Source organism: Pelobates fuscus, chromosome 12 (genome assembly GCF_036172605.1).
Source record: "Pelobates fuscus isolate aPelFus1 chromosome 12, aPelFus1.pri, whole genome shotgun sequence".
Lineage (NCBI taxonomy): Eukaryota > Metazoa > Chordata > Amphibia > Anura > Pelobatidae > Pelobates > Pelobates fuscus.
This window is the reverse complement of record NC_086328.1, coordinates 14,048,946-14,169,709: the sequence shown is the minus strand read 5'-3', so window position 1 is coordinate 14,169,709 and position 120,764 is coordinate 14,048,946. Positions and strand designations below refer to the sequence as shown.

At 43.0% G+C, this 120,764-nt stretch overlaps 3 protein-coding genes across 3 annotated transcripts; 2 read left to right on the top strand and 1 right to left on the bottom strand.

The window, feature by feature from the left end:
* Positions 1 to 648: 648 nt before the first annotated feature.
* On the top strand, positions 649 to 27,551 carry LOC134578921 (carboxylesterase 5A-like). Its single transcript, XM_063438014.1, has 13 exons — positions 649 to 737; positions 6,732 to 6,936; positions 10,548 to 10,686; positions 11,357 to 11,490; positions 19,113 to 19,266; positions 19,372 to 19,485; positions 20,434 to 20,529; positions 21,375 to 21,515; positions 22,009 to 22,086; positions 24,301 to 24,448; positions 24,980 to 25,129; positions 25,220 to 25,292; positions 26,698 to 27,551. Exons 1-13 carry the CDS (start codon positions 677 to 679, stop codon positions 26,885 to 26,887), a joined length of 1,683 nt encoding a protein of 560 aa, XP_063294084.1. The 5' UTR covers positions 649 to 676; the 3' UTR covers positions 26,888 to 27,551.
* A 16,281-nt stretch (positions 27,552 to 43,832) lies between these two features.
* LOC134578926 (carboxylesterase 5A-like) lies at positions 43,833 to 79,139 on the top strand. Its single transcript, XM_063438020.1, has 14 exons — positions 43,833 to 43,865; positions 45,859 to 46,063; positions 47,905 to 48,043; positions 49,423 to 49,556; positions 50,796 to 50,949; positions 51,058 to 51,171; positions 51,982 to 52,071; positions 53,313 to 53,453; positions 54,811 to 54,888; positions 55,560 to 55,707; positions 55,930 to 56,079; positions 56,165 to 56,237; positions 59,574 to 59,820; positions 79,083 to 79,139. Exons 1-13 carry the CDS (start codon positions 43,844 to 43,846, stop codon positions 59,761 to 59,763), a joined length of 1,638 nt encoding a protein of 545 aa, XP_063294090.1. The 5' UTR covers positions 43,833 to 43,843; the 3' UTR covers positions 59,764 to 59,820; positions 79,083 to 79,139.
* On the bottom strand, positions 74,041 to 98,734 carry LOC134578923 (fatty acyl-CoA hydrolase precursor, medium chain-like). The gene is made up of 13 exons (XM_063438018.1): positions 98,482 to 98,734; positions 89,240 to 89,444; positions 86,598 to 86,736; positions 85,038 to 85,171; positions 83,483 to 83,636; positions 83,003 to 83,113; positions 80,825 to 80,920; positions 79,108 to 79,248; positions 78,503 to 78,580; positions 77,975 to 78,122; positions 76,576 to 76,725; positions 75,062 to 75,134; positions 74,041 to 74,265 (listed from the first exon to the last, which is right to left on the bottom strand). The coding sequence occupies exons 1-13, from the start codon at positions 98,540 to 98,542 to the stop codon at positions 74,085 to 74,087; spliced, it is 1,671 nt and encodes a 556-aa protein (XP_063294088.1). The 5' UTR covers positions 98,543 to 98,734; the 3' UTR covers positions 74,041 to 74,084.
* Positions 98,735 to 120,764: the final 22,030 nt, after the last annotated feature.

The window sequence follows — 120,764 nt, the reverse complement described above, 5'->3', positions numbered from 1 at the left end:
AAGGTATGGAATTAATATGTGAATGTTCATTTCCAGATATTTTAATAAAAAGGTTAGTCAAATAGACTAGTGTAGCCTAAGATGTCGCTGTCACCCACACTACCTGAGCCCTAAAAATGCTATCTACCTGACTGGCAACTTTCCACCAACCCAAACTTGCCAGCCTAATGTTAATACTATGTATAGATAAGCTAATATTGCAAAAATAAATGTGTTAACCCACAGTGGGTTCCAGTACTAGCGGCGATGTTTCACATCAACATTTTTTTGACATACTCGACGCAAAAAGTTGGCGCTGTATAAATATTTGTAATTGTATATTTACTCCCAAGAACATTGAATTTCACAACAGATTACTGGATGCCAGGTTAGGTGAGGGCAATGAAGATCTACAGGCTTGATTGTTACAATAAATGCTAGTTTGCACATTTTCTAGGATAGGGTAATTACGTAATTTTTCCCTAGGACTCTGCCAGCTTTCAACCCAACTCTATCTCCAAAGGCCAGTTATAAACTCTGTTCCAGAAACCGACTGATACAATGACTGGCAGAGTGAACCCCCCCTTCCTCATAGGCGTTCCCTGTGTATCCTTAACTAGAGGTCACAGAACGAGCTCTGGGAACATTCTATCTCCCGTACTACTTGATGTTTCATGTTTTCTTCACAGCAACTGAAATGGGGATCTTCATCCAAACTGTTGCTTTGTGCTGTCTGACACTGAATGTCTTTGTAACAGGTAACAAACAATATACAGAATATCTATTGGATGTCACAAGAAAGGATTGTCAGATAAAATCATATTTTATAGCATTACCATGAGACATTGTTACAATGATTTTTCTTACTTGATGTGTGGATTGCAGGCACTAAACGCTGAATTGTAGAGAATTGAAAAATTAAAAAAAGCAGGTTATCATATATACAACGGGATCTTGTACTTACTAAGTAAACAATAACGCACTGGAGAAACTATCTAGAAATATCAATATCTTCCCTTTTTTATCTGGTTACGGATTCATGTAAAAAGTAATGTTATTTAGAAATCGGAAGTATACAAGAATCAACCATATTTTATTACCCGTATAACATGCTAATGATACAATGTAAAGCCAGAAATATAATGTATAGTCAAGAATATAATGTAAGTTAGGAATATAATGTGCAGTCAACAATGTATAAATATTGGATACATGGATTCCAAAGCTCAGAGATCTTGCCGAGACTCTTGTCTTTGATCAAGCATGTGTATTGTGTCAATAAACAAGTCCTTATAACAGATCCAGGTTTATGTAAGAATTACAGAACCACACACTGTACAGCAACTGCACTTACTATACCCAGGGCCAACCCAGAAAATTGACCAGAGCATTTTTAAATCTCAGCGGCCCAGTGGGAAAGGGGCTGGGCCAGACAAGGTGGGGTTATTGTGTTATCACCAATGAAAAGCACCCCCACCGCCCCAAAGTGAGTTTGTCAGTTCAATGCTCTACCAGGGCAGCCCATGGAGAGTGAGAGAGAGAGAGAGAGAGAGAGAAACACTCAATAAGGCTTGGGCAGTATCACTGTGACAAAGCGGCTTCTGATATATGTAAAACGAAAGATATATACTAGTGAGAGCACCAGAATAATAAAAATAAAGTTTAATCACAAATCCAAAAGGAGCAGAAATCTTACAAAATCTCTAAACCTGAGAATTATTCTCAAATATCTAGAGCAGTGGTTCCCAAACTGTGTGCCGTGGCGTCCTGGGGCACCGCAACGGGCACACAGGGAGCTGCAAGTTATTTTCCCGGTGCTGTGATGATAGCACCAGGAACTGTGCTCTCCCCTGAGGGAGGAGAGAGGACTCAGGGGAAAGCTCTAACCTGCAGCTCTGCCGGGTTCTCCTCTCGAGAGCTCAGAGCGTTGCCGCGGTTACCACAGCAACACTCCGAATCTAGCGAGAGTGAACTTTAGCAGCTCCTGAGGGATTGCAGGAAAAGGTAAGCAGGGAGAAGGGACATCAGTTTAATTTTTAATAAAAAAATTATATGTATATTTATTAATTTGTTCTTCTACCCCCACAGATCCCACACCACACATTAGCTCCCCAATACACACACACTGCCCCCCCTACATACACACTGCCCCCCATACACACACAATTATCCCCATACACACACTACCCACCAATACACACACACTGCCCACCAAAACACACACACTGCACCCACACACACACACACTGTACCACTCACACAACCTGCCCCCCCCCACACACTGTACCCCTCATGCACAAACTGCCCCACATACACACACACTGCACCCCTCACACACAAACTACATCCTTCACAAACACAGTGTACCCCTGTAAACACACACTCCATCCCTCACACATGCACACTGCACCCCTGTACACACACACGCACACTACAGCCCCTATCCAGGCAGACCCCAGGTAAGTTGTCAAACTGTTTTTAAACAGGTTGACTACTTACCCTGGGAGGGCACTACGTCACTACTGGTACTGGTACCATAACCACTGCAACATAATGTCACACATGCTCAGTTACAGAAGACAGTCTCACACACACAGGTACAGACAGACAGTCACAAACACACACAGTTAAAAACAGTCACACACACAGTTAGAGGCAGATGGTTGCACACACACACACACACACACACAAACACTCAGTTACAGGCATACAGTCATTCAGACACACACCATTACAGGCAGACAGTCACACAGACACATGCAGTGACAGGCAGACAGTCACACACACAGTTACAGTCACAGTCACACAGGCAGACAGTGCCACACCCAGTACAGTTACATACAGGCAGACAGTGACACACACAAACAAACAGTGACACACAGGCAGACAGTGGCACATATGCAGACAATCTGTGATACACACACAGGCAGACAGTCACACACACATACACACACACAGGCAGACAGTGACACACGGGCAGACAGTCACACACACACACACACACACAGTTAGTCACATACACACACGCAGACAGTCTCACACACACACACAAACACACAGGCAAACAGGCAGACACACACACACAGGCAGACACACACACACGCAGACAGGCAGAGAGTCACAAACACACACTTACCTCTTTCCATTATTGGGTTAAAGGGGGAGTGGCAGTGCAGCTCCTAGAGATTAGTTATGTGCAGCAGTTAACACCAGCCATCAAATAATGGACGCTTTTAGCTCCACCCCCGCTGCAATTGTAGCCCCACCTCTGTATCCCAACAAGCTCTGCCTCCGATGCTCAGTAAGCTTTGCCCCCGCTGCTAAGTAAGCTCCGCCCCCGCTGCCTTGCTATTTTCTTTCATAGACCCAGGAGGAGAATAGTGAAATCCTGCATGCGGGTACCTGCTTTAGCTCCCCCTGCTCACCTGTCACCCGGCCATGTGCGAGCTGTGTCAGGGTCGGCCACATAGCGCCCCCTGCTCCATGGTGCCCTATGCAGCCACACAGCTCGTACACCCCTAGGGCCGGCCATGACTGAAATATAATCTGTAAAGTGCTGAGTACACCTATTAGTGCTATATAAATAAAATATACATACACTGTATACATACTGCACTTACTGTACCTCCCTCTGCTGTAATGTAACCTGTGGAAAACAAAGTGCTGTAACTTGTAAAGTCCACATGTTACAGTTTTATGCATGAAATGTACAATCATTTGCTAGTGTTAACAGTGTTTAAGCAAATGAAATGCGATCAGGTAATGATTAAACTTGTACCTAATTAGTTTATGAGATCAGGTACAGATTAAACTTGTACCTAATTAGTTTTTTGGAATACTTAGTGAAATAAATAAGAAGACTGCAGGTCTTGGAAAAAGTATACTGAGTTTAATATTTGATAATTAGTTTAAAAAAAAAAAAAACAATGTGTATTCCTGATCCTATATCGTGTTAAAAAATACAAGAAAACTCACATTATTGAGCATGTTAACCAGCGCTAGCTCACCCTCGATTTGCCTCCTCGGCTCATCAGAATTGATGATCTCGGTCAATCACAATGCTTTCCCATGGGAGAGCATTGGATTGGCTTAGATTCTCAATGCTGATGATTTCAGCCAAGGGGGCGGGGCGGGGGCGGGGGTGCAGCCAAACTCATAGAGCTAGGTTCAGTGTCTCCATGCTCTAGTGGCCTTCTGAGGAGTGACCACTAGAGGTGTTCCTAGGCTGCAAGCTTGCAGGGACATGGTATAGACACCAGAACAACTACATTAAGCTGTAGTTGTTCTGGTAACTAACTACAGTGTCCCTTTAACACAATTTGATGCTACATATCAAACAATGTGGGGTAATTTGTTGAGATAGCTGCGCTTATTTTCAAAAATATATGTAGGAACGAACAAGATTTGAAGAAGGGCTTTATATATGTTTGAGAGCATGATACAATGGCACAGATAGAAACTGAATAGCATACAGTTCATCCTGAAGATTGTATAAGGATTGATGCAATCAGATGGGTGATGGCCACATTCTGGGTGTGAGTAAAGCAGTTGTACTGGCAAATAACAGACTGGAATAGATTAAAGAAAGGCATATACAAGGACTGATTTTCACTGAAGGTGTTTCTAGACCCAAGACTTGTTATATATCTATGAGACAAATTAGTCAAAACACCTTAAAGGAACAAGATTGTGTTAGGAATACAAACATGTATTACTGACACTATAGTTCTGAAATACATATTTAGGTGACCCCCACCCTCTGTGGTATAAAAAGGCGGTTTACTTTACTTTTCTCCACTGCAGCACCGCTTGCCCCTCCTCCTAAGATAACCTTGACCATCTCAGCCAATCCAGTGCTTTCCCATTGGAAAGCATTGGGGGATTATTGCGCATCAATGCATTTCTATGAGGAATGTTTAGCGCCTCCATGCAGAGCATGGAGACTCTGAACTTATGTGCTGCACATGTGCAGCACTGGACTAGGGAGCACCTCTGCCACTCGCAGCAATTTAAACACTGCCTTTTCTCTATAATGGCCGTGTTTACATTGAGAAAACTGCAGGGACAGGCAATAGACACCAGAACCACTACATAAAGCTGTAGTGGTTCTGGTGACTATAGTGTGCCGTCAAACAACTAGAAGAAACAAACAACATATATTTATGTGCAGGACTGATGTAGCCTTAGCGTTGGGAGGGAGGGGGAGATTTTATAAGGTGAGATGGCTGTAGGTGTGACCTGTGGGCCATGTTCCAGCTAAAATGGCTTGCAGCTGATTTAATTTAATCTGGCAATTAAACTGTTGGTTGGACAGATGTAATTTGAGATAGGAGTGACTAACACACATGTCTTTTTATGGTCTGATATAAACTTGATCTAGCACAGACATGGTAAACTGCTGGTTGAAACTACTGTTGGACAACTCCCATAACTCTCTGCCAGCCAGAGGGCAGAACTGCTTGAGGGTGACACAATTTGAAAGATCTGATCGAAGAACAAAGACATCTGATCTGATCAAAGACATCAAGCCCAGAACCCATAACAGGATTCCATATTTAATTCAGAACCCTTAAATGGATCTGCACCAGTTACGTTATGGCATTTACCCTACACCCTTTTATAAATCAGAAACATAGCTACAAACGTGACTAGCTAAGTACATATTATTATTATTTGCATACCTTAGAATATGAATTCAAGGCTTATTTCCTTCTTAAGCACAGCCCTAATCTCTTCATGTGAGCTACTTTGTATCAGCATGTGTAGCCAGCTGTTATTAGTCCATTTCCCACTCAGTCAGTTAGACTTCTACAAAAAGAGGGGAGGGATTGTAAAAGCTGCCGATAGCAGTTCTGCAACATTTGCAAGCTGTTTTTTCATAACGTCCAAAAAAAGCATGCAGAAAAAAATACAATACAAGCAAAAATAGATTGCGCCAATAAAACAGTCCAATATATTTAGAGAATGCTTTTGTGCTTCCTAATTAACGGCTCTCCAGACTTCGACTTGTAATCCAATATATGAAATAAAACAAAGAGATGACCGATAATAGTGCAATATGTTTAATACTAGGTGTGGACTCACAACACAGATATGAAAACTAGCACTCACATTTGATGGAGCTATAGACCAGCATTAAGTAAAACGGTATACAGCGGTATAATCCCCACTGGCGGATATGTAGCTTTATAGATCAATATCTCAGTTTGCAGATAAATATACCGAAAAAAAATATAAAAACAAACAATAGTGCTCACTGTGGTAAAATATAATGACAGATACAAATAATAGTAATTTACTCACATTTAGTTGAGCATTGATATTGCTCAATTAATAGCGCCCTGGGTGGTATAATCCTCACCAGGGATATATTGTCAGGTAATTCTCCAGAGAGTTATCCTCACCAGAGTACAGATGCAGGGTGGATACTCCAAGGAATAGGTGTGTCAGCAACAGAATAAAATTTATAAAAAATAATAAAAGCATAAAAAGCAAAACCAAACACACAAATGAGTGGATGCCAAATATACTTTAATGCTAAAAAACAGAATAGTAAAACAACACAATGCGTTTCGCCAGCATAGGGGCTTCTTCAAGTGTAAAAAATACAAGTTTGGGAGTATATTTATATATTAAAAAAAGTTAAAATAAAATCAATGGAGTGTTTCTTTAATTAAGATGCTGGGTGTGATGAATGATATAAAATGAATTAACAATATGTCTTCACTTAATAAAAACTATATTATCTGCAGGAAAAAAGCATGATCAACCATTGGTGAACACAAAATATGGGAAACTACTTGGGGATAGAGTGACGGTAAAGGGGACAGACAGAACAGTAGACACTTTTTATGGAGTCCCTTTCGCAAAACCACCAGTTAGGGAATTGAGATTTGCTCGTCCAGAGCCCCCAGTACCTTGGGACTCCTACAGGGATGCAACTAAAGACCCACCCATGTAAGTATGTAATCCAACTCTCTACCAACTATGTTGGGTTAACTAATGCTAAGTATGTTTTTATTTTCAATATTTTATTGTAGCCTGGATTTGAACATTTTCCAAAACAGCCCCTAATATGTGACCAGTCGACCAACTAGTCTTGAGAACATATTCATATTTGTGCCCTAATGTTTATGTCCTGATGAATTTTCATATCTGGCTATGCCTGTTGTTATTGGAACTGCATTTCTGAGTTATATGGAAATGTGTATGGCACATCTGTCCGATACATCGGCTTATCAATTACTTAAAGAAGACCCTACCAAGATCTTCTTCAAGGAATTACAACAACTTGCTCAGACAGCCTTAACAGATAAAATAATCACACAGAATGAATTCAGATACATTGTTTCACAATCTAATATAACTATAGCTACCTTTTATTGTCTCCCCAAGGTGCACAAAGACATGTGCAAACCTCCGGGGAGACCTATTGTCTCTGGAAATCATAGTCTTACTGAGCGAGAAGGCATTTTCCTTGACAAAATACTGAAACCAATGGTACAGGAACTCAGGTCCTATATACGAGATACCAAACAGACCCTACTCGCCTTGGAAAACCTAACAGTGCCCCTGTACACGTCTGTAGCGAGTCTAGACGTAGTGGCGTTATATAACAATATCCCCCACGAGAAGGGCCTGGCTGGAGTAGCTTACTTTCTGGAAAAATCTGGGACATTTAAAGAACAGGAACAAACCTTTATTCTGACCCTACTTAGATTTGTGTTAACGCACAATTATTTCACCTATAATGGGAAATATTATTTACAGACTAGGGGCACAGCCATGGGATCATCTTGTGCACCCAGCTACGCAAATCTATTTTTGGGTTGGTGGGAGGAGACTATGGTGTTCAATATGTCCAACCTGCATTTTGTCTCATCTATACACAAATGGTATCGTTACATAGATGATGTCCTGATTTTCTGGTCAGGTTCTTTTTCAAAATTCGAAGAGATGGTAGAACAACTCAATCAGAATGAAATTAATCTTCAACTGACTCATGTTATAGACGAGAAGCATTTGGTCTTCTTGGATCTCAATATCAATATACATGAGAATGGAGATGTTAGCACCTCATTATTCAGGAAACCAACAGCAACAAATAGCCTCCTACATTGGCAGAGTTACCATCCGTACCATCTTAAAGCCAACATACCATATGGCCAATACCTGAGAGCTAAGAGAAACTGTTCCAACCAGGAAGATTTTGAGAAGGAAGCCAGGGGACTTAGAATGAGATTTAAGTCACTGGGCTATCCCAATAGAATTTTGAAAAAAGCTTACCAAAGAACCCAAAGGGTGGACAGATTGGAGAGCTTACATAGACCACCCAGAGAACCCTCCACAATCCCTAGTGTGACCAGATTCATTGGCACATATGATAAACACTGGAACACAGCACAACAAGTATTCAACAGGAATTGGCCGGTACTGCAATATGATACCAGTTTGCACAATACTCTTACCAAACAACCTTCAATGACTTACAGACGAGCGAGTAATCTGGGGGACATTCTAACACATAGCCATTTTAAACCTATCCTCAAGACACCTCCTACTCGTACGTGGCTTCAGACAACCAATGGTCTTTACAGATGTGGCCATTGTAAGGCCTGTAATTTCATATTACCTACAAAATCTGTCTTGAACAAAAGGACCCTAAAAGAGATAACTTTTAATGCCTTTGTTAACTGTAGTTCCACCAATGTGATTTACATTATAACCTGTGAATGTGGACTACAGTACATAGGCAAAACTTACCAACAGCTGCGTAGAAGAATACTACAGCACGTTAACTCTATCACTAATGTACATATTGAAACTCCAATTTCAAAACATGTAAGAACCAACCATGCTTCCAAACCTGAGGTCTTAAAATTTCAGGTGATACAGAAACTTTCTTTAAATCACTGCAAAGGCGACATTAACATTGCTTTACTAAAAGCAGAATCCCGTTGGATCTACCTTTTTCAGACATTATATCCAAAAGGACTTAATGAAGAATTCAACTTCACCCCATTTATACATTCGTAACGCATCAGAAATTTATTTCTTTTATAATTGATCAATTTTTGATTATTTGCATTTATTCATTTTTCTGTATATACACTTTTTTTTTATTTTTCTCTTAGGACTGGTAATTTTAATCTCACGACCCATATACCTTCATATGGGGATTAGGAATGTAGTTCCCTTATGACATGCACCAGGCTCATGAATAAATAAAAATGTACACACTCCAGTGTATAAATATACTTTAGGTAATTCATTTTTCTTGGTTCAGTAATCCTCTCAGTGGACTTGATCCTATGGGGTACAATCACTGTCATTATTTATTTAACAGTGTCAAACCACCTCCTTAGCATAATGTTACATAATGTTGCAGTCTATCTTCACTGTAGACATTGATCACTATACAAATTGTTATTTTTTGCAACTCCTTACAGGAAGATGCAGCATTGGACTTTCGACTGAAACAGAGACTGCACAATGACTCTTAAACAAAGTCACTTGTCTCATATGTCTTTTTTATTTGCCAGATGTTTTCATTACATATCAGTTTACTATTTCGTTAAAATATGATATGGGCCGATTTTCAACCCGGCCAGAAAGGGTTAATTTTTCTTAGTCCGTAGTCCCTCCTATCTCCACAGTGGCTAATGATATTTTCCAGCCAATAGGAAGGGAGGGCGGGATATTTAAAACCTGTGATAATTTTTAACCGGTTCCCCTGGACGAGCCGAGCAATCGGCGAAACGCGCGTCGGGACGAGCACCTACTAGCTAGTTATGGAGTTAAATCTAAGGGACAGACAGAATTTCTATCTATTGCTCCAGCTTTATCACTAGTTCTAGTTCAGACATACTTAGCTTGTTTTGCTATTTAGTTAGCGTTGCAATCGCCAGAACGTTCAGCTATTAGGAGTTATGTGTATTCACAGGGCAGTTAGGGTCTAGACATCGGTGCATATTGATCGTTTTGCACAGATCTCTCTACCTAGCTTTTAGCCGCATTATCAGCTCCAGGAGACAGATAGCAGACGTTCTTTTTCTTACAAGAGACAGGGAGTCTTCGTACCAGCACTGGGGGAAGTTGTACTCTGGGGTGGTTTGACATTTGATACTCATGCTAGTAGTTGAAAGGTTAAGACATTTTGTCTCTCTACACTAATTTAATTTAACTAAACGTTTAACCACCACTCCACTCCTAGTTTAATCTACCCCCAAGTGGCTTTTGATTCTAGGCTATATTGCCACTCTTGTTAGCGGATTCGATGGGCAGTTGATTACAGCTTCATCGGACTCTTTAATTTATTGATATATTTTCATTTACCTTTTGGACATGTTTTAAGCTTTTTGTTATTAAAAGTTACGTTTTAATTTAGTAATTCACTAGACTTCAGTGTTCATGGGTTGCTTCTATTGTATTGGCTCCAAGCAGGAAGTTGAGAATGAGGCACTTGCTTTGACGCCTCTTCCCCTCCCCTTGACTTGCTAAATACTCATTCTTTCTTGTTTTTGTATGCATTTCTGAGTTATGTTCAATGTGTATCCCATGCGGTCCAGGTGTTTACAAAACATTTCGATACTGGAACATTTTATGGAGCTTTCCAAGATAAAAATTGAGTTTCCCCCTGTTTCCGAAGACTGTCTATATCTGAACATTTTCACTCCAGCAGACAGAGAAAATAATACTCCATTACCAGTAAGTACTGATACGTGAAACCAAACTGCAAATAATTCACGTTAATTACATTGTGGGGTTACTTATTAAAGCAGGAGGGACAAAAAAAATCTGTATTCCTAACACTATAGTGCCCTCTGGTCCCCCTTCCGGCATATAACGAGTTATATAAACTCTTCGGTCACTTACACAGTACCAATGCCGATGTCCATGGGTGCTGGTTCGGCACTCCGCCTCCTCCGACATCATCCATTAGGGACACCTAATGAACATGCACTGTGAGCACCACAAGGCATTAGGCCTACCCAAAGGAAAGTATTACCTCAATGCTCTCCTGTGGGGTTTTACTGACGCAGGATGTCCTCATGCAGAGCGTAAGGATATCCAGCATGGTTTAAGGGGCTCAGAGTTCATTAGAATCAGGGAAGTGCCTCTGCTGGCTGTATGATAGATAGTCTTAGTCCTGCAAGGTAATTATTACAGTTTCTGAAAAATTGCATTGGTTTACATTGCAGGACTAAGTGAGAAAGGGACATTGCACCAAGATCACTTCAATGAGATGAAGTGGTCTGGATGCCTATAGTCAACTGAGCTGCCATTTTTCTTTAATATATTTTTAAGGTGATTTGTGGTTTAAAAATTAACAACTTCACTCTGTTTTTAAATACATTATTCTATATTTTCTATCCAGGTTATGGTGTTTATACATGGCGGAGCTTTGGCACTAGGTGGAGCAAATCTATTTAATGGAGCTGCACTGAGTGCTTACGAAGATGTAGTGGTTGTAGTTATACAGTACAGACTGGGAATTACAGGATTCTTTTGGTAAGTCGTAATACATGAAACCAATATGTATGGATGTTTTCCAATGTGCAGATTAAATATTATTTTATAATCTGCTGTTTCTCTCTTTTTTTTACATTAGATTCAAGGCCTCTTCTTTTTAATTAACCCCCGCTACCTCTCCTGAGCTCAGATTTGCGGTGTATGGCTTACTTCATTGGTTTCATTTGTGAGCTGCTCACTGTCAGCCAATAAGCTAAGACCGGCACTGCAGAGCTGAGCTCAGGAGAGCTAGTGAAAGTTACTCCTAGGTTTTAGTAATGATGGAAAGCGATGCATTGGAAAAAAGTCACAGTGTTCAAAATAGACTGCGTAAAATTGGAGAGGTTTTAGAGTACTACTGGCACCATAACCACTATAGAAAGCTGTAGACGTTATGGTGTTTGAAGTGTTCCTTTTAATTCGGGAAGTCTTGTGAACACAGTCTTCCTCAAGCATCCTTTTTATCATGGAAATACTTAATACTTAATGATATTTTTTCACTTGTGTCGTATTTGTATATTATTTTCACTTTTAGATCTAAAGTGGTTATATTTCTGATTATTCCCATGAATCTCAACCAGCAAACAGTTGGAGATTTTGAATAGTACCTGTGGCGGCAGCAGCCTTATTTAACCTGTATTTTTATTAAAGCCTGTATGTATCCCTTTAAGAACCAAGGGTACGCAGTAGTATTGTACTGTGTGTTTAACGTGTTCGCATGGTGGCGGTGTAAAACCCATCGGCATGCAGGTAATCGTTCCACGAACAGGGATTTCCATCCCTGTTCGTGAAACAAACAAACTACCGAATAGAGACCACCCTCAGAGGATCGTGTGGCTCTCGTTAAAGGTTGCAACATTGTTGCAAACGGTGAATTAAGAGGATTCCGGGTGGCCGTCGTTCGGCTACCGACAACGCGGCGGTCGGCCATCTTGGATCCTTTGTGAGCCCAGCGGTGTTCGGTCGTCGAGTGTCTGGAACTAAAATCGGACGCTCGGCGGCACGAATACCGCTGGACTTCCAAGCCGTTCGGGAGCCCCGGTCTTTCGGTATTGGTGTCTATGGGCTCATTCGGTAGTTTGGGGAGAACTTTGAAAATAAATGTAATATGTGCGGCGTTCGGTTATTTAAGCTGGGATCGGAGCGGCACTTTCAGCACTATCTGCCGAATGCCTGTTCGCCCAAATCTGCCGAATAATACTCTAAATATATATTTTAATGTCAAAGTATGTTTCTGCTGCACGAGGGGATAATGCACTTAATGGTATATCCTGGTGGGAGGGTCCCTCTCGTGCAGCAGTGTATTATGGGGGAAATGTCTCTCTGTTCCAGTCCCCCACATAGTCCCCTGTTCCTTCACCCCTGAATTGTCTGTTGGGAAACCCCTTGCATGGGAATTCCCATAAATACTGCAAGTCTGTGAATAAAACCTCAGTTGACCTCCAAGCTATGTGTCGTCTAGTTCTTGGAGGGAAGGGATTGTAACTACGCTACCTGTCTTGTACCTGTCTTGGATTGCTGTTCCTGTCTACCAGCGGAGATACCTTGGATCATACCTCTACTCCGCTACAATTGGTGGCAAGCGACGGGATCGTAACTACACAGCAAGAAGCGTTCGGCAGGAATTGAAATGAACTGAATGAAAAGAGAATACGAATCCGTGAGCTAGACCATTCGGATGAGACCGGAGTTCGGGAATATACAGAAACATACGGACAGCCTGTGAATGGAAACGGATTATACCCTTTTGAAACGGGACACGCTAAAAGAGTTACTAGAAGCGAGAGGGAGGATAGCAAGCAACAAAACAAAGGCTGTCCTGATCGCAGAGCTCATGGAAGGAGACAGAGTCGCAGCTGCTGCAGCACCTCCGAGGGAGGAGGAGGAATCCGAGTTTGCCAAGGAATATAGGAGCAGGATGGCTCTATTCCCACCAGCCCTAGCGGAGCAGATGGCAGACCGGGTTTACAACGATGTTCAGGCGTACCTCATGCTGCGAACGACGCAGAGGAACCAACAAGCGGGGGAAGGAACCACAACGTCTGTCCCTACCCCGCCAGCAAAAGCAAAAATACCTTACCAGGCATTTAAAGCATTTATTGATACAGAGGGGGAAATTGATGGCTATTTACAGGACTTTGAACGGTTGTGCCAGCTGCATGCCATCAGCACCGAAGACCAAGTGCCCTTGCTAGCTGGTAACCTATCAGGCCGCGCAGCGGATGCCTACCGAGCCATGCCGGCGGAGGATATCCGGGACTATCAGAAGGTAAAACAAACCCTTCTCGCACGGTATGCCATTACACCTGAGGCATACCGAATACAGTTCCGGGCACTGCTCAAACCCGACAAAGACTCGCATGCAGAATTCGCACACCGGCTACAGCGTGCAGCTACCGGGTGGATTGAGGCAGCGAAAGCCGTCACGTCCCAAGAGATCATGCAGTTGTTGGTGCTGGAACAATTTTTCAAAAGCTTGTCCCACGAACTACAGAACTGGGTAAGGGATCGTAAACCCTGCACCTTGCAAGAGGCCGCTAAGCTAGCGGATGAGCATCAGGACACCCGGCGGGAACAGCGCTCATCCACTAAAGTGCAATCCCCGCCAACCTTTCCCCGACCTACCCCAGTAGATTTTCCCCGACCAGGAGGGACCTACCATTATCAACCCCCCCGGTACAACAACAGGGCACATATCCGGTGCCATACCTGTAACCAGCTTGGTCACGTACAACAAGATTGTCCCCGAAACCGGGCCAGACCATCCTGGACCCCTCAACGACCACCTCCTACCCCTCGAGCCACAGTTCACTGCTATCAGACCAGAGCATTGGCTCAACCTTCCACCCCTACTCAAATGGAGGAACCCTTGGGCACCCTCCATGAAGTAAACCCGGTGCAGGCGGCATCTGACAACCGCCAAGGCCACCGACAAGTGGTCCATGTAGAGGGAAAGCGGATGGAGGGATTAAGAGATTCCGGGGCCACCATCACTTTGGTACGGAACCATCTAGTGGCCACGGAACATCTCACAGGGGACTGTATTGCAGTACGAGTTGCAGGGGGAGCTATTTACAAAGTGCCCACTGCTAAACTACATTTGGACTGGGGAGCGGGGGCAGGACAAATTGAAGTGGGGATGATGCAGGACTTGCCTGCGGATGTTATTTTGGGGAATGATTTGGGGGAGCTAACCTCCGCTTTTGTTACACGACCCTCTCCACAAGAGGCTTACCCGGTCGTCACTCGTCAACAGGCTCGCACCACGGCACCACACATCGACTCTGAGGCTTAGGTAAGCCCGGCCCCTCCTAATCACACTGTGTTACCCTGGGATGCCCCATTAGAATTTGGTAGCGAGGTCACCCTAGACCCGTCCCTACAGGTTTACAAGGACCGGATAGATAAAACCAGAATGGCATAGAGGGGGAGAGATATGCTTGGGATAAGGGGTTATTATACCGGTATGCAGAAAAAGTAGTAGCTGGATCGATTCCCGTCCCCATCAAACAGTTAATTGTGCCTCGAAAGTATAGGCAAGAATTAATGCGAATTGCCCACGACATTCCCCTGTCCGGCCACCTAGGGATCAGCCGAACCAAACATCGGCTGCTACAGAATTTCTTCTGGCCAGGGATATCCCAGGATATTAAGCATTACTGTAATACCTGTGATACCTGTCAGAGAGTGGGGAAAAGGGGGGACCGATACAAGGCCAAACTCCACACCCTACCCATAATCGAAGAGCCCTTTAGCAGGATAGCGGTAGACATAATCGGACCGCTGAAAAGACCGAGCCCCTCTGGCAAGAGATACATATTGACCGTAGTAGACTACGCCACCAGGTACCCCGAAGCAGTAGCCCTGACGAATGTACACGCCGAGACCATAGTAGACGCCCTTATGCGCATATTTACCCGTATGGGGTTACCCCGGGAGATTATTTCGGATAGGGGTACCCAATTCACGGCCGAGGTCACTCACCAGCTTTGGAAAGTATGCGGGGTCCAAGCTATCCTTAACTCCCCGTACCACCCCCAGTCCAATGGCCTCTGCGAACGTTTCAATGGAACGCTAAAACAAATGATCCGCACATTCGTAGACACCCAGAAGGACTGGGAGCGGTTCTTACCCCATCTACTGTTCGCCTACAGAGAAGTTCCCCAAGAGTCCACCGGGTTCTCCCCTTTCGAATTGTTGTTCGGAAGGAGAGTAAGGGGTCCCCTAGACCTAATCAGAGAACACTGGGAGGGGGGAACGACCACTAACGGCACTCCTATCGTACCCTATGTGTTGGAGTTCCGGAACCGCTTGGAGGAATTAACCCAGGCTGTGCGTAACAACCTCCAGGCGGCTCAGCAACGCCAGCGCCGATGGTATGATAGGGGAGCCAGGGACCGCAGCTTTCAGGTCGGCCAGAAAGTGCTAATCCAACGACCCGTCCCTACTGATAAGCTGCAGGCTTCCTGGCAGGGCCCATTCAAGGTGGTAGAGCAAGTCTGCGATACCACCTATATAATTGGCCCCTGCGCCGGGACCGGAGGCAGACGCATGTTCCATGTGAACATGCTGAAACCCTACCGCGAGCGCACGGAGGAAGTATCCGCCATCTGCGCCTCGGCCGCTGAGGACGCAGATAACCTACCCCTCCCTGACATGCTAGCCCGAGAAACCCTACAAGAGGATCTAGCAGCCGTGCAGTTAGGAGAACGCTTGAATCCCCAGGAGAAAGCCCAGGCCCAAAGTTTAATTAGGGAAAAAGGAGCCACTTTTTCCAACCTCCCTGGATATACCCCGTTAGCTACCCATCGAGTGGAAACCCTAGATCCGACCCCGCTCCGTCAACCGCCCTACCGCATTCCCGAAGCAGTGAGGGGGAACATGTACAAGGAGCTGAAGGAAATGTTGCAGTTAGGGGTAATTGAGCCTTCGGATAGCCCCTGGGCATCCCCAGTGGTACTCGTGCCGAAGCGGGATGGAACTACCCGCTTCTGCGTAGATTACCGGAGGCTCAATGATAAAACCGTGTCCGACGCCTATCCCATGCCCCGGATAGACGAGTTATTAGACAAAATGGCCCGGGGCAAATACTTAACCACCATTGATCTTTGCAAGGGGTTCGTCACCCCATTTGGCCTGTACCAATTCAAGGTCATGCCATTTGGGATGAAGAATGCCCCGGCCACCTTCCAGAGAATGGTGGACCGACTATTAGATGGGTTTCAGGAATACGCTTGCGCCTATTTAGATGACATAGCCATCTTTAGTTATTCCTGGGCAGATCACCTGAACCATATAGGGGCCGTACTAGACCGCATCAGAGAAGCCGGACTAACCCTCAAACCCAGTAAATGTCATATAGGGATGGCAGAGGTCCAATACCTAGGACACCGAGTAGGCAGTGGCCAACAAAAACCCGAACCAGCCAAAATAGAGGCCGTAGCTAAATGGCCAACCCCCCGCACTAAAACCCAGGTACTAGCCTTTTTGGGGACCGCAGGGTATTACCGAAAGTTCGTACCTAACTACAGCGCCCTGGCCAAGCCCCTTACCGATTTAACCCGCAAGAACCTACCTAAGTTAGTAGTATGGGCCCCAGAGTGTGAACAGGCATTCCAACTCCTGAAAAATGCTCTTGTTAATGCTCCTGTGTTAGCTGCTCCTGATCCAACTAAACGCTTTCTAGTTCATACAGACGCTTCAATGTTTGGATTGGGAGCAGTACTGAGCCAGGTCGGAGCAGATGGCGGCGAACATCCGGTGGCTTACCTAAGCAGGAAACTTTTACCCAGAGAAGTAAGCTACACCGCCATCGAAAAGGAATGCCTTGCCATGGTGTGGGCCCTCAAGAAGCTGCAGCCCTATTTGTATGGGCAAACTTTCTCGCTGCTCACAGATCACAACCCGTTGGTCTGGCTGAACCGGGTGTCGGGGACAATGCCAGGCTGCTGCGCTGGAGCTTAGCGCTGCAGCCATTTGATTTCAACATCCAATATCGCCCGGGGAAGCTAAATGGAAATGCCGACGGGTTATCTCGACAAACTGAACTGGACAAGTGATCTGTGGGTATTCCTCCAGACATCCCCAAGCCGATCCGTTGGGATCATACTGTGTATGCTGGCTTGGTTCTGGGGGAGCATTGTGGCGGCAGCAGCCTTATTTAACCTGTATTTTTATTAAAGCCTGTACGTATCCCTTTAAGAACCAAGGGTACGCAGTAGTATTGTACTGTGTGTTTAACGTGTTCGCATGGTGGCGGTGTAAAACCCGTCGGCATGCAGGTAATCGTTCCACGAACAGGGATTTCCATCCCTGTTCGTGAAACAAACAAACTACCGAATAGAGACCACCCTCAGAGGATCGTGTGGCTCTCGTTAAAGGTTGCAACATTGTTGCAAACGGTGAATTAAGAGGATTCCGGGTGGCCGTCGTTCGGCTACCGACCACGCGGCGGTCGGCCATCTTGGATCCTTTGTGAGCCCAGCGGTGTTCGGTCGTCGAGTGTCTGGAACTAAAATCGGACGCTCGGCAGCACGAATACCGCTGGACTTCCAAGCCGTTCGGGAGCCCCGGTCTTTCGGTATTGGTGTCTATGGGTTCATAAGGTAGTTTGGGGAGAACTTTGAAAATAAATGTAATATGTGCGGCGTTCGGTTATTTAAGCTGGGATCGGAGCGGCACTTTCAGGGAATGTGCGCCCCGACCCCAGCTATCTGCCGAACGCCTGTTCGCCCAAATCTGCCGAATAATACTCTAAATATATATTTTAATGTCAAAGTATGTTTCTGCTGCACGAGGGGATAATGCACTTAATGGTATATCCTGGTGGGAGGGTCCCTCTCGTGCAGCAGTGTATTATGGGGGAAATGTCTCTCTGTTCCAGTCCCCCACGTAGTCCCCTGTTCCTTCACCCCTGAAATGTCTGTTGGGAAACCCCTTGCATGGGAATTCCCATAAATACTGCAAGTCTGTGAATAAAACCTCAGTTGACCTCCAAGCTATGTGTCGTCTAGTTCTTGGAGGGAAGGGATTGTAACTACGCTACCTGTCTTGTACCTGTCTTGGATTGCTGTTCCTGTCTACCAGCGGAGATACCTTGGATCATACCTCTACTCCGCTACAGTACCTTTGAGTAGAAGGCTTTAGTTCATAGCAGGGGCTTTGAGTGAGCAAAATGGGATACATTTAAATGAAATAGCTCACTAAATTAAGCTCAACTCAATTCATTATGTCACTTTGCTCTGCAGTGTTAAGTATACTATATATAATTCCATTGTACTAATTGTGTACCTTCGTGGCTTCAAAATTGATGCGACTTTGATTCAAGGAGGAACAGAAAGCCACGGGTAACCATACGATAAATAGTAGATTATCTATATATGTAATATATGTAATAAAACTGGAGAATCATTTTTATCTCATTGTTGTATTATCCCAATTGGGTGCCCAAGATGATAAATCCATAGTCTGATGATCCTTCTTTTTTATTGAATACCACTTTCTTATATACACAGCACTGGAAACATTTTGGTAAAGCTGATACAATGTATCCTGGCTTAGACTCAGCCCTTGGTGTTATCACACTGATCTTTCACTGTCCCTGTTTCCTTCTTCTTTCTAAGTTCTGGGTATGATGAAGCACCTGGGAACTTTGGGTTTTTGGATCAAATAGCAGCTCTTCAATGGGTCCAGGAAAACATTAAGGATTTTGGAGGAAACCCACAGTCTGTCACCATATTTGGGATATCTGCCGGTGGTATTAGTGTTTCTGCTCTGGTGAGTGTTCTCTGATTACTGGTATCCAGCACCACATCCACAGGTAAAACAATAATCTTCTAATTATTTGTGATCATTCTCTCCCTGTCTGTGTTCTATTTCCAGGTGTTATCTCCATTATCCAAAGGCCTATTCCATAGAGCCATTGCAGAGAGTGGGACTGCCTTAATGCCCGGACTCATGACCAGTAAACATGAAGTTGTAATTTTTCTCCGAAATGTGAGCATTACTTTTTGTATTCATGTGGACAACACAGCTCTAAAATCTAACATAACATCTAGCGTATATAGTCTGTGGCATTCAGCTGTTACGGGAAATCAATTAACAAAATAATTTTCTTTGGAATCCTTTCATTAAATTGACTTCCCTCCTGCAAAACATAATTAGCCTAAATAAGTGACCAGAGTTCATAGTGGAACTGGCGATCCTGTGTAGAGATTGGATGCCAAGACAATCGGATGTATTATTGGCTAGTGGAGTTGGATTTCTTCCTTAAACAACTGATATCTGAGAATTTATCTGTGCCCTCCACCTCCAAAAAAAATCATATTAAAGGGTTTATCCACTAGCAGGAGGGCCAAAGCAGCCAATCTGGAAAATCTTGTCTGTTTTTGATATTAGATATTAGACCAGAGCATGGTGAGAAGATTTAGATTGGCCAATTTTTTTTTCCTGAAAATAGAAAACTTTTCACGACACACAAATTTCAGTCAGTGTCCTTAAGGATCGGCAGAAATTCAGAACCGAGGTTCTGATTCAGGAACCAAATCAGAAGAATAAAAAATCCTGGCTGATCACCCAATCGTTCCCGACAAATCTCCAAGACTAGAGTGTTTGTGTATATATGTCTATCTCTCTCTTTCTATATATATATATATATATATATATATATATATATATATATATATTACATTTGTACTTCGGACAATTGCAACTTGTATTTCAGACAGTTGATCTTAAGCCTTTTGAAACAGAAATTTTAAACAAAAATGATCTTTATAAAAGCAATTTTTTGTTTGTTTTTATATATTCAGTTGATCAGCAAAAAATTACTTTGTTCTTTCAGTGATATTCCTCTAATTGCATCAAAGTGAACTAAAAAATGACAATTCAGTAGGACAAGGTATTCTTGATTGATAACCAGTTATGTACGTTTTTGGTTTTCAGCTTATTGCCAATATATCTGGCTGTGATCCTGTATCAATGGTGGCTTGCTTGAAAGAGAAAACTGAAGAAGAAATTATTACGATATTCGATACCATGGTAAAAGATAATCATGTGTTTTCCACAAAAGATTCTTGTTTAGAATTTACCAAATTTAAAACAGTCACAATCTCTTAATGGGAACATGTCACTTTGCTTATAGCGATAGCTCCCCTTTCCTGACTCCAAAAGAACACTATTGAAAATGTACCGCTGTGTGGGAGCACATTTGTCCACATTCCATAACACTCAGTCATTCCTTTCATTCACACACAAAACATTGGAACTCAAGGTAGTTTGAGTCTTGACAGTCCGACTCAAAAATTAATGATAATTAAACCAGAAGTATTATTTAAAAAAAAATCCCACTGGAAGGTGATCCTGCCCCGGCTCAGATGTCTTACAGATTTTATTTTCCTTTTTGGCAAAAAAAATTCTTCTTGAATGAAACCCAGCTTTGATGTTTCAAGATCTGGTTGTCCATGGCCATCCATGTTTGGTGTCTGAGGGTAGACTGGGAGAAAGTAGCATTTTGTTACTCTCCCTGCAATTTTTCCCCCCTTATCACTTCTTCTTAATACCACAGATAATTTACAACACCCCCTTATCATGGGAAGTAACGCGGGAATCAATTGTAGAAGCACACTATCTCCCAGATCTCTATGGTGTGAGGGAGCACAATTATGATGTATTGAGCCAATAGTTAATTTAACATGTGTGTCTCCATTTAAGTGTGTAGGGAGATGAACAGAAACAAATGTGGCTGTGATGAAGTTGGATATGGCTACGTGAAGATGAAATGTGAGAGGGGTTTGAAATCTAGTGTAGGGACACAGAACTAAGTGGGACACGACCGGACACATTTTGATACAAATACCATAATATTATATTTTCTGTCTGTACAGAGACTACTGGGGTTACCTGGATGTGTAGATGGTGTATTTCTTCCGAAACCTGCAGAAGAAATTTTGGCAAATAAGGAAAGCAACAATGTTCCACTCATAATTGGCAATACTAACCAGGAGTTTGGATGGATTATGCCTCTGGTAGGAAATTTCTACATCATAAATATTTTAAATACCATAAAGACTCAAATGCAGTTTATGTAACAAATGTCACACATTTATAAAAAAAATCTAAACAAACTGAATTAATATAACACAAAGGCTTCTTCAGTAAAAGTGGCGGTACTCATAGATGGAGGATTTGGACAGACAAAGTATCTCCAAGGTTCAAACAAAGAAGTCACATGGATCAAACCGCAAGACAAATAAAGGGCAGGGTGCATAAACAGTACAGGAAGATATGCTGTTAATAATAAATTATCAGGTTTTCATGGATGGGCTGAAGTTAAACGAATACCCTTGTAAATATTACAGTATTCTGAGTTAACAGATTATGGGATGAATCCAATAAAAAAATAAACCAGTCAGGGATCAGCATTCAGGGCATGCTACACGCGAGAAACAAAATATTGCTTGATATCTTCCAAGGTAACTAGAGCCTGATAACTAACTTTAATTTTACTTCTGTGACCAGGGGATGAACATCAGTGGTTTAGAAGAAGGATTGGAAAAAGACAAAGTTCAGTCACTCCTGAAATCCATTTCTATGCTGGTAAGTCAAATTTACTGTACTGATACATTTCCCATTATGTGTTATGAGGATATTTATGGGGTCATACATATTAAAAATAATATTTTCATAAAAATGATCAAAAAATGTATTTAATAATTTTTATTATATCAAAAATATTTATTGTGGCACTGTTCCCCGATTAATGATTTAAAGCTGAGAATTACCCACTATTTTAATTCTGCTAGGTCCTAGAAGAAGTTTCACTAGAAGATTTTATCTCACACAGTAATCATAAATTAATTATAAAAATATAATTTATTGTGACAATAATAATAAAAAATAATATATGTAACATGCGTGACAATCAGTGAATATTTAGGTATAACATAAGTATATAATATGGCAGTGGTTTTAACACAATATAGACAGCTTAAAGCAACAGTTATGTATGCAACAGTTGTCAACAAAATTAGGATTTACGACAGGACACAACTTAGAAATCACTTCACAGAACACAACAGCACAGCATAAAGCAATAAAAACTTTGGCTGACAGTCAAATCACACTGAATTAACTCACTGCTGGCTACAATCCTCATAGGCAAGATATCCTATTATATTGCAATTTGTATGGCCACAATAATTCTCATATCAGGTCATTCACCATTCCCAAGTCTATCCAATAAGAATAATTCTAACCACATTTTACGTTTGCAGAATTTTAATTTTCCTAATTAAGGCTCACTATTTCTAAGTTACATAAGCTAATATATATATTGGATAATTGCCTAGTATTCTATTGTTAAAGTTAAAGTAATATAGAGTTCATTGGTCCACCTGCAGGAATGGAATTACAAATTCTATATATTATTAATGAATCATGACTCCTTAATTGTTGGAATCACCAGCTTTTATTCAAGTATATTCTGCCTTTTAGTGAAATCAATTAATTTAATTTAATGTAATGAAATCAAATAAAACTAGCATAATTACCAGTTGTAGATTTTCTATCAGATGTATATTTATGTCCCAGGAACTTTGAATGCAAGTATGATGAGAGAATTATATGAAAATATATAAAAGTTTTCAATTCTGAAGTTGTGTTAGTTGGAAAGTATAAAGAATTAGGTGTGTCCAGCTTTGGATCCAGATGTCAGATCTTAGCTGTTAGATGTGAGTCCAAGAGAGTGTTTAGAGTGTCCCAGAGTCAGAATGCGTCCTCTCTTCCCTTTGTCCTTATTTTTTAAAGGGGAAAATTATCTGCACGTCACTAGTTGATAGGACCAATAGGGAACCGTCGGTGTGTCTTCCCCACAGACTATCATCTAGATTTTGGTCAGTAGATGGCGCAATTACATCACCAAAAATTCTTGTCAGGGGTTCTATTTACCTTTTTGTATAATGGGTTAACTGAATTTGGTAATGCGTTTGTTGTAATTTTGTTCTCTTTATGGCTACTATTCGTCACAGAAGCGGATCTTCAAAGCGTTTTCCCAGTCTGAGTGTCTGGCACATACCTTTAAATTTAGCTTTCTGACATGTCTAAACTCTTCTTCACCTCTTCTTTACAATGGAACTAGTAATGTTCCGTTAAATAATTTTTTAGAAAGTAAAATTAATTGCTTAGTGTTCTGTCATTTGGTGTCTGGTTTTCTTGTGTGAAACTGTAGTTAAGATTACACATATTCCACTAACATTAGTACATAATATGATCTTGTTTCATTGATATTATATTCATGAATATTCTATATTATTAACTTAGTACTAATTATATATGATTAATATACTTATAGTAAGTTATAAGTGGATAGTGTGTACATATAGCATTCAACCCCCCTTTTGTTTACATCAGTCGCATTCCTTAGCTCAGACTTGAATGCATAGAGTTACTGAAAGAGAAATTTGTGTCTATCTTAGCATTCTGTTACAAAATGGAGTCACGTATGTTCTGAGGGTGACTGGCAATATACACTTTTAATTTCTATCTTAAAACAAAATGTCTGCCAGTATAAATATACTGACAGTGTATCTAGGAGCGGACACATCAGACAAGACATATCCTCCTTACCATTGCTGGTCTCTGTTTGGAATAAACTCCATCAAGCAGGGACAGCCAGACCTCCAACTCAAAACCCAATGAGCAACACAAGATAATATTATTGTTAAATCACTGACAGATACATTTCAGGAAAGGTCAATGCAACAATATTAATAAGACACATTATGAGCTACCTTTTAATCTTAAACATCACAGGAATTGAATGAAGAATCCATCCCTTTGATAATGGAGGAATATTTTGGGGACACAAGTGATCCTTTTGAAATCCGAGACAGGTTCCTGGATTTGTGTGGTGATATAGTGTTTGTTATGCCAGCTCTCAAGACAGCAAAATATCACAGAGGTAGGTAACAAAGTATCCTGGAGACACTGTGAAATTGATAAAACAGATAAATGTTCTCAATCCAAGAATTTAACTTGACAATCAGCATACAGAAAGCATACAAAGAATGCTTCCATTTCTCCTCAATTTTTCCAAGTGCAAAGGACAGACCTCACAGCAATGATTGACAGGGAGCTAAGATGGCGTCTCCCAGTTGTAGGATACAGACGATGAGTTCTACATTTATTTCTATTTTTTACAACTTAGAAATACACATTTGTTACATATAATGGATAAGTAAACTTAATATTAAAAAGTCTGAGCAGTGACAGTTCCCCTTTAATAAAAATAGAAGGGAAAGCACAATTAGAGGCTATAGATTGATCAAATTCAGAATAGGATCTTATTCACAGGAGACATCTGAAGAGCTGTCTGAAACCTTACCTCCAATCACATGATATAAACTATATTATTATGCATTTTTAAACTTACATCTCACATGATTATTGCTTTTGTTTTCTCTCTGAATATGCCCTTTTTGTCAACTGCTAGATTCTGGATTTCCAGTCTATTATTATGAATTTCAGCATCGGCCAGCAATCTATAAGGATAGAAAACCAGCATATGTTAAATCAGATCATGGAGATGATGCATCGTATGTTATGGGAAGCGCGTTCTTAACTCGTGACACCCTGTTCAACGGTAAATAATGCATCTTTTCAAAATGATGCAGAAAACTTGATTTTGAAAGCTACTATGAAGTTAAACATTTTTCAAAAATTATTTTTGTAGTCCATGCAACAGAGGAAGAAGAAAGGTTCAGCAAAACTATTATGAAATATTGGGCCAATTTTGCTCGAAATGGGTAAGATTTGACTGTGTCATTGTATTTCCTTCAATATACAGTTTCAGAATTTTTCTGAATAAAGTATGTAACCATATGTTATGGACTGGCCTCAGAGGGTAAAGAGTTGGGAGATTGATAATAAGGATGAAAAGAACAATGTTAGTGTGATTTACTGCTTCCAAAGAGTTATTCGACTGAAATAAATCAGTCAAGAAAATTTCACAACAAATAGCAGGCTTAGGTCAGGGATTGTCACGTATTCATCCGCTTATAAAAATGTGGTTAATGACATTTACTGTCCACACTGGAAAAGTTGTGCCGAGCAAAAAAAAGGCCGGTTACAGCCTATCAGATCTAGAGGAGGGGTATTTAGGCCCAAATCTCATCCTGCTCAGTGCCCTGTCGTGGTTTCCCTTGTGGTTGTCCGAGAGCGCGTTCCTGTTTATAGTTTTCTACCTGGTTTTTGACTTTGGTTTTGTTTATTGACTTCTCTATAGTCTGGTATCCTGACTCCAGGCTTTCCTCATCGCTGTGTCCCTTTCTGTGTTCCCTGACCTCGGCTAGTATTTTTGACTATTCTTTGTACATTAAATCCGGCCATTCTAAGGACCGGTAATACGTTACTTATTTGTCATCCGTGCTGTACAGTTCTACGTGCTGGATCAAACAGTAATCCTGACAGGGATATAGCTGCAGGCATAGTCAGAATCAAGCGAAAAGGCCAGGCCAGGCAGCAAAGAAGAATCAGAAAAGGCAGGTCACAACAGAGAATCAGAGAGCAACCTATCACAAGAGACATAAAACTAAATATCACAAAAAGGTGCAAAGGAGATTGTGGCACCATTTTATATTTATCACTGCACACAGAATATTGTGTTGCTTTAGAATTAGGAGGCTGATATCAGAGAGAGTTACAAGGATATGGGAACGGAGGCAAACAGGGTAAGGACACGATGTATGCCAACTGAGATGCAGGGTGACAGAAGAGAGGTGGGAAGGGGATCCAATACAGTAAAAATATTTGAAGAGTGCGTAAAACAGGAGAAATAGGTTGGTGAGAGTCAGTAATGTGGTAGAATGAGGAAAAAGGGGGAACATGGGAGGCTGATGGGAAATAGTCTCCTTTTATTTTACTGTATAGATCTAGTGTATATATGATGCTAATTACACCATCCCGGTACCTATGCATTTTTTATTTATACCCTATTTATGCCATTGATCCCCAAACAAAATGATGTATATTTTATTGTGCTTATATTGATTCTAGATAACTTGGGTGTCTTGGGTTTGTTTAACCTAAAGATTTTTATATCTGTTTAAGGTTCCAATAATCGTTAACAGCATTTGTTTCAATCATCTACTGTATGTCATTTGTGTCAAAGAATAGATGTTGATCAAACTGTTTTGGTCTTCTTATCTACAGAGATCCCAATGGACCAGGTCTCGAAAAATGGCCACGATATCACGAAAACGAAGCTTACATGCAACTTGCCTTGGAGCAGAAACCTACAGAAAAGTATAAACCAGACAGGTTTGTTTTCTGGACCAAAACTCTTCCAGAGACCATTCGAAAAATGTCAGAGGAACAAAGTGAAGAACGTGAAGAACTGTAGATTTGTTTTTGATCAGCTGTCACCCTTCTCCATGGGAAATTACAGAAATCATCAAGTCACTGCTAAGTAGTTCGATTTCCATTCATCTTGCATTTAACTCTACCACTGGCTCCCAATTCAGTCCTCGAAGATTCAGGATTTAGGGATTTGCCAGCTTTGCTGCTGTGGGGCCACTGACAAAACTTTGACCACTTCTATCTTAGGTCTTAAGACAAGGTTGGACAAAAGTTGGTCTATAACACACATTCCTAAGCTTCCAAATCTCTACATAACAACCATCCACCATAAACCGGCCAGGTAGCATAGGTAGCTATGGACTTGATATCATCTCATTGTTAAGAAAAATATAGAAGGTTGGAGGACTTCTCTCCAACTGGACAATCTGCAGGAAACCAACACAACATTGCACTGAATTGGATTATTACACACATTGCATTGGACAAGGAGAAAGAGAAATATGGTTACTTTTTCTCGCTTTCCACATTCTATGTTCTAAGACAGAGCGTATAACAGTGATAACAGGAAGTCAAGATGGAGGCACCCAGTTCCAGGATAAATGGATGGATTCCTACCTTTCATTTAATCTTTAAGGCCTCACAAGCACGTATTTGTTACATATAGGGTGTAAGTAAATATAACGTAAAAAGTAATGCTAAGTGACTGTTCCCATGTAAAAGAGTCATTAAAGTTTGAAATACTGGTCTATAACTTTTGTTATAAACTTTACTATATTTTTAATTAATGCTTTACATCCTTTATGCCTCAAAAATGCGAATTTAGTAGCAGTAATGTTTTTTTTAACTTTACTGTGCCTTCAACAAAAAGTACTTTAACCCCTTAAGGACCAAACTTCTGGAATAAAAGGGAATCATGACATGTCACACATGTCATGTGTCCTTAAGGGGTTAAAGGAATGGTCTAACCACCATAACAACAACAGCTCGGTCACCGTCTGAGAGTGCCAGCTGAGAACTCTCAGCCAATGGAATTGCTCCTATATTTGCTGTGTTTGAATAGGGTTGAATAGGGTCATTCAGCTTCTCCTGCAGGAGCAGACTGGATGCTGGGTAGGCACCTGGGGAACCCAGGTGAGTAATAAAAAAAAGTCCAAAAGCCGTTTGACAAGTTACACTGGGAAGGCACAAGTGCACTATTACCACTACTGTAGTGGTTACATGTTTGGAGTGAGCTTAGAAAGTGACAGGAGCACATTAAATGTCTGATACTTTTTTGCATAATTGTTCCATTGTCTACTTCTTCACCAGATCCATTAATTTAGCCAGGAATTGACTTGAAAATCGCACATACATGTGAGAATGCTGAGACATATTTTAAGTTCAGTTATTTTGACATACAAATTGCAATTCTCCACAATTTCTTGGTTTAATGAATTACACTGATTTGTTGAAGAATTTTACCTGTGTCAACAAACTGTGAGATGTACCAACGCCTCCTTCATTTTCTGAACTTTTGATGTTACCTACTGGTTTGATGTGCTTTATTGGTCAGCAAGCATTGCTTACAACACCCACTGCCTCTGGGTGCTAACACGGTTTCTATAAACGTGTTCTGTGTAAATGTTTTAACAAACAAGAAGTCTACAGCAATAAAGATTTTTTTGTATTATTAAAGCAGTAATGACACTTTAGGGGTCTTTGCATAAAGACCAGCTCCACCATCCAAGGTGACATATCTGCTCAATCAGCAACGGCCTCGGGCAGTAGCTAAAGTGAGATAAACTTACATAGTTACATAGCTGAAAAGAGACTTGCGTCCATCAAGTTCAGCCTTCCTCACATATGTTTTTTGCTGTTGATCCAAAAGAAGGCAAAAAACACAGTTCGAAGCACTTCCAATTTTGCAACAAGCTAGGAAAAAAATTCCTTCTTGACCCCAGAATGGCAGTCAGATTTATCCTTGGATCAAGCAGTTATTACCCTACATTGAAAGATTATATCCTTGAATATTCTGTTTTTGCAAGTATGCATCTAGTAGCTGTTTGAACATCTGTATGGACTCTGATAAAACCACTTCTTCAGGCAGAGAATTCCACATCCTTATTGTTCTTACAGTAAAAAAAACTTTCCTTTGCCTTAGACAAAATCTTCTTTCTTGCAGTCTAAACGCATGACCTCGTGTCCTATGTAAAGTCCGGTTTGTATATAGATTTCCACACAATGGTTTGTATTGGCCCCAAATATATTTGTATAATGATATCATATCCCCTCTCAGACGATGTTTTTCTAAACTAAATAGGTTTAAATGTGTTAACCTTTTTTCATAGCTGATATGTTCTATTCCTTTTATTAATTTTGTAGCCCGTCTCTGCACTTTTTCTAGTGCCATAATATCCTTCTTTAGAACAGGTGCCCAAAATTGCACAGCATATTCAATATGTTGTCTTACCAGTGATTTATAAAGAGGCAAAATTATATTCTTGTCCCGAGAATGAATGCCCTTTTTCATGCATGACAACACCTTACTGGCCTTGGCCAGGGGGTTTGACATTGCACATTGTTGCATAGTTTGTTGTCTATAACAATTCCCAAGTCTTTTTGTGTGTTGTTATCCCTAATTCACTTCCATTAAGGGTTTACGTTGCTTGTGTATTCTTTACGCCAAAGTGCATTTTGCATTTTTCAACATTAAATTTCATCTGCCATTTGAGTGCCCAGTCCCCCAGTCTATCTAAATCCCTCTGCAGCAAAGTAATATCTTGCTCACATTGTATTATTTTACAGAGTTTTGTGTCATCTGCAAACACTGAAATATGACTTTCAATGCTGTCTTCGAGATCATTTATAAACATGGTAAATAGAAGGGGTCCCAGAACAGACCCCTGAGGGACACCACTTGCCACCTCTGTCCAGCTTGAAAATTTACCATTAATGACAACTCTTTGTACTCTGTTTTTGAACCAATGTTCTACCCAAGAACAAGCATTTTCATCTAGACCGATTTCCTTGAGTTTGAACACTAATCTACTGTGTGGAACTGTATCAAATGCCTTGGCAAAATCCAAATAGATCACATCCACTGCAACACCCTGATCTATACTTCTACTTACTTCTTCATAGAATGCAATCAAGTTAGTTTGACATGACCTGTGCTTCATAAAACCGTGCTGATTTTTGCTGATAGCCATGTTCTTCTCAAGGAATTCTGGAATATTATCCCTTAATAACCTTTCAAATATTTTCCCAGCCACAGAAGTTAAGCTCACAGGTCTATAATTTCCAGGCAAGGATTTTGAACCCTTTTTTGAATATAGGAACCACATCTGCTTTCCTCCAATCCTCCGGAACACTTCCTGAAAGAAAAGAATCTTGAAAGATTAAAAACAGAGGTTCACTTATTTCTACACTTTGTTCCTTAGGTACTCATGGATGGATACCATCAGGCCCAAGAGCTTTGTTACCCTGAAGCTCTAACTCGTACTCACCACCATCTCGTTTTTCTGTCCTTAGCTCCTGGAGCTTCATATGCCAGGAACCCACATCAACTTCAGAACGCGGGTTCCATAATGTCACGACTAGTAATGTGGTCCAGCACGCAGAAACTATGTAAACATATACATAAGTCAGAAAAGGAAAAATAACAGGACAGAGCGTAAACCGGACCTTAGAATGGCCGGACTAATACGCTAGAGACAGAGAATGGTCAAAGGGAAAGCCGAGGTCAAGGAAGCCAGAAAATACTCAATACCGATAAGACAAGCCAAGTCAGGGAAACCAGAGATCAGAATAACCAGGGAAACGCCAAGGATCAGGATACCAGGAAATCAGAAACACGAAACTAGCACTTTCAGGAAACCAGGAAACTGAAACCACGACATGGCAAAGTACTAGGGTGAATTAGAGGTTTAAATACCCCTCTCTAAGCTATGATTGGTCAGAGGGCGACCTCTGACCCCAGAACGTGCGTGTGCGTTGACGTCGTGACGTCACGCACACGTTAGTATAATTCTCGGGGGCGGGGCTATCCATAGACGCGACCACGTGGTCGGCGCCATATTGGATTCGGGCGTGATGCCCGGAAGAACTACATGCGCGGTTCCCGGCTCGCCAACGAGCAGGTAAGCTCGTGTAGTCGGAGCGGTCGTGCCGGTCGGGCACGACCGTGAGGCTCGGCGGGCCGGTGACCGCAACAGTACCCCCCACTCGAAGACCGCGCACCGGGCGGGAAGGACCCGGCTTAAAAGGAAAGCGGTTGAGAAATGACCGGATAAGACGGGGCGCATGGACCCGGTCAGCAGGAACCCAACAACGTTCCTCGGGACCATAACCCTTCCAGTCAACGAGATAGGACAAGACACCTCTGGATAATTTGGAGTCCATGATAGAATGGACTTCGTATTCTTCTTGATCACCCACTACCAAGGGCGGAGGAGGAGTGGATACCCTGGTGTAGCGATTGCAAGTAAGGGGCTTGAGCAGAGACACATGGAAAGTATTCGCTATTCTCATATGAGCCGGTAGTGCCAAAGTATAGGTCACTGGATTAATACGTTGGGTAACTCGAAAGGGACCAATGTACCGAGGGGCAAATTTCATGGACGGGACCTTAAGCTTGATATGTCTTGTGGAGAGCCACACCCTGTCACCTGGAAGACAGACAGGATTAGCGCCCCGTTTCTTGTCAGCTTGGACCTTTGCCCGTAATGAGGCTTTTTGCAGAGCTGAATGGACGGAATCCCAGGTATCATGAATCGATTCTAAACGAGTGTTCAAAGCGGGGATTTCTGTGTCTGAGAATGCAGAAGGAAAAACAGTGGGGTGATAACCCTGATTAACAAAGAACGGACTGTGATTAGAAGATTCATGAGTGGCGTTGTTTCTGGCGAACTCAGCCATGGGTAAGAGCTCGTACCAGTTAGATTGATTGGCATTTATAAAGCAACGTAAATAGGCTTCTAAAGACTGATTCGCCCTCTCTGCTGCTCCATTTGTTTGAGGGTGATAAGCTGACGAAAAGGAGAGTTCGACGCCCAATTGTTTGCAAAAGGAACGCCAAAACCTAGAAACAAACTGGGTACCTCTGTCAGATACTATGCTTTTAGGTACACCGTGCAACCGAAAGATCTCTCTCAAGAATATTTGAACTAGATCTTGAGCAGATGGTAATTTTTTAAGCGGGACGAAATGTGCCATCTTCGTGAATCTATCAATAACCATAAGGACTGTATTAAACCCGTTTGAACTGGGTAGATCCACAATGAAATCCATGGCCAAGTGGGTCCATGGAGCACTAGGTATGGGCAGTGGTTGTAACAGTCCAGGAGGTGACCTAGGAGGAACTTTAGAAACGGCACATATTTGACATGCCCCAACATAATCTTTGATATCGTTTCTAAGAGCAGGCCACCAAAATCTCCTGGAGATGGCAGAGAGAGTTTTATGGACTCCAGGATGGCCCGCTGTGAGGCTGTCATGGAACAAATCTAGTACCTTCTTTCGAAACTGAGGTGACACATACAGTTTGTCCGGAGGTTTTCCCACAGGTGCCTGAGTTTGATCTGCTATTATGGCACAGAAGAGTGGAGAAGACACTTCGGAAACTGTAGTGGCAATGAGGCATTCAGGAGGTACAATAGGATAGATCACCTGTTCCGGAACTTCATCTGTCTCAAACTGCCGAGAAAGTGCATCTGCCTTGGTGTTTTTAGTACCAGGTCTGTATGTAATTACGAAATTGAATCGGGAGAGGAACAATGACCTGACGAGAGGACAGTCTCTTAGCGTCCCCAATATAAGCCAAATTCTTATGATCAGTAAAGATCAAAAGTGGCTCTTTGGAACCTTCCAAGAGATGCCTCCATTCCTTAAGGGCAAGTACAATGGCCAAAAGTTCCCTATTCCCTATGTCGTAATTCCTCTCTGCAGGTGTGAGTTTGCGAGAGTAAAATCCACAGGGATGTAAAGGCGTATCAGGACTTTCTCTTTGAGACAGAATGGCTCCAACTCCTGTCTCTGATGCATCCACCTCTAGGATAAATGGTTTGGATGGATCAGGATGGGTCAGGACAGGTGCTGAGGAAAATAAAGATTTTAATCGTTCAAATGCCTCTCTTGCTTCTTTGGGCCAAGATATACAATTTGCTCCTTTTTTTGTTAAATTGGTTATAGGGGAAATCACGGAGGAAAATCCCCTTATGAATTTGCGATAGTAATTCGCAAAACCTATAAAGCGTTGAGTAGCTTTAACCCCTTAAGGACCAAACTTCTGGTATAAAAGGGAATCATGACATGTCACACATGTCATGTGTCCTTAAGGGGTTAAGGCCCTTGGGTAATGGCCACTGTAAGACTGCCTCCAGTTTGCGAGGATCCATCTGGAAACCAGACGGAGATATAACGTATCCAAGGAATTGTATCTCCGTTTGGTCAAACTGGCATTTCTCCAGTTTACAGTAAAGGCCGTTCTGTAACAGGGTTTTTAGTACAATTCTCACATGTTCGTGATGTGTCTCTAGGTCTGGGGAATAGATGAGGATGTCGTCCAAATACACTAGAACGAACATGTGAAGGTACTCTCTTAGGACATCGTTAATAAAATCCTGGAATACCGCTGGAGCGTTACATAATCCAAACGGCATAACCAGGTATTCGTAATGTCCCATTCTGGTGTTAAATGCGGTCTTCCATTCGTGACCGTCCTTAATTCTGACTAGATTGTATGCACTTCGGAGATCGAGCTTGGTAAAGACTCGAGCTCCCTTCAATCTGTCAAATAGCTCTGATATAAGGGGAATAGGGTAGGCATTTTTTATGGTAATCCTATTCAAACCCCTATAATCGATACAGGGGCGTAGGTCTCCTTCTTTTTTAGAGACAAAGAAGAATCCAGCCCCGGCTGGCAAGTACAATGGCCTCAAGTTCCCTATTCCCTATGTCGTAATTCCTCTCTGCAGGTGTGAGTTTGCGAGAGTAAAATCCACAGGGATGTAAAGGCGTATCAGGACTTTCTCTTTGAGACAGAATGGCTCCAACTCCTGTCTCTGATGCATCCACCTCTAGGATAAATGGTTTGGATGGATCAGGATGGGTCAGGACAGGTGCTGAGGAAAATAAAGATTTTAATCGTTCAAATGCCTCTCTTGCTTCTTTGGGCCAAGATATACAATTTGCTCCTTTTTTTGTTAAATTGGTTATAGGGGAAATCACGGAGGAAAATCCCCTTATGAATTTGCGATAGTAATTCGCAAAACCTATAAAGCGTTGAGTAGCTTTAAGGCCCTTGGGTAATGGCCACTGTAAGACTGCCTCCAGTTTGCGAGGATCCATCTGGAAACCAGACGGAGATATAACGTATCCAAGGAATTGTATCTCCGTTTGGTCAAACTGGCATTTCTCCAGTTTACAGTAAAGGCCGTTCTGTAACAGGGTTTTTAGTACAATTCTCACATGTTCGTGATGTGTCTCTAGGTCTGGGGAATAGATGAGGATGTCGTCCAAATACACTAGAACGAACATGTGAAGGTACTCTCTTAGGACATCGTTAATAAAATCCTGGAATACCGCTGGAGCGTTACATAATCCAAACGGCATAACCAGGTATTCGTAATGTCCCATTCTGGTGTTAAATGCGGTCTTCCATTCGTGACCGTCCTTAATTCTGACTAAATTGTATGCACTTCGGAGATCGAGCTTGGTAAAGACTCGAGCTCCCTTCAATCTGTCAAATAGCTCTGATATAAGGGGAATAGGGTAGGCATTTTTTATGGTAATCCTATTCAAACCCCTATAATCGATACAGGGGCGTAGGTCTCCTTCTTTTTTAGAGACAAAGAAGAATCCAGCCCCGGCTGGTGAGGAGGACCTACGGATATGACCCTTTCTGAGAGCATCCTTAATATATTCCTCCAAACAAAGATTTTCCTGGGGGGACAAGGCATAGACTCCTCCCTTGGGAGGCATAGTCCCTGGTAATAAGTTTATAGTACAGTCATAAGGTCTATGAGGAGGTAACCCTTCTGACTGGACCTTGTTAAATACCTCTTTCAAATCCATATACTGCTGTGGAATTTGTGTGGTCAAGGGAGGTGTAACAGGAACATTAATGGTGCCAATAGGTTGTGGGATTTGCTTAAAGAAAACATCTTTGCATCTCTCACCCCAACTCACAATCTCTCCTTCGATCCAATCCAAACGTGGATTGTGTTTCAGGAGCCAAGGGAAACCGAGTATTATCGGAACTGTAGGTGAAGATATGATTTGAAAGGTCATTTCTTCAGAGTGGAGAATACCCACTGAAACAGTGATTGGCAGAGTTTCGTGTGTGATGAAAGGCTGGGTAAGAGGCCTTCCATCAATGGCCTCGACTGCTATAGGTTTCTCTTTATGTCTTAAGGGCAGGAGATGTTTTGCAGAGAATTCTTTGTCTAGGAAATTCTCCGCTGCCCCAGAGTCAATCATAGCCTCACACTGAACAGTAGTGTTCTCGAAAGATAAGGTTACTTTGACAAGGAAACGGTTCTTAGTCAATTTAGGGGACATATACATCACACCTAAGGTCGGTCCCCGTACGTGCCTTAGGTGTGCAAGTTTTCCGGCCGAACCGGGCATGAAGATCTTAGATGTCCCTTCTTGCCACAATACATACATAACCCCTCGTTACGTCTGTGTTGTCTCTCTGCCTCAGTGAGTTTAGTACTACCCAATTGCATGGGTTCAGGTTCTGGAAGGGGCGTTTGGCTACTCACCACTGGGTTAGAGAAACGAGGGGCTATGGACAAATTAGAACGTCTGTTACGTTGTTTGTTTTTCTCTCTCTCTCTGAGCCGGTTATCAATGTCTATCATGTAGGCAATAAATTCATTAAGATTAACCGGAAGGTCTCTAGCTGCAGTCTCATCTTGTATATTCTCAGCTAAACCTTCAGAGAAAGCAGCCACCAGACCGCTATTGGTCCAATCAACCTCAGACGCTAATGTCCTGAACTCTATTGCATAATCGGCTACAGAACGACTGCCTTGCTTGATTCTCATAAGAGCTTTGGCAGCGTTCTTCTCCCTGCCTTTAGGTTCAAATGTAGCCTTAAAGGCCGTAAGAAAGGTACTGTAATCACGGGCTATTGCGTCACCACTTTCCCATAAGGGGTTAGCCCAAGTCAAGGCTTTTCCAGTTAATTGGTTCATCAGATAGCCTATTTTAGATCTATCTGTTGGGAATGAACCTGGGGAGGCCTCAAAGTGGTATTCTATTTGGTTTAAAAAACCTCTAAATTCCTTAGAATCACCTCCATAACGAGGGGGCGGTGACAAGGTTATGGACGGTGGTTTATAGGGTACGGGAACCACTACAGGTGGCGGAGCCACAGGTGGTACAGGAGGGACCTCTAAATAGGCAGTCCTCTGGAGCAAGGTCTGAAATGCCTGGGCAAATTGGTCTAACCTGTGGTCCATATCCTCCACCCTATTTTCACAGGCGATCATATGTTTGCATAGTTCTGCAGGATCCATGGCCATGTCGTAATGTCACGACTAGTAATGTGGTCCAGCACGCAGAAACTATGTAAACATATACATAAGTCAGAAAATGAAAAATAACAGGACAGAGCGTAAACCGGACCTTAGAATGGCCGGACTAATACGCTAGAGACAGAGAATGGTCAAAGGGAAAGCCGAGGTCAAGGAAGCCAGAAAATACTCAATACCGATAAGACAAGCCAAGTCAGGGAAACCAGAGATCAGAATAACCAGGGAAACGCCAAGGATCAGGATACCAGGAAATCAGAAACACGAAACTAGCACTTTCAGGAAACCAGGAAACTGAAACCACGACATGGCAAAGTACTAGGGTGAATTAGAGGTTTAAATACCCCTCTCTAAGCTATGATTGGTCAGAGGGCGACCTCTGACCCCAGAACGTGCGTGTGCGTTGACGTCGTGACGTCACGCACACGTTAGTATAATTCTCGGGGGCGGGGCTATCCATAGACGCGACCACGTGGTCGGCGCCATATTGGATTCGGGCGTGATGCCCGGAAGAACTACATGTGCGGTTCCCGGCTCGCCGACGAGCAGGTAAGCTCGTGTAGTCGGAGCGGTCGTGCCGGTCGGGCACGACCGTGAGGCTCGGCGGGCCGGTGACCGCAACACATAATCGAATTTCTTGAGAATCAAGATAGATGGCATAACCTCTGCCTTTTTGTCAAGTTTTGTCTACCTTGTAAATCTTCAAAGAACAAAGTGGTGGTTACTTTGTCTTCCAATATCTCGTGATTGTGTTGGAATTTCAGTGAAGAACCAGCACAATCAATATGAGTATTTGAAATAAATGCTAAAGACAAATGAAAGAGTTGATTTAAAAACAAGCTGCAGCCTTTATAGGACTCCTTACTCCTAGGTGTCAGCAGTACACTAAATGCATCACTTTGGTCCGTGGAAAATATATATAAAGCCCGGTAACCCCACATTCTTAGAGAATGGGAGTTTAGTGACTCTTCTAACCCTTGCGGGCATCTTCAGCACTTATAGCAACACTCCAAACCTTAATCAGTATGGTCCCCTGTAGTGGTTATGCTGTCAGGAGTGCCCCAGTGCTGAGAGTTTACCTGTGTCCCGCTAGACAAGATACTTATTGATATACGTCCTCCGACCTCAAGTCCTCAAAGCTTGTAAGGTTGTTTTGAGCAGGGCCCTTTTTACCTCTAAATATCTCCATTTTATAATTTTAAAGCACTGTTGAATATGTGCTATACAATTAGTAGTAATAATAGTGAAATTGTATTGGTGCAGTGGTCCTGTAGTTTTTTTTACCCTTCAATGCAAAGTATTGCAAATTTGTAGAAGGAGGAACTTCTTCCATTGGTTGAAATTCAGTCCTGAAATAAAATGCTGCTCATGTCTTTGGAGGCAGAGCAGGCGGCTGCAGTAGAGGAGTCTGGGCACTGCAAACGAGGTGATATATTTAATTTAAATTTAATTTTCAGGGGTGTGGTCAGTGCTCACAGTAATAGCATGCAACCTGTAGTCCCAGAAAAATATTATTTTTATAGGTCCCCTTTAACTCTCCAACTGGAGGCTTTGCAAAAGGGATTCCCAGAAACCATCTAATCTGTCCCTTTAACATTTGTTTTTCCCAGAAGCATTCCATACTTTGTCACATGAAGATATCAAATATTAACATTAAGTCAAGACTTTTCAGTAAAGGGATCATTTTCTTAATATATTGTATTATTTTATTGATGGCATGGAATTGGGACGGGTGGAAGGGCCTTCAGGAGGTTGTTGACAATCAAGCAGCTTGCGTCACTGATGGTGGTCATAATGGACAGCACCACCTCCGCCCAGAAACGGGGACAGACAGCTTCCTGGTTGGCGCTCGCCATAAAGAACACCGCAGCACAGTGTGGGAGTGTCTAATGATGAGCTTGCACTGTGCTGGCCGAAGACAGTTCCCTGTTGTACCTGGATGCTGAACACTAGGAAACTAGACCATTGTCATCCGTGCTGTACAGTTCTATGTGCTGGATCAAACAGTAATCCTGACAGGGATATAGCTGCAGGCATAGTCAGAATCAAGCGAAAAGGCCAGGCCAGGCAGCAAAGAAGAATCAGAAAAGGCAGGTCACAACAGAGAATCAGAGAGCAACAGCGGAAAATCACACTAAAGTAGGGCCTGTACCACAATAGCTGGACAGTTGGGAGGCCTTCTGATGGACCTCCAAGAGGAAATGCTGACTATATAGCAGAAGGAGAACACTGACATTACATTGCACAAAAGACAAGATTTACAAACACAAAAAACAGCTAACAATCTGGGGCAAACTTCTAAATAAGGAGCAATTACCATGGAAACCAAAATAATGTCTTAAAGGGACAATGAAGTGGTCTGGGTGCCAGGTTCCCCAGGTTTTAACCATGCAGATGTAAACATAGCAGTTTCAGAGAAACTGCTATGTTTACATTGCAGGGTTAATCCAGCTTCTAGTGGCTGTCTTCCTGACAGCCGCTAGAGGCGCATCTGCGACGCTGGATGCGAAATTCTCATCCAACGTGCTGAACGTCGAGAAATGCATTGAGAAATGCTTTCCTATGGACTGTTTGAATGCGCGCGCGGCTCTTGCCTCGCATGTACATTCTGCTCCACTCGGGAGCTGACGTCAGCGGGAGAGGAGAGGTCACCAGCACCGAGGGAGCCCGGTGCTGGATTAAAGTAAGTAACTGCCAAGAGAGGGGGGCCCTGAGGGTGGGAGGCCTAAGGGTTGTATAGTGTCAGGAAAATGAGTTTGTTTTCCTGACACTATAGTGATCCTTTAATATATAATACTTTGCCCCAAAACAGCACTGGATTTGCTCTAATAAAGTCCCATTTTCCAAAAGCAAATATAAATGTAACTTAAATACATCCCAGATATCTTTGCAGGACATGACATTTTGACCCCAAGTTTAGATCAATGAGTAACAAAGAATGAAGATCTAGGTGAAAGCTCGCTCGTATACAGAACTCTCTGTGTGCAAAACATAGTAACGCGCACCATTCCTTATAAATAATACATGTTGTGTTCCGTTTTAGTCCCCACATTAAAACTTTCTTTTTTTTGTTGTTGACAGTTTAGTAGATACCCCAAACAAAGCATGTGTGTATTTTGTTTCTTTGTCCTTGACAGACTACTGTGCAGCCGCCGCAGAGCTGTCGCATTCTTCTCAAAGAACTACCTATCTGTAACAATATACCTACCTTATTCCAGTCACCTTAGCAAGCTGTAAATTCTGAACACAGGAAGGACAGGTCTTGAAACGACAAAAAGACAAATAAATCAATTTGTTCTTTTTAAGGTATTTCCCGGGCTGGACTTGGAATACAAAGCTCTCTTGGAAAAATAATGATGTTTGCCCTATAATGCATCATGTAAAATATATACAACATATTAATAAGGCCGAAACATCATATGCATTAAAGTTGTGTTGGTGCCGGGACAGACACTGACAGGTTTATACAAAATACCCAACAGATTGAAAATTTTACCAAATAAAGTGAGAGGTGACTATGCATTGACCTGTATTCTCAGGACTGTTTATACCTAAATATTTTCAAGAAGAGAAGCTGTTTTTATCCCTCCAGGTGAGCAAAGAAATGTACGTTAGAAGAATCACAACTAAAATTGAGATTCTTATTTCTGCTTTAGTTATGTCAAGTTTGTACAACTATTCAGCCAATGAGAACTTCCAATTTAGTCACATCATGAAGACTGGAGCAGCGCGAGTGCTTGCAGGGCCCAGAGAGAGGGCTTGATTATAATCTTGCCACTACTTTTTACCAACCAGTCACCAGCTTTTACTCAAAAGTGCCTGTCGCTACTGTTACCAAGTAGCAGCTGTTTACCGACTGCAAAAATTTCCCAGTGCCAAAAAAGGGATTTACCAGCTGTGGCGGACCACCAGAGTATCGCCGCCATGGACTCCCTTTCCCAGTGTGAGGAAACTCTGTCCAACTGCTGAAGTGATTATAACTGGTATAGCTTCCCCCCATACATTAGTCGAGACTTAATGTTGGGAGTTGTTCTGGCTTATTCGGCCAAAGCATACAGTCTTTATACACAGACCCTCAGCATGGGGCCTCTATATAGAATAACATGAATTCCTGCCAGGCGTCTCTGTGTTTGGGAGATAATTGAGTCAAAAGCCTGGTAATTTACATTTCTCCCAGTTACAGGGGTACATACAGACACATAACACCCCAAAGTCCGATTACATCCACACAGGAACCCCACATATCCTATATACCCGGATAGTCTGGCCAAGTTGTCCAAATAGCGCTCAGATCCATTTGGTGTAGTGGAATAGCCTCCGGCGTAAAGTTTTGATCGGCCGGCCACAAGGTCGTAGCCCAAAACAGTTCTAGGAAGAAAGAGGCCACGGCCGGTCAAAGTTCACCAGGAATCGTGAGTTGTAGTGTCTGAATCTAGCTCCATGCGCTCGACGACAAAGTACCACTGCCAATGTTCGGCAAACATGGTGGAGAGCACTTGAGTTAACAACCTTCTTTGAAGTTAATGAGCCAAGGGCCAAGGGAACTCAGGGGTATAAAAGTAGAACATGAATATCCATTCGGGAAACGAACAGGGAGTACGGATTAAACATGTGCAATTCGTTTTGGTCCGAATATGAATTCGGACGAATTTCGGGCAATTCGGACATTCAGGTACTTCCGAATGTCCGAATTGCCGAAGTGCCAAATTGCCGAAGTGCCGAATTGCCGAAGTGCTGAATTGCCGATGTCCCGAAGTTCCGAAATTACAGAATTTCCAAAGTTCGAAGTGCCAAAGATCCGAAGTTGCTGAAGTTCCGAAGTGTCAAAGTGCCGAAGTGCCGAAGTTCCGAAGCACAGTATTGCCTAAGTACTAATATACTTACCCAGTGAAAGAAGAAGAATGTCACATTGTATACAATTTTAAATAAAAAGTATACAAACATAGCCAGGATTCAGCTGTAAGCATTTGCAACACTTACAACAATCAAGTAACACACATTCATATAAAATGTAAGTTACTTAGCCAGTCAATGTAATGACAGGAATGAATAAGTAGATAACTCCCTAATTCCCACGATATTAGGGAGCTATCTACTAAAAGGCTGAAAGACCTAAATTGGTCTTTCAGTCAAATTTACTAATACAAAGTAAAGATTACTTAGTATTAGTAAATGATGCCCCTAATCGCTATACCGCGAGTAGGGGCATGTCTATTAAACAGTGAGCAGCCCCCCCTATTAGTATTTAGGGCCCCCACCCACCGCTCAGCGCTAGACTGCCACAGGGAAATATATAATAACCAGTGAACGGCTGCACACCTTAAAGAAAAAGGGGAGTTCCCTCTAATCCCCTAGTAGTAAATGAAATACAAAATAATAAACAAACTGAGAAAAGGGTGCGCCTCAAAACATATTAATAAGAGTCCAAGTAACTTATCATAAGTCCAAAATGATGCAATCCACTCTTGTATGGAGGGCACTTGGGAATGGAGCGAATCTTACAGATATGTACTTGTAATTCGATGAGACATATGCAGAAAGAAAACAAGAACAGGACTCCAATGGTACAGTATGTAGGTTAAATAAATTTATAAATTAGTAATAATTGGTATTACTCACACTTTTCAGAGCTAAAATCCAGCTCTGATATTGGATGCGTGAAGTGAAATAATCCCCACTGAAGGATGTGTGAAGTGGCGCTGGTTGGCAGGTATATAGGGTGAGTCAGAAGTCCAGTGTTGGTACATTCAGCCGAAAAGTAAAAAGAATAAAATATAGTGCTCTCTGTTTTATGGATAAACATTTTTAAGAGATATAAAATGTACTCACGATATATAGAGCAGGCTATACTGCTTGATGTAAGCGTATGGGTGGTATAATCCCCACCTTTATGCTTCTTTATTGAATGCTGAGTATCAGTGTAGCCAGGTAAAAATAAAATAAATAAAATATAAGAGAATAATAAAAAAGGAATGTGGCAATAAGAATTTATGGTGCCGAAAATATTCCTTTATTATAATATATTAATAAACAATATCTAAACGCGTTTTGCCTAAAAAGGCTTCTTCAAGTAGATAATTCCATGGGAATTAGGGAGTTATCTACTAAGCGGCTGCAAGAGAAGTCCCGAAGTGCCGAAGTCCCAAAATTCCGAAATGCCGAAGTTCCGAAGTGTCAAAGTTGCCGACTTTCCGAAGTGTCGAAGTGCTGAAGTTCCAAAGTGCTGAAGTGCTGAAGTTCCAAAGTGCTGAAGTGCCGAAGTTGCCGAAGTGTTGAAGTGCCGAATTGCCGAAGTCCCGAATTGCGAAAGTCTCGAATTTCGGAATGCCGAACCGATCCGAAAATTTTCCCCATGCACATGCCTAGTACGGATACGAATTAATGGGGTATTCCGTCACACCAGTCGCCAATAATTAAAGGACCACTACAGGCAGTATTACGCCTCCATGGGACTGAAAATGTTATGTTGCTAGGAGGTCCCAGGTGCCAGCTTATCTGAAGTGGTAAAGTCTTTAGCAAACTAACTCCAAGTTTAACTCCAAAGTCTTCAAGCCAGCACCCTCACGCCCGTTTGCGTTGTAGGTCGAATATGTAGCAAATATGGAGGTTCAGGGAGCGTGTAGCAGGGCTGCATGCTCAGGGTTGAATACAACTGCAAAGGCTCTACAATGCATTCTTCAGACGACACGTTCGCTTTTCATTCGCTCTGTTACCTGTGAACAGCAGCATTTGTATCTTGCTCTACTGGCTTACACTGGGTGTTCGATTCGGGGCTCCATTCGACAGCAAGTATCAGTATACCTACACTGATTGACGCACTATATACAAATCTTCTTTACTGATACTAATAAACATAGTGCCGGCTTTGAACGGTGTTTTTGCAGTTGTGCATTTTTGTTCCGCTGTGTTGTGATATACTCTTTCCCTTTGTTAAATACTTACTTGTTACTTTTATGAATTAGATTCATGGGAGTTTGCACAATCATTTTTTTATTTATTTTATTGAGTGATCTTATCCTTTCTATTTACATTCATAAAAACCTTTTTGTTTGCATACCTAAATCCTTTTAAGTGCGGCACTTACCTGGTAACATTGTTACCATCCCACACTTGCCAGCCTAACGACAATAATATGTATAGATCAGCTGATATTGGGAAAATAACGAAGCCTTGACTGACACATCTCCTAGGTTTGTGATAGGTTCAAAGGGCAGGTGGGTGGGATCCCTCAGACTTCAACTGCTTTTAGTCCGCCTCAATCTTGAAAAGCCAGTTATATAGGAAACTGGTTGACACTGACACAATATTAAGGTTGTCACAACAGGACTGTCCCCACCCCTTCACAGGCGTTCCCTGTCTATTTGTAAATAGAGGTCAAAGAACATCACGAGTGTTGGTAACATTTTATCTCCTGTACAACTTGATGAGTGTTCCATGTTTACCTCTCAACTGAAATGGGAATCCTCGCTTTGTGCTGTCTGATGCTGGGTGTCTCCGTTACAGGTGACAAACTATATACAGAGTATCTATGTAATGTCTCAACAAAGGAAAATTGACATAACAGATAAAAAAATATATATATATTTTATAGCATGACCATAAGAAAATGTTTTTCTTGCTTGTTTACATAGCTTTATGTATATCTTTTTTTTTTAATTCCCTTGCTTTGTTAGCTTTTACCACTTCCAGTGAAAGGCTCTTCCATGCATCTACTACACTCTCCCTACTTTTCCCTTATTGGTCTAGTGCTGATTGCTTTATTGGAGATATGTAGGACTGCATGGCTTGCTCTGTTTATTTACTATATCAATCCACAGAGAGCTCACTGTCATGAATGCTCTAACTGGAAGGACGTTTATTCTGATTATGTGATCAGGGCTTTAGATCTGAAGTTTTTTAGAATGTATCCCAAATGCTGGGAGGCAGACAGTAAAGTAGCGTATACAAATGGTGTGCGAGAGGGGAATATTTACTAAACAGTGAATTGTAATAAATTGCAAACTGAATTACAAAATTCGAAGGCAAGAAAAACTCCTAATTTGGGAAAATTCTTCGATTCCAGTATAGTCACCGTTTGACCATTTCAGCCTAAAGTTTGTGATTTCAATTCACTATAATCCAATGTTTAGTGAATAATCCCCTGCAGTGCAAGGAATTTACATAGGTACCAACAGTCCCAAATTTGTTTAGACAGTCCCACATTTTGGAGTTCTTTCTCAGCAAAAATGGGTCTCTGTCGCCTGTTTCTCATTTTGAAATCAGCCGGCAGATTACAAAATGCATGAGGGGACTGAGCACTTGCACAGAGCACTTTAACATGGTCTGCGGGAGGAGGTATACTGTCATTTAGCCTGGCATCCCGCTTAGGTCTCCCATCCCATTGACAGGCAGACCTATACCTTACACAGTGCCACAGGTGGACAGGGGAAATTGGCAGGTATGATTTTAGTGACTGAGAGCATAATATAGGTTTGCAGTGAGAAACTGATATTACATCACACCAAGTGCAGGTACCGGGATTGTTATCAGTAAGTCAATCTGCACCTCTGCATTTAGCCTAAACATCCCAGATTTACATGTGACATTAAATCATTCCCACAATGGATTTCTCCTTAAATAGACTCTAATTGTACCAGAATATTCACTGAGTAAGACTATCCTCAATAATGGGTCACATGTGCAGTAAATCCAGCTCTGAGTAAATTAAAGGAACACACCAGTCACCATAACAACTTTATAAACACAAAGTTGTTATGGTGTCAGGAGGCCCCCAGGCGCACTCTTACCATATGGGTATAAACCATTCTCGATTGGTTTGATTCCCAAAGTTTACCTCCAGCAGCGATCTGCGGATCTCCGGAGTTACAGGAAGCGCGGAGTGGCTTAGGGTGGTCAGTTGATTGGCTTATGCAGTCAGCTTGCGCTCTAAGCCAATCAGTAGCTCCCTTTTCATATAAAATTAACATCCCTACCTATGAAGTGGTCATGCTACCTGGATTCGTTAGGTCAGGATTTAGCTAGGAAACACACATAACATACAAGTTTAACCCCTCTGCTACTGAAGGTGCAACTCGACCTGGAACTATTATAGCGGCATTATTAACCAGCCAGAAACTGGATAATGTCAAGTTTGTGCTTGTTCCTAAACACAGAATTTCCTTTATTCGCTGAAAGCGGTCAGCTGATACGCTTAGCCAATGAATGGCCTGCCTGATTGACTTCTGGAGCTCTGCAGTACCTGAAAGTCATCACTGGCCCCTGGAGGACACTCTCTGCCTGGAGATACCCGGGTAAGAGGTTAATCCATTTCAAAACTGCTAAACGAGGCTAGGGTACTCCTAGTATTATAACCACTAGAGTGGGCTGTAGTGGTTACAATGCCTGGAGTAGCCCTTTCAAATAAGATGGTGGGTGACTGTGATTAATACAAAATAGCCCTTGCAGTAAAAATTATTAACAATATGTCATCACTTTTCAAAACCAATACTATTTGCAGGAGAAAAGCATGATCAACCATTGGTGACCACAAAATATGGAAAACTAATTGGGGAAACAGTGACGGTAAAGGGGACAGACAGACCAGTAGACACTTTTTATGGAGTCCCTTTCGCAAAACCGCCAGTTGGGGAATTGAGATTTTCCCGTCCTGAGCCCCCAGTACCTTGGGACTCCTACAGGGATGCAACTAAAGACCCACCCATGTAAGTATGTCATACAACTCTCTACCAATTCTGGATTAATCATTAACAAAAAGTATGTTTTAATAATCAACATTTTAAAGTAGTCTGGAATAGGCATGTGCATGGGGAAAATTTTCGGTTCGGTTCGGCATTCCAAAATTGTGGATTTTTCGCAATTCGGAACTTCGGCAACTTCGACACTTCGGAATTTCGGGACTTCGGCACCTCGGGACTTCTCTTGCAGCCGCTTGGTAGATAACTCCCTAATTTCCACAGTATTAGGGAGTTATCTACCAGAAGGCTGAAAGACCTAAATTGGTCTTTTAGCCAAATTTACTAATACTAAGTAAAATTACTTAGTATTAGTAAATTTTGCCCCTATTCGCTATACCGCGAGTAGGGGCATGTCTAGTTAACAGTGAGCAGCCTGTGACTGCTCACTGTTTAAAAAAGAAAAAAAAAAAAAAATAGTGCACCCCCTGGCCCCCACCCCTGAGCGGCGGGTGGGGGCCCTAAATACTAATAAGGGGTGGGGGACCTAATGTCCTCCCCCCTGGACCCCACCCCTGAGCGGCGGGTGGGGGCCCTAAATACTAATAAAGGGGGGGACCTAATGTCCTCCCCCCTGACCCTCACCCCTGAGCAGCGGGTGGGGATCCTAAATTGGAATAAGGGGGGGGGGGGACCTAGTGTCCTCCCCCCTGGCCCCCACCCCTCAGCGGCGGGTGGGGGCCCTAAATACTAATAAGGGGGGGGACCTAATGTCCTCCCCCCTGGCCCCCACCGCTGAGCAGCGGGTGGGGGCCCTAAAAACAATGCCCCCCAAACCCCTAGTCACCTCTCCCCCCCAATAAAAATTATCCCCCTACCTACCCCCCTCACCCTAAAAATAATGAGGGGGGAACTTTAACCCCTTAAGGACACATGACATGTTTGACATGTCATGATTCCCTTTCATTCCAGAAGTTTGGTCCTTAAGGGGTTAACTAAGTACCTGTAAAAAAAATAAAATGTACCATTCAATGTTTTCTTTCTTCTAAAATCTTCTTTTTTTTCAGCCCCAAAAAAGGCCAAATAAAAACCATAATAACCAACGCAATTATAAAAATGTTTTTTAAAAAAAGAGCGCAAAAAAAATAATCTTTTTTCACCCATGGAGGGCTCCATGCAGACTAAGCTCTGCAGGGCGGGGGAAGGCTTATAAAGCCTTGCCCCGCCCTGCAATTAGGCTCAGAGCACTCTGATTGGTGGGCTTAAGCCATCCAATCAGAGTGCTCTGACAGGTAAATGAAGAGACTGACAGGTAAGTCTCTACATTTACCTGTCACAGCACTCTGATTGGTTGGTTTGAAATCCACCAATCAGAGTGATCTGTGTCATTTTACACAGCGTAGGAAAGTTCTTTGGAATTTTCCCACGCTGTGTAATTTGACTCATAACTCTCTGATTGGTGAATTAAGGAACCAATCAGAGAGTTATGAGTTAAATTACACTTATTTTTTTTTTTTCACTCATTCTTCTTTTTTCACTGGGTAAGTATATTAGTACTTATACTGGCAATAATGTGCTTCGGAACTTCGACTCTTCGGAACTTCAGTAATTTCGGAACTTTGGGACCTCAGCAATTCGACAATTCGAACATTCGGTAGTACCCGAATGTCCGAATTGTCCGAATTCATATTCTGACCGAAACGAATTGCACATGTCTAGTCTGGAATGAACATTTTTCAAAACAGCCCCTAATATGTGACCAGTGGACCCTCTAGTCTTTTGAATATGTTTATGTGCCGATGAATTTTCATATTTGTCTATGGCTGCATTTTTGAGATATGTTTAATGTATATGTATCCCTCGCTGTCCAGGTGTTTACAAAACATTAAGATTGTGGAACATTTAATGAAGCTTTCTAAGGTTAACCTCAAGGTGCCGCCTGTTTCCGAAGACTGTCTATATCTAAACATTTTTACTCCAGCAGACAGAGAAAGGAATACTCCATTACCAGTAAGTACTGATATGTGAATCCAAACTACAAATAGTTCACATTAAAGGGACACTAACTATAGTCACCAGAACAACTACCGTACATTAACCAAAAAATACTCCTGCTACTGGATAGAATATCCAGACCCTTAGAGTATGAACTGGAATTATATTGAGAATGAAAAACTCATAATAATGTTAAATAATAAAGAGATGATTACAGTACAACATAGATACCCATTCCTATTAGTCAGAATCCAATGGATAGCAATCTTGCCTAATGGCACACCTCCGAATACCCTAGTCAAAGAAATATATAAATATATATCTCTATAATGCTACAGACTTTAATTATATCACATGGGGTCAATGTCTGAAAGCTTAGAGATTAAATCATCATGTCCCTGGGATAGAAAGACATAAGTATATATCTAGGGAACTGGTCAAGAACCAAATGCTAGCTGTATACCTGAAAGACTGTCGGTAGCTTAATAGGAGAATCTCAAAAACAGAGAGAAACTACCTTATGAGTCTCAGAACACAGACTAATATGATGGGTGAAAAAACGGCCTTGTGAGAGCTACAAAATACAAAATGCTACAAAATACAAAATGCCCAGCATAAGTATAAATTAAACTGCTACAGTTGAATCAATAGTGCAACTTAGATATAATATATATTTTGGTCGCAAATTAAAATTCAAGGCTGAGCCACTTCAGAATCCAACTACCGTACATTAAGCTGGTGAGTAGAATAGCTCCCTTCTGGCATTTTCATGTAAACACTGCCTTTTCCAAGAAAAGGCAGTGTTTACATTGCCCCTAGGGACACCTCCAAGTGGCCACTCCTTAGATGGCCACTGGAGGGGCTTCCTGGCTCAGTGCTGCACAGTAAGCAGCCCTGCCATTCAGCGTCCCCACGCTCTGCATGGAGACGCTGAATTTTCCTCATAGAGATGCATTGATTCACTGCGTCTCTATGAGGAGGTCCTTATTGGCCCGCCCCGTACCAATTTTAGCCAATCCAATGCTTTCCCCTAAGGGAAAGCATTGGATTGGCTAAAAATCTGCCATTTCGATTATGTTACGAAGGGGGCGGACACACGCGACGCTGGAAATAAAGTGAGTTTTATCATTTTTATAGGGAGGCTAAGGGAGGGCAAGCCACCTATACGGTGGATTTAGCTCTATAGGGTCAGGAATACATGTTTGTGTTCCTGACCCTATAGTGATCCTTTACTTAAACTGTGGGGTTACTTATTAAGCAGAGAGAACTGAGCTAACATTTTTCTTTAATGTATTTTTACATTTTTTAAAAATCCTAACAGTTACCATTTATGCAGGGCATCTTAGCTAACATCCTCCTGTTGTTAAATACATTTTCCTTTATTTTCTATCCAGGTTATGGTGTTTATACATGGAGGAGCTTTGTCAATGGGAGGCACATTTATGTTTTATGGAGCTGCAATGAGTGCTCACGAAAATGTAGTGGTTGTAGTTATCCAGTACAGACTTGGAATTATAGGATTCTTTAGGTAAATTCTGATGCATGAAATATGGATGGATGTTCCCCTGTGTGCAGATTAAATATAATGTTTATCTCTTTAAATTTTTCTTTTACATTAGATTCAAGGCCTCCTCTTTTTTTTTTTTTATTAATCTCCATTAGATCTCCTGAGCTCAGTTCTGCAGTGCATGGTTCAGTTCATTGGTTACATTTGTGAGCTGATCACTCTCAGCCAGTTAGCCAACACCGGAACTGCAGGGCTGAGCTCAGGAGAGCTAGTAAAAGTTACTCCATAGAACCCGACAGCTCTCTAGTCTAAGCGATGCATGGGTAAAAAAAGTCAAACTGTTCAAAAAACGTTTAATGTCAGACATTACAATGGGAGAGCTGTCAGAATACTTCTGGCACCATAACCACTATAGAGAGCTGTAGTGGTTATGGTTCTTGAAGTGTTCCCTTTAATTTAGGAAGTCTTGTGAGCAGTCTTCTGCAAGCAGCCTTTTAATCATGGGGATCTTTATACTCATTATGCTATTTACTTGCGCCATAATGTTTTTGTTTTTTTTCATTTGTGTGGTATTTGTATGCCATCTTCACTTTTAGATTTAAAGTGGATACATTTCTAAGTATTCCAAAGAATCTTATCCAGCAAACCGTTTTTAGAATCGGTGTTTCAGATCATGGCCCTCATCTCATAACAGAGACTATCCGTGAACAAAATGGGATACATTTAAATAAGATATGTCACTAAACTCCACAATCTGTATCATTCGTAATGTCCCTTTGTTTTCCAGTGTTAACCTAACTATATATAATTGCATTGTATTGTCTACCTGAAAACAATTAAAAATGTAGTTCTGGTAAAATATTTTACGACTTTTTATATACATAATGCAATAAGAATTGAGGATCACTTTTATCCCATGTTTTAATTATCCCAATTGGGTGCACAACATGAGGAAAGCAGAGCTGGGTCCTCCGTCTTTTAGCTGTGGGACTGTACAACCCCCTTTTTTTTTTTTTTTTTTAACGACAGTCTCTTTTATGGTTAAGGACATTGGCCACAACTTTGAGTGCCATAGACCAAACAATTAACCAATAACTTTATTACAAAATGTTGTCCTGTCTCAGGCCTTTACAATTTGTCCAGAAGTTATCTTTCCTATATACGCAGCACTACAAATGTTGGAGATGAGCCCTTGATGTTCTTATGCGTTGTATGATCACACTGACCTTTCACTCTCCCTGTTTCCTTCTTCTTTCTCAGTTCTGGGGACAATGAAGCACCTGGGAATTATGGGTTTTTAGATCAAATAGCAGCTCTTCAATGGGTCCAAGGAAACATTGAGGATTTTGGAGGGAACCCACAGTCTGTCACCATATTTGGGCAATCCGCCGGGGGTATTGGTGTTTCTGCTCTGGTGAGTGTTCTCCGATTACTGGTACCCAGCAGCAGACCCACAGGTAAAACAATAATCTTGTAATGGTACGTGATCATTCTTCTCTCCTTGTCTGTGTTCTATTTCCAGGTGTTATCTCCCTTATCCAAAGGCCTTTTCCACAGAGCCATCGCGGAGAGCGGGGCTGCCTTAATGCCAGGAATTGTGACCAATAAACGTGAAGTTGTCATTTTTTTCCGAAATGTGAGCATTCATTATTCTTTTTATGTGGACAAAAACAGCTCTGAAATTCCAAGAAACATCTAGCTGCTGCAGATAATCAATTCACAAAATAATTTAGTTTGGAGTCCCTTCATTATTTTAAGAAACTCTCCAGGCACCATAGTAACATCGGAATGATGTTCTTATGGTGTGAGGAGGTCCCCGGGTGCCAGCTTACCTCATTGGGTTAAACCACTTGGGGTATGCTCTAATCCTATCAGTATTTCTCCATTCACAAAACCGCTATTGAAAAATAAGTGCGTTTCTCAAGCCGTTTTGTGAATTAGAAGCCACGAATGGGTTGAGAGTGCCAGTTGTTGCGCTTGGCCTATTCGTAGCTCCCAGTCTGAGGCTTCCTGTTTTCAAGCTTTGGACAGCAGTGGGTATTTGTGGGCAAAGCGTTTGGGGTGCCAGATTGAAGAGTTAGAGGTTAAACGCTTCATTAACAGATAATCCGGTGTATTACTACTGGCTATATGTGAGAATTGATATGTGCCTTCCACTTGCAAAATAAAACTCTAACTTCACGCAATAGGATTTATCCAGCAGCAGCAGGGCCAAAACAGGAGATCTGTTAAAACTCTGCTGTTGGATCAATATATTTCTTTTTTTCTTATGTATACAGCAGATCAGGCAAATCTCCCTTTGTTCTATCAGGGATATTCCTTAAAGAACATGAAATCCTCCAGATAAATGTCTCTAATTGTATCAAAGTGAACTAAAAAAATAGCAATTCAGTAGGAAGAGGTATCCTTGATTGATTACCATGTAGGTATGGTTTTTGTTTTTCAGCTTATTGCCAATATTTCCGGCTGTGATCCTGTATCAGTGGTGGATTGCTTGAGAAGGAAAAGCGAAGGAGACATTCTTATGATATCCACAGTATGACAAATGATAATCGTGTTCTCCACAAAGAATGCTTGTCAAGAATTTATCATGTTTGAGCCAGTTAGACATCCCTTAATAGGGATATGTAATTTTACTTTTATGTACACTCTTCTTTTTCCACCACAATGAATGCTGTGCAAAATTTACTGCAGTGTCTCTGGGGGCAGATTTGTCCACGTTCCATAACACACAGTCATTCCTTCCATTCACACACAAAACATTGGAACCCAAGGTAATTTGTGTCTTGACAGTCAGATGTGGATGTAATTTCCCAAAAACTTAAACTGGTTTTATAAAAATACTAGAAGTATTACTAATAGGTATTTAGAAAAATTAGACATTAGCTTAAGGTTTTTCAAAGCTTTTTAAAAGCTATTTCAGACGTGGACACCTTGCTCATTATATCTAGAGGGGTATTAGCCACATATCTCTGAAGCCCAGTGAATTGTGGAACAAGTATCTCCGTTGGGGTCATTAGCCCAATTGAAGGTGAACCCATTCAGCCGCAGGTGTCTTACAGACCAAAAATATTCAGTTCTGCTATTGCCCTGTATAGTATTCAGAACCATCCTAACTACAATCCTGACTAGTATCCAACTCCCTGCTCGTGAAAAACATCCCTATGACATGACTTTATCACCACCTTGGTTAGTGATTGAGTTTTAAGGGAGATGAGAAGTTTGGACTTTTCAGACCAAATAAAGTTTGCTATGTCTCCAGCATACTTTTATTTTTTTTTTGCAAACTCCAATGGGATTTGATGGGGGATTGTGTTTTGGATAATGACACTCTCTCCTTGAATGAAGCCCAGATTTGAGGTTTCTATACCTGGTTGTGCAGTGCCACCCCTGTTGGTTTCTGAAGGTAGATTGGAGTACTATCTCTATCTTGTGGCTTCTTAATACCGCAGTACCACCCATTATTCACAAAACCTCCTATTCTGGGAACCATTAGGTACATACAGACTATCTCCCATATCTCTATGGTGGGAGGGAGCATAGTTCTGATGTCTTGACCTAGCAGTTGGTTTAAAGGGTGTGTGTGTAGGGGGAGGAGGGCGGGGGGGGGGGGGTATGAATGGGAAGGAATGTGGCTGTATGCAGATGAAGTTGGATATGGGTACATGAAAATGAGCTGGGAGAGGGGTGTAAAATGTGGTATATGAACACTGGATTAAGTGGGGCTTGACCAGCTACAATTTGATACAAATGCCATAATAATTTCTGTCTGTACAGGGAATAATGGCTGTACCTGCGTGTGTTGATGGTGTATTTCTTCCTAAATCTGCAGAAGAGATCTTGGCCAATAAGGAGAGCAACGATGTTCCATTCATAATTGGTCATAATAACCACGAGTTTGGTTGGACTCTTCCGCTGGTAAGACATTTTTTCAGCACCTGGAAATTTAGCGATATAAGCCCCAATTTTAATATTTTAATACAATATTTCAATTATTTAATATTCTTGGATAAACTTTTTAAATGGTTTAAAAGTTTGGAGAAAAAAAAAAAAAAATATATATATATATATATATATATATATATATATATATATATATATATATATATATATATATTTTGAGAAAAGCATATTTTATGTACAATATTAAATCAAAAGCTTATCCCCCAAAAAATTAATCTAGGCCATAATTCCGTTAAAATACCACAAATAATCCAAGGCAGGCTATGTAATAAACATCTGAAATTCATTGAGTAAATGCAAACAAACTATTATAAAATAACGGCTTTATTCAGGAAAAAAGGGACAGAAATCCTGGATGAAGGATTTGGACAGGTAAAGTATCTCTGAGATTCAAACAAACAAACAACATGGATCAAGCCTTGAGGCAAATGAAGGGCAGGTTTTGTAAAATATAGTGTAGATCTAGAAATGTTACACAAATAGAAATCTGTTTAAAAATGATTATTTTTTTTCACGGATGGACTGTATAATATTATAAATCTTAGACCAGAAATAGTATATTTGTCTGAAATGTGGTTTATTTTTCTTCAATTTATTTGGGTTTAGTACATGTGGAATTTTGGTTGGATTAATTTTGTCCACACAATACATCCTGGAAAAAATGATTCAGACAAAACGGAATACACATTGGCCAACTGCAAAATATATACGTAACACATATTATTTCAAAATAACTAAACTATTGTAATATGCAATAATAGCCTTTTTATTGTACGAACATAATATATAAATTACAAACTTTAGAGAGGTATCCTCCCTTCCTCAGGCCTGAAGCAAATAAAGGAGAAGCTTTAATTAATTAATATATATATTATGTATGTATTTATTGTACTGCTCATCCTTGTTTCCACCCTAATGTAACTTCTGACTTGATCTGTTAACTAAATGGTGCAAAAAATGCTCTTTTAAAAGTTATTTTGTGCCACAGACAGAACTCAACAAACGGTGTGTCCAATGGCCAATTAGTTTGTTTCAAGATTTGGCCATATGTTGATTCAGAGATCAGATTTTCAGACAAACTGCTGATGGCCAAATTGAAACAAACTGCTATTTCTTTGAAAATGAATGTGCAGACGTTATAAATATAATTGTCAGGGTTAATAGAAGACATGCGGTAATCCAAATGAAAATAAAATTCAGTTAGAGATCTGCATTCTGGCTATACAACACCAGAGAGAAACAGAATGTTGTTTTATACCTTCCAAGGGAACTAGCGTCTGATCATTAATTGTTATTGTACTTCTATTACCAGGGGATGAACATCAGTGGTTTAGTAGAAGGAATGGATAAAGACGCAGTTCAGTCATTCCTGAAATCCTTTCCCATCCTGGTAAGTCAAATTTACTGTATTGATACATTTTCCAATACGTTTATCTAGGAGTGGTAACATTACACAAGACATCTCCTCCTTGCCACTGCTGTTTTCTGTCTGAAATAAACTCCCACCAGGGACTCGTGTTCCTTGAAAAGGAACACGAGAGAATATTCTTGTTAAAGGGACACTCCACTACCCAAATACAATAAAAATCACTGTTTAGTAGATAAACCACAAATGGAAACATGCATTTTTCATTGAGGTTATAGCTAAAAACAACTAGCAGAAGCCGCAGATTTCTTGTCTGCAGCCTTTGCAAGCCCTCCCATTCTAACCCCACCCATATTTTCTGTGGCTGTCCAATCAGAGACTTTCCAATGCAGCTCAATGGAAAGGCTTTGCAAGGCAGGTAATCTGGACAATAGCTGCCTCTTAAATTTAGCTCCACTTGGCTAACAAACCAGAAGTAACAGGAATGGTTTTCTGAAGGCCATGGGGGGTATAACCAGGTTTATTTAAAAGTGACAATTTTGTAGAAGAGGACACACTCTGCACACATAAAGCATTTTAGCAAGTTAAAGATCTGGAGTGTCCCTTTAAATCAATGACATACATTTCAGGAAAGGTCAATATAACAATATAAATAAGACACGTTATTAGTGTAATTTTAATCTTTAACTTCACAGGAATTGACTGAAAAATCCATCCCTTTGGTAATGGAGGAATATTTTGGGGACACAAATGATCCTCTCAAAATCCGAGATACGTTTCTGGATTTGTGTGGTGATATATTGTTTGCTATGCCAGCTCTCAAGACAGCGAAATATCACAAAGGTAGGTAACACCAAGTTTAATTCAGGGAACATGATGAAATTTTAATAATGATATGATATAAATTACATTATCTTTACACATTTCTACATGCATCTTACACTCTCATTGTGGTTGTGTTATTTTTTATTTTATTTTTGTGTTTATGGTTTTTGTCCCCCCCCTCTTATTATGCCTTATTATTGTTTTTTTTTTTTTTGTTTTTTTGTTTTAATCAACTGCTAGATTCTGGATTTCCAGTCTATTATTATGAATTTCAGCATCGGCCAGCCATCTATAAGGATAAAAAACCTGCGTTTGTTAAAGCAGATCATGGAGATGAAGTATCGTACATAATGGGAGGCACATTCATAAACCGTGATGTCCTGTTCAGAGGTAAGCAATGTATCTTTTCAAAATGATGCTGAAAAACCTGTTTTGAAGTTGAATGGGCAATTTTTTTCATTTTATTTTTTTGCAGTCAATGCAACAGAGGAAGAAAAGAACCTCAGCAAAACCATGATGAAATATTGGGCAAATTTTGCTCGAAATGGGTAAGATATATGTTTGCATCCTTCAATTCACTTTTTTGTGATGTATGTTCCAAAGTAATGCGATAGAAGCTTGCTAGATAATTGGCGAAAGTTAAGAATGTGAAAGTATGGTATGGACCTCAGAGAGTAGTAGAATGATACTAATGCGGAAAAGAGGATGGCAGTGAGATACTCGGGTCCTTAAGAGTTGGCTGATTATTTAACATTAAACTTGGAAAGATAAAAATATCAGTCAAGACAATTTCACAACAAAATGGCTTAGGTCAGGGATACAGCTACATGAAGGTCAAAATCAAGCACAAATGTCTGTGCAGGAAGTACAGAAGCATATACTGTTAACTGGCCAACTTGTAATCAAAGGTGAATGGTAATCGGAAAAGTTAGGTCACAATAGAGTGCAGGGCCGGACTGGGAATTAAAAGCAGCCCTGGAAAAAAAATATTTACCAGCCCCATAATGCGTTGCACCAGCATAGTGTGCAGATACAGAGTTAGAAAAGATAACTTAAAATTAAAAATTATTACTCCATGTGGAAAAAAGCACATATAAGCTTAAAAAAAAAACAAGAGTGCAGATTTATTTTAAGCAGACGTGCCTTTGCATGTAATCAATGTTTCAGTCCAACTACCATGACATATTAAGGGAACCTTGGTAATGGGACTGAAATGGTGAATGTATGTTGGGCACAACTGTGAAAAATTGACGTTCTCTTGTTTATTTTGAAGTCATGTGCGCTCTTCACTTTCAATATGTTATTTTGCTGGAGTATGCACCTAGCAACAAGAGGCCATTACATATAGTACAGATCAATGACATTTCTCTGTGTATTATGCATATATAAATGTACATTAATATATGTGTAAATATTAAAGGCATAATTAATATGCTGCTGTGAATTGTGGGAACCGCGAGGGAGCATGGTAGAGAGACATGCTCCCTCCTCCTTCAGTCCTCAGCATTAAGAGTGCTGGCGAGGCTGCAGCCCGTCTGCTCCAGTGTGGAGCACGGCCGGCCCCCTCTAAGTGTGCCACCGGACCGGCCACCCAGTGGCACATACCTGCGCAGCCCCCAGATGCCGCGGCCCACCGGGAAATTTCCCGGTATCCCGGTGGGTCAGTCCGGCCCTGTGTGTGTGTGTGTGTGTGTGTGTTTGGATAATTATGGCTCTACTGTGTGGGGATTAGAGAGGCTGCAGTGTGTGTGTGCATGAGGAGATAGGGGCTGTAGTGGGAGCAGGAGGGATGCAGTGGGCGCAAAAAGGCATAGGGTATGGTAGGTGCATGGAGGGCCTGCTGAAAGAGGTCTGTACAGAGAGTGATAGATGCTGAGGTGGTTGTGGGAAGGCATAAGGGCTGTGGTTGGCACAGGGGGAATATGGGCTGTATTGTGCGCAGTGGACGCAGGGAGGGATAGAGGCTGTAGTGGATGCAGAAGGGCATAGGGGCTGTATTGTGTGCATAGGGGCTCTAGTGGATGCAGGGAGGTATAGAAGCTGTAGTGGGTGTAAAAAGGCATAGGGCTGTAGTGGGTAAGATGGGTACAGGGAGGGATTGGGGCTGTGATGGGTGCAGGGGGTTTAGGGCTGTAGAGGGTGAGGTGGGTACAGGGAGGGATGGGGGCTGTAGTGGGTAAGGTTGGTACAGGGATCGTTACAGCGCTCACAGGTAACAAGCACTCTGCAGGGCAGTAGAGGAGAACACAGGAAGTGATGTCACTTCCCCTCTCCCAAGCCCCGCCTCTTCACCTCACACACAGTACCACATAGGAGAGCATGGAGGACATCCAGCAAGAATAGCAGGATGGCTGCCAGGTCTCACTCAGAGGGGGGGTCACTTTCACTGGAATATGTGAGAAGGTATAGCTTTCTGGCTGGGGAAATCTCTGATCACCTCAGCTACGCCCCTGACTGCCTCGGACCCTCGGCTCATGGCTAGTCTGCACTATTTTACTTGGTATTTTGCTTCCATGGACAAAAGAGATTGTGGCGCCACTTTATATTTATTGCCGCACACAGAATATGTTGGTGCTTTAGAAATTAGAGGCTGGAATCAGAGATAGTTACAGAGATGTGGGATAAAGACCATCATGTACAGTGAGGGGGGTGAGGGGGGGGAGTACTTGATCCCCTGATGATTTTGAACGTTTGCCCACTGACAAAGAAATGATCAGTCTATAATTTTAATAGTAGGTGTATTTTAACAATGAGAGACAGAATAACAACAACAAAAATCCAGAAAAACATATGTCAATAAAAGTTATAAATTGATTTGTATGTCAATGAGTGAAATAAGTATTTGATCCCCTATCAATCAGCAAAATTTCTGGCTCCCAGGTGTCTTTTTATACAGACGTATCTGCAAAGAGGAGTGGGACAAAATACCTCCTGAGATGTGTGCAAACCTGGTGGCCAACCTCAAGAATCGTCTGACCTCTGTGATTGCCAACAAGGGTTTTGCCATCAAGGACTAAGTCGAAGGGGTCAAATACTTATTTCACTCATTGACATGCAAATCAATTTATAACTTTTTTGACATTACCATTAAAATTATAGACTGATCATTTCTTTGTCAGTGGGCAAACATTCAAAATCAGCAGGGGATCAAATACTTTTTTTTCCCCCTCAATGTATGTTACAGTAGGTGAGATACAAGGTTACAAAGAGACAGAGCGGTGAGAAGGGGGTCCAGTCAAAAATTGTCAGGATAGAAGGAGAGAGAGAGAGAGAATGGGGAGCATGAGTGGCTGGTAGGAGATTTTCATTTTCATTTTATTTCATTGTATAGAACTATCGTGCATATACTGAATCTGGATAACGGGCGTCTTGGGTGTGTTTAACCCCAAACGCCTGGAATAAAAGGGAGTTATGACATGTCACACATTTCATGGGTCCTTAAGGGGTTAACCTACACATTTTAAGGTTCCAAAAAGGTTTTAAAGGGACACTATTGGCACCCAGACCACTTAATCACACTGACGTGGTCTGGGTGCAATGTCCCTGTCCCCTTAAACCTGTAATATCAAACATCACACTTTTAGAGAAACAACTCGGTTTATATTGCAGGGTTAAGACTCCTTCTAGCGGCTGTCTACCAGACACCCACTAAAGGGGCTTGTTGACTTCAGGACGTTTTGAAGCCAGCACCAAAAGGATTTTTAAACCTTTGATTTCCATGGAGACAGAAGGACACTGTAGTGTTAGGAATACAAAGCTGTATTCCCAACACTTTTTTGGGTTCCTTTTAATAGCTTTTTTCTTTTTTCTTTTTTTAAATCATCTATGTCATTCCTTTTACAGAACAACTGTTGATCAATCAGTTTTTGTCTTCTTATTTGCAGAGATCCCAATGGACCAGGTCTCGTAAAATGGCCAAGATATCAAGAAAACGAAGCTTACATGCAACTTGATTTGGAACAGAAACCCTCAGAAAAGTATAAAGCAGACAAGTTTGTTTTCTGGACCAAAACTCTTCCAGAGACCATTCGAAAAATGTCAGCGGAACAAAGTGAAGAACGTGAAGAACTGTAGATTTGGATACAATACAGCTGTCACCCTTCTTCATGGGAAGTCTAACACATCATCAAGGTAGTCAAGGTTATTTGAGCAGACCTCGTGTATACATTTTACATACTCTTTTATGAATAAACTGGGAACACAAAAAAAACCTTGTGCATTTTAGTTAATGAAAATTGCGATCAGTTTTGATTTGACCTGATAATTGTGTCAGATACTCAGGAACATTTAATAACATTTTATTATGAAAACTATATTCCTGTTGCTCAGGAAAGTTTTGAAATCCCTCAGAAGTCCAGCAATCACAAACAATTTGTCTGTTTAGTCACTATTTACACTGAGGAGGGCACAGGTAGGCTATGAGTGCGGATCATAGCTCTGCGATTGTGCAGCTGCTACTAAGGTAAACTATATCATCCTCTGAAATTATTCAAATCAAATTTGGGAAGTATATTCTGTAATGTTTTGAAACACGCCATTTTATGACCTCTTTAAATGGATGTGTCAGATCATGTTTCATAGCTTATGTTACAAACTTTAATTTAACCAGCAAAATTACAATTATGAATTCTACACGCTCCTGCCTACGTTTTGTAAACTGGAAATGATACAATATATTAGATTATCTTCAAAGAGGAACAGCCGTTTCCAGTGACCATTCCTTGTTCTCTCACCCCATACCATGGCAGATGTAAGGAGAAACATAATCACTTACCTGAACTGCACCTCCTCATTGCAGTGACTTCAATGTCCCATGAAGCCTCTAACAATTGTGTGAGCTTAAAGATCTAAGAAATTAAATTGCAATGGCACTGCAACAGCTAACTAATTTAAATCATTTTACATGTCAATGAAAACATACTAGAAAGGATTATAAATTAAAAAAAAAAATTAGGAGCTATTAAAAGGATTACTTCAAGCACCATATCCACATCACTGTTACGAAGTGTTCATGGTGCCTGGAGTCAGTTTAAACCCTCTGCTTCCAGACGTGTAGCTCCACTTCCGTCTGTGTCATTAGCCAGCCCGGGACAAGAGTTCCAGGTGGCTAATGTGATTCCTAAACAAATTTTGGCGTTTGATGCCAACATGCACAATATGCTGGCATTAGACCCAAATGACGGCATGGCTTCCCGCTCTGTTCCATCACATCCTCCTCTTAGTCCGCCCTGCCTCACCGGCGAGGGGGAGTGACATCTGAGGTGGATAGACGTGAGTTTTTATTCTTGGGGGCGGGGGGAGAGCACCACCACAGCAAGGGTTACTCTTACCAAAATCATTGTATTGTGAAAACATTTACTTTTTGTTGGAGTCAATTTTAATTTAGTTTGCCATTATGTGCTAAAACTTAGGATATTAATAATTAATCACTTGTATTATAGACTTGAAATTGCACAAGAATACAATGCAAAATCTCCCATAGATCAGAAACAAGACTACCCGCATCTCCATATACCTTTACCCAAACTTACAAAATATGGGGGACTTTATCTTCCCTCTAAAGACATGTCAGTTACAAACTTTAGCTACAACACAGGCCCAACTTTATAGTAGTTCACAAAGTAAAAACGCTCATCAACAAGAGATTTTCCAAAGTGTTTAGATACAAACAACTCATTTTTTTTTCTTTCTTTTTTTTTTTTTTTATTCAAGATAGGCTTTTATTCACATCATTTACATAAACAGTGGGCTTATTTCAATATAAGCTGTTGTACAATAATATTGCAGAATTACAGTGCAGTAAAGTCAGTCGTGATGGCAATAATATAATTACAAGTCTGGAAACCAGCGCGTCCATGAAGTGTACTACAGGTGCCATATCTGTATACAGGCGTTTATAATAAAGGGTGCGAATGTAATATGACCTACTGTGACATTGCCGACAGATATTACAAAATAAGTGGGCATTTTTATGAAGATGTGCTTAATGAACTTAAGAGTAACGAGTATATTATATATGTAAGTCTATCAGTGCTAACTTTAAGTATTTAAATTAATACTAATATAAGTACAGCAGGCTTAGTAGCACATGTCTTATAAAGATAACTAATAGTCGGTATGGGGAAGTATGTAGAAAAATTGCATGGTTGCAACTGTGCATCAGGCCCACCTGCTATCCAAGTTGTAGGAGCTATGTGAGTTTTCAGGTTAACCTTTAAAGGCGAGTGTCAGCCCACAGTGTTTCGCTTATGTATGTCTGATTGTTCATTTTCCTTTGCTCTATCCTATTTCCTGTGTGTGTTCCTGCAATTATAAAGGGTATATTCCAAAAAAACGAAATCAATTTACAGGGTCACAGTTATGAACGTTGTGCCTTAACGTGCGGGAAGAAGAATGCCGTGAAGAAGAAGCAGCTCTTCTGTTTATCGCCAGCTGGGAGCCCCTGGGTTCTTATGATTTATCTTGTGGCAAAAACGGTGTCATTAACTATGGCCATGGGCGTAGGAACCCCAAAAAATCTGGGGGGGATAGCATTTTTACTCGCCGGGTATATTCTTATTCCGTAAACTAGGAGTTGTTTATCCCATTGTACAGCGCTACGGAATTTGCAGTCGCTATATAAATTATTAAATAATAACATTAAAGGGTCACTACAAGGAAGGGGTTTTACTTACCCGGATACAGCGCCGGGATCCTCCTGATTAGAACCACCCCTACCCTTCCCATGAATATTAGAACCACCCCTACCCCTTCCATGCACAAAAGAACCCCACCTACCCCTTCCACGCATATTAACCCCCTACCCCTTCCATGCACATTTGTACCCCCTAACCACTTCCATGCATATTAGAACCCACCCTACCTCTTCCATTCATATCAGTACTCCCCTAACCCCTTCCAATAATTTTTCTACCTCCCCCCTCGTCCCATCCATATTAGTAGCCCCCCTAAACCCTTCCAATAATTTTTCTACCTCCCCCCTCGTCCCATCCATATTAGTAGCCCCCCTAAACCCTTCCAATTATTTTTCTACCTACCCCTCTCCCCCTATCCTTATTAGTAGCCCCCCTAACCCTTTCCAATTATTTTTCTGCCATGTTAACTAACGCCAGTGCTGGAGTGCCGCCGTGTTTACATTAAAAGGTCTGCAGGGACAGGCTATAGACACCAGAACCACTACATTAAGCTGCAGTGGTTCTGGGGACTATAGTGTTTCTTTAATGTGAGGTAAATTAGAGATTAGTGCCACGAATAATATGCTAGATTGCCTACTTACAACCAGATGAGGATGATGATGGGCTCTAGCTGCAGTCTGGCTCCACTGGTCTGGTGTACAACAGGCTCTCTGGAGGCTGTTTGTAACTGTGGTCCCAAAAATCAATGTTCTGTGAGAACGGGAAGCAGCTCCATTTTTTGGGGGCCCTTTACACAGCTCAAGGTCTGGGTCCCAGGGTCCACCTTCACGTTCCACCAATGAGTTTGTTCACAGGGGGTGGAGTGTGTAGGGGATGTCCTGATATGTGTGTAAGGAATGCATTGTGGGAATCTGTGTTTGTATGTGTAAGGGCTGCAAGGTGTGATTCTGTGTATGTACGGGATGCAGTGTGTGCGTCTGTAAGGGGTGCATTGAGTGTGTGTACGGGGTGCATTGAGTGTGTGTAAGGAAGGCATTGTGTGTTTCTGTGTGTAAGGATTGCATGATTGTGTGATTGTGTGTGTGTGCACAGGGTGCATTGAGTGTGTGTAAGGATGAAGTGTGTGTAAGGGTGGCATGATTGTGTGTGTGATGGGTGTCAATCTCTCTCCCTCGTCACTCTCTCTCTCCCCCTCCCTCGTCACTCTCTCTCTCCCCCTCCCTTGTCACTCTCTCTCCCCCTCCCTTGTCACTCTCTCTCCCCCTCCCTTGTCACTCTCTCTCCCCCTCCCTTGTCACTCTCTCTCCCCCTCCCTTGTCACTCTCTCTCCCCCTCCCTTGTCACTCTCTCTCCCCCTCCCTTGTCACTCTCTCTCCCCCTCCCTTGTCACTCTCTCTCCCCCTCCCTTGTCACTCTCTCTCCCCCTCCCTTGTCACTCTCTCTCCCCCTCCCTTGTCACTCTCTCTCCCCCTCCCTTGTCACTCTCTCTCCCCCTCCCTTGTCACTCTCTCTCCCCCTCCCTTGTCACTCTTTCTCCCCCCTCCCCCTCCCTGTTTCTTTCCCCCCTCCCCCTCCCTGTTTCTTTCCCCCCTCCCTCCTTGTTTCTTTCCCCCCTCCCTCCGTTTCTTTCTCCCTCCCCTCCCTCCCTGTTTCTTTATCCCCCCCTCCCTGTTTCTTTATCCCCCCTCCCTGTTTCTTTATCCCCCCTCCCTGTTTCTTTATTCCCCCTCCCTTCCTGTTTCTTTATCCCCCCTCCCTCCCTGTTTCTTTATCCCCCCCTCCCTCCATGTTTCTTTATCCCCCCCTCCCTCCATGTTTCTTTACCCCCTCCCTCCCTGTTTCTTTCTCCCCCCTCCCTCCCTGTTTTTTATCCCCCCTCCCTGTTTCTTTATGCCCCCCTCCCTCCCTGTTTCTTTATCCCCCTCCCTGTTTCTTTATCCCCCCTCCCTGTTTCTTTACCCCCCCCTCCCTGTTTCTTTATCACCCCCTCCCTCCCTGTTTCTTTATTCCTCCCCCTCCCCCTCCCCCTCCCTGTTTCTTTCTGACCCCCTTCCTCCCTGTTTCTTTCTCCCCCCCTCCCTCCCTGTTTCTGCCACGTGCGGCCAGGTTATATTAATAAAAAAAAACCACAAGTAAGTAATTAAGGAAATAAAATAAGTAAGTAAAAATAACTTCTTGCTTTAGGTGGGAGCTATCCCTGCCTGAGTGTGTCACATGTAAGCTGTAGTATGAAGCCTCTGCGGGGCCCTGCCCAGTGCATCAACATCAGGCACCCAAGGGTGTCAACATATACATTAACACCCGGCTCCGGGTAAAGCCCCCCCCATGAGCTTCTCGGTATAGCGGGCACTTGAGGTACCCCCAGTCCATGAGACCCCCCTCTCCTAGAGTCCACTAACTGGGCGGCCTCTGCACCTCCACTGTCCCGGTGGAGTCTCAATAAGTAAGACAGGGTGCCTCCGTGGGCCCCCTCCATCGCCGGCCACTACTCCTAAGTAGTGATGTCGCGAACGTTAAATTTTCGGTTCGCGAACAGCGAACGCGAACTTCCGCAAACGTTCGCGAACTGGGCGAACCGCCATAGACTTCAATGGGCAGGCGAATTTTAAAACCCACAGGGACTCTTTCTGGCCACAATAGTGATGGAAAAGTTGTTTCAAGGGGACTAACACCTGGACTGTGGCATGCCGGAGGGGGATCCATGGCAAAACTCCCATGGAAAATGACACAGTTGATGCAGAGTCTGGTTTTAATCCATAAAGGGCATAAATCACCTAACATTCCTAAATTACAATGGATATGGATTGACACCTTGACATATGGATTGACACCTGTCCTCAGAGACCCTGATACACACTGACACAGAGCAGAATAGGGACTTTCCCCCTATATAGGGTCACTTGGCAGATATGGATTGACACCTGTCCTCAGGGACCCTGATACACACTGACACAGAGCAGAATAGGGACTGTTCCTCCTACATAGGGTCACCATTTTTAGCCCAAGGCAGCTCATCTCATCAGGCCTTTTTTAGTCGAATGTATCGCCCACTGTCAGTCCCTTCGGGATCCATCCCTCATTCATCTTAATAAAGGTGAGGTAATCTAGACTTTTTTGACCTAGGCGACTTCTCTTCTCAGTGACAATACCTCCTGCTGCACTGAAGGTCCTTTCTGACAGGACACTTGAAGCAAGGCAGGCCAGAAGTTCTATCACAAATTGGGATAGCTCAGGCCACAGGTTAAGCCTGCACACCCAGTAGTCAAGGGGTTCATCGCTCCTCAGAGTGTCGATATCTGCAGTTAAGGCGAGGTAGTCTGCTACCTGTCGGTCGAGTCGTTCTCTGAGGGTGGATCCCGAAGGGCTGTGGCGATGCGTAGGACTTAAAAAGCTCTGCATGTCCTCCATCAACAACACGTCTTTAAAGCGTCCTGCCGGCGTGGTCGTAGGAGGAGGAGGATTACTTTCACCTCTTCCCCTGTTAGATTCCCGTTGTGCTGTGACATCACCCTTATACGCTGTGTAAAGCATACTTTTAAATTTATTTTGCAAATGCTGCATCCTTTCCGACTTGTTGTAATTTGGTAACATTTCAGCCACTTTCTGCTTATACCGGGGGTCTAGTAGCGTGGACACCCAGTACAGGTCGTTCTCCTTCAGCCTTTTTATACGAGGGTCCCTCAACAGGCACGACAGCATGAAAGACCCCATTTGCACGAGGTTGGATGCCGATCTACTCATTTCCCGTTCCTCCTCCTCAGTGATCTCAATGAAGGTATGTTCTTCCCCCCAGCCACGTACAACACCACGGGTACCAGATAGGTGACAACGAGCACCCTGGGATGCCTGTTGTGGTTGGTCTTCCTCCTCCTCCTCAAAGCCACTTTCCTCCTCTGACTCCTCTTCCTCACAATCCTCTTCCAGCGTTGCTGCAGGTCCAGCAAGCGATGCTGATAAGGCTGTTTCTGGTGGTGATGGTGACCACAACTCTTCCTCTTCCTCTTCACGCTCATCTACGGCCTGATCCAGCACTCTTTGCAGGGCACGCTGCAGGAAGAAAACAAATGGTATGATGTCGCTGATGGTTCCTTCAGTGCGACTGACTAGGTTTGTCACCTCCTCAAAAGGACGCATGAGCCTACAGGCATTGCGCATGAGCATCCAGTAAAGTCGCAAAGAAATTCGCAGCTCCCCAGAGGCTGTCCTAGCACTCCGGTCATACAAATATTCATTAACGGCTTTTTCTTGTTGGAGCAGGCAGTCGAACATTAGGAGTGTTGAATTTCAACGTGTCGGGCTGTCGCAAATCAAGCGCCTTACTGGCATGTTGTTTCACCGCTGGATATCTGCAAAGTGTGCCATGGCCGTGTAGGAACGCCTGAAATGGCCACACACCTTCCTGGCCTTCTTCAGGACGTCCTGTAAGCCTGTGTACTTATGCACAAAGCGTTGTACGATCAGATTACACACATGTGCCATGCACGGCACATGTGTCAACTTGCCCAACTTCAATGCCGCCAACAAATTTGTTCCGTTGTCACAAACCACTTTGCCGATATCCAGTTGCTGAGGAGTCAGCCACTTTTCCACCTGTGCGTTCAGGGCGGACAGGAGTGCTTGTCCGGTGTGACTCTCTGCTTTCAAGCAAGTCAAACCCAAGACGGCGTGACACTGCCGTATCCGGGATGTGGAATAGTACCTGGGGAGCTGGGGGGGTGCCGTTGATGTGGAGCAAGATGCAGCAGCAGAAGAGGACTCAGCCGAGGAGGTTATGGAAGAGGATGGAGTAGGAGGAATAGAGGAGGTGGCAGCAGGCCTGCCTGCAAGTTGTGGCGGTGTCACCAACTCCTCTGCAGAGCCACGCATTCCATGCTTGGCAGCCGTCAGCAGGTTTACCCAATGCGCAGTGTAGGTGATATACCTGCCCTGACCATGCTTTGCAGACCAGGTATCAGTGGTCAGATGGACCCTTGCCCCAACACTGTGTGCCAGACATGCTATTACTTCCTTTTGCACAATCGAGTACAGGTTGGGGATTGCCTTTTGTGCAAAGAAATTTCGGCCGGGTACCTTCCACTGTGGTATCCCAATAGCCACAAATTTTTTGATCGCCTCAGACTCCACCAGCTTGTATGGTAAAAGCTGGTGGGCTAATAGTTTAGACAATCCAGCTGTCAGATGCTGGGCAAGGGGGTGACTTTCTGACATTGGCTTCTTACGCTCAAACATGTCCTTGACAGACACCTGACTGTGGGCAGATGAGCGGGAACTGCTCAAGGCGAGAGACAGAGTGGCGGATGGTTGAGAGGGGGCAAGGAGGACAGCAGTGGTTGACGTGGCTGAAGATGCTGGACCAGGAGGAGGATGGCGGCTTTGAGTTTGTGTGCTGCTTGTACTCATGTGTTGATCCCATAGGCGTTTGTGATGTGTGATCATGTGCCTACGCAAAGCAGTTGTACCTAGGTGGGTGTTGGACTTCCCACAACTCAGTTTCTTTTGGCACAGGTTGCAAATGGCATCGCTGTTGTCAGTACGTCCATGTGTGTAATGCTGCCTGCCTGAGACATATCCCTGTTATCTACATCCTCTGGCAATAATGGTTGCGCATCACTTATTTCTTCAAACGGATGTGTGAATAACTCCTCTGACATACCAAGTAAAGCGGCTGTGGTGCTAGTTTTGTTGGTGGCGGCAGGCGGGTGAGTGGTATCTTGAGAGGTGCCTGAAGCTAAGCTGGAGGAGGATGGTGCATCAAGGTTCCGAGCGGAAGCTGTAGAAGATTGGGTGTCCTGTGTTAGCCAGTCAACTATGTCCTCAGAACTTTTAAAGTTCAGGGTACGTGGCCTCTGAAAATTGGACATTATTCTAGGGCAAAAGGGAATCACAGCACCACGACCACAACGGCCCCTGGGTGTGGCCTGCCTCTGCCTGTCATTTTTGGGGGGATTAGTGGTACTATGCGTGCAAGCTACTGTGAGACCAGATATGAGTGGCAATGTGCACTGGCAGAGGTTGGCAGAGTACACGCTGTAGGCCTGACACACCCGCTTGAAGACAACTAACTGCTATTCAATCTATAACAGTGAAAAAAGTGTTTTGGTTTTTAAATCCACGCTATTGTGACACCAGATATGAGTGGCAATGTGCACTGGCAGAGGTTGGCAGAGTACACGCTGTAGGCCTGACACCCATTTGAAGACAACTAACTGCTATTCAATCTATAACAGTGGAAAACGTTTTTGGGTTTTAAATGCACGCTATTGTGACACCAGATATGAGTGGCAATGTGCACTTGCAGAGGTTGGCAGAGTACACGCTCTAGGCTTGACACACCCGCTTGAAGACAACTAACTGCTATTCAATCTATAACAGTGGAAAACGTTTTTGGGTTTTAAATGCACGCTATTGTGACACCAGATATGAGTGGCAATGTGCACTTGCAGAGGTTGGCAGAGTACACGCTCTAGGCTTGACACACCCGCTTGAAGACAACTAACTGCTATTCAATCTATAACAGTGAAAAAAGTTTTTTTGTTTTTAAATGCACGCTATTGTGACACCAGATATGAGTGGCAATGCGCACTTGCAGAGGTTGGCAGAGTACACTCTGTAGGCCTGACACACCCGCTTTAAGACAACTAACTGCTATTCAATCTATAACAGTGAAAAAAGTTTTTTGTTTTTAAATGCACGCTATTGTGACACCAGATATGAGTGGCAATGTGCACTGGAAGAGGTTGGCAGAGTACACGCTGTTGGCCTGACACACAGACGCTTGCAGACAACTAACTGCTATTCAATCTATTACAGTGAAAAAAAGGTTTTGGGGTTTTTAAATGCACGCTATTGTGCCACCAGATATGAGTGGCACTGTGCACTGGCAGAGTACACGCTGTTGACCTGACACACAGACGCTTGCAGACAACTGGATTTTTACACAATAGGTGTGGAATATGTGGCGCTAAATAGTAGGTATAAACAGTGGGTTTTAGCTGCTGAAAAACACTCTGTGGGTACTCCTCAAAAGCCCACCATACAAAGATAATCACCAAGATACAAAAAAGGTTTCAGGCCCAATTGGTGTTGCCACCCCTTGGGTCCTCTACCCTTTAGAGTGCAGCGCTGTGTTTGGTTGCAGTAAATTACCTGTGGTTCAAAAACAGGTACCCTTTGCGTTCTCCAATATAGTGAATATACAAAGGAAACAAAAATATATACAAATGATTGTGCAGTATATTAAACAATGTGATAAGAAATTGAGTGAGTTCAATTATGTCTACACTCACATTTTTTAGAGCCTTTTCAAGTGAATTAGGCTCTAAACTTGTGCACGTCTGTGTCTTTAAAGGTAGATCACACAACCCCTCTCTCCAAGTTGGATGGTGTATTCTCCTCTCCACTCGTTGTATGAAAGACACAGAATTAACAAGCTAAGTGTAGCATCCTTTGCAGTTTTTTGTGAGTTTTTTTAAAAAAATGAGATTAAAATGCTCACCTTGCTTAGAGCCTTTTGGTAACTGGCTCTAAGTATGCAGACCTAGTGTCAATTTGTGGGGTGACACTGCCCCTTCCCTGGAATCACTGGTACTGGATACAGTTGGTAGTAAAAAGTAGGTGAATTTATTACAATATATAAATAATCAATATAAAATACTTTCTAGAAAATAAAAAACAAATAAGAACAAATATATTAAGAGTATTAGTGGTTTCCAATAAAAATATTCAGTCCACTTAAAAGCTAAAACGCGTTTCGCCGGTAAAACGGCTTCCTCAATCAGCTTGTAAAAGACTTCCTGGTTCTCTGTCCTTTTAAATCTGTAAAAACCCGCCTAAAATGCGTCCTTCCAATCGGAGTGGTCCTTCCGATCACCTGACGTGGCTAAAGCAGCCGTCGCGTCACTTCCGGTTTTTCGGCACTACAGGATCCAGAGTGCTTTGCGTCCAGCGCGTCACTTCCGGTTTTCGTCCGGTCGTTTATGGGGATTGTAGTCCGAAATTGGCAATTAATCAAGTCCATATTTGGAGCCTATTTGGCTCAATTTCAATAATAGAATGAAAATAAAAGAAAGAAGTGTACAGTTAGATGTTCTTATGCATACTCTTTATATATAACACGGAAATAACGCTTATCTAGCTTATTTTTTGCATTTCCATTAAAGTTATTCCGTTTTTTATATATAATCCTATCTTTGAAATGCACAAAACCCTTTTTTGTAAACCTTTTTAATTTAAAGACATACAGGTTATTTATATATATATATATAAGCACAAGTCACTTTTTCCTATCATATTTAAATAACCTGTATGTCTTTAAATTAAAAAGGTTTACAAAAAAGGGTTTTGTGCATTTCAAAGATAGGATTATATATAAAAAACGGAATAACTTTAATGGAAATGCAAAAAATAAGCTAGATAAGCGTTATTTCCGTGTTATATATAAAGAGTATGCATAAGAACATCTAACTGTACACTTCTTTCTTTTATTTTCATTCTATTATTGAAATTGAGCCAAATAGGCTCCAAATATGGACTTGATTAATTGCCAATTTCGGACTACAATCCCCATAAACGACCGGACGAAAACCGGAAGTGACGCGCTGGACGCAAAGCACTCTGGATCCTGTAGTGCCGAAAAACCGGAAGTGACGCGACGGCTGCTTTAGCCACGTCAGGTGATCGGAAGGACCACTCCGATTGGAAGGACGCATTTTAGGCGGGTTTTTACAGATTTAAAAGGACAGAGAACCAGGAAGTCTTTTACAAGCTGACTGAGGAAGCCGTTTTACCGGCGAAACGCGTTTTAGCTTTTAAGTGGACTGAATATTTTTATTGGAAACCACTAATACTCTTAATATATTTGTTCTTATTTGTTTTTTATTCTCTAGAAAGTATTTTATATTGATTATTTATATATTGTAATAAATTCACCTACTTTTTACTACCAACTGTATCCAGTACCAGTGATTCCAGGGAAGGGGCAGTGTCACCCCACAAATTGACACTAGGTCTGCATACTTAGAGCCAGTTACCAAAAGGCTCTAAGCAAGGTGAGCATTTTAATCTCATTTTTTTAAAAAAACTCACAAAAAACTGCAAAGGATGCTACACTTAGCTTGTTAATTCTGTGTCTTTCATACAACGAGTGGAGAGGAGAATACACCATCCAACTTGGAGAGAGGGGTTGTGTGATCTACCTTTAAAGACACAGACGTGCACAAGTTTAGAGCCTAATTCACTTGAAAAGGCTCTAAAAAATGTGAGTGTAGACATAATTGAACTCACTCAATTTCTTATCACATTGTTTAATATACTGCACAATCATTTGTATATATTTTTGTTTCCTTTGTATATTCACTATATTGGAGAACGCAAAGGGTACCTGTTTTTGAACCACAGGTAATTTACTGCAACCAAACACAGCGCTGCACTCTAAAGGGTAGAGGACCCAAGGGGTGGCAACACCAATTGGGCCTGAAACCTTTTTTGTAGCTTGCAGACAACTAACTGCTATTCAATCTATAACAGTGAAAACATTTTTTTGTTTTTAAATGCACGCTATTGTGACACCAGATATGAGTGGCAATGTGCACTGGCAGAGGTTGGCAGAGTACACGCTGTTGGCCTGACACACAGACGCTTGCAGACAACTAACTGATATTCAATCTATTACAGTGAAAAACAAGTTTTGGGGTTTTTAAATGCACTCTATTGTGCCACCAGATATGAGTGTCACTGTGCACTGGCAGAGTACACGCTGTTGACCTGACACACAGACGCTTGCAGACAACTAACTGCTATTCAATCTATAACAGTGAAAAAACATTTTTTTTTGTTTTTAAATGCAAGCTATTGTGACACCAGATATGAGTGGTGGCACTGGGCAAGTGGGCACAGTATCCACCGTGAGCCTGACACAGAAGCTGGCAGGCAGGCAGGCAGGCAACTGCAATTAGATTATACAAAAAACAAAAAAAAACAAAAGCAGACTGATGTTCTAGCCCTAAAAATTGCTTTTTGGGGTGCTGTCCTTACAGCAGAGATCAGATGAGTCCTTCAGGACTGTAGTGGACACTGAATACACTAGCCTAGCTATCAATTTCCCTATCAAATGAGCAGCAGCTACACTTTCCCTCCTCTATCTAAAAATGCAGCTTCAGAATGAATCTAAAATGGATGCTGTACAGGAGGTGGGAGGGTCTGGAAGGGAAGGTCTGTGAGGCACAGGGTCAAAGTTTAGTCAATGATGATGAATAGGGGGCGGATCGAACCACGCATGTGTTCGCCCACCGTGGCGAACGCGAACACGCTATGTTCGCCGGGAACTATTCGCCAGCAAACAGTTCGGTACATCACTACTCCTAAGCTTAGTCCATGCGGCCCCGCGGCCACCGGTCCAACACAGCCCCCCACAGACCAGCCCGGCCGGGCTCGCAGAAACGGGAAGCAACATTCTCCAGGTCTCCGGATCTCCTAGAGATGGAGGTCACTCCTGTCCGACCCGAGACAGTCCGGTAGCCATGATGCTACTGCATGTCGGCAGTCCTCTCGGCGCTCCTGAGTGATTTCTGGGCGGACTCCTGGGTGAGTGTGTTAGGAGTCGTTTAATCAGTTCCGTGACAAGGCAAGTAGGGGGCTCCACAATGTATGTCTTGTCTCCCCTGTAGTGGCTGAGTACATACTGGCAGAGCTGCATCCAATGTCCCGCCGCAATTGCAGGCTGGTAACCGCAAGCCTGTATATGAAAACTTGCATCTTCAAAACAGGAAACAATTTAAACAATTTAACAGATGACCGGGATGACCTCTCTCCGGTCGCCTCTTGCACGTTAGGAGAGACCGGCGCTTTCATATCATGCTCGTTCACTGAGCATGTGCAGAGTGCTTCCAGGCACAGCATTAGGCCTCAGGTTCATGCCATCATGTAGGCCCGAGTTTTCAGCTTCCTCACTTTTGTAAGATTTGCAGCCGCCTGTTGGTCTCTTTGTGATGCTGGCAGGTTACTCTATTCAGATATCTTATTTTGCAGGGTTAATAGTCAGCTTGTGGGCAGAAAATCAGTGTTTATTCAGGCTTAGGACTGGAGCTGCATGAGATGGCTTCCTTTCAGCTCCACAGTCCGGCCCCGCCCCCCTAAACAACTCATTTAGACTACAAATTTGTTCATAAAGTAATAATCATGTTTTAATTTTTTAATTTTACCAATTAGAAGACACCCCATGATGTGGAGGTAGTTTAAAGAATTTGTGGTTCTGTTTTCAGTGGCAGGCCTAACAAGGTCGCAACAGTTGCAAAATTGGCTGGGCCCTGACGTTCTGCCCATCAGGTAGGCCCAAAGAGCATGGGAGGCATGGAACTATGGCCACAACATCCACACATGGGCTGAATTGGACCCCTCAATGGATGTTCTGTGGTTTTTAGTTACACCACTGTTCTGTTCTAAAACCAGCTGGATGTCACCAGAATGTGCCTCTATGCTACCAAATCAAACCGCCTAAAAGTTTTTTAATCTTACATAATATCTCTCATTTGCACCATTATTTAGCAGTATATGTGTAATGCCTAGAGGGCAATTATGCATGGAAGCATCAGATTAGCACAGAAGTATCAATTAGTGTGTCAGTCTGACTCAACTAAGTTATGGGAGTCATATGTAGCCACCTCCAGAGTATGCCTTAAAAACCACGTACTGCGTAACCTGTATTAAAATGTGTATTTTTTATTGAATAGGAAATTGTGTATATGAGACAAAATGTTGAGCAGTTTATAACTCGGTATGATCTCCTGCTGATAACTGTTGGATTTTCTCAGGAAGTGTCTTGGTCCAAAACTCAAATCTTTCATGTTTTAGCTTATTTGATGCTTTTTGTTCAAGGTTAATTTGCAGATAATATTCATCTTCGTCATATTTTGGCCACTTGGCCAGACCTGGTCCATTTGGATCACTGTAGGTATATAAATCAAAGTAAGCAGTGAGCATTAGTTGACAGTGATTACACAACTAATTTTTAGATTTAATAACTAGTCAAAAGAGAAGGCTAGGTTTATCTTTAGTAATATAGGCATTGCATGTGGGGATTTGAGGTATGGAGCATCAGGTAATATTTGCCTTCTGACTTCTGAACCATCACTGATAAATCTGCATTTCGCCTCATCCCATGAATTGGGCTAAGCTACACACAATCAAGAGAGATTGGGCAACACACCCACTACATTAATCACCCCTCACTTGGCTTGGTGACTGACTGAAAGGGGGCTACACTGGGCAAGCTCCTGTAGCCATAAGGTCCTTGTGGTCTCCTATTTTTATTCATACAATCCCACAGCCAATGGATATCACGTGGAGAGCCAAGTACAGTTGTTTGCAAAAAAAAGAAATGCACACAATAAAAAAAGGGGGGAATACTTCCTGATGGGTGCTCCTGAAAGGGAGGGCCAATCCCTGAAGACATCAAATACGGAAAAGAAATATCCAGGCACACTTGAGGTTTCTTCTAAAAGGCAGTCTTTATTTAAAACAAGGAAGTGGAGACAACATTTCGGCTTCTCTAAAAGAGCCTTGATAAAATCTCAGAGGGGAGCCAAAACGTTGTCTCCTTATGAAATCCTGCCTCAGTACCTTGAAATGCCTCAACTGACTTCCTCCAAATTGTCCATTGCACGAATGTGTTATCTCTGTGAGAAGCACAGTGCTTTATAAACATTATATTCTTTAAACCGAGTACTCAACACTGGTCTTACCCATTTCGAGCAAAGTTGGCCCAATATTTCATGACATTTTTACTGAGGGTCTCTTCTTCGTCTGTCATATCACCTTTTGGAAGGAAGCAGATAGACTTACTGTACGTGGACACAATGTTACATAAATATAGAAACTCAAAGATGAATAACTGAAAGAGATGCATTTCAGCAAATGAGGGAAACTTCAGAAATATCGTTATAGGATTTTATATTAAAACACTATACAAGGTTGTTAAAGTTCTATCACTTGTACTTAATAACCGTAATTATTTAGTTGAGACATCGCATGAAGAAAAGAAAAAAAACACACACACAACACAGTTTCACCATATGTTGCCATATACATTATGCCGATTTTTAGTGCTTCACTTTTTTACTTATTTTTTGTATCCTTATATTGTATAGATAAAGCAGCAATACATGTTTCCATATGAAGAGCTTTATATACAATTTTATTTTAATATTTTTTAGTCACATTTTATATATGTCTTCCTTTCCACACAGATATTGACAATAGTAATTCAACCAATTCTGGTGCATAATTACATGATGCTTGGGGTTATTAAATTGGGAGACAAGGTAAGGGGATTATGATGTGAACTTTGCTTAAAGGGACACTGTAGGCACCAAAACAACTTTAGCTTAATGCAGTAGTTTTTGGTGTATAGATCATACCCCTGCAGTCTCACTGATTTAGCTCCTAAATGTCAGAGAATTGAGCATTTTGTTCATACAGTACTAGTCACACCTGCCTGCATGTGACTTACACAGCTTTCCAAACACTTCCTGTAAATAGTCATCTAATGTTTAAACTTCCTTTATTACACATTCTGTTTAATTTAGAATTTCTTATATCCTACTTTGTTAAAGCCTTCTAGATCCTGCATGTGATTAAAGTTTAATTTACAGAGCAGGAGATAAAAACGTTTAAAGCAAGTTAACTTCTGATTAAAAATGAACACTGAATGAATGTCGCTGACTACCCACCGCCTGCTCTCTACAAGAGTCATGGATAACATTAAGATTACACACATAATTTTACCCATACCAACAATGGTTGCTGTGGCAGGTTAAAAGCAGTCAGCTGACACTCTCAGCTCCCAATACAGCTCACGATACTGCGTCCTCACTAGTTTGAGCAGCAGAGAGGTGATGGGTGGCTGAGAACTCTCGTTTAGCATTAGAAATGATTTAATATTGAATGAAAGAACAGCACAGGGGACTCCATACTCTAAAACCATTTCAATGAAATGAAGCAGTTACTGTTACAGAGTGCCTTTAAGTATCCCCATTGCCAAAAATCACTCTCTGCATACAAATAAGTGGTCCCTAGTTTTCTTATGTAGAATTGAAAAATTAAGGTGAATTGGAAAAAGAAAAGGAAAAAAAAAAAACCCCACACAATAAAAAACCCAAGGAGTAATATGGGGACAAAAAATATTAATTTAGAAACAAATCCTGCAAAATGGCAGAGCCTCTATAAATGAAGATGGCCAGTAATATCCAAGACCTACCACTTAATAGTTCCATATCAGACAAGAACGGGCCTCCGAAGGCAAACAGAAGTTCATCTGCATGATCTGCTGTAACAAAATCTGGCTTTGAGTCTTCAAACAATGATGGACGGTGCTTGAATTCGTAGAAAAAGACAGGAAAACCAGAATCTAGCAATAAAACAATACATTAGAAATTATTGTTAGCATCAATGTAGCGTCATTCTCGGCAGCAGCTTGGGGATATTTAACAACAAGCAACTGACAGACACAGTAGGTGAAGAAAGCCCTTTTCAAGTGACTGTACAATCTACTAGGAATGGGTTAAGGAATACAAGAGGCAGAGCGCGGTGTTGTGGGGAAGAGAAGGTGATACCTAGGAGGTTGAAATCTAAAAGTAACAGTTTTACGTGGAAAAACTAGACTTTTGTAGGTATCCACCAAGGTCTAGGGCAGAGCTTTTCCAAACTTACATGTTGGTGACACACTTTTTAGACATGCGTTATTTTGTGACACATCGGCGGTCGAGACGGTATTCTATTTCTCGAACATGTCACTTCAGTTGCGTCACTTCTGGCGATGCAGAATCAGTGGTTTAGACCAGAGTACACATGTGCAGTACATGTATGATCCCTCGACCGTCTCTAACACTCTGGCCCCTATTCACAATATAGTAATATAACATCGCTCTCTAACACCCAGCCCAAGTTGGCTCTTCTCACCTTAATTACTGTTGCTGGCTGGCTGCTGTGGCTGGTTGGCAGTCAGGCAGGCTGCAGCTGGCAGCCCTCTTTCTTCCCCCAGCCAGTTTGTGCCTCTGTTTCTTAACCAAACCCTCTGTGTGTCTCTTTTTCCCCTTCCCCTCTGTATGTCTCTTCCCCCCAGCCCTTCTGTGTGTCTCTTTTCCCCCCCCCCATCCCTCCTTCGTCTTTTTGGCCCCCTCAGCCCCTCTGTGTTTCTTTGTCTCCACCCAGCCACTCTGTGTGTCTCTTTGTTCCCCCTCAGTCCCTCTGTGCCCCCAGCCCCTCTGTGTGTCTTTGTGTGCCCCAGTCCCTCTGTGTGTTTCTTTGTGCCCCCCCAGTCCCTCTGTGTCCTTTGTGCCCTTCTTCTGTTCCCCCCTGCCCTCCTGTGCCCTTCATTTGTCCCCTCTCTCCTGTTTCCTTATTTTGTGCCCCTTCCCTGTGCCTGCTTAGCCTCACCTCCCTCCGTGTAGCATGGCTGAGCGGGCGGTCCGTTAAAGAGCCTTTGTATCCTGTACGCAGTCTGACAGCAGAGGCTCCTCTACCGCGGTCTGCCGCTACATGCAGTGACTGGCAGTAGGGGAGCGCTGTGCAAACTCTTATTTACAGATACCATTGAGTGCTCCTGTAACGCAGAGTAACTGCAGAGCACAATTAATATTAAGGTCCGGATCACATACCTCGGTGATATTTAGCCGTCTTTAGGGCTGGAATGACAAACAAGGCGTCTCCACATAAATCCAGAAATCGGTTGCGGATTTCGGAAAGGTCACTAGTGTCCCCAATGTACTCATCCATCGCCAAAGAAAGTATACCGGGAACGGTATTCTGAATGTTTAATAGGAATGAAATTTAGCGGTGAATCAGCTACAAAATGTAAATATAGGCTGCACACAATATGTTATATTTATTTTAAAGTTGTAATGTTGCCCTTTTCTAGCACAAGTTATAGATTTGTGATTTTAATTAAATTTTTTGTATCCTGTGCTAATTTTCATTCTAACAGACTTGCAAGGGTGGAAATTCATGTCTTTATTCTTTCACATATTTTAAAGCATTACATTTTAAAGTGTTTGTCATCGTAAATTTTCCTTGTGCTAAACTGTATTTTATGTAAAGTTTAACACGCACGCACGCACGCACGCAATGACACATCATGCTTCTCTGTCATATATAATCAGTGTTTAATGTAAAGATAGAATTCTTACCAAAAAAGGAATGACTTGCAGAATCGACTCGACTGTAGTTCTGTCCATACCTTCCCTCAATCCACTAATATTCATAATCTTTTTATGAAAATAGAAACATTTTATTGATCAGAGTGTAGGGGGAAAAAAAGCAAAAACATTCTTAATTTAATTGGGCAGCAGAATTAAATATTTAACCATCTCTTCTAATCATGGCTTTAATGCCAATAAGTAAGGAAAATAATTTTAAGAATTTGGGGGGCGGGTGGAGGATTCAAGCTACATTAGAATTGACTTGTCATCAGTCAATGAAAATAAAAAAAAAAGATAATTCTTACAGCGTCTGTGCTAATATGGTTTGGAATTGGTTAAGCAAAGCAAAATCCTACTACCCTAAAATCTATTAATGGAAAAATGATTTTGGTGTTCAGTTCTGAGTGAGTCTGCTTTGGTGAATCTCAATGGATGTAGCTTCTGTGAGTCTGTGAAAATGTATGTTTTCCGCATCTATATTGAGATTTCCAGATTACACAGTGTTTTTATAAATTAATGCATGCCATACCTAATAAGGTAATCCGTATTTTATTACGGTACTTTAAAGATTTCTGGCTATAACTATTTGTTACCTTTGGAATGATCCAGCCAAACTCCTGCTCAGTGACTCCAATCATTAAGGGAACATCATTACTCTCTTTGTTGGCCAAGATCTCTTCGGCAGGTTTGGGAAGAAACACCCCGTCCACTGCTCCAGGTAAGGCAATTAAATTCTATTGAGACAGAGAATAGAATTTATATTTTTAAAACTACAAAAAATCTCCACATTTCTACTCTGACCACTTGTTCTTTAAATAGCTGTGTGATAACTTCAACTAATTATTGGTTTTAACTTTACGTTCCATTAAAGTATATTATCAGAGTTGGTTCAAAATCCACTGGACTGGAAAATATCTGTAATACGATTTAAAGGAACACTATAGTGTCAGCAATACAAATGTGTATTTCTGACACTATAGTGTAAAAAAAAAAAATGTTTATAGTGTCCCCCACCCCCAAACCTCCCCCTTTTATTTCAACACCACGCAGGTCCACTGTTGCCGGTCCTGGTCCCGCCCCACCCCCTTGGCTGAGATCATCAAAATTGACAATCTCTGCCAATCCAATGCTTTCCCATAGAAAAGCTCACACGCGGTGCACCAATCAGCATCTCCTCATATAGATACACTGAATCAGTGCATTTCTATGAGGAATAATCAGTGCCTCCGTGCAGAGTATAAAGACACAGAAAGTCACTGCTGCACACTTTGCAGCACTGACCCAGGAAGCACCTCTTGTTGCCATGTGAGTGAGTGACTGCCACTAGAGGTGTTACTAGGCAGTAATGTAAACACTGCCTTTTCTATACAAGGGCAGTGTTTACAGTAAAAAAGCCTTTACACACCAGTCACACCAATACTATACTATACACACCAGTAAATATATATATATATATATATATATTGTATTATTTTTGTATGCTTTTTTTTATTATTGTTCAATGTATCTTCTACATAAATCAGTAAATAATGAAGTTCAACTTATCCTTGAGTGTCCCATTAAAGTGTACCTGTCTTGCCAACTAAAAATTAATCTTAAATGATAGAAAATCAAGTTTAATCTATGCATTGTGCTAGCAGAATTGTTAGCAAATGTCTAGATTTCTCTAAAAGCTTCCCCCTTAATATCAGTATGTGCCAAATCTGTACTGTTCGGCATAGAGATAAGAAGGTTTCACTTTGCATATCTGTTATAGGGGAAACTCCTCTGGGCATCTCTCCTGCTTGAATTCAGCCTAAAGAAAAGCAGTGCCCGCAAGGGGAATTTGTGAGGAGGGACATGCTCTGTGTGAGAGCAGCAGCAGCAGCAGCATCACAGAGTGGAGAGAAACAGCCAGAATGATTTATTGCAGCAACTTTGGACACAGTCTGAGAATGCAGTGAGCGAACAGATAAGTTTTATTTACATACCAAAAAGCCAACAAAAATGTGCTGCACTCTTTCAACCTGTAATGGGAAAGAAATATGTGCTCCCCAAACAAGGGTATGCAGGAGATATATGTCTTACAGAAAGTGTAACACCCACGGCAAACAAGATTGATGCTGTAAACATGAGACAGGGGCGATGGAAATAATGTTAAAGCACATATTTTAATTTAAGGGAAGAAACACTAAATTGGATAACATGAGTCAAGCCTGACGTTCAGAAAACTGCAAACCTATATCTGTTATGACAGATTCACTTTAAAAAAGCACATACACCCCTGAAATATTTTATAAGTTATGCAACACTAGACATGTTGTATCCTACCATGGCTACAACGAATTCAAGCAGCTCTTCTTCAGTCTTCCCCTTCAGACATTCCACCACTGCAGTTGGGTCACAGCTAGTTATATTGGTTATTGCCTACAAAGCAGAGGTGTGAATATTAGCCATTTAATAGGATCTTACAAGCAGAGATTATAGGTACTTAAAGTTGAACACAATAATTTATTTCTGGCATTGCACTATTATGAAGTATAAAAAAATCTCCCCATTCAAGTTTTAACCCCTTGCTGTTCGAGTGACCGCTCTTGTATTTCAAACTTTATTCAATATAAATTGTATTTTTTTTCCCATTAAAAATGCTGGTCACTCTTTACACTGATGAGCCATAGAAGCTGTCTCTCGCTAAATAACTTACACTAGACATTGGGCTGCCATGTACATTGCCATTTCTTGAGTCGGGCAGGACTGGGATAACCAATGAACAATATAATCTCCAAATCTGTATTTCAGTTCTAACACCTCTACTTATTTTACATGGCAACACTATGGTGCTCAGGTAGGCATTTGTATTTTTTTTTTTTATAAAAAGGAGCAGTGGTAATAGGTAGGGTGTGCTATGATGCCCAGTTTAATTAAAGCACACCTTTTGCAGGACGACATAATGGGTTAATTGAGTAACAAACAAATTAAACTTGGTCCTTGAGTAGTTAATACACACTGATCAGCCACTACATTAAAACCACTGACAGGTGTAGTGAATAACATTGATTATATTGTTATAATGGCACCTGTCAGGGGGTGGGATATATTAGGCAGCAAGTTGGTTCTTGAATTTCATGTGTTGGAAAAAGGAAAAATGGGCAAGAGGTTACCTTGACAAGGGCCAAATAGTGATGGCTAATTGACTGACTGGGTCAGAGTATCTCCAAAAGGGCAAATGTTGTGTTCCCACTATGTAGTAGTTAGAAACTACCTAAAGGGGTGCAGGGAAGAACACCTGCTGAACCGGCTTCAGGGTCATGGGCGCCCAATGCTCATTGATGCTCATGTGGAGCAAAGGCTAGCCAATCTGGTCTGATCACACAGCAGATCTACAGTAGCTCAAATTGCTGAAAAACTTAATACTGGGTGTCAGAACACACATGTGGGGCTGTATGTGGGGCTTCGCAGAGTGCCCATGATAATTCGTGTCCATGCCGAAAGCACCTTCAATGAGAAAGGGAGCATCAGAACTGGTCCATGGAGCATTGTATGAATGTTGCCTCGTCTGATGAATCACATTTTGTTTTAGATCAGGTGGATGGCAGAGTGCGTGTGCAATGTTTACCTTGGAAAGATATAGCAGCAGGATGCACTATGTGAAGGAGGCAGGCCGGTGGAGGCATTCTTATGTTCTAGACAATGTGTTGCTGAGAAATATTGGGTCCTGGCATCCATGTGGATATTACTTTGACACATAACACCTACCTTGAGATTGTTGCAGATGTTTTTCAGGAATGGTTTGAGGAACATGACAGAGTTCAAGGTGTTGCCTTGACCTCCAAATTCCCCAGACCTCAGTTCAATTGAACATCTGTGGGATGTGCTTGAATAAATCTGATGCATGGAGGCTCCACATCGCAACTTGCAAGACTTAAAAGGAAATGCTGCCCATGTCTTGGTGCCAGATACCACAGGACACATTCAAAAGTCTTGTGGAGTTCATGCCTTGACGCATCTAAGCTGTTTTGGCAGTACACGATATTAGGCAGGTTGTTTTAATGTTGTGGCTGATCAGTGTTTTATACAGCTGATCTGCAAATTCTGACACCAACGTCTTAAAATAAAGCAAAAATATTTTTTGGTTATCTTAAAATATAGCTTTCATTTATCCCATTTAACACAAGATGCCTCCTGGTCCTAGTTCATGCTATCTGCCGCATTGGAATCAAAGCCAGATTGCCCCTGCGCCAATGGCAGGATACAAGCCCAACAACAGCAGTCACAAAATGTACATAGATCATACAAAATATAGTCATATCACCTATCTCCATGTGTGTTTGGAATTATCAAAGCTTAACTCACCAACAGTACTGGATAATTAAATTGACTGTCAGTGCCTCTGTTTCTACTCACTTATCCCCTCCCCACCCACCCCTTCTGCTATGGCACCAAGTATGTCAACCAGACACTTCTGGTACACGGTCCCTTCTCCACGGGAACAGAACATGTAGCACGTACATTTAAAAAAAACTTGATCTCGGATGTGGTAGCCATGAGTGAGGGAAATAGAGCACATCCACTCTCTGCGATGGCTCTGTGGAACAAACCCTTGGATAAGGGAGACAAAACCTGGAAATAGCAAAAAGACAAGAGAGAGAGGAATGGTTACAGAAGAGTTGAAGGATATATATATATGTATATCATGATCATTTTAGAATATAGATATTTTATCAAAGCATTAATGAGTTAGAGAGTTGAAGCTTGAAACATAGGGTGGTAGGACACTATTGCCAGGACAATTTTGGTATTGTTACTTCAGTGGTGGTTGTTCAATACGAGTGTGGTGGGCATGGAGATATTTGGAATGGAAGATTGGAAGCTTTTGAAATAGGACTGTGAAAGAATGTAGTCTCTTATATGAAAAGCCATTATTATTATAGTTTCAGTAGTGCCACGCTAAAGGCTATTCAGGCCGACAAAATACCAAGAGCATCTTACCAGAGCAGCAACACTCACACCTCCTGCGGATTCCCCAAATATGGTGACAGACTTTGGGTCCCCTCCGAAATTCTCAATGTTTTCCTGGACCCACTGAAGAGCTGCAACCTGATCCAAAAACCCATAGTTGCCAGGTGCTTCATCATCACCGGTACTGAGATAGAACAAGGAGGAAGCGAGGTTTACAGATAGAGTATGTCCCGGTGTATTCCAATTAAATCTCTGATCTGCCATGTACATGGCTATTATTTCGAGCCAGTAATATAGAGCAGTATGAACTAGATCATCAATATTAACATATTTATCATTCTCACTTTCTGTGCTGCTCTTCCCCCAATCTCAAGGCTTTATTTCAAATCACAATGTGGGTTAAGTGATCATTTAGTACAGGGCTCAAAAGATCCCAGATGCCAGTTCAAAGTGGCAACGAGGCATTTTGTCCTGGCTCCTGGGTGTTTCTCATCCCGTTCATTAATCTTCCTGCTCTGCTCCCTTGTGGACACTGCAGTGATGCCGAGAGCTGGAATATTATGTCACTTCAGCCTCGGCATCACAAAGCGGCACGTAAGGGAGCAGAGCTAGAAGAGCATGAAGATTTCAGCCCATCTGCACACTGGACCCCAGAGAAAGTGTTTACATTGAAAAGCCTGCAGGGACTGACATTTAGCTGTAGTGGTTCTGATGACTATAGTGTCCCTTTAAGAATTATATGTTTGTCGTTAAAAATAAAGCTTTGTTAGTTTAAAAAAAAAAAAAACTGGCTCCTAACTTTTTTAGCTGGCTCTTAGATTCCAAGCAAATTTGTCAAGCCCCGGTTTAGTTGAATTATGTACAAATATCAAAATAATTGATGCAAAACTGAGCTATATTCAATGATGTGTATGTAATAAAAATAAATTATACAGCTAGTACATGTTCTGTGTTCAAAACACTCAATATGACCAATCTATTCTGAAATGAGTACATTTGCAATCAAAATATATGGCAACAATTTGCAAACTCTGTCAATTATGAAAAATCTGAGAATCAATTTGCATTCAAATTTGACTTATTTTACAGCAGGAATGAATTGCACCAAAGAACAGGAATTGGTTTAATCATCACCAACTAAATTCAGGGGAGGATTTGGTGAGGCCAATTCACTGCCTTTTAAGCAATTTGAAAAGATTTTTTCCTAACTTAACCCCTTAAGGACACTTGACATGTGTGACATGTCATGATTCCCTTTTATTCCGGAAGTTTGGTCCTTAAGGGGTTAAAGGACCACTCCACACTTCCAAACTCCCCAACAACCCCCCCCCCTCCACAGTTTAGTAGATATTCCCCCAATGAATACATACATGTATAGTTTCATGTATGTATTCATTTTGAATATAGTTTAAAATAGCTTACAAAAGCTGTAGTTCTTATGACTGCAGCCTTTGTAAGCCCCTCTCCTTTCCCCCCAGAAGAGACTTTTAGTCTCTTCACAAGGAAATAACCAATCAGAGGCTTCTCATTGAATATCCAGTTCATGAGTATAAGCTGGATATGACAGATGGGTGTAATAAATTACCTGAGGAATCCCAGCAATCCCAGTCTGTACTGGATTGTCACCATAACTACATTCTCGTAGGCAGACAGTGCAGATCCGTCGTATATGGAAACTCCTCCGTTTGTAAGTCCCCCTCCATGAATAAACACCATAACCTGGGCAGGAGATACGTCAAGGAAGAAAATAGTGAATGGTTGTTAATTAAGGATCTGATTAGAGCTTCCTTTGCAACATTATCTATATATTTATTATGCAAGCAATGCACTGAAAAAGAAGAGGGTCAACTATAGCCCTGGAGGTAGTTCTGAGAGATTTTCTTGTAATTTACTTCGGCCTTCCATTGCTTTTATGGAAACGGAACAAATTAATCAAACAGTAAAAATCACCTATAACTTGTGGTAGGTTTTATTTTCTCTTGTGATGCGTTTTTTCTTTAATTTATATTAACGTACAGTAATAATCCCGTTCAATCAAGGCACAACCAAGGCACACACTGCTTTGGATGAGAAGAAACAATGTTTCTATTTCTCCTCCACCACACCCTATGGGGACTGACAGAGCATATAACTGGCAGGGAGTAAAGATGGAGGCGCACAGTTCCAGAACAGATCCTGCTAAGTGGCTGTTCTATTAATTAATTGAAGTTATTCACCAAATTAAAAACTGTGTAGAATTGGTCAGGGAGCTGCAGATCGTAGGATAAAAAAGCTAAAAAGCTAAAAAAATTCATACTGTTATTGGGCAGTAAAATTCCATTTAGTAACATAACAATGATATACCTGCCTGCCTGGCAACCTGCATGTTTAACTCTCACGTCTGTTTTTTCTTCTCCTTTCATATATGCATAATCTGTGATGCCCACAGACTAGTTTAAACACAGTTCTAGCCTAATTAACGTGTAACACTACTCTCACAAACTGAAAGTATAAGCTAACAAAAATATAAAATGTGCCTTGTAATCAAATGTCCCGCATGTTTTGCGAGAAAAAGCTTGAGGACTGCTTTCGGGGCACCTCGTGCCTGCTTGCAACATTTTCTGTGCACTGCAAAAAAAAAAATCCATTTAGTTTTGTCAAATTCTTCTCAATTTCTGGTTTAGTAAATAACCCCAATAGTGGTTTAAAGGGCACCTGTCATGGTACACGTCAGATAAAAAACAAAATACAGTAACCGGGTTCGAGTGGGTTGGAAACCCATGGGAATGCAGTTCCCACACTTCAGACTATGATGGTAGGAGCACTGCTTACAGTACATGAGCATTCATACAGAGCTCTGAGCATTTCACAATTACAGAGAACCAGATTAAATGCTTATTTATTCCTATGTAGTTTTTTTTAATCCAGAGTGTGTAGCATGTCCTATTTCATTAAAACTGCTTTGTACATATCACATTGAGTGCCTGAGATGTTTTCTTATATGTAGATTATATGGGGTATGCTGACCCATGCTCAGTTTGGCACCCTGTGTGTGTTTTTGTGATTGAGTGCAACCCTCTTCTCTATTTTTGATTCAGAATATTCTTTGACTTGACCCGGACATGCTGTTTGTGCTGCTTTGTGGTTTTTATAACTGAATACTCACGGGAAGCCGGGCATCCTGTCCTCGATCAGCTGGTGTGAAAACATTAAGCATTAAACAGTCCTCAGAAATAGGGGGGAAGCGAACAGCGCCTTTCAAATACTCGTTAAGGGATTCCATGGCAGCCGGGTTTTGTAAACACCTGCAGAACAAAACCAAAATCATTCCATTAATTTACAAATAGAGTTTTAGACTCTGTTTGTTGCACAACCAAATAATACGATCAAATCCCATTCCATTCCAGGGCCATTTATTTAACCGGAAACTGTGAAGAATTGATGTGGAAATTGTACATTTATGGACAAAATATGAGTTCAGTTATTTTGGCATAAAATGTAAAATTTTCCGATTTAAAGGATCACTATAACACTATAGCGTTAGGAATACTGCACCCTTCTCCCGGTGATTAAAGGGTTAAAAGCTCTGTCCATATCTGCTCCTCCATCAACATCACGCTGATGGGGGAACCTACAGTGTGTGCATTAGACCTTGCCGATAGAAAGCATTTAATCAATACTTTGATATGGGGATTTTGAAGACGCTGATGACCATGACCACATCGTTTCTCCATGAAAATGCAGGAAGCGCCTTTAATGTCGGTCTGGGGGACAGTCACTATAGGCTGTCTTAACCATGCAATGTAAACATTGCAGTTTTAGAGATGAAGTGCTCTGGGTGCCTATAGGGTCAATTTAATGACTAATACCGACAGGCATGTTAAAGAATTTTACCCGTATCAAACTGTACGATGCAAACATCTCTCCTTTACCAACATTACATAAACAGCACTATTTGATGTATGATGTATCTCATTGATCAGCAAACATTGCATCCAACACCCACTGTCTCTGGGCACTAACACGGTTTCTATAGACGTGTTCTGTGTAAATGTTTTACATTTTACAAGTCTACAGCAATACAATATTTTGTATGAATGTAGCAATAACACTTTTAGACCAGCCCCACCCCCCAAGGTGGCATATCAGCTCAACCTGCAACAGTCTTGGGAGAATGGGAGTCTAGATAGTTATCTGAACCTTTGTGGATGATGGAAATGATTCAAACAGTAACTCTCATTGCACCCAGCCAGACTTTGCTTTTCTTATATTACAGGTGGTTACAGTCTACAACGTGGTCACTGGCACACCTTAACTAATGTGGACAGCCCTTAAATGAACACTCCAAGCACTGTGCTGAGATGGTTTAGCATGGTTTGACAATATACATAAGCGTGCTCACGGGGTGTGCCGGGTGCGCCTGGGCACACCCTAATCCCCGCGGCACACGCTATGTGCCTCCCTCCGTGGGCAGGTGAGGGAGATCACAGGCAAGGAGGGAGGCAGGAGAGGAACTAGGGACCTCTTGCCAGCAGCTCCGCCGGGTTCCTTTCACGAGGTCGGAGCGTTGCTGCAGACCGCTGGACCACCAGGATGGCAGCAGCACGATCCCTCCTCCCTACAAAAGGTAAGAAGGGAGGGGGGTTATTAACTAAACGCCACCCCCACACAATACACACACACACACATACATCACCCTTACACACACAGCACCCTTACACATACACACACACAGCACACACTAACAGCACCCTTACACACACAGCACCCTCACACACACAGCACCCTCACACATATACACACACACTAACAGCACACACACACACACTAACAGCAACCTCACACACACAGCACCCACCACCCTCACAAACACACACAGCAACCTCACACACAGCACCCTTACACATACACACACACCACCCTCACAAACCCTTATACACACACTGCGCCTTCACACACATACAGCGCCTACACACACACGCCTATGACAATATACCTGGCACCTGCTCGATGACTGTGTCAATCCTACCATCCATTTGTTTAACCCCTTAAGGACCAAACTTCTGGAATAAAAGGGAATCATGACGTGTCACACACGTCATGTGTCCTTAAGGGGTTAAAACAGTCATGGTACTTGGAGTGAAGCTTTAAATATCCCTTAATCTTATCAAGGAGATAAAAAAATCAATTAAAAAAAAAATAGCATTGAAAGGGTTACTCCAATCATCTTTTATGATTATGATGCCATGAGTGCACTAGCCCAGTTCCCCAGGGCTACTTACTGCTCTGTTAATTCACCTACAGCTGCTGTGGAGCTGGAAGCCGATCCAGTTGCCATTCAGTGTCAGTTAACCTCTCTCAGTCAATGAATCGCACACTATGTATGAACATTTGCACAGAATTGACATTAGCCAGCCCAGAACTCTAGTTGCCTGTATGATGCTGCCGGAGGTGGAGTTACACCTCAGGCAACAAGGAGGTTAAACATGCATGTGCAGAGTTTCAAAGCCAACTACTGCATATACAGTCTCCAGACACCATGACCACTTCAAGCCACTGAAGTGGTTATGGTGCTTGACGTAACCCTTAAAAAATATCACTGTAATGATGCTGCTCTATTGTGAAAGCAGCACCATGACAGATTGACTCCAGCTACGCTGTGTATTTTTACAGCAACGCCTTTAATGCACCCTCAGCATCCTTTGTACAATGCTTTGAAAATAAGAAACATAAAACAGTAAAAAAAAACTCAAAATACAAAGTCCTACAATAGATAAACGTTACTACAGTGCGCTTCCCATAACCTACATGGGTGGATGATTAGTTGCATCCCTGACAGAGTCCCAAGGTAGAGGTGGCTGTGGGGGAGCAAATCTTAACTCGCCCACTGGAGGCTTCGCAAAGGGGATTCCCAGAAACGCGTGTACGCTCCGATCTGTCCCTTTCACAACATTCATTTTCCCCAGAAGTTTTCCATACTTTGTCTCCAACAATGGCCTTGAATCCTCTTCACCTGAAAATATCAAATATTCATGTTATCCTTAAAATTAAAAGAATACTCTGGTCATCATAAGAACCTTATCTTAATGAAGTTGTTATGGTGCCACAAGGTTCCCGGGTGCTTTTTTACCTGCCATCAGCTTACGAAATTACGTTTCAGGAAGTGCAGAATTAATCAGTGGCGCCCCTGCCCGGTGGCACTCCATGCTGCCTGGGGGAAACTGCAGATCCGGCGCTGGAGGCAGCCTTTGTGGTTACATCATTTGAGAACGGTTTAACCTCTTCAGGTAAGAATATGCCTGTGGGGGTCTCCGGATACCAAAATAACTTAACTTAGATGAAGTTGTTATGGTGACCGGAGGTTTCCTTTAAGTCAAGATTCTTTAGTAAAGAAATATCTTAAAATATTGTATTATTTATTGATGGAAGAGACATGCTGACTACACATGACAGCAGAGGCGCACTGACGTACCATTGCACAGAAAGGGAGACAAAAAAAAAAAACAGGCACTAAAATCGGTCAAACAGCTAAATAAGCAGAATTTAGCATGCAAAAAAAACCAACAAAACAAATGTCATAAGATTTAGCACTTTGCCCCAGAACAGCACTTGATCTGATATGGTAAATCTTCCCCCTTTACCCAGTTTGGAAAGAAAATATAAATGTAACATAAATAAACCATCTCATAATAGTGATCCTCCTCTTTCGCTCTCCCTGCAAGTTGACGTTGCACCCATCAGCCTGTTCCTGCAATAATGCTAAAATAAGTCCCAGAAACCTTTGCAGGACCCAGAAATCTTTGACCCCGAGTTTAGATCAAAAATAGAAATATTACACAGAAGATTTGGATCAAAGCTCTCTGGTATTCATAACTCAGCGTCTTGGTGTTATCTTTGATTCTGGCCGCACCTTTATGCCTCATGTCCAGTCTGTTGCCAAATCCTACTGACTTGACCTTAAAAACATTGCCAGCGTCCACCCCTTTCTTACGCAAGATGCTGCTAAGGAGCTTGTTCACATTCTAGTTATTTCTCTCATCGATTACTGTAATTCTCTCCTAACAGAAACCGTACTGCCTTGCTACAGTCTGTAATAAATGCTGCCGCCAGGCTGATTTTCCTTTCCTGTCGCTCCTCACACCTCGCCCCTCTGTCAATCCTTACATTGGCTTCCTCTACCCTATAGGAGTCAATTCAGAATACTAACCCTTACCTGTTAAGCGCTAAACAACTGTAGCTCCTGTTACATTTCTTTATTAATTCTAAGCTCTGCCCCGTCTCAGTCTCTCCGATTTGCCGCTGACCTTCTCCTGTCCGCTGCTCGTACCCTTACTGTCAACCAACGCTTGTAGGACTTTTCACAGACGGCTCCTTTTCTTTGGAACAGTCTACCTAACCCCCATCAGACTCTGCCCTACTCTTAAATCAATTAAGAAATCCCTCAAAATCAAGCATATGGCTTGCCAGAGTAATTTCTATTTCACAAACCTGTCTCTTGCTCTCTCTAAAAGCACCACACTCCACTCTCACCTCCATTTCTGCTATTTTCCCACCTTGTTGCATCCTCCTTCATATTGTATTTCTATACCAACTCCTTTAGATTGTAAGCTCTTTGGAGCTGGGTCCTCAACCATCTACTGGTTTGTAGCATATTGTAATTGTCTCGTATATTTTACATTTCCCCCTTTGTAGATCATGGGTGTCCAACCTGCGGCCCGGGACTGCTAGCAGTGTGGCCAGGTTGCCGTCCGTGCTGCCGGGCAGAGAGGGGGGCAGGGAGCCCATTCAGTGGCGTAGGGGGCTGCAGGAGGAATTCTGAGGTGCGCAAAAAATGTACTTTCCACATGCTCCGCCCTTACTGTGTTTTGAGTAGAAGCACTCTGACACTCTATGTGGGTGGCGCGCGCGGATCAGCAGGGAGCAGCAAGCAGGCAGAGGAACAGGGTAAGTGCCTGCTAATATTGTTGTGTTTTGGGGTTGTTTTGTGTGTGGATCTGTGATTGTTTGTGTATGTATGTGATTTTGTGTTTGTGTGTATATATGTGATTGTGTATATAGGTATGTGATTTTGTGTGTGTCTGTGATTATGTGTGTGTATGTATGTGATTTTGTGTGTGTCTGTGATTATGTGTTTGTTTGTATGTGATTGTGTGTATAGGTGTGTGATTTTATGTGTGTGGATCTGTGATTGTTTGTCTATGTATGTGATTTTGTGTGGGTATGGGTGTATGTGTTTATAAGTATGTGATTGAGTGTAGGTCTGATTGAGGGTGTATGTATGTATGTATGTATGTGTCAGGGTACCTAAAGTCTCTACCTCGGAGGAGGTTAGACTTCCCGACGGCCCTTCTCTCAGCGGGGCTGATTCTTCCAATCCTCACAGCTCTCTTAGTCATTCCCACGCAGGCCGCGAGAACCCCGCTTCCTTTTATGACACGACGCTCAGGAGCCGACATCATGACGGCAATCACATCCCGACCTGTCAATCTAGTTCGGAACAACCAATCAGGGCTCGGCAAGGGCGGAGTCATCAATTAAAGAACCAGGGTATAAAAGAGGGGTGTGTGTAATGGTTCATTGCCCTGTCGTGGTTCTAGCTTGTCTGGTTCCTCAGTGCTCTTATGTCTATTGTTCTATTTGGTTTTGACTCGGCTTGTACTATCGTTCCTGTTTACCTCTCGTGTCCTTTGACCTCGGCTTGTCTCTCGCTTACCTGTTCTCTCGTTCCCTCGACCTCGGCTTGTCTCTGACCATTCTTTGCTTTCTCCTTACGTTAGTCCGGCCATTCTAAGGTCCGGTATACGTACTCCTCTCCTGTTCGTACTCTGCGTGTTGGATCCCTGTCCCGATCCTGACATTACGACAGGGCCATGGATCCTGCAGGTACAAACGCTCAGCTTGGTCCGCCTGACTCGAGGTTTGAAGCCATGGACCATAGAATGGACCAAATGGCCCTAGCGCTGCAAGCATTACTATCCCATCCGAGTAATCAAGCAGAGGAGATGCGTACTCCATCTATCTCTCTTGCTAACACAGGCCTAGAGGTAGCCACAGTGGGAACTTCTTCCCGTGTTACTTCCCCTTTACGGTATGGCGGTGCTCCGGATACCTGTCGAGGTTTCCTAAACCAGATAGGGATTCATTTTGAATTACAACCCCGCGCCTACCCTACTGACAGGGCGAAGGTTGGATTCATAATCTCGCTACTCATTGACAAAGCTCTTAGATGGGCTAACCCTCTGTGGGAAAATGATAATCCAGTAGTCTATAACTATAATGCGTTTATTACTACCTTTAGGAGGACTTTTGATCCCCCAGGGAGAAAGGCCAGTGCAGCTAGATTACTATTACGTCTTAGACAGCATGGTTTAACCCTTGTAGATTATGCACTAGAGTTCAGATCCTTGGCGGCAGAGGTCAAGTGGAATGAACAAGCCTATATGGACGTATTTCTGAACGGGTTATCAGATGCGATCTTAGACGAGGTTGCCACAAGAGATCTTCCTGAAAATTTAGAGGAATTAATTTCATTTATTTCTCGTATAGATGAACGCATGAGACAGAGGCAGAACACTTGTGATAATGGTTATAGACCTTCCTTAAGACTAACTCCCGCAGTTCAGAATTCTGAATCTACTATACTAGCTCTCCCGGAACCTATGCAAATTGGTAACACTCGCCTTTCAGAGAATGAAAGACAATATAGGAAAAGGGAGTGTCGGTGTATGTATTGTGGAGTAGGCGGTCACTTACGCCTAAATTGCCCTAACCGTCCGGGAAACGCTCGCACCTAAGTTTCTCCAGAGGACAGGCCTTGGGTGTTTCTATTTTGTCCTCTACATATGATTACAGGGATCATAGGTTACTACTACAGGTTTCTTTAACTTGGGAAAAGGGAGTACTTAAAGCTATGGCATTAATAGATTCCGGAGCAGCTGAAAGCTTTATTGATCAAACCTTTGTCAAAAACCACTCTATCCCATCTCAGCTAAAGGAGACTCCATTGGCCGTTGAGGCCATAGATGGTAGACCTTTATCAGATCCTGTGATTTCTCGTGAAACTATACCAGTTAAGTTAACCATTGGTATTTTACACGAGGAGGAGATTTCTCTCATGCTTATCTCATCCCCTTCAGTTCCTATAGTTTTGGGGTATCCCTGGCTTAAAAAGCATAACCCTACTATTGATTGGGAGCAAGGTGAAAAAGTCTCTTGGGGTCAGGGTTGCCAGAAAGGTTGTGTACAGAAAGTCTCACCATTGTGCGTAGTGGACACACCTAGTAACTCTAACAAGCCCACAGATTTACAGATACCTTCCCAGTACCAGGATTTAAAGGCAGTCTTTGATAAGGGGAAGGCTGATACTTTACCCCCACACTGGTCCTTTGATTGTAAGATTAATCTCCTACCTGGTACTATGCCTCCGAGGGGCAATGTATATCCTCTATCCACTAAGGAGAACTTAGTCTTAGAGGAGTACATTCAGGAGAATCTTGACAAAGGATTTATTAGGAGATCCTCTTCTCCAGCCGGAGCCGGTTTCTTTTTTGTAGATAAGAAAGACGGCACACTACGGCCTTGCATTGATTATCGGGGCTTGAATAAGATAACTATCAGAAATGCTTATCCGATTCCCCTAATTACTGAGCTATTTGATCGCCTTAAAGGCTCTAAGATTTTTACCAAGTTAGATCTGAGGGGAGCTTATAACTTGGTGAGAATTCAGCAGGGCGATGAATGGAAAACGGCTTTCAATACCCGGTATGGCCACTATGAGTACACGGTAATGCCCTTCGGGCTTTGCAATGCCCCTGCTGTATTCCAGGACTTGATTAATGAGGTTCTTAGGGAATTTCAACATGAATGTGTTATAGTTTATTTGGATGATATACTAATACACTCTAAAGAGCCTGAGATTCATCACAAACAAGTCAGAAGGGTATTGCACAAACTCCTACAGCATGGGTTGTATTGCAAGTTGGAGAAGTGTAGCTTCGACCAATCTCAGGTAAACTTTCTTGGTTACGTTATTTCTGGTGAGGGGTTTAAGATGGACCCTGTTAAACTCCAATCTATCTTGGACTGGCCATTGCCCAAGGGACTCAAGGCCATTCAGAGGTTTATCGGATTCTCGAATTACTACAGGCGCTTCATTAAGGGGTACTCGTCTATTATTGCTCCTATTACCAACATGACTAAACAGGTGTGCTGATACTAAGACATGGTCCCCGGAGGCGCTTGTTGCTTTCAGTACTCTCAAGGAACAGTTTGCCTCAGCACCGATATTAGTTCATCCAGACACATCTTTGCCTTTCTTACTCGAGGTAGACGCCTCAGAGACATGTGTAGGCGCTATTCTGTCCCAAAGGTTAAGTTTGAATAAACCACTGCATCCTTGTGGGTTTTTTTCCAGGAAATTGTCTGGGCCTGAGAGCAGGTATGATATTGGTGACAGAGAACTGTTAGCGGTAATTTTGGCTTTAAAAGAGTGGAGACATTTGTTGGAAGGGACTTTACACCCGGTTACTATTTTGACGGATCACAAGAATTTGTCATATATAGGGGAAGCCAAGCGATTATCTGCCAGGCAGGCTCGTTGGTCTTTGTTCCTTACTCATTTCAACTATGTTCTCACTTATAGACCTGGTTCTAAGAATTCTAAGGCCGATGCATTGTCCCGCCAACATGAACCTTCTACTATGCCTGATATGGTTTTTTCTTCTATAGTTCCCAAGCTTAATATTATTGCCAGCACTAGCATCAAGATTCACTCTCCGTTGCTGGATGAGATCAAGAAGTTACAACATCTGGCACCCGGACTTATTCCGGGGGACCGTTACTTCGTTCCTCCTAAACTCCAACTGGAACTTATGCAGTGTTTTCATAACAGTAAATTTGCTGGACATCCTGGCATACGCAAGTCATGTTCTCTGATTTCGAAAGATTTCTGGTGGCCTTCATTACGTAAGGATCTTAAGGAATTCGTCGGGGCATGTGATGTCTGTATGAGGACTAAACAACCTCATACGCTTCCATGTGGGCTTTTGCACCCCCTAGAAATTCCTGTGAAACCATGGTCTTGTCTGGCTATGGATTTCATCGTTGATTTACCGGTTTCTAAAAAACATACGGTTATCCTCACAGTAATTGACAGGTTTACCAAAATGGCTCATTTTGTACCTCTGCTCAAATTGCCCTCTTCTCCCGAGTTGGCTGAAATTTTCGCGAGGGAGATTTTTCGTTTACATGGGATTCCTTCTGAAATCGTTTCTGATAGAGGTTCCCAATTTGTTTCCCGGTTTTGGAGATCCTTCTGTTCCCAGCTTGGTATCAAATTAAATTTTTCCTCTGCCTATCATCCCCAGTCCAATGGGGCTGCCGAACGCACCAACCAAAAGGTTGAACAGTTCTTGCGTTGTTTTGTTTCTGAACACCAGGACGATTGGGTCGGTCTGATTCCTTGGGCGGAGTTTGCGCACAACAACAGTGTTTGCGATTCTACTCGTTCTAGCCCCTTTTTCATGAATTATGGCTTTCATCCTTCCGTTCTTCCGTCGGCCTCCCCCTCCCAGGGGATACCGTCGGTTGATATTCATGTTGCCAATCTGAGGAAGTTGTGGGATCAGACTCGACAAATCCTTATTCATAATTCCATGGTGTCCAAATGACACGCTGTCAAACGCAGAAGGGTGGCTCCTGTATTCTCTCCGGGTGATAGGGTATGGTTGAGTACCAGAAACATCCGCTTGAAAGTTCCTTCCATGAAATTTGCTCCTCGTTACATAGGTCCTTACAGGGTTCTGTCTCGGATAAATCCTGTTGCATATCGTCTGGCTCTTCCGCCTGCTTTACGCATCCCGAACTCCTTTCATGTTTCTTTATTGAAGCCTTTGGTATGTAACAGATTTTCCTCCACTGTGCCTTCCCCTCGTTCTGTCCAGGTTGAGGGTCAGGAGGAGTATGAGATCAATTCCATCCTCGATTCTCGGATTTCTCGGGGGAAGGTGCAATATCTTGTTGACTGGAAAGGATATGGTCCTGAGGAGAGGTCTTGGGTGGTCCAGGAGGATGTGCATGCTCCTCGCCTTCTCAGGGCTTTTCATGCTCGCTTTCCGTCTCGCCCCGGTTCCTTCCGCCCGGTGGGCGTTTCTGAGGGGGGGGGTACTGTCAGGGTACCTGAAGTCTCTACCTCGAAGGAGGTTAGACTTCCCGACGGCCCTTCTCTCAGCGGGGCTGATTCTTCCAATCCTCACAGCTCTCTTAGTCATTCCCACGCCGGCCGCGAGAACCCCGCTTCCTTTTATGACACGACGCTCAGGAGCCGACGTCATGACGGCAATCACATCCCGACCTGTCAATCTAGTTCGGAACAACCAATCAGGGCTCGGCAAGGGCGGAGTCATCAATTAAAGAACCAGGGTATAAAAGAGGGGTGTGTGTAATGGTTCATTGCCCTGTCGTGGTTCTAGCTTGTCTGGTTCCTCAGTGCTCTTATGTCTATTGTTCTATTTGGTTTTGACTCGGCTTGTACTATCGTTCCTGTTTACCTCTCGTGTCCTTTGACCTCGGCTTGTCTCTTGCTTACCTGTTCTCTCGTTCCCTCGACCTCGGCTTGTCTCTGACCATTCTTTGCTTTCTCCTTACGTTAGTCCGGCCATTCTAAGGTGCGGTATACGTACTCCTCTCCTGTTCGTACTCTGCGTGTTGGATCCCTGTCCCGATCCTGACAGTATGTGATTGTGTGTATAGGTCTGTGATTATGTGTGGGTATATCTGTGTAAGTGTGTGTGGAGGTCTGTGATTGATTGTTGGTGTATGTATGTGATTTTGTGTGGGGTCTGTGATTGTGTGTGTGTGTACATTTGTGATTGTGCGTATAGGTCTGTGGTTGTATGTGTGTGTCGGAGATTATGTGTATAGACTTTTAAAGTGATTTTAGAAATTGCCCTAAAGAATTCTTGCGCAAAGATTACAGATGTTTCCATGTATGTACATAGAATAAAGTTCAGTTTACATAATGTATTGAACAGTCTGATAACACAGATTAACCATTTTATGACACATTGCTTTTAGTAGGAATTAATCACTGTGCTCATCCCATTAGGTGTTTATTGATCTCTTGGAGCAACACTTTCTAGTCCAAAGAACTTGCACTCTAAAACAAACTGCCAGTCTGCTAATCCTTTTGATTACTACTGTTTTTTTACATGTAGTGAATTAAAAAACTTCAAAGAATGAGGAGACTAACATGCATATCTACCTATCTGTAATATACCTACCGTACTATATAATTCATCTCTGAAATCATAAGTGACAAATCGAATTATTTTCTTTGTAAGTATTAGCTATTAAAGGAACACTATAGTCACCTGAACAACTTTAGCTTAATGAAGCAGTTTTGGTGTATAGAACATGCCCCTGCAGCCTCACTGCTCAATCCTCTGCCATTTAGGAGTTAAATCCCTTTGTTTATGAACCCTAGTCACACCTCCCTGCATGTGACTTGCACAGCCTTCCATAAACACTTCCTGTATAGAGAGCCCTATTTAGGCTTTCTTTATTGCAAGTTCTGTTTAATTAAGATTTTCTTATCCCCTGCTATGTTAATAGCTTGCTAGACCCTGCAAGAGCCTCCTGTATGTGATTAAAGTTCAATTTAGAGATTGAGATACAATTATTTAAGGTAAATTACATCTGTTTGAAAGTGAAACCAGTTTTTTTTTTCATGCAGGCTCTGTCAATCATAGCCAGGGGAGGTGTGGCTAGGGCTGCATAAACAGAAACAAAGTGATTTAACTCCTAAATGACAGTGAATTGAGCAGTGAAATTGCAGGGGAATGATCTATACACTAAAACTGCTTTATTAAGCTAAAGTAATTTAGGTGACTATAGTGTTCCTTTAAGCTTAGAGGACCAGATTGAGAGTCAACCCAATTGCTCGCACATATCTGGCACACAAAGGGTTAAACTCTGATCCATGAGGTTTCTCTGGCACTGAAAGTGTTAACCCTCGGAATGTTGTGTATGTGAGTCGTGTTACAATGTCTCACCTGTTCCCTGGGCTGCCCAGGTCACACAGCACAGCAGGAGGATTCTGACCAGAGATCCCATCTTCAGGAATGGATCACAGACCGAACGCTTTCACTGAATGAGGAAGATAACTGACAGATCACTCTTACAAATCACAGTGAAGCAACAACAAGCCCAGCCTTGTTTATATCTCAGAAAACGATCAGGTGCCAATCCCAAGGCATGGGATTGGATGGTAGGAAGTGCCCTTTTACACAATACAAGTTTCTATGACTATATGTGGGCAGGAACTGTACTACTGACCCAATACAAAGTGCAAACACGGGCACAAGTAAAGAAACAGAACACATACAGCCTCAACAATTACTGCTACGTTATCACAAGTACCTACAACTCCTATCACCCACAGCCCACAGCAATATACAGCTATCACCTACAACTCCTATATCCCACAGCCCACATTGTTATACAGCTATCACTTACAACTCCCATCACTCACAGTTCACATCGATATACAGCTATCACCTACAACTATCACCCACAGCCCACATCATGACAGTTGTAGCCTCGACTACCAGGCTGTGTGTACTATAAATCCAACCACATGGCACAGACATAGATGCTACCAAGGGCCAAAGACATTTTTTTGTATTAAAACAGTCATTGCTGAACTACTGAGTTGAGCGGCAGTGGCGTCGCTAAGGGGGGGGGGGGGGGGGGGCAGAGGGGGCCATGGCCCCCCCTACATCATGCTGTGCCCCCCCAAATGCCAGCAACCTGCTGGCCATGTGTTAAAATGATATTCCCTCGGGCTGTAACAGCCTGTTACAGCCCGAAGGAATGCAGGGCAGAGCAGCTGGAACTGTGCAGGGGGCTGTCTGTGGTCGGAGGGAGCACTGACAGGCTCCCAGGCATAGGCCCCGCCTCCCGCACACAAGCCCCGCCCCCGCCATTAAGCAGCAGCCCATGCTGCTGCTGGAAAGGATAGAAGATGGCTGACCCCCAGCAACAGGCTCCAGGGACAGGTGGGGGGTGGGGGGTGTGGGGTGTGTTAGTGAGGAAGTTTGTGTGTGTGTGTGTTAGTGAGGAAGTTTGTGTGTCTGTATGTATGGACTCCCTACCACCCTCCTCACCTCCCTCCCCACCACCCTCAGCCTCCCCACCCTCCCCAATAACCTCAGCCTCCCCACCCTCCCCAATACCTTCAGCCCCACCACCCTCAGCCTCAGCACCCCCCACCACCCTCAGCCTCCCCACCCTCCCCAATACCCTCAGCCCCACCACCCTCAGCCTCAGCACCCCCCACCACCCTCAGCCTCACCACCCTCAGCATCACCACCTCACCACCCTCAGCATCACCACCTCACCATCCTCAGCATCACCCCCCACCCCAACCACCCGCATCACCCCCTCACCATCCTCAGCATCACCCCTACCCCCTCAGCCTCACTCCTCACCACCCTCAGCCTCACCCCCCACCCCCTCAGCCTCACCCCCCACCCCCTCAGCCTCACCCCCCACCCCCTCACCACCCTCACCATCAACCCCCCTCACTCTCACATCACCCCCCTCACTCTCACATCACCCCCCCTCACTCTCACATCACCCCCCCCTCACTCTCACATCACCCCCCCCTCACTCTCACATCACCCCCCTCACTCTCACATCACCCCCCCTCACTCTCACATCACCCCCCCTCACTCTCACATCACCCCCCCTCACTCTCACATCACCCCCCCTCACTCTCACATCACCCCCCCTCACTCTCACATCACCCCCCTTCACTCTCACATCACTCACTCTCACATCAACCCCCCTCACTCTCACATCAACCCCCCTCACTCTCACATCAACCCCCCTCACTCTCACATCAACCCCCCTCACTCTCACATCAACCCCCCCTCCACTCTCACATCACCCCCCCCTCCACTCTCACATCACCCCCCCCTCCACTCTCACATCACCCCCCCCTCCACTCTCACATCACCCCCCCTCCACTCTCACATCACCCCCTCCACTCTCACATTACCCCCCTCCACTCTCACATTACCCCCCTCCACTCTCACATTACCCCCCTCCACTCTCACATTACCCCCCTCCACTCTCACATCACCCCATCTCCACTCTCACATCACCCCATCTCCACTCTCACATCACCCCATCTCCACTCTCACATCACCCCTCCTCCACTCTCACATCACCCCTCCTCCACTCTCACATCACCCCTCCTCCACTCTCACATCACCCCTCCTCCACTCTCACATCACCCCCCCTCCTTCTCACATCACCCCCCCTCCTTCTCACATCACCCCCCCCTTCTCACATCACCCCCCCCTCCTTCTCACATCACCCCCCTCCTTCTCACATCACCCCCCTCCTTCTCACATCACCCCCCCTCCTTCTCACATCACCCCCCCCTCCTTCTCACATCACCCCCCCTCCTTCTCACATCACCCCCCCCTCCTTCTCACATCACCCCCCCCCCCTTCTCACATCACCCCCCCCTCCTTCTCACATCACCCCCCCCTCCTTCTCACATCACCCCCCCTCCTTCTCACATCACCCCCCCCTCCTTCTCACATCACCCCCCCTCCTTCTCACATCACCCCCCCTCCTTCTCACATCACCCCCCCTCCTTCTCACCATCACCCCGCTCTCCCTCTCACCATCACCCCGCTCTCCCTCTCACCATCACCCCCTTTCCCTCTCACCATCACCCCCCTCACACCATCACCCGCCATGGACTCAGCAGTCTGTGTGTGTATGGACTCAGCAGTCGGTGTGTGTGTGTGTATGGACTCAGCAGTCGGTGTGTGTGTGTGTATGGACTCAGCAGTCGGTGTGTGTGTGTGTATGGACTCAGCAGTCGGTGTGTGTGTGTGTATGGACTCAGCAGTCGGTGTGTGTGTATGGACTCAGCAGTCTGTGTGTGTGTATGGACTCAGCAGTCTGTGTGTGTGTATGGACTCAGCAGTCTGTGTGTGTGTATGGACTCAGCAGTCTGTGTGTGTGTGTATGGACTCAGCAGTCTGTGTGTGTGTGTATGGACTCAGCAGTCTGTGTGTGTGTGTATGGACTCAGCAGTCTGTGTGTGTGTGTATGGACTCAGCAGTCTGTGTGTGTGTATGGACTCAGCAGTCTGTGTGTGTGTATGGACTCAGCAGTCTGTGTGTGTGTATGGACTCAGCAGTCTGTGTGTGTGTATGGACTCAGCAGTCTGTGTGGGCGGCATTTTCCAGGGGGCGGCAAAAAAAGCCGCCCCCAAATGCCCAAGGCAAATGTCTTGTTAGCCTTGCGGCTAACAGACATGCCGGCGGGCTGCTGGGCGATCGGGCGGCACTGCCTGGCTGGCGGGCGGGCGGCCGGCGAGGGAGCACTTCCCCTGAGCTGTCTGCTCAGCTCCCTCGCCAGCCGCAGAGTGAGGCAGGGAGGCGGAGCCGGAATATGACGTCATATTCCGGCTCCCAGCCTCACTCTGAGGCGCTCTGAGGCACTCTGTTAGCGAGTGTGTGTATTTAGAATGCGGGGCGGGGGGAAAGGTTTGGTGGGGGTGGCGCGGGGGGACGGGGGGGCGCCTGAGTTTTGTCCTGCCTAGGGCAGCACAAAACCAGGATACACCACTGCTCAGCAGTCTGTGTGTGTGTGTATGGACTCAGCAGTCTGTGTGTGTGTGTGTATGGACTCAGCAGTCTGTGTGTGTGTGTGTGTATGGACTCAGCAGTCTGTGTGTGTGTGTGTGTATGGACTCAGCAGTCTGTGTGTGTGTGTGTGTATGGACTCAGCAGTCTGTGTGTGTGTGTGTGTGTATGGACTCAGCAGTCTGTGTGTGTGTGTATGGACTCAGCAGTCTGTGTGTGTGTGTGTGTATGGACTCAGCAGTCTGTGTGTGTGTGTGTATGGACTCAGCAGTCTGTGTGTGTGTGTGTGTATGGACTCAGCAGTCTGTGTGTGTGTGTGTATGGACTCGGCAGTCTGTGTGTGTGTGTGTATGGACTCGGCAGTCTGTGTGTGTATGGACTCGGCAGTCTGTGTGTGTATGGACTCGGCAGTCGGTGTGTGTATGGACTCGGCAGTCGGTGTGTGTATGGACTCGGCAGTCGGTGTGTGTATGGACTCAGCAGTGTGTATGTCTGTGTGTGTGTGTGTGTGTGTATGGACTCAGCTGTGTGTATGTCTGTGTGTGTGTATGGACTCAGCTGTGTGTGTGTTGGATTCAGCAGTCTGTGTGTGTGTGTGTATGGACTCAGCAGTCTGTGTGTGTGTGTGTGTGTATGGACTCAGCAGTCTGTGTGTGTGTGTGTGTGTATGGACTCGGCAGTCTGTGTGTGTATGGACTCGGCAGTCGGTGTGTGTATGGACTCGGCAGTCGGTGTGTGTATGGACTCGGCAGTCGGTGTGTGTATGGACTCGGCAGTCGGTGTGTGTATGGACTCGGCAGTCGGTGTGTGTATGGACTCGGCAGTCGGTGTGTGTATGGACTCAGCAGTCGGTGTGTGTATGGACTCAGCTGTGTGTGTGTTGGATTCAGCAGTCTGTGTGTAAGTGTAAAAATCAGCCTGTGTGCATTCAGCAACGTCTGTGTGTGTGTATTCAGAAGTTTCTCGGTGTTCGTATTTGTGTACTGTGTGTCAGTCTATCAATAATTATAATTTTTATTCCTGTGAGTTGTTGTGTAGGAAGGGCCCCAGTGCACTGCTTTGCCCGGGGGCCCTTAACACTGTTAAGATGGTACTGCTTGTGTGTGTCAGTGAGCTTCTATTTATTGAGCATGCGTGTGTCCCTGAACATCTTTGTAGTGAGCCTTGTGTTTATACAAGTGAGTTTGTCTGTTGTAAGCCTGTGTGCGATTCAGAGAGTTTTTTGTCTGTGAGCCTATTTGAGCATGTCAGTGAGCTTGTGTGCTCACTGTACTATATATATATATATATATATATATATATATATATATATATATATGTATATGTATGTATGTATGTATGTATGTATTAAGGCCTTTTGGCCTGTAATTGTGGGAGGGGCGTATGACACACCTCTTCCCTACTTAAAGGACACCCCTTACCTGGCTCCATATCGTTCGAGGTCAGCGCTGCATCATTTCCACTTCCGGGTCATCCAGAGTCCATTTTACCTGATTACTCCATGAGGTTTTTTAAGGAGAGCTGTGTCAGGAATCCAGCCACAGGCTTTTCCGGCCTACCACCTTCTTTCTTCAATCCATCGCCGTGGATGGTGTCCAAGTGACTCACAAACTGTAAGTCAACCTACCCGTTATGCCAGGCATCAGTCCCACGGCACCATGCACGGGTCAGGTCCTCACTTTACGGCTGCATTTTGTCTAAGTCTGTTCTAAAACCATTGCATGTTCATGCATATCATTCGTTTAAACCCCCTACCGGTCTTTGGGTGTACTACAGGCTTCTTAGACATTATCGCATTTCATGTACAAACCAACGAACCACTGCATTTTCGCCTACACACTGACCCCTACCGGTCATTCGGTGTACTACAGGCTTCTCAGACATTATTGCATTTCATGTACAAACCATCGAACCACTGCATTTTCGCCTACACACTGACCCCTACCGGTCATTCAGTGTACTACAGGCTTCTCAGACATTATTGCATTTTCATGTAAAAAACAACCTTGCTTCATTTAAACGATTGTCATTTCGGTTTGTGTTTTCTGGTCGGCACTTATTCATAGTATATTCTATGCACGATTGCTGTTCGCATTAAAATGCATACGGTTAAGCTATTCATGCTAACTTCTGTTTCCCTTCATACTAAGATTCGGTTATTCTGCTATGTATTCACATAGATCTTTTTCGTGAGTTACATTTCATCATTTCATGTATTTACATTTGGTTAAAAAGTTGCTTGGTTAAATAGACAGACCATTTTCATGCTATTTTTAAGGTATCACTTATTACATCAGGGTATGAAACCAGCTAACATTTCTGTATAGACATTGGACTCCCACGCTTACTGGAGTTTTTTTTTTTTTTTTATAATTATCCATTTCATTACAATTAAATCAGCCTACGTTACAGGCCTCATTTCTTTGTTGTTAACCATGACACAAGGATTTAATTCCTTTTCATGCATACTCGGGTTGAATCACACGTACTGATCCAACCAATCATACGTTTCCTGCACAGTAATCGGTTAAACTTTCAAATACTTATTTTACACGATCTTAGGTTGTCTATTTTGTTTCAGTTTGCTTATTATATATATATATATATATATATATATATATATGGTTTTAATAATAATAGTTATTTCATTTTACAATGCAGATATTACATGTATATTACTGTTATGGTTAGCCTACATTACGGCTCCTTTTTCTGTCATGCTCGTACGACATACCACGAGTTCAAGGACACGGTCCTATTTTCAAAGAGTATAATGGAGATATGATGTTATTACAACCATGTACATTACGATTACATGGCACTAACTATTCAGGCCATTTCTTATCATACTCATACGATATACCACGAGTATATAAGAACACGGTCCTACCTTCCACAGAGGGTTTCGGGTTGAATCACACGCATTGGTTCAACCACTCATACGTCACGTTACAACATTTTCTGCATAGATTGTCATTTCACATAATTTCACATGGCATTTACAAACTCAGGCCGTTTCTTGACACACTCAGACGACGTAACACGAGTATTCAAGAACACGGCATATACGTCTCACAAGACTTTCGGTTTTTGAATCACACGTTCTGGTTCATACATTCATACGTCACTTTACAGCAACATTTATGATTCTGCATATTGTCACTTCACATTAAAAAGTCCCTTGCATTCCCAGATCAGTTTAGTGACATGCATATCATCTGATCACCTTCCATATATACACATTACACGGCCAATCCCCTGCTGCCAGGTATCGGACTCAGCGTAACGCTTGTCACCAAGCATGGGCAGTCATGTCACTATCATACTCATAGATTTTACACCTCCCACACATACTGCTTGAAGCCCTAATCCCAGCCTATACAGATTACACAGGTCTCACAGGATCCATTCTCACTCTATCCCTTTTTAGGTTTATCCAGGTTTTCATACCTGTCGAATCTCAAAACTTCATACATACTACCAGGTACGTTGTAGTTCACATACGTTTCATTCTTCTAGGCCATAGAGTACTGTCAAGTTAGGGGTATAGGCCCAAATAGGTACCTCCCTTCTTGGCATTTCTGCCTAACGTTTAGTGGTCCGCGAGGCCAACACCCCGCCTCAAAGTTTCGGAGGCAAACGCCATCGGGCCACACGTGAGTTAGCCGCCTCGCAATATTATAGAGAGGGCCTCACCTGTCACTCCCTCCCCCTGTTTTCTTTTACTATCACCGAGAGGCCTCCGATTCCTGCCACTACGACGGGTGGCCTCAATAACCCCTCGCGCCAACTCATAGACAGAGCCTCTCATAGCCACTTGGCAACTAGCAGGGCCTCACCTGTCACAAAACAAGATTAATTTTTCGCCTTTCAGGCCTAGTTAGCCTGCCAGTATCACCCCTGGGGAATCGGTCACTACACCCCTTACCATGGCTGGGTCGGCCGCTGCGACCCCTCCAGCACTGGTTGAGTTGCAATCACTTTCTCCAGCCATCTGTTTCAGGGCACATGCTAAATCTGTGTCCAAATAAAATGTATCCCAAAACTATACTTAACATCAATAAACATTTCTGTACTTACGACATTACTGCCACATCATCCATCTAGACATTTGATGGAATTCATTATCTCGGGTCTATCAGAAGGATTCACACAGGCCTCATACACATGCCTTCTGGAATCCTGGAATGTCCTAATTTACAATCCGCACAACAAACCCTACAGCGGTGGAGACACTCATAGCCAGGAAGTGGCAGAGGACTTCCTATGGGGGCCCTTCCAGTCCCCTCCGTTCACCACATGGCGGACAAACCCCATCGGTATTGTCACGGGGAAATCTTCTCACAAACAGAGACTTATCATTGATCTATCAACACCTCACACCTCTGCCACTCCTAGTCTGAACTCCCTCATACCCTCTGAGGAATTTTCACTGCAATATTCCACCATAGATCACGCCATTACGGCTATCATGCAGGCAGGGGCCGGAGCATGGCTCAGTAAGACTGATATCACAATGCTTTCAAGTTACTGCCTATCCACCCTACACTGTGTCACCTGCATGGTATCAAGTGGGCAGGGAACTACTATTTTTTGCTCACGTTTAACATTTAGGTTCCAAAGTAGTCCGGCCATTTTCGACGTATTCGCCGAAACCCTATGCTGGTTTTATTAAATATAGCCAGATGCCCTACAGTTATACATTATCTGGATGATTTCTTACTGGTCGAGGAGAATATTTCCCCTCCCAGTAGCCTAAAAGAAACCATCAGTCTATTCGAACAGGTGGGTGTCCCAGTCTCCTCCACCAAGACTGAAGGACCAGATCACATTCCTGGGTATCATACTAGACTCAGCCACCATGCAAGCTAGCCTGCCACGCCCAAGGTAGAAAACATTCTGATCAACATAATCTCTACATACAACTCGGTACTTGCAACAGCAAGAATTACAGTCTCTGCTTGGGTCACTGAATTTTGCCATTCGCATCATACCTCAAGGCCGGGCTTTCATCTCACAACTCCTTTACATGTTTCCCACTTTTAGACATGGTGGACACAGGTCACCCCTGGATACCCAAGCCACGGCAGGCGTAATTATGTGGAGAAAATTTTTAACCACCTTGAATGGTAAAAGCACGTTCCTTCCAAAATTGTCTGACTCCTCACCTACCATTTGGTCAGACGCGGCGTCTACCACAGGTTTTGCAGCAATTTTTCAGGAACGAATGGCTTTGGGGCAGCTGGCCTTCAGAAGTTCAGGACCTGGAGGGTTTTTCCACTACCTCAGCTCTGTTTGAGATATATCCCATCGTGACGGTTGCCGTGGCATGGGTGCATTTATGGGCAGGTTCGTCTGTACGTTGCTACTCAGACAACCAAGTAACTTGTCACATTATAAACAAGGCCGATCCAAATCACTGACTATTATGAGATTCTTGAGGAAACTCACTTGGCTGGCTGCCTGTCATAATTTTCTCTTGTTTTGTATTCATGTTCCAGGTGTATGTAACACTGCTGCTGACAATTTGTCTCGCTTTAATTTCCAGGCTTTTCGTCAAATACTCCCGTCAGCCGCACTCACAGCCACGAACACCCCACTATTCCACCATCTAGTAATGGACTAGATGCTATTATGCAACATAGCAGAACATTGTCCCAATTAGCACTGTCTACTAATACCCGGGAAACTTACAATAGAGCTTTCATTTGATTTAAAGATTCCTTTCTGAACACAACATCTTACAACCTTTCATCGTGACATCCTGGTTGGGCTTTGCTTCTTTTTGCCACCTCAAACTCAAACTATCATACAACACAATCAAACCATATCTGACAGGCATCCAACATCACATGCTAACTTTACAACCAGACAAATCAAGTGTCCTCCTACCAATTAAGAACATCCTTAGGGGTATTCAGAGATCCGAACCCCCACGTACGGCCCAGAGGCTACCCATAGATTTCCATATTTTTAAAGACTTATACAATTCACTAGATTTAAACCCTTTGCCAACAACACAAACCTCATCGTTAAAACCACCATATACGTAGCCTTGTTTATGGTTTCTTGAGACCAAGAGAATTTACCGCCATCAGCACAACACAGTCCACTCACATCCTACTTCATTCACACTTAACAAAACACATGGACTATTATATCTCTGCCTCACTCCAAAACCAGTCAACATGCACTTTCAGTAGAGGTTAAGTACTATCCTACTCACAACAGGTGGAGCCCCGTCAAACTACTGGACTCATATACCCAGCATAACAACGAACCACCATCTCAACCACTTTCAGTCTACAAGGTTCGGTACTCACTACCACCACCTTTACTTACACAGCTGGGCCTCAAATCAGCTAACTATTCGGGCCACTCCTTCCGCATAGGAGCGGCCTCCACAGCATCCAGTGCAAACATTCCAGTTCATGTTATCAAGTCACTAGGGCGCTGGAAATCATCTGCTTACTCTAGATACATACCTAACCCGGTACAAGAAGTAAGAAATGCCTTTCAAGACATGTCTGGTTAAAGGTATGTATATTGCTGGTATGTAATACATTGGATTTTCTACTTTTGCCCTCTTTATTTACAGGCCTACCTCATCGTCGGTTCCGGCACACCACAACCGACTTGCTCTTTTAATACCATCCTACACTTATCAGTGTTTGTATCTTCTGTACTATCATGAGCCCTTAACACAAATATATATATATATATATATATATATTAACTTGTAGGAATGGCATACATTTTTTTCCAGGGCTACTTTCCAGTTTGGCTCTGCCAGCGAGTGCGCTTTACCGCTGAATCATCTGTGTGAGCTGCCGCACACTTTAGCCCTGTTAAACGCATCTGGGAGCTGCTGTTGACAGGTACTTGTAATCTAGAGATTGTGACATGGGGTATATGCTCAGCTATCTGTATAATACTATAGTGCTGTTCTCTGTATAATACAGATCTGTGTGTGTATAATATCCCGGGATAGTCAGTGTTCCTGTATAGTGCTGCTCTCTGTCTTGGGATATTATACACAAACAGATCTGTATTTACAGAGAGCAGCACTATACAGGGAGCACTGACTGTCCCAGGATATTATACACACAACCATGTATTATACAGAGAGCAACACTATACAGGGAGCACTGACTGTCCCAGGATATTATACACACAGCCATGTATTATACAGAGAGCAGCACTGTACAGGGAGCGCTGAATGTCCCAATTTCTCAAATGTTGGCAACTATGGCACTATATCAAGGGAAATGTTTGTTTTTTTAATAATCCCTGGTGGAAAATAATGAATCCTCCACCAGGGATTATTAAAAAACAAAACAAAAAAACATATTGTGTCGGGGGCAGGGCTTAACATGCGGCAGGGGCGGGGTCAAACTGCAGCGAGGGCGGGGTTAAATGTGCCCCCCTACTTTTGACCCTGGCCCACCATGTGCCCCCCCTAAAAATGAATCCTAGAGACGCCACTGTTGAGCGGACGCATTTAATGAGAGCTCTGAACTTTAAGAGAAAATCACCCATCTAGAAGGCCCAAATCCCGATCGAAAAGAACAGCAGGACTCACCCGCAGCAAGCAACTCACAATGGGATGGAAAACAAAAAAATTAAGCCGGACAAGCCAAGAACGAACCTAAACATAGAAGAACTATTCAGGCAGGAAATTGGCGTGACAGGGTCCAGAATGGCCGCTTACCCTGAGGCCTACTCGGATATGTCGGATGATTTTTACCCTAATGAAGAGGTGGATGAAATGCCGGTGAAGAGAACACTGGCACCAGCCCGCCCAGACTCTGACCCGGTCACCACATCGGTCCTGAAGGCACTTCTGCCAGACTTTCAAACAACAATCCTATCGGACATAGCGAACATCCGCACAGATATACAAGGTCTGACAGGTAGGATGGGAGTACTGGAGACCACTACGAGCGACCAAGCCCAGCAGCTGGCTACACTCTAGCAAACTGTGAGGGAGCGGCAACTTCAGGCTGAGAGACAAGACCGCTGCTTTGCCGCACTCGAAGACATGAGGCGCAGTACCAACGTTAAGGTACGGGGTGTTAGGGAGGATATCCCGGCAACGGAGCTACCACACCTATTAAGGTGCTTATTCCAAACACTACTCACCCAGAGACAAGGGAAGACAGTGGGGCTGGAAGGATTCTTCCGTGTGCCCAAAGCATCTAGGGCCCCAACCGGCCGCAGCACCCAGGGACCTGGTGGTTCGCTTCCAGAATGTGAGGGATAAAGCCACAGACGTGGCAGCCACTAAAGACTGCACTCCCTACGAATTCTAGTCCATGTCACTCACATTCTTCCAAGACCTCTCAGGAAGTACCCTAGCATGGCAAAGGTCGCTACTTCCCTTCACTTCCCTCCTCAGACGACACAATATACAGTACCGATGGAGGAAGGAGCGCACACTTATGGTCTGCAAGGGAGATGAGAAACAATTGGTCCATGACCTCATGGAAGCCACAAAGCTGCTAGATCCTGAGCCTCCCACTGGAACCTCTGACATCCACAAGACCCTGCACAGCAGACCGAACATCACATAGCTGGAACCCAGCGACTACTATCCTGTTTGTGCCCAGAGTCCACATAGGACTCGTATGCAGCAAGCACCACCTGACCTACACAGCAGGAATACCTACTTAAGATCACCCTGAATTTACACCCTAAGATTTACTTTAGTTTAGGCACAGTTGAATAGTTACACATATTAATTTCCCCCTCAGCTCGAAGAGGTTATAAGCCACTTAAGTTACCAGCGCCCTCCCTGCCTAACTGGCTCTGAAAAGCCAAACCACAAGCCAAGTTCTCCCATTTCTAGGCGTACCTTTAACACAATAGCAATACGTCCCATAGACAGCAAAGTTTTGAGATTTATACCCCCTTGCCTAGCGAGGCCCAGACGGCATATGACCACATGGGAGATAGTCTCTGATGTTTATCCTTTAGTATCACTCATAACCAAAAAAAATTCTGTTCATAGTAGGTGGCACAGATAGCAGTTTTATCTTATTGAAATGTACATGTCTCCGCTTACAACAAATGTTTACATGTCCTGAAATTGTATGCCTGTGAACTGAATACAAAAATAAAGAATTTATTTTAAAAAACAGTCACTGCCTCCAATTAACATTAAATCATTAAACATACCTTGAACCTTATAACAATATTAAGCAACGGCAATGTTTTTAACACAGGGTTAACATAACCCTAAACTTCCAGACCATAATTAACAATTTAACCTTTCCAGCACCAGCTTGCTCCCAGGGATTCCCGTGTTAGAATCGATCCGACCAAGGGGACAGAACTGTTTGCCCAACCCCCAGCTAACAGCCTCTCTTCCGGCTCAAAACCTCTCACCAAACCTCTATTAAGCTATCGTTACATCCTCATTGCGAGGCCATAGACCATCCCCAGGAACAAACTACTGCCAATGCCCTAGTCAGTGGTAGGCAACCTTCTAGCAGCACTGTGCCGAAATAAAATTGTGGTGTCCTAATTTTTTTTAAATTGAGGTGTGCATGTGGTATTGAGTACCTTTTGAATGTGGGCTGTGTATTATTCTGCATGTCTGTGTATATCTAGCAGTGTGGGTGGCTTCCCTGGGGTCCAGTGGGGACTGGGCTAGCCAGGTACAGCTCAAGGACAGGTGCTACAACAGCAGCTGCAACCTGCTCTACTCCAGTGTGGATTCCCATTCACAAGTGCTGGGAGGAAGTGATCTGTGATTACTTCCTCTCTGTGCTGTAATGCATAAATTGATGATTGTCCTTCACCACCTTTTCGTATTAGTAGATATCGTAAATTTCACTGAGACTCTTGATAGGCCAGAGAGGCCTGTTTGGTTCTAGCAGCCTTGAGTGCTGTGCAAAGACACCTTGCGTGCCGTGCATGGCACATGTGCCATAGGTTGCCTACCCCTGCCCTAGTGGATGACCCCTTACGCTACCTGGGCTACTCCATCCAACAAGAACAGGGCCTTTTCTATCACCTCTGGTAATCCCAGGAGAAAGATATCCCAACCGAGGTTCGATAAATGGACCCATCCACAGCAACGAGGCTCGTATGCTCCCTTTTCTCCTCCCCTTCCACTACACCCTTCAATTTTCGAAGTAAAAATGGCCATTAACTTATTCCCTTTCTGCCTGCTGCACTCCTTTGGCCAAACTTCCCTCACAAACCTCCGTCGTGCCCTTCCATCTCAGACCAAACCAGTGTTACCTCAGGGGCCAGCTCCACAATACACAGTACGTCCCTCTGCATTATCTGTACAAAGTCCCTCTGTGGAACCATCCCCATTTACTTCCCCCAGCATGAATCACCATGATGTCAAGTGGGCGGTGCCCAAGCCCTAGTTACTGGGGGCAATAAACTAAACCTGTAAAATAAAATGTCATACTTGCCATTTGACGTCTTCTTTCTTCTTTTCTTTCTTCAGCCCCAAAAAAGGCCAACTAAGCCTGGATGTCCTTATGTTTTGCATGAGGATGTCCAGGAGGTGGAGACAAAGCCAGTGCCAGAAGGTTTTTTTAACACTTTGATTGCCATGCAGGCAGAGGGACACAGCTTTGTATTCCTAACACTATTGTGTTCCTTTAATAGTTTTTTTTCAAATCTGTCATTCCTGTCAAAGAACAGTTGTTGGTCAACCTGTTTTCGTCTTATCTACAGAGATCCCACTGATTCAGGTCTTGAAAATGGAAGACCAAAAATGGCCAAGATATCAAGAAAATGAAGCTTACATGCAACTTGACTTGGAACAGAAACTCTCAGAAAAGTATAAAGCAGACAAGTTTGTTTTCTGGACCAAGACTCTTCCAGAGACTATTCTAAAAATGTCAGAGGAACAAAGAGAAGAAGATGAAGATTTGTAGATTTGGATACAATACAGCTGCCATCCCTATTCATGGGAAGTCAAACAAAACATCAAAGTAGTCACAGCTAAGTAGTTCAATATCCCTCATCTTGCATTTAACTCTACCACTGTCTCTTTATTTGACAGCTTTGTTCCTGTGGGGCCACTGACAAACGTGACCAATTCCATTTTTTAATTTTTAAGAACAGATTTGAGAACAGCTGGTCTGATACACGTTATTTATAATCCAAATTTCTTTGGGTGCTCAGGTATTGATTTTATGTTATGAGCGGCGGGTGGGGGCCCTAAAGTAACATAATGGGGGGGGGGCCTATTGTCCTCCCCCGGCCTCCACCCCTGAGTGGCGGGTGGTGCCCTAAATACCAATAAGGGGGGGGACCTATTGTCCTCCCCCCCCCAGCCCCCACGGTAAGGATGTTAATCATATTTAGAAATACCACTGAATGGTCCTGTAATGTAGAGTAACTGCAGAAACAAAATTAATATCAAGGTCCGGATCACATACCTTGGTGATATTTAGCCATTTTTAGAGCTGGCATGACAAACACGGCGTCTCCACATAAATCCAAAAATCGGTTGCGGATTTCGAAAACGTCACTAGTGTCCCCAATATATTCATCCATCACCACTCAGTGTGCACTTCCTGTTAGTCTGACCGGATACAGGAAACAGAAGCTCCTGTACCACGGACTGAAGAGGAGCTCGGCCACCCAAGCTACAGATGGAAGGGGAGGTGAGAAGAACATAGGGAGGGGTAGTAAGAAGGACACAGGAAGAGGGGGAGGAGTAAGAAGAACATGGGGGGGAGTAGTAAGAAGAACATGGGGGGGAGTAGTAAGAAGAACATGGGGGGGGTAGTAAGAAGAACATGGGGGGAGTAGTAAGAAGAACATGGGGGGGAGTAGTAAGAAGAACATGGGGGGGAGTAGTAAGAAGAACATGGGGGGAGGAGTAAGAAGGACACGGGGGGGAAGTAGTAAGAAGGACACGGGGGGGAAGTAGTAAGAAGAACATAGGGGGAAGTAGTAAGAAGAACATAGGGGGGAGGAGTAAGAAGAACATAGGGGGGAGGAGTAAGAAGAACATAGGGGGGAGGAGTAAGAAGAACATAGGGGGGAGGAGTAAGAAGAACATAGGGGGGAGGAGTAAGAAGAACATAGGGGGGGGGAGTAAGAAGAACATAGGGGGGGAGTAAGAAGAACATAGGGGGGAGGAGTAAGAAGAACATAGAGGGGAGTAAGAAGAACACAGGGAGGGGGGTGAGAACACATGGAGTGAGGACGTGGAGAAGGGGAGATGAGAAGAACACGGGGGGAGTGAGAAGAACACAGGGAGGGTGGGGGGAAAAGAGAAAGGAAGATGAGGAGAACACAGGAAGGAGGAGGTGAGGAGAAGGGGAGATGTGGAGAACACAGGGAGGGGGGGTGAGGAGAAGAGGAGATGAGGAGAACACGGGGGGGGTTAGGAGAAGGGGAGATGAGGAGAACACAGGGAGGGGGGGTGAGGAAAACACTGGGGGGGGGTCTGAGAAGAGACCGGTATTGGAGGGTGGGAGGAGAGGAGAGCTCTAATGGACGGAAGGGAGAGCTCTATAGGACAGAGGGCACTGTCATGGCCAAATCAATTTTTTTTAACCCCCCCTCCCAACTCCACTACATCTAACTGACCCCCTAGTCACCCCCAAATGCCCCTAAGCTCCCCACATTACCTATTTTTGAATCTTTATTTTCTGCCCTGACCTATATTCTGGGGGCCGCCATCTGTGTGGGTTGTTGAAGTCCCTGTGGGACACGTCATCTGCCCACACTAGATAGCGCTGTGAGATTCCTGCACATGCCCAGTTAAACACTTGGGCATGCGAACGGGAATTATATCCATTCATTCCCCCAATTTCCCGAATGCCCCTACTCGTTCTGCGAGTAGGGGCATGTCTACTAAACAGTGAGCAGCCGAGCGGCGGGTGGGGGCCTTATATTAGAATAAGGGGGGGACCTATTGTCCTCCCCCCTGGCCCCCACCCTTGAGCGGTGGGTGGGGGCCCTGAATTAGAATAAGGGGGACACACCTATTGTCCTCCACCCCGGCCCCCACCCCTGAGCGGTGGGTGGGGGCCATAAATAACAATAAGGGGGGACCTATTGTCCTCCACCCCGGACCCCACCCCTGAGCGGTGGGTGGGGGCCTTAAATAACAATAAGGGGGGGACCTACTGTACTCCTCCCCAGACCCCTGAGCGGCGGGTGGGGGCCCTAAATGAAAATGCCCCCCTCCCCCCAAGGGAACTAGGGGTCCCCACCCACATAAAAAAAATTTAATAATAATCCCCTACCTACCCCCCTCACCCAAAAAATTGTGAGGGGGGAATAAAATAACTACGGTAGCTACCTGTAAAGAAAATAAAACTTAGCATTTGATGTCTTCTTTATGTAAAATCTTTATTTTTCAGCCCCCAAAAAGGCCAAATAAAAACCATAATACCCATCGCCACAGGCTGCTCACTGTTTAACAGACATGCCCCTACTCGCGGTATAGCGAGTAGGGGCTGCATTTACTAATACTAAGTAGTCATTACTTAGTATTCGTAAATGTGGCTGAAAGACCGTGGGAATTAGGGAGTTATCTACTAAGCGGCTGAAAGATACAGCCGCGGCATGAATCAGATCGGAGTTTCATTCATTAGAATGAAATTCCGATACGAACAAAGTCCCGAATTGTCTTCTAACACGAATGAACAAACTGTTCTCATTCTGTTAGGACACAATTCAGTAGTTTTGCCGGCGTTCTGTCTAAATGACAGGACTATCGGCAACACTGACAGGAAGCATTGCGGAAACAGGGAGGAAAGCTTAGAATTGTGGGAACATTTCTCTGACCACCGGAAATGAAGCACACTTTGCTCCTCCGCTGGTCAGAGATGGTCATGCGTAGGAAAACCTCCATAAGACAAATAATCCCTACTTTGTCTTATGTTTTAAAGAAAACTAGAGCAGACAGGAAGAAATGAAGAACAGATCCTGAGAGAGGGAGAGAAGAGGAAGAGATTAAAAAAAGGTAAGTTCGGCATGACAGTGCCGCTTTAATGAAGTGGTTCTGGTGTCTATAGCTGGTCCCTGCAGGATTTTTAATGTAAACACACACTGTGTGCAGCACTGACGTTAGTTCATATGGCAGATAATATGGGTGGGGCATTGTGATGTCACATGGAGGGGCGGCAAATTTTTCTTTTGCCTAGGGTGGCAAAAACCTTGCACAGACCCTGACTGTGTGTAGAGATGTTGGCTGACAGGGGCTGGAGGAGAATTTATTACTTGCATTACAAGGAGGGAGGGAGAGGAGCACATATGGGCTCTAGCTGCAGTGCAGTCTGTGCTGTGAGCAATCCTTAAACTAGATAAGATTTGCCTCTATTTTAATTCGCTGCAAAAGATACGTTTATTTCAGAGACTGGAAACCAGGAACATGTTGAAATGTGAGAAAAGAGGTAGCTTTCATGTGCGAGGGATATAACACACACACACACACACACACACACACACTGCTAACAAAGTAAAAACGCTCATATTGTTTAGATACAAACAACTCATTTAGACTGCAAATTTGTTTAATTCTACCATTTAGAAGACACCCCATGATGTGGTTGTAGTTAATGAATTTGTGGTTCTGTTTCAGTGGCAGGCCTAACAAAAGTTTCAAAATTGGCTGAGCCCTGACGTTCTGCCCATCAGGTAGGCCCAAAGAGCATGGGAGGCATGGAACTATGGCCACAACATCAACACATTGGCTGAATTGGGCCCCTTAACGGATGTTCTGTTGTTTTTAGTTAAATCACTGTTCTGTTCTATTTACAGAACTCATAAATCAGCTGGATGTCACCAGAATGTGCCTCTATGCTACCAAACCGAATCTTCAAACTCTCAATTGCACCATTATTTAGCAGTATATGTGTAATGTTTTTACTATATATTGGGGCTGATGTGTGTTGTAGTCCTTGCTGCTTAAGCGCAGGACTTCTCTTTTTGTATTTGTATTTACTTTGTATCACACAGCCTGGTTACAATGCTGCTACCCATCCCATGTGTTCCCTATTAAGGGTTAATAAGTATAGGGGTGTATATAAAAAATACCCCTTTCTGTCTCATTAGAGATATCTTTGCCAGAAGCTCAAGGAAGCAGGCTGAAGGGTCAGTGTTAGGACCCGCTTAGGGGGGTCTGCCTTGACGTTGGCAGGCGGGCATTCCCTCCAATGGCCATTGGAGCAACTAAATGACCTCCATTTGTCTAAATATACATAGGGATTAAGGAGAAAGCGCAGGTAACGTTTTTCTTTTCTTTGGTTTTTACTATATATTGGGGCTGATGTGTGTTGTAGTCCTTGCTGCTTAAGCGCAGGACTTCTCTTTTTGTATTTGTATTTACTTTGTATCACACAGCCTGGTTACAATGCTGCTACCCATCCCATGTGTTCCCTATTAAGGGTTAATAAGTATAGGGGTGTATATAAAAAATACCCCTTTCTGTCTCATTAGAGATATCTTTGCCAGAAGCTCAAGGAAGCAGGCTGAAGGGTCAGTGTTAGGACCCGCTTAGGGGGGTCTGCCTTGACGTTGGCAGGCGGGCATTCCCTCCAATGGCCATTGGAGCAACTAAATGACCTCCATTTGTCTAAATATACATAGGGATTAAGGAGAAAGCGCAGGTAACGTTTTTCTTTTCTTTGGTTTTTACTATATATTGGGGCTGATGTGTGTTGTAGTCCTTGCTGCTTAAGCGCAGGACTTCTCTTTTTGTATTTGTATTTACTTTGTATCACACAGCCTGGTTACAATGCTGCTACCCATCCCATGTGTTCCCTATTAAGGGTTAATAAGTATAGGGGTGTATATAAAAAATACCCCTTTCTGTCTCATTAGAGATATCTTTGCCAGAAGCTCAAGGAAGCAGGCTGAAGGGTCAGTGTTAGGACCCGCTTAGGGGGGTCTGCCTTGACGTTGGCAGGCGGGCATTCCCTCCAATGGCCATTGGAGCATCTAAATGACCTCCATTTGTCTAAATATACATAGGGATTAAGGAGAAAGCGCAGGTAACGTTTTTCTTTTCTTTGGTTTTTAGTATATGTGTAATGCCTAGAGGGCAATTATGCATGGAAGCATCAGATTAGCACAGAAGTATCAATTAGTGTGTCAGTCTGCCTCAACTAGGTTATGGGAGTATTATGTAGCCACACCTCCAGAGCATCCCTTAAAAACCACATACTGCGTAACCTGTATTAAAATGTGTATTTTTTATTGAATAGGAAATTGTGTATATGAGACAAAATGTTAAGCAGTTTATAACTCGGTATGATCTCCTGCTGATAACTGTTGGATTTTCTCTTGAAGTGTCTTGGTCCAAAACTCAAATCTTCCATGTTTTAGCTTCTTTGATGCTTTTTGTTCAAGGTTAATCTGCAGATAATATTCATCTTCGTCATATTTTGGCCACTTAGCCAGACCTGGTCCATTTGGATCACTGTAGGTATATAAATCAAGAGTAAGCAGTGAGCATTAGTTGAGAGTCATTACACACCTCATATTTGGATTTAATAACTGCCCAAAAGAGAAGGCCAGGTATATCCTTTGTAATAGACTCATTACTATTGGGGATTTGAGTTATGGAACATCAGGCAATATTTGACTTCTGAACCCTCACTGATAAATCTGCATTTCGCCTCATCCCATGAATTGAGCTAAGCTACACACACAATCAAGAGAGATGGGGCAACACATCAACTACATGAATCACCCCTCACTTGGTGACTGACTGAAAGGGGGTGACCCTGGGCAAGTTCCTGTAACCATAAGGTCCTTGTGGTCTCTGGATGTCACCTGGAGAGCCAAGTACAGTTGTTTGCAAATTAAAATAAAAAAGAGTAAAATGCACACAATAAAAAAAAAGGGGGGAATACTTGCTCCAGAAAGTGAGGGCCAATCCCTGAAGACATCAAATGGGGGAACAAAATATATCCAGGCACACTTGAGGTTTCTTCTAAAAGGCAGTCTTTATTTAAAACAAGGAAGTGGAGACAACGTTTCGTCTCCTCTAAAAGAGCCTTGATAAAGTCTCAGAGAGGAGCTGAAACGTTGTCTCCTTATGAAATTCTGCCTCAGTACCTTGAAATGCCTCAACTGACTTCCTCCAAATTGTCCATTGCACGAATGTGTTATCTCTGTGAGAAGCACAGTGCTTTATAAACATTATATTCTTTAAACCGAGTAGTCAACACTGGTCTTACCCATTTCGAGCAAAGTTGGCCCAATATTTCATGACATTTTTACTGAGGGTCTCTTCTTCGTCTGTCATATCACCTTTTGGAAGGAAGCAGATAGACTTACTGTATGTGGACACAATGTTACATAAATATAGAAACTCAAAGATGAATAACTGAAAGAGATGCATTTCAGCAAATGAGGGAAACTACAGAAATATCGTTATAGGATTTTATATTAAAACACTATACAAGGTTGTTAAAGTTCTATCACTTGTACTTAATAACCGTAATTATTTAGTTTAGACATCGCATGAAGAAAAGAAAAAAACACACACACAACACAGTTTCACCATATGTTGCCATATACATTATGCCGATTTCTAGTGCTTCACTTTTTTACTTATTTTTTGTATCTTTATTGTGCATAGATAAAGCAGCAATACATGTTCCTATATGAAGAGCTTTATATACAATTTTATTTAATTTTTATTTTAATATTTTTAGTCACATTTTATATATATATAATCTTCCTTTCCACACAGACATTTGACAACAGTAATTCAACCAATTCTGATGCATAATTACATGATGCTTGGGGTTATTAAATTGGGAGACAAGGTAAGGGGATCACGATGTGAACTTTGCTTAAAGGGACACTGTAGGCACCAAAACAACTTTAGCTTAATGCAGTAGTTTTTGGTGTATAGATCATACCCCTTCAGTCTCACTGATTTAACTCCTAAATGTCAGAGAATTTAGCATTTTGTTCATACAGTACTAGTCACACCTGCCTGCATGTGACTTACACAGCTTTCCAAACACTTCCTGTAAATAGTCATCTAATGTTTAAACTTCCTTTATTGCACATTCTGTTTTATTTAGAATTTCTTATATCCTACTTTGTTAGAGCCTTCTAGATCCTGCATGTGATTAAAGTTCAATTTACAGAGCAGGAGATAAAAACATTTAAAGCAAGTTAACCTCTGATTAAAAATGAAACTATTTTTTTCCATGCTGACTGTGTGAGTCACAACCAGGGGAGGTGTGGCTAGTGTTCCATAGACAGAAACTAAAGTGATTTAACTCGTAAATGACAGAGAATTGAGCAGTGAAACTGTTGGGGCATGGTCTATACACCGAAACGGCTTAATTTAGTTGTTTTGATGACTATTGTGTCCCTTTTAAGGGCAATGTAGGCTCTATTAGCCACTCATCTCACTGAATTGGTTATATTGCCTTTAGTCCCTCCATTCAGTGTAAAATAATTTTCAAACAGTTTAACACTGAATGAATGTTTCTGACTACCCACCGCCTGGTCCATACAGGAGGCATGGATAAGATTAACATTACACACATAATCTTACCCATACCAACAATGGGTGATGTGGTAGGTTAAAAGCAGTCAGCTGACACTCTCAGTTCCCAATACAGCTCACGCTAATGCGTCCTCACTAGTTTGAGCAGCAGAGAGGTGATGGGTGGCTGGGAACTCTCGTTTAGCATTAAAAATGATTA

Coding starts and splice junctions, on each gene's coding strand:
- LOC134578921 (XM_063438014.1), top strand. CDS start 677: ATGGGGATCTTCATCCAAACTGTTGCTTTGTGCTGTCTGACACTGAAT. Junction 21,516..22,008: donor TTGGATGGATTATGCCTCTG/GTAGGAAATTTC, acceptor TTCTGTGACCAG/GGGATGAACATCAGTGGTTT. Junction 25,130..25,219: donor TCGTGACACCCTGTTCAACG/GTAAATAATGCA, acceptor TTATTTTTGTAG/TCCATGCAACAGAGGAAGAA.
- LOC134578926 (XM_063438020.1), top strand. CDS start 43,844: ATGCTGGGTGTCTCCGTTACAG. Junction 43,866..45,858: donor GCTGGGTGTCTCCGTTACAG/GTGACAAACTAT, acceptor TACTATTTGCAG/GAGAAAAGCATGATCAACCA. Junction 54,889..55,559: donor TGAAATCCTTTCCCATCCTG/GTAAGTCAAATT, acceptor TTAACTTCACAG/GAATTGACTGAAAAATCCAT.
- LOC134578923 (XM_063438018.1), bottom strand. CDS start 98,542: ATGGGATCTCTGGTCAGAATCCTCCTGCTGTGCTGTGTGACCTGGGCA. Junction 79,249..80,824: donor TTGAATTCGTTGTAGCCATG/GTAGGATACAAC, acceptor CTGTCTCAATAG/AATTTAATTGCCTTACCTGG. Junction 78,581..79,107: donor TTGGCTGGATCATTCCAAAG/GTAACAAATAGT, acceptor TTTCATAAAAAG/ATTATGAATATTAGTGGATT.